The sequence below is a fragment of the Pleuronectes platessa genome, chromosome 14 (genome assembly GCF_947347685.1).
Source record: "Pleuronectes platessa chromosome 14, fPlePla1.1, whole genome shotgun sequence".
Taxonomy (NCBI): Eukaryota; Metazoa; Chordata; class Actinopteri; order Pleuronectiformes; family Pleuronectidae; genus Pleuronectes; species Pleuronectes platessa.
The window spans coordinates 23,230,310-23,370,123 of NC_070639.1; the positions used below are offsets into that span (position 1 = coordinate 23,230,310).

The window sequence follows — 139,814 nt, forward strand, 5'->3', positions numbered from 1 at the left end:
GTTACGAAACAACTCAACGAGAATCACTTCCAGAAGTCGAGCACACACGTGACTTCAGAGGAAAACTTCAACCGACAGAGCTGAACAAGAAGCGTCTGTTGCTCTCTGCTCTTTCGTCTGTTGCTCTCTGCTCTTTCGTCTGTTGCTCTCTGCTCTTTCGTCTGTTGCTCTCTGCTCTTTCTGTTTGTGAATAAGAGTTGAATTAGTGAAATTAGTGAATTCAGAAGCTGCATCTTCTCAAGAACCAGAGCAGCACTTACATTTATAGGAAATGGTGATTGGACCACTCAGTTCTACATTTTTTTTTATTTCATTTGCTGTTGAAACCTTCAGTCCAGTTTTGAAATGTGAAAACATCTCCCCCTCTCATCTGCTAATAGAAATATCTGCTCTGCCAACGCTTCTCACACATCTGACTCAGGATGGAAAGAATGTTCTGAGGCAGGAAATGAACTTCAGTTTTACTGCTCGCTGATTAAACTGCCTCAGCACCGAGCGAGAATTCTTCAAGTCGATGGTTTTATGTGTTGCTGTGTGCGATTTTAAATTATTCATGAAAATGCAGTGATGAAAAATGTTCTTGCTGATATTTGTATTAAGTCACATTTTCCAGCTGGGACTGAAAACCCCTCTTTAAATAAAAGCCTGATGTGTCTCGCTGCTTCTAAAGGAACCAAGTTACTTAAGTTCTTCTGTAAGTGCAGCAAATTAAATATATATTAATAAACCCTGGTGCTGGAAAATGCCAGTAAAACACTTTTAAAACGGTTCACCATCATTATGTCTTAACAGATTTGTTCACAATTAAGAATTTAAAACACTGAGAATAAAGTGAGGAATGAACAATGGAAATGGAGCCTCATTGTATTTTTATTTAAATTTGTTTTTCAATCAGTTAAACCCAACATGGACGATGTGTTCAGACTGGTTGGAGACAAATTCCTCACTGCACTGTATCTGTGTTCCTCTTAAACCCGTAAACACAAAGTCATGTTCTTAGCGTTATGGTATTTACAGCTGTCAGCTCTTTTCTCACTGCTGAGCCAAAAAAAAGGCAAATTCTGGACAAAGTCTGACGTCTTGAGGACTGATGTGTCCGCTCTCTGTCTGAGACCAGTCCAGCTGCAGCCATCCAGTCCCGCTCTCTGTCTGAGACCAGTCCAGCTGCAGCCATCCAGTCCCGCTCTCTGTCTGAGACCAGTCCAGCTGCAGCCATGCAGTCCCATCATCACTTGTTTGTCTTGAAGGAAAGTCCAGACCACGCCTGCCCAGGCCTCAACCACCACAGCTCAGCTTCCTATTGTTCAGCCTCCACGGCCGCAGCTGCACGTACTTGGTTTGTCTTCACATCACGTTGCTCTGAGCAAAGCAACTGTTGAGTTATCAGAACCTGAGGACGCTGAGACAATAGAATCAAAGACAGCAGCTTATTGGGCGGAAACAGGAAGAGAAGCCTCGTGAAACAATCCATCATTGAGGTTTAATTTTAGAATTGAACACACAGGCTCTCATCAGTGAAAATCTGCTATTAGATTAATTCATACATTGAGGAAACGGGCTTTAGATTGAAAACATGTGTTGGCCTGGAGGGAGCATGAAGAATGCAGTCCCTCTCTTATCATGGTGTGTTTTTAATCCTGTTCTCTCACTCTAGACATTCCTCTCGCTCTCGCAATGATGATGTCACCCTAACAGGAGGTCAGGGGCCTGGAGGAGCCAGGGGCCCGGTGAACGTCCACCACAGTCCCCTCGTCCCCGGAGCTCATCAGCTCTCAGACTCTGTGGATGTTTGTGAGAGGTCAAAGTTTCTCTACTGCTTTCCTTTTTGTCTTTTGAAGCCAAATGTGCATTTGTGGTTTTATTGTTAATCTTTGCCTTAAAATTACAGACAAAGAAAAGAGCTGAGTGTCGTCGGCAGCGAGCTCTGCTTTGGGTTTATTGTTGGACGTCTCTCTGGGATTTAACTACATGCAGACAATTCAAACAGAGGAGAAAATACAGCACGTCTGGGATAGGGACTGATGTAATTGACTGATCCCTTATGACCAACAGACTATTTGGCATTGAAAGCACTTAAATATTCAGGTTTTCAGAGGATTGTGATTATTGAGGTGTTGTATCGTTGTGTTATGACCGGGGGGGGGGACGAGGTGACCTGTGATTGTCGGCCCGTCCGTCCACACACAGATCAGAACCATGTGTTGAGTAGGACCCTGGTGTTTTGGCCACGACGCTGGAGCAGTGGACCAAGTTTGCTTTTGGTTTACTGCTCCTGCACGATGTGATTAACTTTATCCAACACAACTGTGGGAATACGAGCGAGTTCCAGAAACACGTGGTTGGAAACACAGGCTTCTGAGCCACTGGAGAAAGACATGTGATGTGGTGGGGGGGAGCTCTTGGAACAGACCTAACCTTGAGTTTAGAAGATCACAGATTTATATCGTAGACATATCTCACAGTCCCCAGTGATTTTATCGATAACACTCCGACCTTTGGAGCAAGAACAGCACAGAGGACGTGAGACAGATAACTCATTGGATGTTTTCCTCTGGATTACACAACCGGTTGGAACCGTCTCATTTAGCCTTTTAACGGTGAAATCCAAACCTGGATCTGCAGAGTCCACAATCCTGAGGAGGAGAATTAATCCGAACAGTGACTCTCACCATAAATCTTGCAAAACGACTTTGTGTTGAGTCTGTGATGTGCAGACTCAACACAAGGCAACAAAAAGAGCACACACACGTTAGCTTGACGTGATCCTGAAGTCCAGACCTGTAGAACACTGGAGGTCTCTTAACATGGTTTGGGGACAATATGATGTTTCTCATGAGCAAATATGTTTCCCATGCAAAATTCACTAAATGTATTAAACTAGACTGAGTTCAACAATATGAGATTAATTAAAGGCTTCACAAAGAGCTCGTAATTAAAGTTTCTCTGGTCTCTTTTAGTTTTTTACTCTAATCCTCATGTCTTTGGTTTGTCACAGTCAATGAGAACCACGAGGCGCCTGGTGGCCCCACCATCCCTTCTCCGCTCTCCATCATGTCAACTTCTCTTTGTCCTCCTGTGTTCAGACCTTCAGCTTGGCAGGGTTCACCACTCACCAGGGAGGTTTGCAGACTGCACGCTCAGCATTTAGCCTGACCATGAATGGGCAATAGCTGACAGGCATGTTGGGGATGCCACAGAATGCCCGGTCTGTGCCAGGAAAGCCGAAGGGAAACAGTGAGAGGGGGATGAGATGAGTCGGCTGGTGGTTTCTGCTGTGACTCAGGAGCTGCAGATAGTGGGAGGGCATTAAAAGCTCTGCCGCTCAATGTGAAAGTCATTACAGGGCCCTGGCTTTTATGGCTCTTGTGGAAAGACGCAGAGCCAGCGGCGTGAGTCATCGGTAGGACGGCTGCAGCAGTGAAAAAAAAAAGAAATCCTCACTCCTCTTCCCTCCCCTTGTTCTTTTGGCCACAGACGGTGAGGCCACGAGGGACGGAGCCGAGCTCCCACGCTCACAGTGCCGCTTTGCCAAGTTCATCAGTTGGAAAGAAGCTGAGCAGACCACAGCTACACGAGCGTTCACCAAGATCGCTTCGGTTTCAAAGCCTCATTAACGTCAAACATCCAAACCCATTTTCAACCGCCTATTATTATTTCACTCATCTTTTTAAAAAAAAAAAGCAGTCGTGCACAGGAAGCCAGTGGCCGCTGGAAATCCAGCTTTCTCCCGACTTGTTGGAAGAAACCACACATTCTTCAACCATGTATTGGAACAGTTTAAATTTTGCGGCACAAAGCTGAGAAACGGTCTTTTCTCCAACAATGTTTTCACTGGCACTGCAGCGGCCACATCTGAATCACCAGCTCCACCACGCAACCACCGACCGGTTTGGTCAAGACGCCGTAAGAACCGAAGGAGCCTCAGAGAACTGGCAGCCATGATAATCTCTCTCGGGCTAAACCACTCCTCCTCATATTGTTCAGTCGAAGAGGAGAAACTGTTGCACACGAGGACACGAGGCTGAAATGATTCCTGTGAAAGACACAGAGCTTTTCCAACGGCTCCTCAATCCGCTGTCAGCTTTCATCACAGATTACACAAGCTGGACATTTGATTTGATTTATTTCATAAACAATTGGCTTAATTACTTCAAATGTAAACATGGAAACATCTGTATTGAATTGTGGAGATTAAAACATCATTAATGACATGTCTTCCTCCTTTTTTTTTTTTGGTAAAGAACCCAAATCCAACCATTCACTGGGAAGTCTTCCATGGAAACTATGAGGGAAACTACTGGAGTTTCTCCAGTGCTTTACTACATGGAGCCAGGTCCAGGGTCCAGAGGATTCATAAAATGTTAAAACATATTCATGTGCTCAGTATTTCCAGTTATTTACTACTTATACATTTAAACATGACCTAAAACAACACATCACACCTCAGGCTAAACACTTTCTGTTTCCTTTTCCACCTGAAAATCAGTGTTTCATTAAATCTGTCTTTTCATGTCTCTGGAGCTTTAATCACATTAACTCACTGAAGTCAGACTCAGTAGCAGACATCATGATGGACGGCCGCTCTTTAACCACTGACTCTCTTGGTCAGTTCTGTATTCCCTGTTTTATTTTGAAGTTCCTGCTCCTCGTGTGTGTCTCCGACTTGACTTCCTACTTTTATGCTGTTTCCCCCCCTTGTGATTGTCTCCACCTCTTGCTCATGTGTCCCCCCCCCCCCCCTGAGTAAATAAGCCTCTCTGCTTCCCCTTGTCTTTGTCAGTCTGTGTCTTACATGGCCGTCTCACCCCCCTGTCCTCATCCCTCATCCCTCCACGTTGAGTTTTTTTGTTGCTAGTGTTTTGTTTTTGATGTTCATGGATCGTTGTGTTACCTTTTCTCCCTCCTGCCTTTTATTGACTCCACCTGTTCCCTAAACCATCATAACCAGTTCCCTGTGTCGTGCTCCAGTTCCCTGACACATCCAAACCACTGGGTTGAGTAAAGATTCGTCATTACAACAATATCGTTCACTCACTGCGCACACGAAGAAGAATGCAGATGATCAGATGAGAACATTAATAATATCTTTACAACATGTATAGAGTCGTTTTTAGGGAACACACACACACACACGCACACACACACACACACACACACATGTGGTGCTAGTATAGCAGGGATCTGGCTGATTCCTGAGAATGTGCATACAGTGTGTTGACAGAAGATTCTTTGATGTGAAACAGACATTAAGAGAAAAGTGCCGTCTCCGTGAAATGGTCTTAAACACAGAACAAAGAAAGTAGTGACCGGGCCTCGTGTGTGAGTCGGGGCAGGAATCAGGGGCCAGGGAAGAGTTCCCACTATTTCACGTGTTCTTTATGACTCGTTCATCATCTTCCGTTCATCGTGTAAATAATGTTTTGCACAGATTGATGGAGCTGAGGTTGTTTGTTTGAAAGTCACCCTCTGCTGCGCGGCTGCATGTGGGACGAGGGGCGTTCTCTTGCTTTGGCTGAAGTCTCCGTGTAGTGAGCGGCTGTTAGTCCCGTTCTGCTCACTGTGGAAACTCTGACGCAGCTGAGGCCTCCTGCTTTTTTCATATTCTTTTCAAACGGCTCAAGTCTTTCTTTCTCTTTTTTTTGTTATTCTACATCTTTTTCACTCTGAGGTGTCGGTAACAGAGCAAAGGTCTGAGATGATCAAACACTGCAGAGTGATTTAATATTTAATATTTAATATCAGACAGGATTCAATAAAATGACTCTAAACCTCGATCACATCGGTTGTCTCAACTGATTTGAGGGGAACAGTAAAATGCAGCTTATTAATATGAGTAGTTGTTGAGAGCTCTGACGTTTCCACCTGGAAGTTTTCAAGCAACCACAAACTTTGTAAAACCATTAAATGTCATTCTTACACGTTGTAATTGAACAAATAAACAGGACGTTAAGTGATAACTAGGGAGTTTTATTGGTTCTGGCTATTTTCTACTGTTTCCACACTTTATCCTTCATATAAACAGAACTGGTTAAATCTTCCTGGCAATTCCCAAAAGTGCTGAATTGTTGTTTTAACTTAATGTTTTTTTCCTTCCTGCATGCATCACTGTACGAGAGCCTGCACAGGAAGGTTTCCAGTTTGTTCCACACTAACATGGTGTTGGCTCCTGGACCAGTGATGACAGCAGCAGTTGGTGATTCACTGTATCAGCTTCCTCAAACTTAATCAATTTGCAATTTTGACGGGCCTGCTGCAGTGATTCAGGGAAAACTGTATTTCTTGAGAAAAGTGAACAATAACGTATTTATCAATTCCAACTAGAAACGGGCCCAGTGCGTTGTGTGGGTTTACGTCAAGTAGATGAAATGTTAAATGCTCTGTATTTACTGTATATAGTGCTTTTATAATGTAGATGACCACAGATGTAGGAGCTACTGGTCTGAAACCATTGTTAGCAGCCGGACGTGATGGGAATATAACATCACATGGCTTTGAAACAGTAAAACAGCCAAACTCATACTCTCTCCACAAAGTTGGTGTATGCTCACTTTTGGCCATGTTGTGTGGAGTAGATGTTAAATTCTGTGTAGTTCGGTGAAGATGATATTTTCAGATTATGAAAAATTCACACAACAACTGTGAAAAAGGCCCCAAACAGGAAATATTTGCTTGTGAAAACCTTTTTTTTACTGTTCTACAAATGAACTATTTCATGTTGAGGCAGTGAACCATGGTGTGAAATCTTTCAGTGACGTGGGAGTTTATTAAAACAACAAAGTGCGTCAAACAACGCGGGGGTAGTGACATCTGGATGTGTCGCTGAAGAAGAAGAAGAAGAAGAAGAAGAAGAAGAAGAAGAAGAAGAAGAAGAAGAAGAAGAAGAAGAAGAAGAAGAAGAAGAAGAAGAAGAAGAAGAAGAAGAAGAAGAAGAAGAAGAAGAAGACGAAGAAGAAGAAGAAGAATGCATCCCCAAGCATTTTAAATTCATTGACCAAATATTTAACCTTCTCCTCATCAGACGCTGACAAAGCTTTTCCTCTGTCTTGTAAAAGAATATTCAGGTCTTATCTCTCACAGGGTGTTGATGGATTGTTATGGATGGATTGTTACAAATCGTTATGAACGGGATTTTCTGTAAAATAATATTCTGTAGAACACAGAAGTCTGAGAATTTAAAGGTTATCAGGACGGTCATAGATATCTTCAGTTCGATTACCATGTGTTTGATTCACTGAACAGATATTCTCTTGAGATACCACCCATCGAGTCCTGGACATCTTCTACCTGAAGCCATGGCCGGTTCCTCTCTATGCTGGAGAACGTTCTCCCACCCAGTCCAGCAGCTGAGGTCAGCAAGGCTCTGCAGGAAAAGACGAATACAGGCAGCTGGTTCCAGTACCTGCCTCCCTCCCTCCAGCACTGACTCCCAGCACGTCCTGCGCCCCCTGGCTCAGCCAATCCTGTAGAGCAGCTCCCTGCATCTGTCTCTTATCATTTCCATTTATGCTGCTTCAATTATTTAAAATTCCCATGAAAAAAAAAATCATAAATTATATCCCTGCTGGGATTTCCCTTCTTATTAGTTCAGTTTATCTTAAAAATATCGTGTCCTAAGTACAGAAGTTCAGGGGTTGGAAAACCACCACATAGTTGGTCTGTTTACAACAAACTCCTTCTCAGCTTGTTTATATCCCATAAATCCCAGTTTCCAAACACTTTTTTTTTTAGCTTTTTAAGTTTCTGTGGACTCCTCCCTCGGTTTGGTGGTGAGTAGATGAGTGAAATTTAATTTTACTGTGAACTATTTATATCTATAGGGTCAGACATGATATATAATATAATAAAGATAACAGAGGGTTCAAATGTTGATGAAGTTTATTTCATTGTTATGTTTCTTTTGTCAAGACACGCTGATTTTGTTAGCCCAGGAAGCTCTTAACATGATCCTAATCCAAATATTACTTGATGTTTGCTTGGGTTTTAATGTTCTCCTCCAAATTATACTTACAAATTTACACAAAGAGCCATTTACGGTGAAAAACTATCATAGTTTCAGTTCACAAAAGTAAGCTTGTTCCAACTAAAGGATCAACAACACTATCAGTCAGTCGCATTTTCACTTTAACCAGAGTCAAATTTGAAGGAACTCAAAATATGTTTGCTATTGAATCTCAAAGCCAGAATCCAATGCTTCCAATTGCTGTTTATAAAAAACATTTAACACAATCTTTAACATGTTCCTTGAATCTTTTACTTGATGTCAAACACTTTATATTCTGTGCTTCTTACCGGATTGAAATCACAACATGAAAGAAAAGAATCAGTTGCTCATGTTTATTAGAAAGTCTAATTCATTTTTATTTCTCCTATACCCAGATGGAAACACAGACTTCAGGAAAACCACATGAACACCCCCCCCCAAAAAAAATAACAGCTTGACAAGTACATTACATTTCTCAATAGCTGGAAAAGTGTGTGTTTAAGGCTGTGGCTCCAGAAGCGCACTTAGTGTTACATTAATGTTTCTAGATCCGAGCAGCTGGTCGCTGTCTTTTTAAATACACACACCCCCACACTGTGGACCTGGTGACTGGGAAAGAGGGGAAGGACTCATTCAACTGGGATCAAGTGAGTTGGAGAACAATATAAATCAAATAAAGCCTATGTGAGTGTGGAATGTAAAAAAAAAAAAACACAATATAAAAAAAGATATCTGCACAGAACAACACCGGTCCTGAGAGTAACCAGCTTTGTGTTCTTGCTAATCTCTGTCCAAGATATTCATATATGTTTTGAAAAAATATGAAAACCAATATGATGTTCCAGAAAAAAACTGAATGAACTCATCTGTAAAAAAACACAACATACTACGTAGCACCAGTCGGTAAAAAAAAAAAAAATCATGCAGCAAATCGTGTTGCCTTCCTTCTCGCTGTGAAAAAGACTACTTCAAGAATTTGGTTGTATAACGTCCATTTGTTGTGGATCCAGTGCAGCCACCATTGCTTTGGTCTTGCATCCATACAGTATGGCCATTGTGGATGGTTCTTCTCAGAATCCCCTTCACAGAGGTAACAGCTGGCCATGTGTGTCACTTTGCTTCTATGTTCTCATTGCAGCGACGACTCCTCGGTTGAGTGGCGCTGAGGACGAGCGGGAGAGAGGAACACGGTCAGTCTCTGATTGGTCTCTGTACATTTATCCACTGATTTAGTTCTGTTCTTTGAACTTTTGTCTTTGAACAGTGCAGCAGACATTGGGGCAGTTTATCTGTCTGATTCATGCTGTGTATTTTAAATGCTGCTGTTCACTGAGCACAGATTAGATTAGATTCAACTTTATTGTATTTGCACAGTACAAGTACTTATACAACGAAATGCAGTTTAGCCTCTAACCAGAAGTGCAAAAAAAGGCACTAAAGTGCAGAGTATTGTGCTTATTTAAAGTGGAATGTAAATAAATAGGTATGTACAGTAAGAAATATATCTGGAATAGTACAGTATTAACAGGTATTGTATGATATAAGAACTATGAGCAAGATAAATATATAAAGATATATAAATATGAATATACTATAGGTGGGATAATACAGTAGTAAAAAAAGTAACAGTGTAGTGCAAATGTTCAAATGTTCAAATGTTCAGTGGTTGGAGAGGGGGTAGTATAGTCACTGGAGAAGGTTTGTGTGTGTGGGGGGGGGGGGGTGCTGCTGCTATCACTGTGATGGTACATGGGTCGAGTTCTGCAGGCTCTGCTAAACTACTAATAAAAAGTGAACTGTAGAATCAAGTTTTTGGGGGATTTCGTTACAGCCCCCGCCCAAAGCTCCATGTCCTATCTCATGTTGGCTTCCTGGTGTTGCTCCTCAGATGTGCAGCGATCACGTACCTGGTTTCCCACAGGCGTTCACACACTTTTCAAAGGTGTCGAAGCGATTCTGGTTTCCGCCGCAGCCTCCGTACCAGAAGCGTGCGCAGCCCTGGCTGGCGGCGTCGAAGTGCCACTTCAGGACAAACTTGGCACATGAACCTTCCTCTTTGGAAAGCTGGCAGATGTCTACAGCTGTAGAGGCAGCTGGGAGGGGCGGGTCAAAGAGCAATCAGTGAGAGAATGAGAATGAAAACACACTACATCAGACGTATCTGAACACTAAGGATGATTAGCAGGAAATGTGTCATGGTCATTATACTTAACATAATGACTAATACTTTGCCAGTGAAATCATCATGTTGTGGATGGAAGCCTTTCATGTTACAGAACAAAGCAGGATTTAGATTCTTCCATACTCTTGAGCCCAGCGCTGATGAGGTACTGACACATTTAACTCGAAGTTTCTTCCCCAACAAAAAAAAACAAAACACAATAAAGTTTGAACAAGTCTTTCCATTCATTCTATCGGAGGTTACGACTTGGCTCGCTCCCGGGACAAAAGCAGAACCTTCTCATTTTTCCATGCTTGTCTTTTATACTTTCTCCATCAGTCATTTAGAACATCTGAGGTGGGTAGGGGGGGGGGGTTGTAGTTGAATACAAAGAACTTGTTGTTTTGCTAAGTGAGCACAGTTTGTGGAAAGTGAATTATGCAACACCAATAACTTGCAGCATTGGTCAATATACTGTATGCCCGACATTAGGTTTGCGGCCTCTAAGCTCTGATCCTAATCGTGTTTGAAGGATGTGGATTTTCTGGTTTCAAACTGGACCATTAGGACATAGTCCGTTTCTCTTTTAGTTTGGCGAGCGTTTGCAAAGCTTGCAGATGAAACCACATCAGAAGTAAAAGGAAATTAATGGTCAGAAAATATGCAATTTGTTATTCAAAGTGTATTTTTCTCAGTGAGTGTGCATCGTATCTCACCAGGAGCCGGGAGGATCTCCACCTGCTCACTCTGCTGCACCTGGGACTGAGGCTCGGGCTCGGGCTCTGGAGAAACATCAACATGTCAATGTGATTTCACTGGAAAATACTTTTACCTGACCAAAAACTAAGAGGAATGAAGAATTCTCAAAATGGTGTCTAATGTAAAGTTAATACTGATCACTGACATGTGCTTATTACTTCTACGTGAGGTCATAATCCAGATTTCTTATCATATCAGTGACAAGTCATAAAATTACTATTTAAGTTAAAGTTATCATAATTTTCTCCTTTGAATCGTATATACTCCAAAGACTTGCTAAGCCCTTGGCCCTCACCACATTCTGAAACATTTATATAAAAAAAAAATAGAGCGGCACTTAATACAGAAGCTTTTCATAAACAAAGATACATTTTTTTTGATGTAATATTGTCTAAAAGCTTAAATAAATGAAGCTTCTTTTCAGAAGTTGTAGACATGAGAGCAGATGAACTCAAATATCTTCCATATGAATATTCCAACATATTATTATATTGTTAGCTAATTGCAGGCTGACGATAATGCTCGGTTACTGCTGTGAGTGTAGTAGCTCGTTACTCAAGCACGCTAATATCTGCAGCCCACTGTGGGGCAGTTTAATTAATTCTTCACGTTTCTGCCACCCTTTTAAAATATCCCTCTTATCACAGTCACATGTACAAGTGGAAAAAACGAAAGCTTGACGTCCTGCAACGCCTCGTTCTGGCTGGTGAGCTGTGACAGTAGCTGCGGTGGAGCCAGGTTTAGCAAGCGGTTAGTTCTACGTTTAGCACGTGGGGCTGAAGCTCAGGATATAATGGTTAGATTTTGCCATCACGCCAGGTGACGGCACATTCCCTCGGCGGGGCCTGGCAGCAGGACACTTACCTGACCTCATGCAGTGTTTCAAGCAGAGGGTCTCAGTGTCGAACCTATTCTCATTGCCGCCACAGCCTCCGTACCAGAACTGTGTACAGATCCCGCTCTTTCTGTCAAAGAACCATTTAGCCTGATAGTCTTTGCACGGCACTCCAGGTTCAGAGTCAAGTGAGCATGGGTCTGCAAAAGTCATTCAGATTACAACGTGCAACAAACACACAGCAGTGATGGAGGACAGACAGGGAGACAGGACGAGTTGGTGTTAAGATTAAATCTACAACTACATGAGAAACCAGCCGTTATCAAGTAAGAGATAAATACAAACAGTTCAAACAAGTCTCAGTGCTGATATGGGTCATTCATCACAGGGGGAAAGAGAAAAATGCATTCCACATGGCATTCTACAGAGGGGGTCAGGCTCAAGGTTTTAATAGCAGTTTGGACACAGCAGATGATCAAGTCACTGTTACAGGTTAGTTCATTTAGTCATCTGCAAGGCTGTGGGTGTGCTCCAGGCTATTTGCATGAGTCAACCCCAGAAATACTGTATTTATATCAAAACTGCAGCTGAGTCCAGTCTTCTAGTCCTTTTCTAGTCCCACTGGAGAATCAACGTGCTGAACGCACTCCCCTTTGTCATGAAGACAGCCCTGTATATAACCCTGAGTGAATGGCAGAAGCTAGGCCTGCCTTAATGTACAGCCAGTAAACATGTCCTCAGTTATAAGAAGCAGCAGCTGTGTGTATTAATTCCTGCAACAAATGTGTGCACGGTAAAACGTCTCCAGTATCTCCATCCGCAAACTAAACAAAATGGCCCCCGATGTTGTATCCCGAGCTGTCTGGCTCGTCCAAACACATGACGTAAGAAGATCTAGCACAGACCAGGATTCTGTGGTTTTGAGTGTGAGTGGTCAGACCTACGTGATGTGTTCACTTGAACTGTCACTGAATCACAGCAAAGCACCGTTTGTGTTTGAGTGAAACCATCAGACTTTATCTATGTGACTAACAAACTGTTGAAGAAAAGAAGCCCCCCCCCCTGCGAGTGTAGAGAAACCTACATTGGGACTGAAAGACAACTTATCGTTAGGTATATATCATTATGTATACACACATACACAAACACACACACACACACACACACACAAGCACAGACGCAGAGTCACTCACCAGTTTCCGGTATGTCCAGAGGTTTGGTCTTTACAGTGCGGGTTCCTTGGCTGGTCGGCTTATGCTCTGCTGTTTCTGTCAAAGGGAAACTCCCAATTAGGAGGCAGCTACAAAAAGGCATCACTCTGTATTCAAATGTTAACAATGATAACAATAATTCTATTAATAGAACCTAACAGGAGGGCCAAAAAGAGTGAGAGGATATTTAGGGGTAAGAAGAATTAAGCTGGATTTGTCTGCATGCAGTTTTTACAGTGTGTGTGTGTGTGTGTGTGTGTGGGTGTGGACTCACTGGTAGTGATGATGCCTTTGCGGGTGGAGACCACTTGTCCCTCTGCAGTGTGGGCAGTGACCACAGCGTGATACGTCTGAGCGCTTTGCAGGTTGTCCACAGAGAGCTCAGCGCCGGACACGTTGGTCTTCAGCACGAGGACGTGGTCGGACAAACGCGTCACCACCACCTCAAAGTAGACGAAGAGTTTGGGGTCCGGGCTGCTCCAACGCAGCTTCAAGCTGCTGGAGGTGACGTTGGAGACGTGCAGCTCATCTGTATCTGTGATTGTGAGAGAGAGACACAAAGCTGATGTGTGAAATAAGTGTGACAAAGCTACTACTCCTGTCGGTGAAGAAAACAGAAACAACTGGTACAAATCAAACCTTCTGCATCCAGAAGTATTTTAAGTCCACGTTATTACCTTTGTGCTTCCTTGGATGAACTGCTTGATGATTTTCATGCTGTTTCTGGTGCTTCCTGTAAATGAACCAGTATAAAGTGATGAAACCATCAAAGTTGTCAAGAGATGAACAGTGAACAGGGACGGGGAACTTACTCGTGTTGCTGTGATGAAGTGAAGGGGTTCTTCAGGGGCTGGTCACTCTGGAACCACTTGCAGTTTTTGGAGACTTCGGGGGACATGTAGAACGCGTTTTCAACTGGAAGGCAAAGCAGCAACAAACAGGGTCTCACTCACAGGGACTTGAACACAGAATTGACTTGAGTGACGTTCACTGTCTGTCTTGCACTTACTGCTGATGTACTTTGGCAGCAGTTGGCTGAAGGTCTGGAGGTGTTTGTCATAAAACTGTGAAAGGCTGTCCAGCCTCTTGAAGAAGACATCCGACGGCTCACTGGCCATGCGGGACAACACCCGGTTGTCTCCGGCACTCAGCTGCCCTCCCACTCCCAGGATGACCAGGAAGAAGCCTCTGCACTTGACCTCGGTGGCGATGCGCACCAGCTGCTGCTCGTCTTCCTCGACGCTTCCTGTCACAAAGAGGAACAGCACTCTCCTGTCCCGCTGGAGAGGCGCCTTGTCGAACACCTGCTCCACCGTGGATTCGATGGCAGCTGCCAGGGCCCTGCCACCCTCGAGCTGCGGTGTCTTCTCCAGCAGGAACGTGACGATGTCCTGAGCTGAACTGTGCTCAGTCAAGCCGATATCCACATGGATGGGAAGGCCGGTTTTGTTCTGGATGAACTCGTAAGGCGCCTGCTGGATCACAGACACTCTGGCTTGGTGAACAGCTGATGTGGGATTGGAAGACACCTCTAGGTGTTCTACGATGTGAGCGATGTAGCGTTTGATCTCAGTGAAGACAGCTGGATAGGTGGAGTCGGAGCTGTCCAGGACGAAGGCCATGTCGATGTCCACGTCTGTGGTGGAAGACCTCCGATCTCGGCCGGTTGTCAATGGGGGCACGTAGTCACACATTTGGTCCGGAGAGCAGAAGTCTAACAAAGAAAGTTATGTGATTATTCACATTCCCAAATCTAAAACTCCATTCACTCTATTTCCGACTATCCCCGAGTCTTTCTGAAGATATGGTTGGAGATCAGAAAACCTAGTGTAAAATATAAGTGTAGAAAGGCAGAGCTCTTACCAAAGCAGACATGGCAGCTCATAACCTTTTGGATGACTGCATTGTACTGTGCACTGCCAGGAGCGGGGAGCACAATCACCTGGGCCAGGGCTGTGTTATTGATCTGTTGTGCAAAAAGAAGCAGAAAATACACAATTACATTTCTTCTTTCTCTGGTTCACACACTGGATCCCTGAGAAGTTGTCCGTGGAGTCGTACCTGCAGCGCTCTGGTGAGGGCTCTTTCCTCACGGCTGACCAAGAACAGAGTGGCGATTCCAGCATCATGCAGGCGGAGAGCCGCATTAGTAACTCCTTGAACCTGACCGAGGGCCCCACCGACAAAGAAGACGGCCACCTTCCTCATGAGGAAGCCGCTGCGCACCCTCTTGAAGGTGTTCTGGGCCACGAAGCTCATGGCCGACGGCAGGTTGCGCTCCTTGTTGGTCTGCAGGGTCTGAAGTCCCTCGATGCGTTGGACCAGCGCACGCTTCTTCATCGCGTCGGCGAACCGAACCTCGGTGGTGACTTCGCTGTTGTACAAGGTCAAAGCGACGCGGGCCCCTCTCGGGCAGTTGCTCTCAGAGATGGTGATGTTCCGGACCAGGTTCAGGACCGCGTCCCGCATGTTGTTGAAAGCTCTGCGGTCGACATTCTGAGAGGCGTCCAGGGAGATGGCCAGCTCAGTGGGGTAGAGCGGGCATTCCAGCTGACCTGATGGTGAACAACACACATAACAGTGAATACAGCACACACACAGCAACTGTGTTAGTTTGAATCAAAGTGTTGTGTACTCACCATAACAGCAAGCTGTAAGAGAAAAATAAACAAGAGTATTAAGACATTTGTGCAGCACAACACACGTGAACATTATTTACTTTGAATACTGTGGAGCGTCATGGTTGATAGTTGTGATACTCACGGCAGTTGTCTCTAATCTTCTTCACCAGGTCACATTGCTGAAGGGACCGAGGCAAATGGAAACAAATGTTAAAAGATGTTGACGCCAGAAATAAATGTTATTCTTTTCATTCATTCAAATAATAGAAAATAAACGAGACACTTACCACAACCCCTGGTCCTCTCGGCCCTTTCTGACCCTGTTGGAGACAAAAACTATTGAATATGTCCAGACTAACAACCAGTGCCATGCAAGACATCCTTTCCACGGCTTATTTAACTTAACATGATTACATTTAGCAGTGTATATTACATCATAAGTTTCAAATCCACATACGTAAACAGACATAATTAAGAAGAGGTGTTGCGAATCAGAGATTTACACTTTCTCTATCATTTCATCTTACAACGTAAAGTGCTTAGTTGCTTACATATGGCCCAGAATATCCGACCTCTCCTTTCTGTCCAGCTGAACCGATGTTCCCAGAGACACCCTGGAAAGAATTAAAAGGGAAAGAATATAATTCACTTTGAAACTCTGCCATCTGCCAATAGTTTAGAAAAAGAGTTTGAAGTCTCTTCCTAGATGTTACAACATTAACGAGCATGCTAATGCAGCTCGTTCACGTAACACACTGCACGTGTCCAGTGAGCGCCAGAGTGAGTACTGAGGAATACATAGCATGGTCATGTTTACAGAATCCCTTACCCTCTGTCCACGGTTTCCTTTGGGTCCAGGTCCACCTTCAGGGCCAATGTCACCAGCTGCTCCCTACATAGATGTATAGAAGTAAAGTGAATAAAAGCAAATGAATGAAAGCAAATGACTGACATCAAATGACGGGTCCAACGCCCAGTGTGGGATTTCTTTAGTTACCTTGATTCCGGGGAATCCAGGGAAGCCTTCATCACCCTATAGATGCATACGAACATTGGTCGTTAAGTGAAAAGAGTGAATAGTTTATTGATAATCCTGAGAAGGTAATTTAACTTCTTGATCACCACATTACAAAGTGTAGTATTTCACTTGCCTTTCTTCCTTTGGGCCCTGCGACACCAAATCCATCTCTACCATCTTCACCCTACAAGGAGAACAGTATCTTCACTATTCCACCTTTCTCTGTACAGATTTTATTAATTCAACTGCAATTCACTATTCTAATGAAAGAGAAACCGGAGCAACAGACACACAACAAAAACACACCACGTTCATTCACGGGCATAAAGGCCACAGTAAGAAAATTGCTTCTAAGAGTATCTCTTATTGTTTGACTAATAATTATCTCCTCTATTATAAAGACATTTGGTTAATTAAGCCAAGTACTTCTTATACTTTAGATTTTTATATTTAGATTTCATCGGTTTTGCATATACAGAAGATGAAGGTTCATCCTTACAGCTTCACCCCGGGGGCCAAGAGGTCCGATGATCCCCTTTGGTCCTGGATCTCCTGGCTCTCCCTACAGAGGCACAGAAATGGGAAGATACAAAACAAAGGAACAGAGACAAACAGATTTTAAGAGAGTATTATTTCTTTGAGCCGTCAGGTCAGTTGCTGTAGATTTAATTAAACTCTCATGGGTTTATTGTTTCTTCAGCAAAAAGGGCCTTGGTGTTTTCTTATAGTGCTTTAATGTTTGCTCAGTCGACACATGTGTGTTCAGTAATGTGAGAGAGCCTGTCCTCGTCTAGGGTGTTTAGAAATGAACCAGAGAACATAAGCCACACGAAATTGTGTTTCACTCATTACCTTACGACCAATAAATCCTCTCCTGCCCTTGTCCCCAACAGGACCTGGGATACCACCAGGACCCTAGAAAAAAATCATCCAGACATTAGAGTCGTGTTTACTGTGTTACAGACAGAGCTGAATGTTCTATTTCAAAGAATGGACCAGGTTTACTCACCCTGGGTCCAGGGTTTCCATCTTCTCCTCTGGGTCCTGGGGCACCATTCGGTCCAGAAGGACCCTTGAACAAAGAACAAACCAGACATTGATGAAGCACTGCTCTTCTTTCAGATTAAATCTCAAATTCAACCCCTGAGTGTAGAATGAACACAGATTTATAGATTGTTAAATACTACATAATTCAGTGAAAAACGATTTGTCATATTGCCAATGCTGCAGATTTGCAGGGATGTGTTTGATGTATTTGTCGACTGAATAATCAGCGAAAAATGGTGTGAAAATGAATTGACTTACTCTGGATCCTCCGATGCCGGCCTCTCCCTGCACACCATTGACTCCGGGTATTCCAGGTGGTCCCTTTAATGACATGCAAGCATCACAATGTTCCAGTTACTGTCACACAAAGTCAGAGCAATAAGTATCATATAATGTATGTTGTCAGAGGAAGGCTCTTACAGGCTGTCCAGGTGAGCCTCTCCTGCCATCAGCTCCCTAATGAAGGAGGAATGGAATTAAATCGTAGTTTTAAAAGCAAATACAGAAATGGTAGATGAAGATTGCAAATTCTTTACCCGTCGTCCGAGTTCACCAGGGCCTCCCTTCTTTCCATCCTGACCAGCATCTCCCTGGAGTTTTGGAAGATATATCCCAGAAAAACAGACCCATACACAAACAACAATGAAATATTGAACTGGAAAAACTTCGGGAAGTATAATGTTGAAAGTACACTCGCAAGATATCGTTTGCACAATGTGGACATTACCGTTGGTCCAGCATCACCGGGGTCTCCTTTCGGTCCTGCTTGGTTGTTGTCTTGTCCACTTGTGCCCTATTAGACAGATATCATATTTCAGCTTCAGCTACACATAAACACCCGAAAAGACCGGGAAACCGGGAAACATGTCCTTATGCAAAATGTACAGGAGAGAAAGGAGGGAGGGTCACACCAATCACATTCTGATGATCAGACACAGACCAGCTTCACATCTGCCAGCTGTGCAGCTCCGTCTCAGACTCAAGTAAGTTTTAACTTACTACTTTAAGCATTAAACTAAACATTAACAACCGTACAAATATTGTAACATTACTCAATAATTAATCTTCATCACTTTAATTATCCATGTGTAAGACAATTTGTCAACAGTTAAATATCTCTTTGGACAGCAATGGTCTATAATACTCACAGGGTCTCCTCTGATTCCCTCCTCCCCTCGGTCTCCCCCTTGTCCTTTGGCACCTTTGGGACCCTAGAAACAATAAATATGTTTAATGAGAATTGCTCTGCACAATCGACATGACATAAAGATTTCATTGGAAAATGTGAAACTCAAATTGCATTGAGTCACTCACTCTTCTCCCCGGGTTTCCTCTGTCTCCTCCCGGTCCAGCGACTCCACTTTTGCCCTGAAACCGTTCAAAAGACGCCACATGAAGACATTGGTGGAACTTCAATTTCCACATGACTGATGATGATTCTATATGATACAATATACAAATAACTGAATGACAGGATCTTATCAACACACACTAACCTCCTCTCCATTGATGCCATCGAGTCCAATTTCTCCAAATTCACCCTGAAAAATAAGAGCAGTTGGTTGTTTGATCAGCGTGTGGACATTTATTTGGCGGCTTTGGGTCTTGGTGAAGACTTACAAAGAAAAGCACTCACCTTTTCTCCTGAGTACCCACGAGAACCCTGGACAGAACAAAACAATAGCGATTACACACCATAGCACACATATATATATATAAAGCTATATTCCTAAATTACGATAACAAATCTTGAATTTTAAATTCCATATCAAAGCCTTTACCTTGACACCTCTCTGCCCAGGACATCCCTGGAAACCCTGTGTTCCGTTCACACCAGGAGGACCTCTCTCTCCCTGTCATTAGAGACACAATATGAATATTATGGGAAATCTGAAGGAGTTCAAAGAAGTGAGCAACAAAACACACAAAGTTGTCATTGTTGAGTGTCCTCTTAAAGGCAAAGTAGTTTTAGGATTTAAACTTACAGGTCCACCCTCATCTCCAGGATGACCTTGGCCTCCTCCTGACCCCGGACCGCCCTGAAAGACAAAATAACAAAAATATTAGCTTGTGATGAATACATTACAATCATTGCTGCTATAATTAAGGTTTTAAAAAAAAAAAATCTTTGTATTTGTGTATATAAATATAGATTATTTAAGTTCGGTAACATAGCTACCTTCGTCCCTGACTGTCCGACGGCTCCTCGGTCTCCTCTGGTGCCAGTGCATTTGCAAGCAACACCACAACACTGTCTTTCAGCAATATTGTCCTAGGCAGCAAGATAAGACAAATATTAAGTCATTTTTTCGGAATAAAGATAAAGCACTATACACTAAAGCCGTGGATGTGACTATTAAGCACTCACCAGTTCCTCTCTGAGCTCATACTCCAAGTCCATGATATTGAGACGTAAGGGTCTGGTGTACCTGAAGCCACGCCCGTATTCCAACAGCACAGCCTCCTCAAATTTGGCCACCCGCTCCAGCCCGACCAGAATGAAACTGTTCACTCCTGTTCAGTGTTAGAGGAACAGTATTATTCTCCAAAATAACCTCCAAATGTGATATTGATAAATCATTTGTCAGAGGTTTAATGATAGTTTATCAAGCACAATTATAAAAGAATCATCTTTTTACCTGATTGCTGAAGCTGGTCAACTCGCTTTTTCATTTCAGCATATGGGGCGTCAAGACCATCAGTCAGATGTATGACAACCTTCAGGGAGAAGCACAATTCAGTTTTCACATTTATTCAGTCAATTAAGTGCATTGACTCTAATCCTGAACTGATTCCATTCATGTTTAATGTTGATTCAATTATGCATCTGACCTATAAACTGGGGCTGTAAACTTCTGAAACAGTCAACTTTTTCAAAGACAATTTGACTCCTGAAATCAGAACTCAACCTCGAGTGCACATAAGTACATCTTCCTCCATTTTACTAGAAAGTCAGCAAAACCCAAGTGAAGAGCTCAGCTGTCAAAAACATGAGCAGCAATGTAACACTATGTTGAGGTTGAAAAAAACAGGGGAGGGAAGGAAGGTATCGGCTTTATTCTGTCTGATACCAAACTTTTTAATATTTTGAATCGTTCAAGCTATGGAAGAAATGGCCCAGATTCTGATATATTCTTCAGTACATTAAATTCAGTAACCAACCTTGACAACATCGTCCTGTCTGGTGTTGAATCTGTTGGTGTAAGCTGAGATGGTCTTGCCATTGAGGAGGAAGGGGCCACGACTCTGCAGCGCTTTGAAGGCCACAACGAGCTCTTTAGCATTGTTGGTGAAATCGAGCTGGACGGGCTCGGAGGCAGCGTCCATGGCCAGCATGCCCACTTGCACAGAGGGAATCTGCCCGGATGAGCAGCTAATCCTTTCCATTTGGGAAATCGTGTTTAGAATGAATTCCATCTTCTTCTGGAGATTAGTCTGAACACTGAAGATGTTCCGGCCAGAAACATCGAAGCCCACCAGTACCTCCACATTGCAGGCTGTAAAACAAACATGGAATTAGTCTGGAAAACTGAAACGTCACTGTTATTTTGTAAATTCTATTAGCGTAAAATAAGATAATTACTTTTAGGACCGTCTTGCACCCCAACACACAGCTTCCCCTTCACTTCATCATCAAGTGTCTCCAGGATTTGCTCATTGAGCTCTGAAAGCTCTAAAAAGGTGCTTGCTCGAGCCACGGTAGAAGACTCGCTTGCTATTTTTTCTAGTTCATCCTCAATGTCACCCACTCCTACGGCAAACACTCTCACACCTTTTTTCTTCAGACCAAGAGCTGCTGTTCTGCCGTCATCTGCTGAGCGTCCTCCAGTCACAAGCATTAGAATCTGAGCAATTCCCTCGTCCTTCCTACTTCCCTTTTCTCTGGTAAAGTGAACATCTTCAACATGGCGAATGGCTGCCCCAGTGTTGATCTTGCGTCCACCTTTGTACTCTGCTCGTTCAATGGCATCCATAACGTCTTGCCTGTTCTTGTATGTGTTGAGGTAAAAGACGTCGGTCACATCTGCCGCGTAATGTGCCAGTCCAATCCGCAGGTCGTCTCTCTCAGTGTAGAACAGGTCAATTAGGTTGATGACAAAATTCATCACTTCTTTGAAGTTATCCCGGCCCAAGTTGATGGAGCCATCCACTAAAAAGACGATATCAGCCTTCTTAGCTTGAGGCAGGTCTGTTGCCACAAGGAGAAAGATGAGGTTAAAAACAATTCAGTACATGTGAATAAATTTACATGTGATTCCTGATCACAGATATATACGTTTCTGAAGTATTTTGCTCAACTTACCTGGATCGTAGACGTATGGGGGTTGTTCCACTGGCAAAGTCCCACTCAGCCTGGCAATAAACCTCTCCCTGATTGCCGACAGACCTGGGAAATTAGGGACCTGAAGGACATCTTCTGAGCTGGTGGCAATTTGGCCTAGCTGTCTTGTGTCAGCACCTGCAGCTCCAACACCGATGCAGTTTACCCGGCGGCCCTTAAGCAGAGGTCCATACATACTAACATCTTGGGGAGAGCGTCCACCTGTGAGAACCACAAGATGCTGGGAAGCCTCAGACAGACGAACACCAGCAGAGGGTTTTAACTCATTCTCCATGACATATTTAATGGCATCAGCCAGGTCTGATGACCGGCCACCCATCTGGCGAAGTCTTTTGATGGCAGAAATAACAGCTGGCTTGTTGTTGTGTGAGTTAAGTGAAAACTCGGATTTTACTTTGTCCGCATACTGGACAACAGACACTCGAACTTGATCAGGCTGCACATCGAGTTGTTGAACAATGTTGAGGATGAAGTCCCGGATGTGAGCAATGCCATTATCACCAGTATTGTCTGAGCCATCAATAAGGAAGATAATATCCTTCTTCCCAAGATCTAGGGAAACTGTAATGAAAACAGAGCAAAAGATTTCCAAGCATATTAGAAAAATAATAAAGCATTAAAAAATATCAAATTACACCAATATAACAGAACTCTAGAAGCTTCAGGGCTTTGCAGACGTTAGGAATGTTTGTCCTGCAACGCCAGTGTAACATGAGACTTTTCTCAGCTAAATGGCAAATTGCAAACAAATCATGCATCAAATGCTATAATTGAAATAACCAATAATCACTTCAAAGTCATTGTAAACCTTCAATATGAGAGATCATTTTTCTTACCTTCCGTGGGGGGTTCATAAGTAATGATATCATCTGTGGATATTGTTTTCACAGAGTCAATGAGCCGGGTCTCCACTCTCGGAAGCTGCTGGAAACTGTCAACTGTAAATACAAGTTCGGGCTTCAGGGAAATCTGTCTCAGTTCATCTGGGTCTGCGTTCCTTGAACCAATGGCAAGAGGAGCAACATGGCTTCTCTTAAGCTGGTCAGCTGAGGTGGACACATCATCTGATGACTTGCCACCAGTAACTAGAATGAGGAACTGAGGAACACCCTCTTCAATGCGGCTTCCTGCTGACCTCTGGTAGATGCGTCTGGATACCCACCCAAGAGCATGTCCTGTGTTTAGGCGGTTTCCACCTCTGCTTTGAAGCCTCGTCACAGCCTGGCGTAGCTCTTGTTTGTTGGAGTGTTCATTCAGAAGAAATTCGGACACTGGCTCTTCAGCGTACTGAACCACAGAAACTCTGACTTTATCCAATCCAACATCCAGCTTCTCCGTAACTCTTCTTATCATGTCCCGGATGGCAGGGAACTCGCTACGTCCAGCTGTCGTCCCGTCAATGAGAAATACAACATCCCTCTTCACTCCTTGTGCGGGTGCTGGTGTCACCGCTGTTCAAAAAGATGGAATACAAAAGAAAATTGCATTAGTGGTAACTACAAAGTTCCTGACAGAAATATACACTATGACTGAAATACAGTAAAAAGTGGTGTACGTGAGAATGTTTATTTCTGGACATGATTGAATTGAGTAATTACATGTATAGGTTGGAAATACTGGACGCAGCGTGGCGATGTCATCGTTTGACATCTCCGTGAGAGTGGTGATTAAGTTTTCTCGGACTGTGTCGAGGCTAGGGAGGTCATCGACAGTAAAGGCAAAGTTAGGCACATACGAAACAACCCGCAGCTCTGTAGGGTTAACATCCCTGGTCCCAATGCTGAAGGGAAGAACTCTCGACTGTTTGAGGGTAGTCGCTGAACGGTTGATGTCATCAGTGGACGGCCCACTGGAGACGACGATTACAAACTGTGGTACACCCTCTTGCTTCCTGCTTCCACGGGCTGCTGTAAGAACATCCTGATTGATAAACTGCAAGCCCTGACCCAGGTTACGTTGTCTTCCTCCTCGTTGCCTCATTTGCCTTACAGCATTCAAAACGCCTTCTTTGGTTGTATGCGAGTTCAGATACATATCAGCCTGAGCAGAGTCACCGTACTGAATGACACCGATCCGGATCTTATTCTCGCCCACATTGAGACTCTCCACGACCCTGCGGATGAACTCCTGAATGACAGGAAAGTCCCGTCCAACACCATCGGATCCATCAACAAGGAATATGATGTCCTTCCGGGGCCCCTGCGACTCCGCTGAAACGGACAGAGAAAATATAATCTTATTTTCCGTTACAAAAATGATCAGAAATTTGATTACCGCCTGATGATTTCTTCCGACACAAAGTATGTTTTATGCCTTATTCGTGTAATCCGATGCATACATTTTCCAGTTACCAAGCCAATGCAACATGATAATATTTCTCACCTTAATTGGAAAATGCTGAAATATTTAGAGGATTAACGACACAATTGGGGACAATTAGTGCAAAACACTGCTGCTATGCATGCCATGATTACATAACTTCCATTTTACCTGCTTGGAAAAACCTGAATGTGTTTATCTTTAAAAAGTATTAAAGATTTATGTTACTCCAAGATAAATCATTTTTGTTATTCTACATTGTGTTAATGAGCAAGACATATTTTAAAACCACAACCTTCTCCAAAGTCTACACTGGCTCCAATTACGTTGCATCTGCGGCCCTTAAGTTTAAACATTAATATAGAATGTGAATTTATGATCAAACCAGATGGCTGATAACATCACAAGCAAAATACTGCTTCTGCTGAGTTAAAATATCAGGACCCCGACAGTTCTCCGGGCATCAGCAGAAAACACAAGAAAAAATTTGATTAAGATGGAAGCGCTCAGTACTATTTAAAATGCAAAACATTTGATGACATACCAAAATGTTGGATAACAGTTGCACACCTCTTGTATTTGAAGCCCAAGTTTTTTAATCTGGTATGTCGTTCTCCATTGATTTAGTGTTTTTAAATGATTTCAGTTGTTTGTTTGCTAACAACATAGGTCACAGTTTTTATAATACAAAAATGTATTAGCACGTTGTAACATTGATGACAATATTATCTTTACATAAGCAATATAAGAAAGGCTCATTCATTTGTATATAACTTTTCTGGACAATAGTTAATTTTCTCCCTATTATGAATGAAAGAAACTTGTTTATGGAGCTATCAGTAATTGTAATTTGGTGCATCATTCAAATATCAAAACATGCAAACACAAAAAAATGAAAGATGATTCCAAATTGCTTGCGTATACAGAGACGGGCCTTATGACAATGCTGGCAGAAAAGGACATGATTCATGTGAGATAACTCTTTACTAAAACCATTTACTCAGTGTTTTTAAGGAAAAATAAAGGAAGAAACAAGAAAAGTAAAGAAGTATGAAAAATACAATTATGAGAGGGATCAAAAGTTAGACATTGATAAAATGAATGATCCAAAAAGAAGATAATTTGCAACCTATGGGGATGATGAAGCGGAATCAAGAGTATTGAACAGTCTCACTGTTGAATACCAAGTTAACATAGTTAACATACCAAGTACAGTTGGTGACTCTGGGGTGACGTCAATAACCACTTCCTCTACAGAGGACTGAAGCTGCTGTTGGACACTGGGAAGGTCAGTGAATTCAGGCACAGACAGAGCGTAACTTGGATCCTGGACTATCTTCCGCAGTTCTGTGCTATCAGAGCTCCTGGTCCCAATGGCAAAGATCAAGACACCCATCTTTTTCAGAGCAGAGGCTGATGCATCAACACTGTCAAAAGACCTTCCACCACTTAGCAATATTAGCACCTGTGGAACTCCTTCCAGGCGCCTGCTTCCTGCAGAGGCTGTGAAGACATTATCCCTCAAATACTGGAGGGCTGCTCCAGTGTTGAGGGGTCTTCCGCCTTTGTGTTTCAAACCTCTGAGGGTGTCAAAGATCTCGCTCTTTGTCCTGTATGTGTTCAGATAGAACTGGACGGCTGGATCTCTGCTGTACTGAACCACTGAGACACGGTCTTTGTTGTCATCCACACTGAGTGTCTCTACAACTCTTTGGACAAAGTCTCTCATAGCTGGGAATCCAGTACTAGTACCATCAGATCCGTCCAACAAGAACACAAAATCTCTTCCCTTTGGCTGTTTCTCCACTATGAAACATCAGAAATGGGACATGTTAAGGTCATAGCGTCATTAGGTTTCCATTTGAAAGTCTACCAATGAAAGCTAACCTCAACTTTTAGGACTGACTCTGTCAAAGTTTGCACGAATGTCATATCAAAGTGGGACTGGCTGACCTTAAGTAAATGAAATGCACTCATACATGTTTTTTTTTGCCTCTACCACTGATCTTGGAATGTAAAATGTGGCCAAATTTCTTACCGGTTACTGCTGGTGTCACGGGCGTGGCCCTCACAAGCACTGTGCTCATTACAGAGGAGAGCTGTTCTTGGACACTGGGGAGCTCAGTGAACTCAGTCACTGATAGAGCGAGACTAGGGTCAGAGGATATCTTCTGCAGCTCATTAATGTCAGAGCTGCTTGTTCCAATGCCAATTACAAAGACACCCTGCTGTTTGAGAGCAGAGGCTGGGGTATCTACATTGTCAAAAGACCTTCCACCATTTAGCAGGATCAACATTTGTGGAACACCTTGCTGGCGCCTACTCCCAGAGGAGCTTGTAAACACGTTGTCCCTGACGTACTGGAGGGCTGCCCCGGTGTTGAGGGGTCTGCCTCCTCTGTATCTCAGCCCCCTGACCGAATCCACAATATCCTCTCTGGTGGTGTATGTGTTCAGATAGAAATTGACCTCTGCATCTCTGCTGTACTGGACCACAGAGACACGGTCTTTGTTTTCTCCTACATTCAGTTTCTCCACCACTCTCTCAACAAAATCACGCATGGCAGGGAAGCCATTCCTTGTGCCATCAGAACCATCCAGAAGGAATACAATATCCTTTTTGTCACTGTCAACTGAGAACAGATAGAACGGGAACAAATTTAAAACTTTGCAAGGTTAGACAAGTCAGGTAGCCCTTCAGGCAAGAGGCTGTGCTAGTAAACATACCAAGTACAGTTGGTTCTAATGGGGTGACGTCAATAACCACTTCCTCCACAGAGGACTGAAGCTGCTGTTGGACACTGGGAAGGTCAATGAATTCAGGCACAGACAGAGCGTAACTTGGATCCTGGGCTATCCTCCGCAGTTCTGTGTTATTAGAGCTCCTGGTTCCAATGGCAAAGATCAAGACACCCATCTTTTTCAGAGCAGAGGCTGGTGCATCAACACGGTCAAAAGACCTTCCACCACTTAGCAATATTAGCACCTGTGGAACTCCTGCCAGGCGCCTGCTGCCTGCAGAGGCTGTGAAGACATTATCCCTCAAATACTGGAGGGCTGCTCCAGTGTTGAGGGGTCTTCCACCTTTGTGTTTCAAACCTCTGAGGGTGTCAACGATCTCGCCCTTTGTCCTGTATGTGTTCAGATAGAACTGGACGGCTGGATCTCTACTGTACTGAACCACTGAGACACGGTCTTTGTTGTCATCCACACTGAGTGTCTCTACAACTCTTTGGACAAAGTCTCTCATAGCTGGGAATCCAGTACTAGTACCATCAGATCCGTCCAACAAGAACACAAAATCTCTTCCCTTTGGCTGTTTCTCCACTATGAAACATCAGAAATGGGACATGTTAAGGTCATAGCGTCATTAGGTTTCCGTTTGAAAGTCTACCAATGAAAGCTAACCTCAACTTTTAGGACTGACTCTGGCAAAGTTTGCACGAATGTCATATCAAAGTGGGACTGGCTGACCTTAAGTAAATGAAATGCACTCATACATGTTTTTTTTTGCCTCTACCACTGATCTTGGAATGTAAAATGTGGCCAAATTTCTTACCGGTTACTGCTGGTGTCACGGGCGTGGCCCTCACAAGCACTGTGCTCATTACAGAGGAGAGCTGTTCTTGGACACTGGGGAGCTCAGTGAACTCAGTCACTGATAGAGCGAGACTAGGGTCAGAGGTTATCTTCTGCAGCTCATTAATGTCAGAGCTGCTTGTTCCAATGCCAATTACAAAGACACCCTGCTGTTTGAGAGCAGAGGCTGGGGTATCTACATTGTCAAAAGACCTTCCACCATTTAGCAGGATCAACATTTGTGGGACACCTTGCTGGCGCCTACTCCCAGAGGAGCTTGTAAAAACGTTGTCCCTGACGTACTGGAGGGCTGCCCCGGTGTTGAGGGGTCTGCCTCCTCTGTATCTCAGCCCCCTGACCGAATCCACAATATCCTCTCTGGTGGTGTATGTGTTCAGATAGAAATGGACCTCTGCATCTCTGCTGTACTGGACCACAGAGACACGGTCTTTGTTTTCTCCTACATTCAGTTTCTCCACCACTCTCTCAACAAAATCACGCATGGCAGGGAAGCCATTCCTTGTGCCATCAGAACCATCCAGAAGGAATACAATATCCTTTTTGTCACTGTCAACTGAGAACAGATAGAACGGGAACAAATTTAAAACTTTGCAAGGTTAGACAAGTCAGGTAGCCCTTCAGGCAAGAGGCTGTGCTAGTAAACATACCAAGTACAGTTGGTTCTAATGGGGTGACGTCAATAACCACTTCCTCCACAGAGGACTGAAGCTGCTGTTGGACACTGGGAAGGTCAGTGAATTCAGGCACAGACAGAGCGTAACTTGGATCGTGGGCTATCTTCCGCAGTTCTGTGTTATTAGAGCTCCTGGTTCCAATGGCAAAGATCAAGACACCCATCTTTTTCAGAGCAGAGGCTGGTGCATCAACACGGTCAAAAGACCTTCCACCACTTAGCAATATTAGCACCTGTGGAACTCCTTCCAGGCGCCTGCTGCCTGCAGAGGCTGTGAAGACATTATCCCTCAAATACTGGAGGGCTGCTCCAGTGTTGAGGGGTCTTCCGCCTTTGTGTTTCAAACCTCTGAGGGTGTCAAAGATCTCGCCCTTTGTCCTGTATGTGTTCAGATAGAACTGGACGGCTGGATCTCTGCTGTACTGAACCACTGAGACACGGTCTTTGTTGTCATCCACACTGAGTGTCTCTACTACTCTTTGGACAAAGTCTCTCATAGCTGGGAATCCAGTTTTAGTACCATCAGATCCGTCCAACAAGAACACAAAATCTCTTCCCTTTGGCTGTTTCTCCACTATGGAACATAAGAAATGGGACATGTTAAGGTCATAGCGTAATTAGGTTTCCGTTTGAAAGTCTACCAATGAAGGCTAACCTCAACTTTTAGGACTGACTCTGTCAAAGTTTGGACAACTGTCATATCAAAGTGGCACTGACTGACCTTAAGTAGGTGAAATGCACTCTAACATGGTTCAATTTGCCTCCTTAACTGATCTTGGAATGTAAAATTTGGTCAATTTCTTACCGGTTACTGCTGGTGTCACTGGCGTGGCCCTCACTAGCATTGTGCTCATTACAGAGGAGAGCTGTTCTTGGACACTGGGGAGCTCAGTGAACTCAGTCACTGATAGAGCGAGACTAGGGTCAGAGGATATCTTCTGCAGCTCATTAATGTCAGAGCTGCTTGTTCCAATACCAATTACAAAGACACCCTGCTGTTTGAGAGCAGAGGCTGGGGTATCTACGTTGTCATAAGACTTTCCACCATTTAGCAGGATCAACATTTGTGGAACACCTTGCTGGCGCCTACTCCCAGAGGAGCTTGTAAACACGTTGTCCTTAACGTACTGGAGGGCTGCCCCGGTGTTGAGGGGTCTGCCTCCTCTGTATCTCAGCCCCCTGACCGAATCCACAATATCCTCTCTGGTGGTGTATGTGTTCAGATAGAAATGGACCTCTGCATCTCTGCTGTACTGGACCACAGAGACACGGTCTTTGTTTTCTCCTACATTCAGTTTCTCCACCACTCTCTCAACAAAATCACGCATGGCAGGGAAGCCATTCCTTGTGCCATCAGAACCATCCAGAAGGAATACGATATCCTTTTTGGCACTGTCAACTGAGAACAGATAGAACGGGAACAAATTTAAAACTTTGCAAGGTTAGACAAGTCAGGTAGCCCTTCAGGCAAGAGGCTGTGCTAGTAAACATACCAAGTACAGTAGGTGACTCTGGGGTGATGTCAATAACCACTTCCTCCACAGAGGACTGAAGCTGCTGTTGGACACTGGGAAGGTCAGTGAATTCAGGCACAGACAGAGCGTAACTTGGATCCTGGGCTATCCTCCGCAGTTCTGTGCTATCAGAGCTCTTGGTTCCAATGGCAAAGATCAAGACACCCATCTTTTTCAGAGCAGAGGCTGGTGCATCAACACTGTCAAAAGACCTTCCACCACTTAGCAATATTAGCACCTGTGGAACTCCTTCCAGGCGCCTGCTTCCTGCAGAGGCTGTGAAGACATTATCCCTCAAATACTGGAGGGCTGCTCCAGTGTTGAGGGGTCTTCCACCTTTGTGTTTCAAACCTCTGAGAGTGTCAAAGATCTCGCCCTTTGTCCTGTATGTGTTCAGATAGAACTGGACGGCTGGATCTCTACTGTACTGAACCACTGAGACACGGTCTTTGTTGTCATCCACACTGAGTGTCTCTACAACTCTTTGGACAAAGTCTCTCATAGCTGGGAATCCAGTACTAGTACCATCAGATCCGTCCAACAAGAATACAAAATCTCTTCCCTTTGGCTGTTTCTCCACTATGGAACATAAGAAATGGGACATGTTAAGGTCATAGCGTAATTAGGTTTCCGTTTGAAAGTCTACCAATGAAAGCTAACCTCAACTTTTAGGACTGACTCTGTCAAAGTTTGGACAACTGTCATATCAAAGTGGCACTGGCTGACCTTAAGTAGGTGAAATGCACTCTAACATGGTTCAATTTGCCTCCTAAACTGATCTTGGAATGTAAAATTTGGTCAATTTCTTACCGGTTACTGCTGGTGTCACTGGCGTGGCCCTCACTAGCATTGTGCTCATTACAGAGGAGAGCTGTTCTTGGACACTGGGGAGCTCAGTGAACTCAGTCACTGATAGAGCGAGACTAGGGTCAGAAGATATCTTCTGCAGCTCATTAATGTCAGAGCTGCTTGTTCCAATGCCAATTACAAAGACACCCTGCTGTTTGAGAGCAGAGGCTGGGGTATCTACATTGTCAAAAGACTTTCCACCATTTAGAAGGATCAACATTTGTGGAACACCTTGCTGGCGCCTACTCCCAGAGGAGCTTGTAAACACGTTTTCCTTAACGTACTGGAGGGCTGCCCCGGTGTTGAGGGGTCTGCCTCCTCTGTATCTCAGCCCCTTGACCGAATCCACAATATCCTCTCTGGTGGTGTATGTGTTCAGATAGAAATTGACCTCTGCATCTCTGCTGTACTGGACCACAGAGACACGGTCTTTGTTTTCTCCTACATTCAGTTTCTCCACCACTCTCTCAACAAAATCACGCATGGCAGGGAAGCCATTCCTTGTGCCATCAGAACCATCCAGAAGGAATACGATATCCTTTTTGGCACTGTCAACTGAGAACAGATAGAACGGGAACAAATTTAAAACTTTGCAAGGTTAGACAAGTCAGGTAGCCCTTCAGGCAAGAGGCTGTGCTAGTTAACATACCAAGTACAGTAGGTGACTCTGGGGTGATGTCAATAACCACCTCCTCCACAGAGGACTGAAGCTGCTGTTGGACACTAGGAAGGTCAGTGAATTCAGGCACAGACAGAGCGTAACTTGGATCGTGGGCTATCTTCCGCAGTTCTGTGTTATTAGAGCTCCTGGTTCCAATGGCAAAGATCAAGACACCCATCTTTTTCAGAGCAGAGGCTGGTGCATCAACACGGTCAAAAGACCTTCCACCACTTAGCAATATTAGCACCTGTGGAACTCCTTCCAGGCGCCTGCTGCCTGCAGAGGCTGTGAAGACATTATCCCTCAAATACTGGAGGGCTGCTCCAGTGTTGAGGGGTCTTCCGCCTTTGTGTTTCAAACCTCTGAGGGTGTCAAAGATCTCGCCCTTTGTCCTGTATGTGTTCAGATAGAACTGGACGGCTGGATCTCTGCTGTACTGAACCACTGAGACACGGTCTTTGTTGTCATCAAAACTGAGTGTCTCTACAACTCTTTGGACAAAGTCTCTCATAGCTGGGAATCCAGTTTTAGTACCATCAGATCCGTCCAACAAGAACACAAAATCTCTTCCCTTTGGCTGTTTCTCCACTATGGAACACAATAAATGGGACATGTTAAGGTCATAGCGTAATTAGGTTTCTCTTTGAAAGTCTACCAATAAAAGCTAACCTCAACTTTTAGGACTCACTCTGTCAAAGTTTGGACAACTGTCATATCAAAGTGGCACTGACTGACCTTAAGTAGGTGAAATGCACTCTAACATGGTTCAATTTGCCTCCTAAACTGATCTTGGAATGTAAAATTTGGTCAATTTCTTACCGGTTACTGCTGGTGTCACTGGAGTGGCCCTCACTAGCATTGTGCTCATTACAGAGGAGAGCTGTTCTTGGACACTGGGGAGCTCAGTGAACTCAGTCACTGATAGAGCGAGACTAGGGTCAGAGGATATCTTCTGCAGCTCATTAATGTCAGAGCTGCTTGTTCCAATGCCAATTACAAAGACACCCTGCTGTTTGAGAGCAGAGGCTGGGGTATCTACGTTGTCAAAAGACTTTCCACCATTTAGCAGGATCAACATTTGTGGAACACCTTGCTGGCGCCTACTCCCAGAGGAGCTTGTAAACACGTTGTCCCTGACGTACTGGAGGGCAGCCCCGGTGTTGAGGGGTCTGCCTCCTCTGTATCTCAGCCCCCTGACCGAATCCACAATATCCTCTCTGGTGGTGTATGTGTTCAGATAGAAATGGACCTCTGCATCTCTGCTGTACTGGACCACAGAGACACGGTCTTTGTTTTCTCCTACATTCAGTTTCTCCACCACTCTCTCAACAAAATCACGCATGGCAGGGAAGCCATTCCTTGTGCCATCAGAACCATCCAGAAGGAATACGATATCCTTTTTGGCACTGTCAACTGAGAACAGATAGAACGGGAACAAATTTAAAACTTTGCAAGGTTAGACAAGTCAGGTAGCCCTTCAGGCAAGAGGCTGTGCTAGTTAACATACCAAGAACAGTAGGTGACTCAGGGGTGACGTCAATAACCACATCCTCCACAGAGGACTGAAGCTGCTGTTGGACACTGGGAAGGTCAGTGAATTCAGGCACAGACAGAGCGTAACTTGGATCCTGGGCTATCTTCCGCAGTTCTGTGCTATCAGAGCTCTTGGTTCCAATGGCAAAGATCAAGACACCCATTTTTTTCAGAGCAGAGGCTGGTGCATCAACACTGTCAAAAGACCTTCCACCACTTAGCAATATTAGCACCTGTGGAACTCCTTCCAGGCGCCTGCTTCCTGCAGAGGCTGTGAAGACATTATCCCTCAAATACTGGAGGGCTGCTCCAGTGTTGAGGGGTCTTCCGCCTTTGTGTTTCAAACCTCTGAGGGTGTCAAAGATCTCGCCCTTTGTCGTGTATGTGTTCAGATAGAACTGGACGGCTGGATCTCTACTGTACTGAACCACTGAGACACGGTCTTTGTTGTCATCCACACTGAGTGTCTCCACAACTCTTTGGACAAAGTCTCTCATAGCTGGGAATCCAGTACTAGTACCATCAGATCCGTCCAACAAGAACACAAAATCTCTTCCCTTTCGCTGTTTCTCCACTATGGAACATAAGAAATGGGACATGTTAAGGTCATAGCGTAATTAGGTTTCCGTTTGAAAGTCTACCAATAAAAGCTAACCTCAACTTTTAGGACTGACTCTGTCAAAGTTTGGATAACTGTCATATCAAAGTGGCACTGGTTGGCCTTAAGTAGGTGAAATGCACTCTAACATGGTTCAATTTGCCTCCTTAACTGATCTTGGAATGTAAAATTTGGTCAATTTCTTACCGGTTACTGCTGGTGTCACTGGTGTGGCCCTCACTAGCATTATGCTCATTACAGAGGAGAGCTGTTCTTGGACACTGGGGAGCTCAGTGAACTCAGTCACTGATAGAGCGAGACTAGGGTCAGAGGATATCTTCTGCAGCTCATTCATGTCAGAGCTGCTTGTTCCAATGCCAATTACAAAGACACCCTGCTGTTTGAGAGCAGAGGCTGGGGTATCTACGTTGTCATAAGACTTTCCACCATTTAGCAGGATCAACATTTGTGGAACACCTTGCTGGCGCCTACTCCCAGAGGAGCTTGTAAACACGTTGTCCTTAACGTACTGGAGGGCTGCCCCGGTGTTGAGGGGTCTGCCTCCTCTGTATCTCAGCCCCCTGACCGAATCCACAATATCCTCTCTGGTGGTGTATGTGTTCAGATAGAAATGGACCTCTGCATCTCTGCTGTACTGGACCACAGAGACACGGTCTTTGTTTTCTCCTACATTCAGTTTCTCCACCACTCTCTCAACAAAATCACGCATGGCAGGGAAGCCATTCCTTGTGCCATCAGAACCATCCAGAAGGAATACGATATCCTTTTTGGCACTGTCAACTGAGAACAGATAGAACGGGAACAAATTTAAAACTTTGCAAGGTTAGACAAGTCAGGTAGCCCTTCAGGCAAGAGGCTGTGCTAGTTAACATACCAAGAACAGTAGGTGACTCAGGGGTGACGTCAATAACCACATCCTCCACAGAGGACTGAAGCTGCTGTTGGACACTGGGAAGGTCAGTGAATTCAGGCACAGACAGAGCGTAACTTGGATCCTGGGCTATCTTCCGCAGTTCTGTGCTATCAGAGCTCTTGGTTCCAATGGCAAAGATCAAGACACCCATTTTTTTCAGAGCAGAGGCTGGTGCATCAACACTGTCAAAAGACCTTCCACCACTTAGCAATATTAGCACCTGTGGAACTCCTTCCAGGCGCCTGCTTCCTGCAGAGGCTGTGAAGACATTATCCCTCAAATACTGGAGGGCTGCTCCAGTGTTGAGGGGTCTTCCGCCTTTGTGTTTCAAACCTCTGAGGGTGTCAAAGATCTCGCCCTTTGTCGTGTATGTGTTCAGATAGAACTGGACGGCTGGATCTCTACTGTACTGAACCACTGAGACACGGTCTTTGTTGTCATCCACACTGAGTGTCTCCACAACTCTTTGGACAAAGTCTCTCATAGCTGGGAATCCAGTACTAGTACCATCAGATCCGTCCAACAAGAACACAAAATCTCTTCCCTTTCGCTGTTTCTCCACTATGGAACATAAGAAATGGGACATGTTAAGGTCATAGCGTAATTAGGTTTCCGTTTGAAAGTCTACCAATAAAAGCTAACCTCAACTTTTAGGACTGACTCTGTCAAAGTTTGGATAACTGTCATATCAAAGTGGCACTGGTTGGCCTTAAGTAGGTGAAATGCACTCTAACATGGTTCAATTTGCCTCCTTAACTGATCTTGGAATGTAAAATTTGGTCAATTTCTTACCGGTTACTGCTGGTGTCACTGGTGTGGCCCTCACTAGCATTATGCTCATTACAGAGGAGAGCTGTTCTTGGACACTGGGGAGCTCAGTGAACTCAGTCACTGATAGAGCGAGACTAGGGTCAGAGGATATCTTCTGCAGCTCATTCATGTCAGAGCTGCTTGTTCCAATGCCAATTACAAAGACACCCTGCTGTTTGAGAGCAGAGGCTGGGGTATCTACGTTGTCATAAGACTTTCCACCATTTAGCAGGATCAACATTTGTGGAACACCTTGCTGGCGCCTACTCCCAGAGGAGCTTGTAAACACGTTGTCCTTAACGTACTGGAGGGCTGCCCCGGTGTTGAGGGGTCTGCCTCCTCTGTATCTCAGCCCCCTGACCGAATCCACAATATCCTCTCTGGTGGTGTATGTGTTCAGATAGAAATGGACCTCTGCATCTCTGCTGTACTGGACCACAGAGACACGGTCTTTGTTTTCTCCTACATTCAGTTTCTCCACCACTCTCTCAACAAAATCACGCATGGCAGGGAAGCCATTCCTTGTGCCATCAGAACCATCCAGAAGGAATACGATATCCTTTTTGGCACTGTCAACTGAGAACAGATAGAACGGGAACAAATTTAAAACTTTGCAAGGTTAGACAAGTCAGGTAGCCCTTCAGGCAAGAGGCTGTGCTAGTAAACATACCAAGTACAGTAGGTGACTCTGGGGTGATGTCAATAACCACCTCCTCCACAGAGGACTGAAGCTGCTGTTGGACACTAGGAAGGTCAGTGAAATCAGGCACAGACAGAGCGTAACTTGGATCGTGGGCTATCTTCCGCAGTTCTGTGTTATTAGAGCTCCTGGTTCCAATGGCAAAGATCAAGACACCCATCTTTTTCAGAGCAGAGGCTGGTGCATCAACACGGTCAAAAGACCTTCCACCACTTAGCAATATTAGCACCTGTGGAACTCCTTCCAGGCGCCTGCTGCCTGCAGAGGCTGTGAAGACATTATCCCTCAAATACTGGAGGGCTGCTCCAGTGTTGAGGGGTCTTCCGCCTTTGTGTTTCAAACCTCTGAGGGTGTCAAAGATCTCGCCCTTTGTCCTGTATGTGTTCAGATAGAACTGGACGGCTGGATCTCTGCTGTACTGAACCACTGAGACACGGTCTTTGTTGTCATCAACACTGAGTGTCTCTACAACTCTTTGGACAAAGTCTCTCATAGCTGGGAATCCAGTTTTAGTACCATCAGATCCGTCCAACAAGAACACAAAATCTCTTCCCTTTGGCTGTTTCTCCACTATGGAACACAATAAATGGGACATGTTAAGGTCATAGCGTAATTAGGTTTCTGTTTGAAAGTCTACCAATAAAAGCTAACCTCAACTTTTAGGACTCACTCTGTCAAAGTTTGGACAACTGTCATATCAAAGTGGCACTGACTGACCTTAAGTAGGTGAAATGCACTCTAACATGGTTCAATTTGCCTCCTAAACTGATCTTGGAATGTAAAATTTGGTCAATTTCTTACCGGTTACTGCTGGTGTCACTGGAGTGGCCCTCACTAGCATTGTGCTCATTACAGAGGAGAGCTGTTCTTGGACACTGGGGAGCTCAGTGAACTCAGTCACTGATAGAGCGAGACTAGGGTCAGAGGATATCTTCTGCAGCTCATTAATGTCAGAGCTGCTTGTTCCAATGCCAATTACAAAGACACCCTGCTGTTTGAGAGCAGAGGCTGGGGTATCTACGTTGTCAAAAGACTTTCCACCATTTAGCAGGATCAACATTTGTGGAACACCTTGCTGGCGCCTACTCCCAGAGGAGCTTGTAAACACGTTGTCCCTGACGTACTGGAGGGCAGCCCCGGTGTTGAGGGGTCTGCCTCCTCTGTATCTCAGCCCCCTGACCGAATCCACAATATCCTCTCTGGTGGTGTATGTGTTCAGATAGAAATGGACCTCTGCATCTCTGCTGTACTGGACCACAGAGACACGGTCTTTGTTTTCTCCTACATTCAGTTTCTCCACCACTCTCTCAACAAAATCACGCATGGCAGGGAAGCCATTCCTTGTGCCATCAGAACCATCCAGAAGGAATACGATATCCTTTTTGGCACTGTCAACTGAGAACAGATAGAACGGGAACAAATTTAAAACTTTGCAAGGTTAGACAAGTCAGGTAGCCCTTCAGGCAAGGGGCTGTGCTAGTTAACATACCAAGAACAGTAGGTGACTCTGGGGTGACGTCAATAACCACATCCTCCACAGAGGACTGAAGCTGCTGTTGGACACTGGGAAGGTCAGTGAATTCAGGCACAGACAGAGCGTAACTTGGATCCTGGGCTATCTTCCGCAGTTCTGTGCTATCAGAGCTCTTGGTTCCAATGGCAAAGATCAAGACACCCATTTTTTTCAGAGCAGAGGCTGGTGCATCAACACTGTCAAAAGACCTTCCACCACTTAGCAATATTAGCACCTGTGGAACTCCTTCCAGGCGCCTGCTTCCTGCAGAGGCTGTGAAGACATTATCCCTCAAATACTGGAGGGCTGCTCCAGTGTTGAGGGGTCTTCCGCCTTTGTGTTTCAAACCTCTGAGGGTGTCAAAGATCTCGCCCTTTGTCGTGTATGTGTTCAGATAGAACTGGACGGCTGGATCTCTACTGTACTGAACCACTGAGACACGGTCTTTGTTGTCATCCACACTGAGTGTCTCCACAACTCTTTGGACAAAGTCTCTCATAGCTGGGAATCCAGTACTAGTACCATCAGATCCGTCCAACAAGAACACAAAATCTCTTCCCTTTCGCTGTTTCTCCACTATGGAACATAAGAAATGGGACATGTTAAGGTCATAGCGTAATTAGGTTTCCGTTTGAAAGTCTACCAATAAAAGCTAACCTCAACTTTTAGGACTGACTCTGTCAAAGTTTGGATAACTGTCATATCAAAGTGGCACTGGTTGGCCTTAAGTAGGTGAAATGCACTCTAACATGGTTCAATTTGCCTCCTTAACTGATCTTGGAATGTAAAATTTGGTCAATTTCTTACCGGTTACTGCTGGTGTCACTGGTGTGGCCCTCACTAGCATTATGCTCATTACAGAGGAGAGCTGTTCTTGGACACTGGGGAGCTCAGTGAACTCGGTCACTGATAGAGCGAGACTAGGGTCAGAGGATATCTTCTGCAGCTCATTAATGTCAGAGCTGCTTGTTCCAATGCCAATTACAAAGACACCCTGCTGTTTGAGAGCAGAGGCTGGGGTATCTACATTGTCAAAAGACTTTCCACCATTTAGCAGGATCAACATTTGTGGAACACCTTGCTGGCGCCTACTCCCAGAGGAGCTTGTAAACACGTTGTCCTTAACGTACTGGAGGGCTGCCCCGGTGTTGAGGGGTCTGCCTCCTCTGTATCTCAGCCCCCTGACCGAATCCACAATATCCTCTCTGGTGGTGTATGTGTTCAGATAGAAATGGACCTCTGCATCTCTGCTGTACTGGACCACAGAGACACGGTCTTTGTTTTCTCCCACATTCAGTTTCTCCACCACTCTCTCAACAAAATCACGCATGGCAGGGAAGCCATTCCTTGTGCCATCAGAACCATCCAGAAGGAATACAATATCCTTTTTGGCACTGTCAACTGAGAACAGATAGAACGGGAACAAATTTAAAACTTTGCAAGGTTAGACAAGTCAGGTAGCCCTTCAGGCAAGAGGCTGTGCTAGTTAACATACCAAGTACAGTAGGGGACTCTGGGGTGATGTCAATAACCACCTCCTCCACAGAGGACTGAAGCTGCTGTTGGACACTAGGAAGGTCAGTGAAATCAGGCACAGACAGAGCGTAACTTGGATCGTGGGCTATCCTCCGCAGTTCTGTGTTATTAGAGCTCCTGGTTCCAATGGCAAAGATCAAGACACCCATCTTTTTCAGAGCAGAGGCTGGTGCATCAACACGGTCAAAAGACCTTCCACCACTTAGCAATATTAGCACCTGTGGAACTCCTTCCAGGCGCCTGCTGCCTGCAGAGGCTGTGAAGACATTATCCCTCAAATACTGGAGGGCTGCTCCAGTGTTGAGGGGTCTTCCGCCTTTGTGTTTCAAACCTCTGAGGGTGTCAAAGATCTCGCCCTTTGTCCTGTATGTGTTCAGATAGAACTGGACGGCTGGATCTCTGCTGTACTGAACCACTGAGACACGGTCTTTGTTGTCATCCACACTGAGTGTCTCTACAACTCTTTGGACAAAGTCTCTCATAGCTGGGAATCCAGTTTTAGTACCATCAGATCCGTCCAACAAGAACACAAAATCTCTTCCCTTTGGCTGTTTCTCCACTATGGAACATAAGAAATGGGACATGTTAAGGTCATAGCGTAATTAGGTTTCTGTTTGAAAGTCTACCAATGAAAGCTAACGTCAACTTTTAGGACTGACTCTGTCAAAGTTTGGACAACTGTCATATCAAAGTGGCACTGGCTGACCTTAAGTAGGTGAAATGCAATCATACATGGTTTAATTTGCCTCCTAAACTGATCTTGGAATGTCAAATTTTGTCAATTTCTTACCGGTTACTGCTGGTGTCACTGGCGTGGCCCTCACTAGCATTGTGCTCATTACAGAGGAGAGCTGTTCTTGGACACTGGGGAGCTCAGTGAACTCAGTCACTGATAGAGCGAGACTAGGGTCAGAGGATATCTTCTGCAGCTCATTAATGTCAGAGCTGCTTGTTCCAATGCCAATTACAAAGACACCCTGCTGTTTGAGAGCAGAGGCTGGGGTATCTACGTTGTCATAAGACCTTCCACCATTTAGCAGGATCAACATTTGTGGAACACCTTGCTGGCGCCTACTCCCAGAGGAGCTTGTAAACACGTTGTCCCTGACGTACTGGAGGGCTGCCCCAGTGTTGAGGGGTCTGCCTCCTCTGTATCTCAGCCCCCTGACCGAATCCACAATATCCTCTCTGGTGGTGTATGTGTTCAGATAGAAATGGACCTCTGCATCTCTGCTGTACTGGACCACAGAGACACGGTCTTTGTTTTCTCCCACATTCAGTTTCTCCACCACTCTCTCAACAAAATCACGCATGGCAGGGAAGCCATTCCTTGTGCCATCAGAACCATCCAGAAGGAATACAATATCCTTTTTGGCACTGTCAACTGAGAACAGATAGAGCGTGAACAAATTTAAAACTTTGCAAGGTTAGACAAGTCAGGTAGCCCTTCAGGCAAGAGGCTGTGCTAGTAAACATACCAAGTACAGTTGGTGACTCTGGGGTGACGTCAATAACCACATCCTCCACAGAGGACTGAAGCTGCTGTTGGACACTGGGAAGGTCAGTGAATTCAGGCACAGACAGAGCGTATCTTGGATCCTGGGCTATCCTCCGCAGTTCTGTGCTATCAGAGCTCTTGGTTCCAATGGCAAAGATCAAGACACCCATTTTTTTCAGAGCAGAGGCTGGTGCATCAACACTGTCAAAAGACCTTCCACCACTTAGCAATATTAGCACCTGTGGAACTCCTTCCAGGCGCCTGCTTCCTGCAGAGGCTGTGAAGACATTATCCCTCAAATACTGGAGGGCTGCTCCAGTGTTGAGGGGTCTTCCGCCTTTGTGTTTCAAACCTCTGAGGGTGTCAAAGATCTCGCCCTTTGTCGTGTATGTGTTCAGATAGAACTGGACGGCTGGATCTCTACTGTACTGAACCACTGAGACACGGTCTTTGTTGTCATCCACACTGAGTGTCTCTACAACTCTTTGGACAAAGTCTCTCATAGCTGGGAATCCAGTACTAGTACCATCAGATCCGTCCAACAAGAACACAAAATCTCTTCCCTTTGGCTGTTTCTCCACTATGGAACATAATAAATGGGACATGTTAAGGTCATAGCGTAATTAGGTTTCCGTTTGAAAGTCTACCAATGAAAGCTAACCTCAACTTTTAGGACTGACTCTGTCAAAGTTTGGACAACTGTCATATCAAAGTGGCACTGGCTGACCTTAAGTAGTTGAATTGCACTATAACATGGTTCAATTTGCCACCTAAACTGATCTTGGAATGTAAAATTTGATCAATTTCTTACCGGTTACTGCTGGTGTCACTGGCGTGGCCCTCACTAGCATTGTGCTCATTACAGAGGAGAGTTGTTCTTGGACACTGGGGAGCTCAGTGAACTCAGTCACTGATAGAGCGAGACTAGGGTCAGAGGATATCTTCTGCAGCTCATTCATGTCAGAGCTGCTTGTTCCAATGCCAATTACAAAGACACCCTGCTGTTTGAGAGCAGAGGCTGTGGTATCTACATTGTCAAAAGACTTTCCACCATTTAGCAGGATCAACATTTGTGGAACACCTTGCTGGCGCCTACTTCCAGAGGAGCTTGTAAACACGTTTTCCCTGACGTACTGGAGGGCTGCCCCGGTGTTGAGGGGTCTGCCTCCTCTGTATCTCAGCCCCCTGACCGAATCCACAATATCCTCTCTCTTGGTGTATGTGTTCAGATAGAAATGGACCTCTGCATCTCTGCTGTACTGGACCACAGAGACACGGTCTTTGTTTTCTCCCACATTCAGTTTCTCCACCACTCTCTCAACAAAATCACGCATAGCAGGGAAGCCATTCCTTGTGCCATCAGAACCATCCAGAAGGAATACGATATCCTTTTTGGCACTGTCAACTGAGAACAGATAGAACGGGAAAAAAATGTAAACTTTGCAAGGTTAAACAAGTCAGGTAGCCCTTCAGGCAAGAGGCTGTGCTAGTAAACATACCAAGTACAGTTGGTGACTCTGGGGTGACGTCAATAACCACCTCCTCCACAGAGGACTGAAGCTGCTGTTGGACACTAGGAAGGTCAGTGAAATCAGGCACAGACAGAGCGTAACTTGGATCGTGGGCTATCTTCCGCAGTTCTGTGTTATTAGAGCTCCTGGTTCCAATGGCAAAGATCAAGACACCCATCTTTTTCAGAGCAGAGGCTGGTGCATCAACACTGTCAAAAGACCTTCCACCACTTAGCAATATTAGCACCTGTGGAACTGCTTCCAGGCGCCTGCTTCCTGCAGAGGCTGTGAAGACATTATCCCTCAAATACTGGAGGGCTGCTCCAGTGTTGAGGGGTCTTCCGCCTTTGTGTTTCAAACCTCTGAGGGTGTCAAAGATCTCGCCCTTTGTCCTGTATGTGTTCAGATAGAACTGGACGGCTGGATCTCTGCTGTACTGAACCACTGAGACACGGTCTTTGTTATCATCCACACTGAGTGTCTCTACAACTCTTTGGACAAAGTCTCTCATAGCTGGGAATCCAGTACTAGTACCATCAGATCCGTCCAACAAGAACACAAAATCTCTTCCCTTTCGCTGTTTCTCCACTATGGAACATAAGAAATGGGACATGTTAAGGTCATAGCGTAATTAGGTTTCCGTTTGAAAGTCTACCAATGAAAGCTAACCTCAACTTTTAGGACTGACTCTGTCAAAGTTTGGACAACTGTCATATCAAAGTGGCACTGGTTGGCCTTACGTAGGTGAAATGCACTCTAACATGGTTCAATTTGCCTCCTTAACTGATCTTGGATTGTAAAATTTGGTAAATTTCTTACCGGTTACTGCTGGTGTCACTGGCGTGGCCCTCACTAGCATTGTGCTCATTACAGAGGAGAGCTGTTCTTGGACACTGGGGAGCTCAGTGAACTCAGTCACTGATAGAGCGAGACTAGGGTCAGAGGATATCTTCTGCAGCTCATTAATGTCAGAGCTGCTTGTTCCAATGCCAATTACAAAGACACCCTGCTGTTTGAGAGCAGAGGCTGGGGTATCTACATTGTCAAAAGACTTTCCACCATTTAGCAGGATCAACATTTGTGGAACACCTTGCTGGCGCCTACTCCCAGAGGAGCTTGTAAACACGTTGTCCTTAACGTACTGGAGGGCTGCCCCGGTGTTGAGGGGTCTGCCTCCTCTGTATCTCAGCCCCCTGACCGAATCCACAATATCCTCTCTGGTGGTGTATGTGTTCAGATAGAAATGGACCTCTGCATCTCTGCTGTACTGGACCACAGAGACACGGTCTTTGTTTTCTCCCACATTCAGTTTCTCCACCACTCTCTCAACAAAATCACGCATGGCAGGGAAGCCATTCCTTGTGCCATCAGAACCATCCAGAAGGAATACAATATCCTTTTTGGCACTGTCAACTGAGAACAGATAGAACGGGAACAAATTTAAAACTTTGCAAGGTTAGACAAGTCAGGTAGCCCTTCAGGCAAGAGGCTGTGCTAGTTAACATACCAAGTACAGTAGGTGACTCTGGGGTGATGTCAATAACCACCTCCTCCACAGAGGACTGAAGCTGCTGTTGGACACTAGGAAGGTCAGTGAAATCAGGCACAGACAGAGCGTAACTTGGATCGTGGGCTATCTTCCGCAGTTCTGTGTTATTAGAGCTCCTGGTTCCAATGGCAAAGATCAAGACACCCATCTTTTTCAGAGCAGAGGCTGGTGCATCAACACGGTCAAAAGACCTTCCACCACTTAGCAATATTAGCACCTGTGGAACTCCTTCCAGGCGCCTGCTTCCTGCAGAGGCTGTGAAGACATTATCCCTCAAATACTGGAGGGCTGCTCCAGTGTTGAGGGGTCTTCCGCCTTTGTGTTTCAAACCTCTGAGGGTGTCAAAGATCTCGCCCTTTGTCCTGTATGTGTTCAGATAGAACTGGACGGCTGGATCTCTGCTGTACTGAACCACTGAGACACGGTCTTTGTTGTCATCCACACTGAGTGTCTCTACAACTCTTTGGACAAAGTCTCTCATAGCTGGGAATCCAGTTTTAGTACCATCAGATCCGTCCAACAAGAACACAAAATCTCTTCCCTTTGGCTGTTTCTCCACTATGGAACAGAAGAAATGGGACATGTTAAGGTCATAGCGTCATTAGGTTTCCGTTTGAAAGTCTACCAATGAAAGCTAACCTCAACATTTAGGACTGACTCTGTCAAAGTTTGGACAACTGTCATATCAAAGTGGCACTGGCTGACCTTAAGTAGGTGAAATGCACTCTAACATGGTTCAATTTGCCTCCTAAACTGATCTTTGAATGTAAAATTTGGTCAATTTCTTACCGGTTACTGCTGGTGTCACTGGCGTGGCCCTCACTAGCACTGTGCTCATTACAGAGGAGAGCTGTTCTTGGACACTGGGGAGCTCAGTGAACTCAGTCACTGATAGAGCGAGACTAGGGTCAGAGGATATCTTCTGCAGCTCATTAATGTCAGAGCTGCTTGTTCCAATGCCAATTACAAAGACACCCTGCTGTTTGAGAGCAGAGGCTGGGGTATCTACGTTGTCATAAGACCTTCCACCATTTAGCAGGATCAACATTTGTGGAACACCTTGCTGGCGCCTACTTCCAGAGGAGCTTGTAAACACGTTTTCCCTGACGTACTGGAGGGCTGCCCCGGTGTTGAGGGGTCTGCCTCCTCTGTGTCTCAGCCCCCTGACCGAATCCACAATATCCTCTCTCTTGGTGTATGTGTTCAGATAGAAATGGACCTCTGCATCTCTGCTGTACTGGACCACAGAGACACGGTCTTTGTTTTCTCCCACATTCAGTTTCTCCACCACTCTCTCAACAAAATCACGCATAGCAGGGAAGCCATTCCTTGTGCCATCAGAACCATCCAGAAGGAATACAATATCCTTTTTGGCACTGTCAACTGAGAACAGATAGAACGGGAACAAATTTAAAACTTTGCAAGGTTAGACAAGTCAGGTAGCCCTTCAGGCAAGAGGCTGTGCTAGTTAACATACCGAGTACAGTTGGTGACTCTGGGATGATGTCAATAACCACTTCCTCCACAGAGGACTGAAGCTGCTGTTGGACACTGGGAAGGTCAGTGAATTCAGGCACAGACAGAGCGTAACTTGGATCGTGGGCTATCTTCCGCAGTTCTGTGTTATTAGAGCTCCTGGTTCCAATGGCAAAGATCAAGACACCCATCTTTTTCAGAGCAGAAGCTGGTGCATCAACACTGTCAAAAGACCTTCCACCACTTAGCAATATTAGCACCTGTGGAACTCCTTCCAGGCGCCTGCTGCCTACAGAGGCTGTGAAGACATTATCCCTCAAATACTGGAGGGCTGCTCCAGTGTTGAGAGGTCTTCCGCCTTTGTGTTTTAAACCTCTGAGGGTGTCAAAGATCTCGCCCTTTGTCCTGTATGTGTTCAGATAGAACTGGACGGCTGGATCTCTGCTGTACTGAACCACTGAGACACGGTCTTTGTTGTCATCCACACTGAGTGTCTCTACAACTCTTTGGACAAAGTCTCTCATAGCTGGGAATCCAGTACTAGTACCATCAGATCCGTCCAACAAGAACACAAAATCTCTTCCCTTTGGCTGTTTCTCCACTATGGAACATAAGAAATGGGACATGTTAAGGTCATAGCGTAATTAGGTTTCTGTTTGAAAGTCTACCAATGAAAGCTAACGTCAACTTTTAGGACTGACTCTGTCAAAGTTTGGACAACTGTCATATCAAAGTGGCACTGGCTGACCTTAAGTAGGTGAAATGCAATCATACATGGTTTAATTTGCCTCCTAAACTGATCTTGGAATGTAAAATTTTGTCAATTTCTTACCGGTTACTGCTGGTGTCACTGGCGTGGCCCTCACTAGCATTGTGCTCATTGCAGAGGAGAGCTGTTCTTGGACACTGGGGAGCTCAGTGAACTCAGTCACTGATAGAGCGAGACTAGGGTCAGAGGATATCTTCTGCAGCTCATTAATGTCAGAGCTGCTTGTTCCAATGCCAATTACAAAGACACCCTGCTGTTTGAGAGCAGAGGCTGGGGTATCTACGTTGTCATAAGACCTTCCACCATTTAGCAGGATCAACATTTGTGGAACACCTTGCTGGCGCCTACTTCCAGAGGAGCTTGTAAACACGTTGTCCCTGACGTACTGGAGGGCTGCCCCAGTGTTGAGGGGTCTGCCTCCTCTGTATCTCAGCCCCCTGACCGAATCCACAATATCCTCTCTGGTGGTGTATGTGTTCAGATAGAAATGGACCTCTGCATCTCTGCTGTACTGGACCACAGAGACACGGTCTTTGTTTTCTCCCACATTCAGTTTCTCCACCACTCTCTCAACAAAATCACGCATGGCAGGGAAGCCATTCCTTGTGCCATCAGAACCATCCAGAAGGAATACAATATCCTTTTTGGCACTGTCAACTGAGAACAGATAGAGCGGGAACAAATTTAAAACTTTGCAAGGTTAGACAAGTCAGGTAGCCCTTCAGGCAAGAGGCTGTGCTAGTAAACATACCAAGTACAGTTGGTGACTCTGGGGTGACGTCAATAACCACATCCTCCACAGAGGACTGAAGCTGCTGTTGGACACTGGGAAGGTCAGTGAATTCAGGCACAGACAGAGCGTAACTTGGATCCTGGGCTATCTTCCGCAGTTCTGTGCTATCAGAGCTCTTGGTTCCAATGGCAAAGATCAAGACACCCATTTTTTTCAGAGCAGAGGCTGGTGCATCAACACTGTCAAAAGACCTTCCACCACTTAGCAATATTAGCACCTGTGGAACTCCTTCCAGGCGCCTGCTTCCTGCAGAGGCTGTGAAGACATTATCCCTCAAATACTGGAGGGCTGCTCCAGTGTTGAGGGGTCTTCCGCCTTTGTGTTTCAAACCTCTGAGGGTGTCAAAGATCTCGCCCTTTGTCCTGTATGTGTTCAGATAGAACTGGACGGCTGGATCTCTGCTGTACTGAACCACTGAGACACGATCTTTGTTGTCATCCACACTGAGTGTCTCTACAACTCTTTGGACAAAGTCTGTCATAGCTGGGAATCCAGTTCTAGTACCATCAGATCCGTCCAACAAGAACACAAAATCTCTTCCCTTTGGCTGTTTCTCCACTATGGAACATAAGAATTGGGACATGTTAAGGTCATAGCGTAAAAGGTTTCTGTTTGAAAGTCTACCAATGAAAGCTAACCTCAACTTTTAGGACTGACTCTGTCAAAGTTTTTACAACTGTCATATAAAAGTGGCACTGGCTGACCTTAAGTAGGAGAAATGCACTCTAGCATGGTTATATTTGCCACCTAAACTGATCTTGGAATGTAAAATTTGATCAATTTCTTACCGGTTACTGCTGGTGTCACTGGCGTGGCCCTCACTAGCATTGTGCTCATTACAGAGGAGAGTTGTTCTTGGACACTGGGGAGCTCAGTGAACTCAGTCACTGATAGAGCGAGACTAGGGTCAGAGGATATCTTCTGCAGCTCATTCATGTCAGAGCTGCTTGTTCCAATGCCAATTACAAAGACACCCTGCTGTTTGAGAGCAGAGGCTGGGGTATCTACATTGTCAAAAGACTTTCCACCATTTAGCAGGATCAACATTTGTGGAACACCTTGCTGGCGCCTACTTCCAGAGGAGCTTGTAAACACGTTTTCCCTGACGTACTGGAGGGCTGCCCCGGTGTTGAGGGGTCTGCCTCCTCTGTATCTCAGCCCCCTGACCGAATCCACAATATCCTCTCTCTTGGTGTATGTGTTCAGATAGAAATGGACCTCTGCATCTCTGCTGTACTGGACCACAGAGACACGGTCTTTGTTTTCTCCCACATTCAGTTTCTCCACCACTCTCTCAACAAAATCACGCATAGCAGGGAAGCCATTCCTTGTGCCATCAGAACCATCCAGAAGGAATACGATATCCTTTTTGGCACTGTCAACTGAGAACAGATAGAACGGGAAAAAAATGTAAACTTTGCAAGGTTAAACAAGTCAGGTAGCCCTTCAGGCAAGAGGCTGTGCTAGTAAACATACCAAGTACAGTTGGTGACTCTGGGGTGACGTCAATAACCACCTCCTCCACAGAGGACTGAAGCTGCTGTTGGACACTAGGAAGGTCAGTGAAATCAGGCACAGACAGAGCGTAACTTGGATCGTGGGCTATCTTCCGCAGTTCTGTGTTATTAGAGCTCCTGGTTCCAATGGCAAAGATCAAGACACCCATCTTTTTCAGAGCAGAGGCTGGTGCATCAACACTGTCAAAAGACCTTCCACCACTTAGCAATATTAGCACCTGTGGAACTGCTTCCAGGCGCCTGCTTCCTGCAGAGGCTGTGAAGACATTATCCCTCAAATACTGGAGGCCTGCTCCAGTGTTGAGGGGTCTTCCGCCTTTGTGTTTCAAACCTCTGAGGGTGTCAAAGATCTCGCCCTTTGTCCTGTATGTGTTCAGATAGAACTGGACGGCTGGATCTCTGCTGTACTGAACCACTGAGACACGGTCTTTGTTATCATCCACACTGAGTGTCTCTACAACTCTTTGGACAAAGTCTCTCATAGCTGGGAATCCAGTACTAGTACCATCAGATCCGTCCAACAAGAACACAAAATCTCTTCCCTTTCGCTGTTTCTCCACTATGGAACATAAGAAATGGGACATGTTAAGGTCATAGCGTAATTAGGTTTCCGTTTGAAAGTCTACCAATGAAAGCTAACCTCAACTTTTAGGACTGACTCTGTCAAAGTTTGGACAACTGTCATATCAAAGTGGCACTGGTTGGCCTTACGTAGGTGAAATGCACTCTAACATGGTTCAATTTGCCTCCTTAACTGATCTTGGATTGTAAAATTTGGTAAATTTCTTACCGGTTACTGCTGGTGTCACTGGCGTGGCCCTCACTAGCATTGTGCTCATTACAGAGGAGAGCTGTTCTTGGACACTGGGGAGCTCAGTGAACTCAGTCACTGATAGAGCGAGACTAGGGTCAGAGGATATCTTCTGCAGCTCATTAATGTCAGAGCTGCTTGTTCCAATGCCAATTACAAAGACACCCTGCTGTTTGAGAGCAGAGGCTGGGGTATCTACATTGTCAAAAGACTTTCCACCATTTAGCAGGATCAACATTTGTGGAACACCTTGCTGGCGCCTACTCCCAGAGGAGCTTGTAAACACGTTGTCCTTAATGTACTGGAGGGCTGCCCCGGTGTTGAGGGGTCTGCCTCCTCTGTATCTCAGCCCCCTGACCGAATCCACAATATCCTCTCTGGTGGTGTATGTGTTCAGATAGAAATGGACCTCTGCATCTCTGCTGTACTGGACCACAGAGACACGGTCTTTGTTTTCTCCCACATTCAGTTTCTCCACCACTCTCTCAACAAAATCACGCATGGCAGGGAAGCCATTCCTTGTGCCATCAGAACCATCCAGAAGGAATACAATATCCTTTTTGGCACTGTCAACTGAGAACAGATAGAACGGGAACAAATTTAAAACTTTGCAAGGTTAGACAAGTCAGGTAGCCCTTCAGGCAAGAGGCTGTGCTAGTTAACATACCAAGTACAGTAGGTGACTCTGGGGTGATGTCAATAACCACCTCCTCCACAGAGGACTGAAGCTGCTGTTGGACACTAGGAAGGTCAGTGAAATCAGGCACAGACAGAGCGTAACTTGGATCGTGGGCTATCTTCCGCAGTTCTGTGTTATTAGAGCTCCTGGTTCCAATGGCAAAGATCAAGACACCCATCTTTTTCAGAGCAGAGGCTGGTGCATCAACACGGTCAAAAGACCTTCCACCACTTAGCAATATTAGCACCTGTGGAACTCCTTCCAGGCGCCTGCTGCCTGCAGAGGCTGTGAAGACATTATCCCTCAAATACTGGAGGGCTGCTCCAGTGTTGAGGGGTCTTCCGCCTTTGTGTTTCAAACCTCTGAGGGTGTCAAAGATCTCGCCCTTTGTCCTGTATGTGTTCAGATAGAACTGGACGGCTGGATCTCTGCTGTACTGAACCACTGAGACACGGTCTTTGTTGTCATCCACACTGAGTGTCTCTACAACTCTTTGGACAAAGTCTCTCATAGCTGGGAATCCAGTTTTAGTACCATCAGATCCGTCCAACAAGAACACAAAATCTCTTCCCTTTGGCTGTTTCTCCACTATGGAACAGAAGAAATGGGACATGTTAAGGTCATAGCGTCATTAGGTTTCCGTTTGAAAGTCTACCAATGAAAGCTAACCTCAACATTTAGGACTGACTCTGTCAAAGTTTGGACAACTGTCATATCAAAGTGGCACTGGCTGACCTTAAGTAGGTGAAATGCACTCTAACATGGTTCAATTTGCCTCCTAAACTGATCTTTGAATGTAAAATTTGGTCAATTTCTTACCGGTTACTGCTGGTGTCACTGGCGTGGCCCTCACTAGCACTGTGCTCATTACAGAGGAGAGCTGTTCTTGGACACTGGGGAGCTCAGTGAACTCAGTCACTGATAGAGCGAGACTAGGGTCAGAGGATATCTTCTGCAGCTCATTAATGTCAGAGCTGCTTGTTCCAATGCCAATTACAAAGACACCCTGCTGTTTGAGAGCAGAGGCTGGGGTATCTACGTTGTCATAAGACCTTCCACCATTTAGCAGGATCAACATTTGTGGAACACCTTGCTGGCGCCTACTTCCAGAGGAGCTTGTAAACACGTTTTCCCTGACGTACTGGAGGGCTGCCCCGGTGTTGAGGGGTCTGCCTCCTCTGTGTCTCAGCCCCCTGACCGAATCCACAATATCCTCTCTCTTGGTGTATGTGTTCAGATAGAAATGGACCTCTGCATCTCTGCTGTACTGGACCACAGAGACACGGTCTTTGTTTTCTCCCACATTCAGTTTCTCCACCACTCTCTCAACAAAATCACGCATAGCAGGGAAGCCATTCCTTGTGCCATCAGAACCATCCAGAAGGAATACAATATCCTTTTTGGCACTGTCAACTGAGAACAGATAGAACGGGAACAAATTTAAAACTTTGCAAGGTTAGACAAGTCAGGTAGCCCTTCAGGCAAGAGGCTGTGCTAGTTAACATACCGAGTACAGTTGGTGACTCTGGGATGATGTCAATAACCACTTCCTCCACAGAGGACTGAAGCTGCTGTTGGACACTGGGAAGGTCAGTGAATTCAGGCACAGACAGAGCGTAACTTGGATCGTGGGCTATCTTCCGCAGTTCTGTGTTATTAGAGCTCCTGGTTCCAATGGCAAAGATCAAGACACCCATCTTTTTCAGAGCAGAAGCTGGTGCATCAACACTGTCAAAAGACCTTCCACCACTTAGCAATATTAGCACCTGTGGAACTCCTTCCAGGCGCCTGCTGCCTACAGAGGCTGTGAAGACATTATCCCTCAAATACTGGAGGGCTGCTCCAGTGTTGAGAGGTCTTCCGCCTTTGTGTTTTAAACCTCTGAGGGTGTCAAAGATCTCGCCCTTTGTCCTGTATGTGTTCAGATAGAACTGGACGGCTGGATCTCTGCTGTACTGAACCACTGAGACACGGTCTTTGTTGTCATCCACACTGAGTGTCTCTACAACTCTTTGGACAAAGTCTCTCATAGCTGGGAATCCAGTACTAGTACCATCAGATCCGTCCAACAAGAACACAAAATCTCTTCCCTTTGGCTGTTTCTCCACTATGGAACATAAGAAATGGGACATGTTAAGGTCATAGCGTAATTAGGTTTCTGTTTGAAAGTCTACCAATGAAAGCTAACGTCAACTTTTAGGACTGACTCTGTCAAAGTTTGGACAACTGTCATATCAAAGTGGCACTGGCTGACCTTAAGTAGGTGAAATGCAATCATACATGGTTTAATTTGCCTCCTAAACTGATCTTGGAATGTAAAATTTTGTCAATTTCTTACCGGTTACTGCTGGTGTCACTGGCGTGGCCCTCACTAGCATTGTGCTCATTGCAGAGGAGAGCTGTTCTTGGACACTGGGGAGCTCAGTGAACTCAGTCACTGATAGAGCGAGACTAGGGTCAGAGGATATCTTCTGCAGCTCATTAATGTCAGAGCTGCTTGTTCCAATGCCAATTACAAAGACACCCTGCTGTTTGAGAGCAGAGGCTGGGGTATCTACGTTGTCATAAGACCTTCCACCATTTAGCAGGATCAACATTTGTGGAACACCTTGCTGGCGCCTACTTCCAGAGGAGCTTGTAAACACGTTGTCCCTGACGTACTGGAGGGCTGCCCCAGTGTTGAGGGGTCTGCCTCCTCTGTATCTCAGCCCCCTGACCGAATCCACAATATCCTCTCTGGTGGTGTATGTGTTCAGATAGAAATGGACCTCTGCATCTCTGCTGTACTGGACCACAGAGACACGGTCTTTGTTTTCTCCCACATTCAGTTTCTCCACCACTCTCTCAACAAAATCACGCATGGCAGGGAAGCCATTCCTTGTGCCATCAGAACCATCCAGAAGGAATACAATATCCTTTTTGGCACTGTCAACTGAGAACAGATAGAGCGGGAACAAATTTAAAACTTTGCAAGGTTAGACAAGTCAGGTAGCCCTTCAGGCAAGAGGCTGTGCTAGTAAACATACCAAGTACAGTTGGTGACTCTGGGGTGACGTCAATAACCACATCCTCCACAGAGGACTGAAGCTGCTGTTGGACACTGGGAAGGTCAGTGAATTCAGGCACAGACAGAGCGTAACTTGGATCCTGGGCTATCTTCCGCAGTTCTGTGCTATCAGAGCTCTTGGTTCCAATGGCAAAGATCAAGACACCCATTTTTTTCAGAGCAGAGGCTGGTGCATCAACACTGTCAAAAGACCTTCCACCACTTAGCAATATTAGCACCTGTGGAACTCCTTCCAGGCGCCTGCTTCCTGCAGAGGCTGTGAAGACATTATCCCTCAAATACTGGAGGGCTGCTCCAGTGTTGAGGGGTCTTCCGCCTTTGTGTTTCAAACCTCTGAGGGTGTCAAAGATCTCGCCCTTTGTCCTGTATGTGTTCAGATAGAACTGGACGGCTGGATCTCTGCTGTACTGAACCACTGAGACACGGTCTTTGTTGTCATCCACACTGAGTGTCTCTACAACTCTTTGGACAAAGTCTGTCATAGCTGGGAATCCAGTTCTAGTACCATCAGATCCGTCCAACAAGAACACAAAATCTCTTCCCTTTGGCTGTTTCTCCACTATGGAACATAAGAATTGGGACATGTTAAGGTCATAGCGTAAAAGGTTTCTGTTTGAAAGTCTACCAATGAAAGCTAACCTCAACTTTTAGGACTGACTCTGTCAAAGTTTTTACAACTGTCATATAAAAGTGGCACTGGCTGACCTTAAGTAGGAGAAATGCACTCTAGCATGGTTCAATTTGCCTACTACACTGATCTTGGAATGTAAAAGGTGTTCAATTTCTTACCGGTTACTGCTGGTGTCACGGGCGTGGCCCTCACTAGTACTGTGCTCATTACAGAGGAGAGCTGTTCTTGGACACTGGGGAGCTCAGTGAACTCAGTCACTGATAGAGTGAGACTAGGGTCAGAGGATATCTTCTGCAGCTCATTAATGTCAGAGCTGCTTGTTCCAATGCCAATTACAAAGACACCCTGCTGTTTGAGAGCAGAGGCTGGGGTATCTACGTTGTCAGAAGACTTTCCACCATTTAGCAATATTAGCACCTGTGGAACTCCTTCCAGGCGCCTGCTTCCTGCAGAGGCTGTTAAGACATTATCCCTCAAATACTGGAGGGCTGCTCCAGTGTTGAGGGGTCTTCCGCCTTTGTGTGAGAGCTTTCTGACAGCTGTAAGAACATCTTCCCTCCTCGTGAATGAATTCAAAAAGAATTCAGCTTGTGTCAAATTGCTGAACTGAATCACAGCAACTCTGTCTTTCTTCAGCCCGATTTCAAATCTTTCAATTATGTTGTACAGAAAATCCTGAATTGCTGAAAATGCATTTCTGGTTGAATCGGATCCATCCAAAAGAAAAACTATGTCTCTTCCTTTTTCATCACTTTGCACTGTCAATGAAAATAAATGGGATCGATGAAAATACAGTAGATTTAAAATATCAATCCACCATAGGTTTTTTCATCTGAATGATTATTCAAAAATTCTGACTTCTTACCTCCTTCAGTTTCCTCCTCAACTCCCACTTGATTAAGATGACTCATCAAATTTTGCTGTATACGAGGGAGACTAACAAAGTCAGAAATTGAATAAGTATAATTTCGCTCAGAGGAAATGACTTGCAGTTCAGCTGAATTTGACAATCTTGATCCAACTGCAAAAGTGACAATCCCTGCAGCCTTGAGCATACTTGCTGGGCCACGTGGGGAATCTTTAGATCTTCCACCAGCAAATACAATAAGTATTTGTTTGGCACCTTCATTACGTCGACTCCCTGCATTTGGAACAAAGACATTATCCCGCACAAACTGCAGTGCTTTTCCAATATACTGGGGCCTTCCACCTTTTGGTTTTAGGCTTGTGACATGATTAAAAACCTCCTCTCTTGTATTGTAAGTATTCAAATTGAAATTGAGCTCAGGATTGTTGCTGTATTGTACAACAGCGACTTTATCTTTTCCTTGGTCCAGGTCAAAGCTGTCAACCATTTTTGCAACAAATTCCCGTATAGCAGAGAATCTGCTTCCGACATCATCAGATCCATCAATGAGAAAGACAATGTCTCTAGTCATGCTGGACCTTGAACCTAGAAAACAATCACATGATTATGTAATCATATAATTTGACGGATATGGGATAACCACTGAACTGGAATGTAGTTTGTATGGTTTACACACACAAAAGTATTTAATAATACTTATTGTCACTCACCTACACCAGTGCTGGATGTGCCTTTGTGAGATGCAATGGCTGAGAGCAACTGCTCACTCAAAAGAGGGAAGTCAGACTTCTCCTTGATAAAATACTGTTCCGTTGAACTTTGTGCCAATTGATCCATCTCCTGTCTGTCTGCATTCTTTACCCAGACACTGAAAAGAACAATTCCAGCCTTTCTCAGTCTCTCCACTGGACCAAAGAGGTTGTCTTCTGACTTTCTCCCTCTTAAGAGAATCAGTATCTGTGGGACTCCCTGCCGGGCTCGGCTTCCAGATGAAGCAGACAACACGTTGCTCTTCACATAATCAAGAGCTCCACCGGTGTTCGTGGTGACACCTCCTCTCAGTTTGACATTACTTAAATGACTCATGATGTTGTCTTTCAGTGAGTACGTGTTCAGGTGAAAATCAGCAGTGGGCTCTTTGCTGTACTGAATCAAAGCAACTTGTACTTTGCTGGGACCAATTTCCAATGGCTTTACAAAATCTCTGACAAAGTCCAAAATAGTTTTTTCACTCGCTCGCATTTCATCAGATCCCTCCAAGAGAAAAACAATATCTGCACTCTGAAGATCTAATTTTGCAATTGTGGAAGTGTCTGAAATGGATACAAACAAACATTTTACAACACTACATCTTTACTGTTGAAAGAAACCTTTTTAATATATCTGTGATATATAATAATACAACTTTTAGGTTCACATCTCTAAAATGTTAAAGCTCAATTTAATAGTTCCACTTCTTACCAATAACGGTTGGGAATTCAGTCGTTTCTTGAGTGCCCCTCAAAGTTGCTTCCACTGATGAGTGTATGCTTTGCAGGTTGTTAAAGTTTGTCACAGGGAAATAATGTGCTGGTGTGAAAGAGATGGTTTGCATTTCCAATGTATCAGAATTCTTTGTTCCAAAACTAAAAGTCTTTATTCCATTTTCTTTGAGTGACTGTGCTGGTCCTCTGACATCATCCCCTGATCGGCCACCACTGAACACATACAGATACTGAGGGACTGATTCTGCATGTCTGCCTCCGACTGAAGCAGCAAAGACGTTGTCTCTGACAAAAGTCAGTGCTTTGCCAATATTGAGGGGACGTCCCAACTTGTGCCTCATTGTCCGAATGGAACTGAGCACATCATTCTTGGATGCATAGGAGTTCAAGTAGAAATTGGCTGTGGCATCACGGCTGTATTGTACAAAAGCCACTTGGTCTCTGTTCTCCCTGAGATTTAAACTTTCAACTGTTTTTTCTACAAAAGCTCGAATCTCTTCGAAACCATTTCGTGAGTCATATGATCCATCAACAAGAAAAACAACATCGTTTTTCTTTGAATCTGCAACAAAGATGACAAATTTGGAAACAGAGACAATACGAATTTGTGCAGGTAAGCAGCTCTGATATAGTCAACTATGATTCCTCTTTTAATTTTATTTACTAAACAATGTTTTAAGTGAAAAGGTAGAAACTGTTAATCTTACCAAAATCCTTAGCAGGAGCAGTTTGCTCTGTATTTGGGGAAGCCTCCTTTAACAATGATAATATATCCCGTGCAGCAGAGGGAAGTTCCTCATAATCAGTGACAGAGAGTGAGTATTTGGGTTCATGAGATATTGTTTGAAGCTCTAGGGTGTCTGCATTGGTTGTTCCAATGGTAATTGCCATGACACCAATCTCTCTCAGCATTCTCACTGAGGTTCTTATGTCATCTCCAGATCTTCCACCACTCACAAGTATGAGTATCTGTGGAACTCTCTCCAGGAGTCTACTTCCTGACTCTGGAGTAAAGACATGTTCCCTCACATACTCCAGAGCTGCTCCAATGTTGTGAGGAGAACCACCTTTATGATTTAGACGTCTTACTGCATCAAGCACATCCTCCTCTGCTGAGTAATGTCTCAGGTCAAAATTCATTTGTGCCGTGTTACTATACTGAACCACAGCCACATGATCTTTGTTTGCATCGACGTGTAGGTCTGCCACCACTCTCTGCACAAAGTCTTTAATATCCTGGAAGCCTTGCTGAGAATCATCAGAACCATCAAGCAAAAATACAACATCTCTTCTGCTGGGATCTGTAATCACAGGAGCATTTAAAGAAAATGGTTGATGATCTAATTTGTGATGAAAAGTGCTTTATTTCTGCAAATGTTTAATAATCCTGCATCTATAACTGTCTCTATGAGCCTATAACAGTACTTAAGACCAAATCACAAAGTTTGGTGTGTGTTACTACTTCCAATGAAATGGTCAGAAATGATGAATCTCAAGAAATAGCCAAATAATAATTGTATGTTTCTGCAAGAATTTATTAAAAACAACCTTTTACTGCAAAAGAAGCTAATCTTTTTTTCTTTTGTCTTAATAAACTAACATGTTTTGTTCCCACGGTTCAAATTCACTTCACAGTCCAATGTGTTTGTGATCTGATGGCCAATGGATCCAACAGCCACAAACAGGTACGAGTCCGTAACTGTCTGTAATTCAACCTTAATTGAAATTTAAAATGAATGATCTACATCAGTCAGACAATGCACGGTGCATGCTGTGCCTTGTCTTGTCTTACCATGTGATCCTGGTGTGAGAGCAGGAAGTGCACCCCTCTTGGTAGCAGTAAATATTTGTTGTTCAATTCCTAAAAGATCACTGGAATCTGCTGCAAAGAAAGCCCGACCGGACTCCTGTGAAATAGTCTGAATGTCAAGGATATCTGCGTTCTTTGTCCCGACCACAAACACCATCACGCCAAATCCTTTCAACTGTTCTACCGCATTTCTGACATCATCACTGGAGCGTCCACCAGTGAAGAGAACCAATATCTGAGGAACACCCTGTTGATGTCGACTTCCAGAAGAGGCTGTGAAAACATGATCCTTGACATACTGGAGGGCTGCACCAGTATTGAGGGGTTTGCCTCCTTTATGTCTCAGACTTTGCACTTTGGCCATAACATTTTGCCGAGTTGTGTATGTGTTCAGAAGAAATTCAACAGAAGCTTCCCTGTTGTATTGCACGACTGAGACGCGGTCGTTGCTCTCGTCCACATTGAGTTTCGCTACCATCCTCTCAACAAAGCCAAGCATTGGCTGAAATTCATTTTGCATTTCATCTGAAGAATCCAATAAGAATACAATATCACGCTGAATGGATTCATTTTGGTCTGCAGATCCTTTCACAAACACAAAGATAATGCTCAGTTAGTTTCACATAAAGTTATGATAGATAGACAGATAGATAGATAGATAGATAGATAGATAGATAGATAGATAGATAGATAGATAGATAGATAGATAGATAGATAGATAGATAGATAGATAGATAGATAGATAGATAGATAGATAGATAGATAGATAGATAGATAGAAAGACAGATAGATGGATAGTCTTACCTAATACATTATGTGGTTTTAGTCTTGGCTGCTGTCGAGGCACCCTTCTCACAAATGACACAAGTTGTTGTTGGATGCTCCCAATATCATCAAATTGAGGCACAGAAAAAGCATAGGAAGGATTATGTGCAATCACTTGGAGCTCCAGTATGTCTGCACTTCTGGTGCCAATACAGAAAGGAACAATTTGTCCCTGTTTTAGAGCCACAGCTGCACTTGCAACATCATCTCGAGATCTTCCGCCAGTCAGCAGAATCAATATCTGAGGGATACCTTCTTGATGCCGACTCCCGGAGGAGTCAGTAAAAGCATTTTTTCTCACATACTCTAGAGCTGCGCCTGTGTTGAGTGGACTCCCCCCTTTGTGGGTCAACTCCTGGAGAGCATTGAGGACATCTTCTTTTTCCATGTAAGTGTTTAAATTGAAATGTGTCCGTGGATCGCTGCTATACTGGACCACAGAAACACGATCTTTGTTCTCACCAATACTGAGGGTTTCTACCACTCTTTGCACAACAGTTTTCATTGCTGGGAAATCTCTCTGTGTGCCTTCTGACCCATCCAATAGAAAGACTATGTCTCTCTGTGGGGACTCTAATTCAACTAGAAAAGAACAGGAAAACCTTGTTTAATAACCCGACAATCAGCAGTGTTGCAATAATTACACTTTAGAAGGTTGGTAAAGACAGAGTAATTGTAATGCAAACTAATTACTGCAAGCAAGGTGTTAGATGCCAGAAGAAAGAAAAGAAACTTTGAGGAAAACTACAAGACGCATATTCCTCTTTCACAAATGAAAGATGGAGAAGCTGATAAAAAACGATTTCAGTATTCTGAAATTCTGAGTATTCATCAATGATGTCATTATCATTGGCTCAAGTAAGAGCTTAAGAATAGCTGAAGGAAATGACATTTGATATGTGGCTGTCACAAAAGACTCTCCAAGATATGTAAAGAAAAAGGATGATAGCCGCAAAACAAAAAGCATCATCAGCAAGTGGAGGTAGTTTGAGGAACATGAAACTGATTGACTGGTATGCATCAGAGGAGGATGCAGTTTCATTTCGGTTCAAACTATGAAAGACCTGCAGTAAAGCAGGAGTATGATCCGACCACGAATCACGGACACTTCTTACCTACAACAGTAGGAGGCTCAATTGGTATTTTCGACTGTAGAAATGCAGCAATCTCCGGCTGAATGGACAGAAGTTCACCAAAGACAGGCAGGTTGAAAAGGAATCTGGATGAGAAGGCAATTTTTTGAAGCTCCTGTTGTTTAGCATCTTTCATTCCAATGGCCAAAGATAGAACACCATTTTGTTTTAGGTCTGATGCAGCTCTGGTCACATCATCATTGGATTTGCCTCCAGTAAGTAAAAACAGAATCTGAGGGACATCGTCTAGTCTTCTACTCCCGGATGAATCCGTAAAAACATGGTCTTGCACAAACTGTAGAGCAGCCCCGGTGTTCCGAGGTCTTCCTCCTTTATGGCGAAGACTTCTCACAGCGTAGATGATGGCCTTTTTGGATCTGTGAGTTTTTAGGTCGAAGTAAACTGTCGCGTTGTTGCTATACAATACAACTGCCACTCGAACCTTATCTCCATCAATGTCGAGCTCTTCGGCCGTTCTTCTGATGAATTCTCGAAAAGCAGGAAGTCCGTTTCTGGAGCCATCTGAACCATCAAGGAGAAACACTATGTCCCTCTTTTCGCTCCCTGCATCAACAAGATGATACATGTGCAGAAAGAAAGAAAGAATTCACGGACTGCACGTTAAAGACATTTTTAGACTCATGCTTATTCATGAGCATGAGAAAGTGAGAAGCTCAGACAAAAAGACAAAATCTGAGCCCCAAAAAGAGATGACCTGTAGAACTGCCAAAGAACCATCTTTTAGTCAAAAAGATGTGACACATATTGATCGGTCTTCAAAGGAACATTAAAGAAAATAATTAGAAAGAAGTATAGAAGAAACTTGCAGAGATGTTGAGAGAATACTAATAATAATTTAAAAAAAACATTTCTCAAAAAAGAATACATCTATAAATATCATGCAATTGAATGATGCACCAAATAAGTAATTATTCATCTTATCATCAATTAAAAGTAATACTTAGTAATACTGTCCTCTAATTTTAGGCATGAAATTGGATTCAAGGTGAAATCTTACCTACTAAATCCGAGATTCCAGTCTCGGTTTCCTGAGTTCCTTTGTTTATGTTGAGTGTAGCAACGAGTTGTGATTGGATTGAGGGCAACTTGGAAAAACCAGTGACCTTGTATGTAAAACCAGGTTTGAAGGCAATTGTTTCCAGCTCTGAAAGACTGGCATCTCCCACTCCAACTCCCACTGACACAATTTCATGCTCTTTAAGAGCAAAGGCTGGGCCTCTTACATTATCAGTAGATGGTTTGCTACTTAGAAGAATTAACATTTGGGGAACTCCTTCCAGTCTTCTACTGCCCCTGGAGGAAGTGAAGACACTGTGCCTCACAAACTGGAGAGCTTCCCCAATGTTAAGGCGCCTTCCTCCCCTGTGCCTTAAATTTTCAATGGCATTTAGGATGTCAGTCTTTGTCTTGTGAGAATTTAGATAAAAGCTGACCTTGGGGTTATCAGCAAACTGAACAACAGATACTCTGTCTTGGCCCTCACTGACAGAGATGCTCTCCACTATGCTCTTAATAAAGAGTTTTATATCTGGGAATCCATCTTGTGTGTTATCAGAGCCATCCAGTAGGAACACAAAATCTCTTTTTACAGCATCACTTTGTTCTAAGACATAAATAAGAGACAGTTATCATGATACAGCATAAAAACAGCCATCAAAACAGCAACATGCAAATAGGAATCTAGATTTGTCTTACCTTGCTGCAGGACAACGGTAAGCTGTTCCCTGGGGAGGCTCACGTAGTTATTGAGCTTTTGTGGTACAGTGCTAAGCTGACTGAATTCCTTCACATTGAAGGCAAAGGAAGGGTTGTGTGAAATGTCCTGAATCTGCCTTGGGTCTGCATCCTTGACACCAACACCAAATGGTACGACTCCCTCTGTCTTCAATTGACCAGCAGGCTCCTTCACATTGTCCCTGGACCTGCCTCCAGTCAAAACGATTAGAAACTGAGGGACGTTTTGCTTAGCTCGGCTGCCGTTCGCTTCAGACATGACGGTGTCCTTCATGAATCTTAGAGCAGCGCCTGTGTTGAGACTTCGTCCACCAACGGGTGCCAATGAGTTGACAGCTCTTATCACCTCCTCTTTGTTTTGATAAGTGTTTAGGAAAAAACTTGCGGTTGGCCTCTCACTATGTTGAACCACTGAAATCCTTACCCTGTCTTGCGCAATGTCGAGTGGTTCAATTACTTTAATTATAAAATCCCGGACGTAGGCAAAGTCTGCTCGAACATTGTCTGTGCCGTCAATGAGGAAGGCAACATCCCTTTCCATTCCCTGAACAGTAACTAAGGGAGAACAAAATTAACTGTTACCAAAGAAGCTTTTCATTACAGTTTGATATTCTGACATCACATTCATGTCATTTATCAACATTTATTATATTGAAAGAGACTCACCAGGTTCTTCTGTTTCCTCTATATAGGTCACATCTGTATCGCCAACCACTGTTATCAACTTTGGCATGATGACTTCTGCCATAGCTGGTAAAGTAGAGAAGCTACTGTCATGATAAGCCAAATCTGGAACAAAGGCCACTGATCTCAGGAGGGTTTCATCTGCTTGCCCAGAACTGACCGTGAAGGTCAAAACTCTTTCCAGAGCCGCCTTATCAGCTACGCTCTTGACCTCATCCTGGGATGGACCACCTGTGATCAGAACCAACACCTGCTGGACTCCTTGCTTCCTGCGTGACCCGGCTGAGGCCGAAAACATTTTGGCAAGGGCATGGTTCATGGCAGCTCCTGTATTCAAAACTGAGCCTCCAGTCAGCCTGAGTTGAGAGATTTTATTCACAACATCTTCTCTGTTTTCGTAGCTGTTCAGATAGAATTCAATTCTTGGATCTCTAGCAAACTGCACGAGGCCAATCCGGACCCTTTCAGGGCGTACATCTAACTGGTTGACCACATTGATCATGAAGTCTCTCACATAGGGCCAGTTATTATTGCCGATGTAGTTTGAGCCATCCACAAGGAAGACAATGTCTCTGATCACTCTTTGAGTCTGCACTGTGGTTATCTCCACCACTGAGGAAAAAAGCACAAGAAACAAAGAATCACTCATTTGTAATACGATGTCTCATGTTTAACACCAACTGAGTGTAAATTGCGCTCATCATTTGGTTAATTTTTGGGGAATCCAACTCAACATTTGCTGAAAATCGTCCTGTAGTGTTTTTTGGTGGACATTTATACTTCCATCATTATCATCAGCAAATGTCTACCACTCTGTCAATGCATTGCAAGACATCACCATTGTATAACTTTCAAAAAGCCAATCCTCTAATTGTATCATGGTGCATTTGTTACCAAATTGTTGTTTTGATAAACAAATGGTCCAAAATCTCCCCTATGTGTTCAGTAGGGTTGACTTCAATCAGCAATTTCACAGATCACAGATAATTTACAATTTTAATGGACCAATTTTACATGCTATTAAAATCCTGCATTTGTTTTTCCTTGAAATGTAAGCGATATGATTGGAATACAACACCTGGCTCTGTGGGTACTTCAGTCACAACCACCCCAGCTAGAGTGGAGAGTGCACCAATGATTGGATCTGGGATGGGTGGGCGAAGCAGTCCACGGAAGTCCCTCAGCATGAACACGATGCTCTCAGTGAAGGCAATCTGCTTCAGTTCCTGCTCGTCAGCAGCCTTGGAGCCTGCGGCCAGGGTCAGGACACCCATTTTTTGCAATTCCCTGGCAGGTGTTTCCACACTGTCACTGGACTTTTTACTGGTCAACAGCAGTAAAAGTTGCGGTATCCCCTGTTGAATACGACTGCCCTTCTCGGGGACTATCATTCGGGTTCGCACAAAGTCCAAAGCTGCTCCAATATTGACACTCTGTCCAGGTCTTGGTTTGATGGCGCCCAAGCCGGCAATCAAGGCATCTCTGGATCCATGGGAGTTGAGATCTATCTCGAGGCGAGGGTTATTGCTGAACATGGCCACGCCCACTTGAACATCATCGGGACCAATTGGCATGCGGTCGATAAACCGCTTGATGAATTCGCGCACGGAGTTGATTAGCGTTGCACCCATGGTACTGTCGATGAGGAAAATTATGTCTCGTTTTCCAACTACCAAGACTGAAAAGAAAGGAAGAATTCCACATGAATCAGAATAAAAACAAAGTTTTAGACAATAAATGTTAATAAATCTGTGAATATTGAGTTAAAATATGCTACCAAGGATTTTCTGTCATTAGATCTATATTTTGTATTTGTATTCCATCAATCGGGATGTGTGTTACCTAATACAGACAAACTAGCAAAAAAAAGCGATGCCTTCTACATGTTTGATCATGTAAATGTATTTATTTTATGGATGTTTTTGTATAAACAGTTACTCTTGAAATAAGAACATAAACTCTCCATAATGAATAACCAAACTTAAATGTCTTTTAATTTAAATTTAAAAAATATTTCAGCTCAGAACACAGAGTTCTTTATTCTCACTTGAACTTTTTTTTACCACCCGTCAAATGCTCCAATCACAATTGAAAATAAAGCAATTTAATGTTAAGCACAAACATATCTTACCTTGTACAATAAATTATATGAATTATGAGTTCATGCAATTGATTTATTCCCGTTACAAAACCACAGTGCCCCATCAACATTTACAGAGAAGCTACATACCTTCTGTGAACTCAGTATGAACTATAATGGTGCGCTGGACCACCCCGTTAATGTATGGGAGCAGCTGGTCACCCATGTTTGCCACTGCTCTGAAATCAGGGGCCAACAGGACAAAACTTTTGTCTGTAGCTACTACTTCCAGATCTGCAGTGGCGGTGTCACCAATCGTCACGCCGAACGTGATGACGCCAGCCCTCTTAAGGGCCCGGTCACCAGCACCAGTATCGTCTGTGGATGACCCAGCACTTATAACCACCAGCATCTGGGGCACACCCTCATCTGCCCTGCCCCCAGCTGATTCGCCCAATAGGCTCTCGGCCACTTCCTCCAAGGCAGCCCCAAGGTTAGATTCGTCGCCCCCTGAGTAGGCAAGGCCCTTCACGGCTTCCAGGACTGACGATTTGCTCTCATAGCTATTTAGATAGAACTTTATCTCTGGGTTGGAGTTGTATAGGGCCAAGGCCACCCGAACGGTGTCAATGCCCACATCAAGGCGCTCAATGATTCTCAAAACCAAATCACGCACAAAGGGGAAGTTCGCCGCTCCAACGTTCTGTGATCCATCAATTAAGATTATTAGGTCGGCTGAATCTTGTGCTTTAAGGAGAGAAAGAGAGAACACAACAAAATGGAACTTGTGAAAGCGTTAACATGGTGGGACAGAGAGAAAGAATTAAATCAGAAAACTCGTGCTGGCATGTCAATGTCAAGTGATGTTCAGAGTGAACAAATAATCACAACAACAACAGTGAAAAACACATCATACTGCATGTAGGCTGAACCAGGGAGACTTCCTGAAGTGATGCTGAGCTGTTTTCTTAGGATTGCTGTCAAATGTAATGTGCAACGTAACGGAATTTCTGGCCAATCGCACAATCATTTTGGGATGAGTTTCAAGTGGTGTGGTGCTTTGTATGAACCTCTAAATAAACAATGATGTAAAAGCAATTTTTCGTGGTTATAAGCAGTGTAACAGCTTTGTAACGCAGAGGCAGATTAGCACTCTGGCACAATATGGAACCAATGGAATCAAACATAAATATTGATTGTTACAGTAATTGTGACAAATGGCCAAAGGAAGTTTCACTGTGACTGAAGGACTTGTCCTTCGTATGAGCTCCACTGAGTTCAGCCATCCCATGCAGACTCTTGTTATGGACCTCAGATAAAACGACCGGTCATGACCCTGTGGTCCATCCTTGGTGCTGACAGTTTACTGTACTGGAGAATGTTAATACTGGACTCTTCTTCTTCTCATTCAATATAATGGACATGATTTATAGAAATCTGCGTATAAGAGCATTCTCCAAGTACTTCTTCTGTAGCAGTGTCAAAGATGGATCCAGGCAGGTTCATCACTGTTTCAAATACACAATATTGCATATATATTTCACACAAATAGACATTGTGACTGATTAAGACAAACATACATATGCAAGACATGTAAGCAGTGGGGCTTGGTTAGCTATTGTTAAAAGCTCATTGATTTTGAGTGAGGTCTTTTTAAGAGTATTAATGTTTGAGATCATCCTTTTCATCAAAGAATGTTTTTAATCTGAGATGTTGTTTAATCCATTTTATCATTTTATTCTGCTGCTGTGTCTAAATGTGTCCTCTCACCTACAGCTGTAGAAATGTGTGTCTAAAACCGGGAGTTAGATTATTGCTGATCCAACACAACTTTATTAATTATCAGTTTTAACAGCATCTCGGGGAGAATATTCATAAAGCTTCAAATATGATTTACTGAATCCACATTTGATGTGACCTTACACAGCATATATGTCCCTGGATAACAACGTGAACACTCTAAGATGCAGAAGGTGTTTCAATCACATGCAAGTCTTTCTGTGATTTGTAAAGTATTAGGGGTACAGTGAATGTGCTAAGACGAACCACGTGATGTTAATTCTGCAGGTGGGTAGTGAAAAGTTATTGTGGTTAAAAAAAAACATGTAATAATGTGTTAATGATAAATTCCAGACGTGACCACATATGCAGCATCTCCCGCCTGCACATGTTCACATATTAGTATAGTAGTGACACTGGTCCCATTTCATTACCTGTCCCTCCTCCAGCCACAGGGGCCTCATTTGCCACCGGAGCCCCCCATGACTGGGCCACTGCGCCGCAAAGACCCACTACTAAATCTTGGGTTATGTCCCGCAAGGAGAGGAATGAATCTACACTGAAAACATGAGTGTCATGAGGCCGACTAGCCATCTCCCTGAGCTCCGACTCCACTGCATCCTGAACTCCAACTGCAAACACCTCCACGCCTGCCATCCGCAGGACCTGAGCCGGCTCCAGCACGTCATCCTGGGATCGCCCGTCTGTTAGCACCACCACCACCTGCGCCACGCCTTCAGCAGCACGGCTGCCCGATGCCATGGTCAAGTGTGTACGTATCAAGAATTCCAGGCCCAGGCCAGTGCGGGTTCCCCCACCACGATAAGACATATGCTTGATGTGTGCCAGGACACCCTGTGTTGTTGGGTAGCGGTCGAGCTGGAACTCAGTCTCGGGCCTGGTATTGTACTGCACGAGGGCAAATTTAAACCTGTCCTCTCCAACCTGGTGCAGCGATTGTATCAAGCTGTATAGAAAATGTCTGACATGCTCATAGTTCTCCTTTCCAATACTCCAGGATGAATCCACTAGAAAGTATACATCTGCTGCCAACCCTTGTGCACAATCTTCAAAAGAGAGTGTGTAGAGGACAGAATCAAAGACCAGGGGAAAAGATGCTTCGCGTTTGGTACCAAAACATTGTTTTAGCACCAAAACATGAATTTAACTGTCATGGTTTTACATGAAATTCTAACTTTGACAGAATCATTCTGCTTTGTTTATCAAAAGCATCCGACTGGACTTGGAATTCCGCTTCTGGGATCTCATTTAAATGTTTCTCTCTCACTGAGATAAACCGTTTTTTAAATAACATTTAATATCATCGTATTCAATCTAGTAACTTCACCACCAATGCTCATCGGAGTGAAAAAATACATTCTATACTTTGTACATGTTTTTGTTCATTTAGAATAACCATAAATTCGAACAGGTGTAGATGCAGATTAAATATTTTACCAACACATTCATAACCTACTAAGCTTTGCTGAAAAGAGAGAGAGAGATCCTCTACAAAATGATCACACTGCTGAGATTAACTTGGTTCAACTTACCTTCCTGAGCATCGAGTTTTGGGAGGAATCCTGCGAACAGGACGCCCAGAAGCGCACAGAGCGGTAACAACCGGTGCCGCCTCATCTTCAGAGGAGAGAAGAGGCCACGCCTGTGAAATGAAAAACAACAAAAAACTGCTTTAAGGTTTTCAACTCATATTCACATGGAGTTTGGGCTGTTGGAGCAGTTTGGTTACCTTTTTTTTTACTTGCAGGGATTTTTCCCTTTTGGAATGAAACAATAAACTCACTAATTTAGCCTGACCACAACTTTGCATATTTAGCCAAGAGGGAAAGATTTCATCTTCCACACAACACATAAGAGAAAGATGAGCAATGTAACTGCTGCAGTGTGAAAACAACTGAGTTGCCTATCAAACCATTTCACTACATCACATTATCACCAGGCAGAGGAGAGCTTGTTCCCCTTGTTCAAATTCCAAGATGATGATGAACACGGCAAAAAGGTGCCATTTCCAAACCTGACCTCTTGATTGTTTAAATCCTTATTTTAACCTTATTTTAACCCTTTCATGCCCACAGACTGTTTGACCTGAGGACATCAGTGCAGGCCCGGGAGCCACAGCGGTGGTACTGATCAGAACCACATGTTAAAACAACCTGCCTGTGTGCTGTAGTAATTAACTCTGCTCGGCATGGACTGAACTTTCCACCTCACAAAATAAGTGTTGCCTTGTTGGTCTGCAAAGTCCTGTTTGACAGCAGGAAGGGGGGGGGGGGGGGTTGTATTCATTTCAGATTCTTCAGTAATGTCTCAGGAACTGAAGGGAAGGCGGCCGAGCACTGATCTGACCGTGTTCAGTCAGGGCGTCAAGTTGAGAAAAGAAAACAAACCTTTTGAGTTTAGCTATTTAACCTCAGAGGAAATCTTCCAAATCAAATTAAATTAATAATGTAACCTCAACTGTATTTGCCAGCAGTGAATTGTTTTTAAAACAAAGTTGTTCATTCATGATTTGCGAACAAAAACTGAAGCCAAATCATTCTCAAAGTGTATACACAGACACACACACACACACACACACACACACACACACACATAATCATGATTGTTCCTTAGCCCAGAGAGAAGCGCTGGGGTTGTCGTCACCAATTTCCACTTTCTGTGTCTCAAACTCACACCAGTCCTCACTAAGTCCTGGAGCGCTCACATGCACACACAGCTAATCTGTAACATCTGAGAGCACCTGAGGTGACTCCGTGGCTCCAGCAGCTCGTTAACGCTGCCTGAGCTCGAGAACTCATTTTAACACACTGACGCAAACCGAAAACTGTAAAACTGAAATGTGAGAAAAAACAAATGCCACCCAAATCCACCAAAAACCTCCAGCTGTGATCTGGCAGACGTGTCATTCTGCAATCAGGGTTTCACCAACGCAAATAAACACAGACTTATAAAAGGGATTCAGCGAAGTAAAACGCAGTGAGATGGTAAACACAGCCTGTAAGCGGTGAAATCTTCCCCGTTGGGCTAAATGATGGAAAGTAACGGTTATAAGACGTAGACTCGTTTCCTCTGGGCTCAGGAGGGAGGGACGGAAAGTGGTGTTTGCATCATTTCTCCCAAATGAGTGTTTCTACTTTATTTGAACTGAATGAGCTTTTTCTACAGTGTACAATGTCCCGTTCATCTGTTGTCCGGAGCTTCTTCAATGGAGCATAAAGTCACAGGGAGTTTGTGTAAAGTGGAGAAGATGTTAACGTCATGTTGTGTCTTTAACTCAATGTGTGTGTCTTTAAACACCATATTTAAAGCTGTGGATTGGTTCATTTGTTGCTTTTTCCCCCAAAATAACACACTCCCATACAACCACTGTCCTATGTTTGGCCGCTGAGCAGTTGGAGGTTTAGGATCTTGCTCAAGGGCACCAACCCACACAGAGCCTCAAACCAGCAAACTTCCAGGCATAAGTCTGCTTCTCTTGGTTTATGTTATGCTCCCTGTAGTGCCCCAGTCAATAGAAAAATACAAATATTCTACTATTAAAGGGATTTTTCAACTATGAATCAAGTTCATCATTGCAGTGACTTCAAATGAAAAGAAACAGGGAGGAATTTGTCTCACTCAGTTATTCAGTGGCCAAACTCTACATCCCAGGCTGCACAGGTCTTAATGAACATGAATCTCTTTATGAATAATGAACAGTACTCATGGCTGAAGTTTGTAATGCAACACTACATGTTTGTACTTTGCTGTGTCCAGTGTTTATGCAACAGGAGAATACAAGTCTGCAAGTGGAGGAGTAACAGTGGATTTGTATATGAGTTGTGTGATCAACAACATCATTTTAGGAATGTTGAAAATACAGTTAAAGTCAGAGGGATATAAACAAACAGAAAATGATGGAGGGGGCAGCAGCAGATTTTTGTTGTGGATGAATATCAGTGTCAACCTGTGAACATGAACTGGTCATAAATTCCTTTATTATCTAGATATCCATTGATAATCCCTCACTTATAAAACACACATTTTGCGGAAGCCATTTTAACAAGGTAAGGAAAGGTGAACAGTATATTCTTTGACCAGAATCCACTTTGGCAATGGGAAGTATATTTCCATGACATGCTGTCACCGGCCCCAAATGACCCAGCTCCTTCACTTCAAGGACCTGTAACCTCCCCTGGACAGTGGGGCAGATGTTTGTGTTCTCCACTCGTGCTCACGTGACTCCAGGTCACTCAGAAGCCACTTCTCTGCTACGTGTGCCAGGCCCGGCCGCGCAGTGTGTCCACACCACGGTTTCCCTTCGCCGCCACAGAGGAAAACAGAGCAGCACAGTGGACTCCTGTTTTCCCTCGTTCAAGCATCCTAAACAGCGGCAGCCGGGGGAATTGCACTACAGACTGAAATCAGGATGAAAGTGAGGAAACTGTCTGCTTTAATGAGAACAAACTGAATATCTAACTCACTATCTAAACATGTCAGCAAAGCACAGACTTATGTTGATCTGTGGAACTTTTTGGTATTAACTAACAGCTGAGGTACATTTAAATCAATATCAGGACGGGGGGGGGGGGGGGGGGGGGGGGGGCGTCACAGACAGCAACTTCTTGTGGTGGAAGCAGTTGGACTGAACCAGTGTCATTTAATCCTGAATAACAAATGAATGAAGTTATCAATAATCACCTGATTATTGTAGCTTTAATGTGAAGGTACAATGGGTGACATGCTCACTATTTACTTAGCTCAATCTGCCCTCTAGTGTAAATTACCAATATTGATCAGCAACTTTAAATAATAATTAAGTTCTCAGCTCAAATTCTCAGCACCAAACATCTGACATTCATACATAATTCAATCACTTCATTAATACATTTTTCATTCAGCAAAAAATGTATTACTCTGTCTTTGTATGTTCCTTCTTTCCCAGGCGCAAATAAAAAACTTCACATCTTCAAAATTGTGAAAATTGAGGCACAGTTTCATTTCAAATTAATTCCATTCCAAGTATATGTGATCCTTCCAGACCATTAATCATCAATGTCCCATGGACAAGATCCAAAAGCTTCGGGGGGAATCGGAATGTGTTTGCTGTTACTGACATTTTGGTCTCTGCTTCTGATGGATGGCCATTCAGAAAATCTTTTTAAAACAATATAGGGGATTTAGAAAGCTATTAAACTGTATTAATATAGATCCAACTCAAAGTGCTTCACCCATTTACACACCAACATTAGGAGAGGACCTGGGTTCAGTATCTTGCTCAACGACACCTGGTGGTGTAGACTGGACGAGCCAGGGATCGAACCGCCTACTGCTGAGTGGATGACCGTCTCTGCTCCTGAGCCACAACCGCCCAAACAAACATGAAATCTCCAGGAGCTCCGTGTAGTTTTAGCCTGTTTCCATACATGTGCAACATCATCATCATCATCAATCTGAGTCAAAGATGAGGAGCCATTTTCATCTTTTAGTTTTATCCCTTAAGCTCCACACGCTGGTGTCCATGAGCAAACTGGAGCATGTTGGCAGCTGGACCTCACACACTCATTTATAGAAGACCACACACTAACACGCACACACACTCACACACACACACACACACACACACACACACACACACACACACACACACACACGCACACACAGCAGCACACGCTTCCATCAGATTCACTGACAGATTGTAATATTACTAACTGCACGTTCACCCTCTGCAGGTCAGATCAATCAATCAATCAAGCAAATACCTAAAGCAGATATAATCTATATTTTTTTATATTTGGATCACATGACTACTGAGCCTATCAATGAAAGTAGCCGCCTCCATGGACACGCCCACTGAGAATGAATCAGCAGAACTCTGCAGCCTCCCTCACTTCTCCTCCAGAATCCATCAGCTCATTGATTTGTTTTATTTCATCTGATTCAGTCTCATTAGTCTGGTCAGCTTCGTTCCCACTGAAGAAGCCCCCCCCCCCCCCCCCACCGGGCCTCGTTAAGAAGCCTAATAAAGTTAACGAGGGAGCTGGTGAACATGCTGCAGCAGTTAGTGACCAACGACCCAGAGATCTCCTCCATCAGCTCAACATGGAGTGAATATCAAACGTTCATTCAATTAATGAGTTGTTTTTGTGTGTGCAAGTGGACAAGTGAGACCAGTGAGACAGTAGAGGATGCGGCTGTGGAGCTGCTCCAGGCTGTGAGACGGCTCCACACTGCCCCTCGCTGGCTTCAAGCAGTCAGGGCTTCAAACTCTACCTGAGACTTTCATATAGAAATCCTCTGCATGCAGGAATCTGTTACGTGACTGTTTGGACCCGCGATTTCAGGTGGAAACGCTGCGACGGGTCTGTGAGGCACACGTGAGAGGAAGGTGGATGATGGAGTTTAGAGGGGGGGGGGGGGGGGGGGGGGCTGGGCAGGCGGTTCCACACAGCTGATGTGCATTAGCACATCTGGCACCCAGCAGATGTGTGCTCAAGAACAATGGCCAATAAGTGAAATGGGGCTGAGTTTGAATGTTCAGCTTGACCCTCGTGCAGTATTAGTTATTATAAAAGCAACACATGACAAAACAGCTTGTTGCAAGGAACTCGATATCCATCGTTCACAGCTGAGGGGGATCAGTTAGTAAGATGAGGTCATTTCAGAGACTAGGGTGAACTTTATTTTCTCAATCGAGACCTTGGAACGTTCAGAGCTGGCTCCAAAAACTAACTCTCCCACAAGTACACGGTGCCCTGACCTCCAACCTGTGCATAGTTCTGCAATTGTCTATGGGTTTTTTTTTCTTCTCTGAAACTAGACCTCTGTTTAAAAAAAAAAAAAATCCGTCCTAGCAGACATCTGTGCTGCATCAGGGGGAAAAAAGAAAAGAGCTGGAGCGGGTGAACGGCCATAAAACATACGAATCCTGATTAATGCTGCATCTCCTGAAACCCTGAGAGTCATCGCGGTGGATCTCTGCCAGGAGGAGCTCAGATGTTCCGAGAGGAGCTGCGTTGTCTCGTAGTAAATTATGTGTAAATACTTCAGATAAAACCAAATCTGGAGCGCACACCAAGATTCCATTCTGCTTTTCACCAGGGGCCAAGCTCGTCCCTTCTGGGTCTTAGCAACCGATTTCATGCAAACACAAAACTATGTGGAAGAAGAAGCTCAGGGAGAATTATTAATAAAAGGAAATGTCCACTGTAATTTCATTATGTTGAGACTCAGAAGAATAAAACAACTTAATTTGTGCAGCAAATCCCAGATGCACAGAGTGAAAGATTCCTCTCGCTGCCTGGGAAGCCTTTTAGAAGAGGTGGAAGATTAATGATTTACACCTGGACCATTAAACCCTGCAACCCATCACTAACACACAGTCCATCTTTTTTGCCCACTGGTTTGAAACCCTTCTGGTTCTCCTGGTGCATCTGGCCACTGGTATGGAAAAGACTCTCTTCGCACTTTTCCACTGCTGCACTGGTTTCTGAGGGTGTGGTTCTGGCTCCTGCTGCAGTGGAAACATCTACTCGTCCAGTCACTCCTCTCTGGAGCTCTCGGGTTGCGGGTGTGTGGAGACTTTGCAAATGAAGTGAATGATCGATTGAGTCACTGAAAGACTTTGCACAAGAAGGAGCTACTGAACAATTCAATAATCGATTGTTCTCAGGCTCTACTGGTTGCTGCTCGCATGGAACAAGAGGCACACAGCTCCCACATTGATCTGGGGTCAGATCCCAAGAATGTCAAACACACAGAGTAGCATGGCAAAAACGTATTGAGAGAGAAAAGGAGAGCAGGCACTCCTCTCCACTCACATGCAACATGACATTGCTGAGGACGCCTCCTTCAGCCTGGCTGCAGCTCACCTCCTGCCCTCTCACCACTAAAGTACAGGCTTCAGTCACGCTGCTGAACGCATGCTGTCTCATATTCATGAGCTAGAATCCAAAACCTCTGTGCAACGCTGTAGTTATGACATCCATCATAGGCTCACATGTTATGACTAGAAACGCAGTTGTGAAGTGGGAAAATTCAAGTGTGCAAGAATCTTTCTCTGCAAATTTCTCCGAAATATCAAACTTAGAAACTTACCCTGAGCTGAAGTAGTTGTGCTCCACTTTATTTGTTTTTTGAGAAGAAAGAAAAATCACTTATGTAAAATGCCTGCAAGCTGGACTTGTGGTCATTATCCTCCTGGTAAATTCCCCTCGCTGGCTTTTCCAGCACCTCCCGAGGGACGGTGGCTGAGCGGAGCAGTGATAAGGTCCCTGATTACAGAGGAAGGGGTCCTGAGTGAAGGGGGGGGGAGGGAAACGGCTGAGACAGAAAGAGACAGACACCCTTCCAGTCTCAAACCAGAGGAGCTGTGGTGCTGAGTTCAAGACTGGGATGGGACAAACTTCCAAACTCCTGGAGTGCTGCCACCTCGCTGTTCCTCCTCCCCCTTTCCCTAAAGAAAGGAAAAGAGAGAAAGAGAGGAGGGAGAGAGGAGGAGAGGGCGAGCAGGGGACTTAAAGGAGTAAATGAAAAGCAGACACATCGCCCTGTTTGGTCTGGACATGAGCAGTGGGGAGGATGATGTCACAAACCTGGAGCAGGAGTGATTCCTTACCTTCTCCTACATCGAGCAAAGTCTCCCTCCCCCTCTGACAAGCCGCTGTTCAAGCCTGTAGGTCGTGTTCGACTCCCATTTTGGTTTTAAAGAATCTAAAGAAATTTCCTATTGTTAGACAAATTATTCCGTATCCGTAACACCAGAGTTGAGCAAAAGTATTCACATATAGGACATTATAATTTGATTAATTAGCATGAATTGGCAAAGCAGGTTCATCCTGAAGTTTGTTTGTAAACTACGTCACTTTACATCCCGGTAAACTACGTCAGTTCACATCCCAGTAAACTACGTCAGTTCACATCCCAGTGTCTCGCCAGCTGACAGATATGACGGGTTGTCCGGGGGCCATCTTGGAAACAAGTGTCAGCAAATAAAACGAGTGAACTCTTAAATCTGCCTCACAGGAATGTGGGAGACAGCGTTCTGGCCGAGGTTTGAAGATGTGAACGCTGCTTCAGGAGAAAGACAGAGCCACAAACTTTGCTGTTTATTGCAACTGCAAAATGAAATGCGTCACAGCGAATGTGGCCGAGGACTTGAGTTGATTTTCATTTATTACTGTCTCCTTACAGAGGCCCATTTTGCAGAATAAACAGATTAAATCAGATTAATGTGGAGGCAGCAGATGGAATAAAACACACACACATCTTACTTCTCTGAGGTCCCAGCAAATTATAACGTGTATTCTAAAATGTCAAAGTTCTTTTAAAGACACAATAATTTTTAAAGCTGAGATAGGTTTTATTTGTGTTACTCGACTATTTGGACTTTGCACGAAGGAAATAGCAGCAGCAGGAAGTATTTTCAGTGGAGAGACATCTGATAAAACTACTGTACACATCCTACCCAGCACCGGACAGGGTGTCTCTGCCCTCTGATTGGCTTGCAATCTGCACCCCCCCCCCCTACCCCCCCCGACCCACAAAAGAGAAGATGATGGATGGCAATGAAAACAGCTGTGCATATCTCAGATTGGTGTTATGGTTTATTTGATTTACTGGCAGTTGACCGCTGAGTTTGTGTATATATTTTTTGAATTTACATGTAACATACTTTGAATATAAACAATGAACTACACAATTGTCTGCGTGTCCAGAGACAGGAACTCTCAGCAGCACTTTGGAGGATTCCTGTAGTATTTGTCTGACACTGAGTTAAAACAGACTTCCCTCCCAGAGGTCAGTGAGCTGTGTGGAACTCACTTCACTCCACCTCACGGCCGAGTGAATAGAGGTTGAACGCTTCCCTCTCACATCAGGTGAAGTCACCGCTGTTACACATCTGCACTGGGAACCTAGTTTTTTAATTTGGATTTAATATTTTAGTTGTGTGCTTTGGCAACGAGAGAGAGGGAGAGAGGGAGGAGATAGAGAGAGGGAGAGAAACCATATGGAAGTATTTACAACACTGGTCCAAAGCATCGATGTTCTGTTGTCATTACACCAACATCACTTCCTGCAGTGTTGTGCCGGTGCTATAGTAACCGCTGCTGTAATGTCCACTGAGTCACAGGCTGCTCGTCATGTTCAGAACAGATCTGATGATAGAATGACAGAAATAACCAGTGATTCCACAGCTTCTTTGAGAAAAAGGTATTCGTCTCTTATCCTCTGAACAATGTCAGGTCTGATTCTGTGGATTCATCCCTTTTTGTGAAGTGAGATCAAAGCAGGAAGTGGACAGATCCTCTAGATCCACTTCTTCTTCTATCACAGGGAACATCTCAGCTAGTGAGTTAGCACTCACTGAACACAGAGCCGTCACAATGGAAACCTCACGAGATGTCCCACTCTGCCTGAGACGTGGAGGTCGTGCAGAGCTCACATCTGTGGAGAAGGATTCTTTGATGCGAGCCACCAAGGTGACTTCATGTGGGCGGATGAAAGAGCAGTTTTCTTCCTGTGATGCTTTTTCTGAAATCTGACCTGACTCTTGTTCCTGTCGGTTTAATAACTGCCAGCTTTCATAACACTGATGGGTCGGGCTGTGTGACACAGATGACTCCAATTCTTCAAAACCTGGAATAAAAGAACATTTCTCTCTCCTGCATGCAGATGATGTTTTGGGAGTGGTTGAAATGTGGAAATTATGAAGAGCGTAGAAAACAAGTCCTTACACCCCGTTAGAAACCTTCAGTGTTTATTCTATTCTCGAATCAAAGCATGAGACTCCCCCCACCACACAACTGAAGTATTCAACCCGGTTTCTGGAAGCTGCTTTTCTCGCCTGTGAAGACGTTACTGTTCGGAACAAACTGTTCACCGGCCAGTTTGGAGGAAAATGCACGTGTTGATTCCACCTACCCACTTATTTCCATTGGCGCACAAGCAACTGCATGGGTGGAGATGCATGGACTGGCCCTGAGCTCACTCCCACCATGCCTGATGAGGAAAGTATTAATAATACCAGTAACAGTAGAGGCTCAGCGAGCTGCCTATGAGGGAGAAGGGAGTCACACACAGGAGGCTTCTTCTTTTCAAACCACTTCTACAGCTGCCTCCCTTCAGCCACAACTCAACACAAGCATGAGCTCATGTGTAGTGTGTTGAAGTCATGTTCACCCTGACCCACAGACACACACAGGTCCAACAGCTCAGCTGCATGTGTGTTCTCAACAGGTAACTTCACCTCTGAAGCCGGGTTCTAATAACACTGTGGCAGAGCTACTCCAGGTTTGTATTTTAATTTCAGCTTCCGCCTCATAAGGATATTGGCTCAGGCTTAATTGGCCGTATTCCATATTGTTGTAGTCTAATTGGCATTTCCCTTTTTTGAAAAATGCATGTTTATCTTTCGGTTTCCATCACTTCTCACCTGAGCTCTTTTTCAGCCAATCACGCTTGTGATGATGATCTTGAGGTCACCTCAAGCTTAACACAAGTCCTTCCTGTATCATGTTTCAAAATAAGAGCCCTGTGCTTTGAAAAGGATTGTTTCTGGATCGCTAAATCATGTCCCATCCCTTCTCTGGTCACATGCCATCATTTTCAATAATTTAAAGCTTCCTTCCTGTGAGGAAAATGAATTGATGGTTTTATAATCCAAACAGTCTGATGGTTTAAGTTGCCAGAGAACTAATGTATGTAAATGTTACTTATAAAACGTATCAGGCTTTGGAGCCAACAATACTCGTTAACACAGTAAATTAATTGGTGCTGTTGGTGTTTTCTTGTGATTAGATCTGAACATATGGCGATTGTTGTACATTGCGGGAAGTTCTCTGAAATGAATATTAGTTCCCCCTGATTCATATTTTTTGATTTATATCTCAGATAAATGCAAGGGTTATTCATGGGGTGAGCAGGTCGCCCCTGAACACAAAAGGAGCAAATATTCATGTGATAGTTTTGCTGTCATCAGATTTCTTCTCAGGCTCAGGAGAGATGTCCCCCCCCCCCCCCCCCCCCCCGCAATCTGTGTAATGAGCCTTATCTATAATCATCTGATTATCTGAGTCATACAAGAGCAATTACAAAAGAAAACCACAACAGGACAAAGTAACCAAAACATTAAGCCTGAAGGAAACACCCTTTAAAAAACAGGAATTCTCAGTAAAGTCAATGAAAGTGCAAAATATGAATAAATAACCCTGAGCAAAATATGTATGAATACAAATGTCTTTATGCTCATATAAATACATGTTGAATATGTTTAATTACACAAAGGAGAGATTTTTATGAAATCATCTACACTTCTGCTAAACTTATATACGTCAAACGTTCTTACATATATTCACTTTTCTCTTTTATGCTAATATATAACCTGTATTGAAGATTTGGTGTGTTTTTTGCATTTTATTTATTTGTTACATTTGGGTGTGGTTTTTGTAAAGAAGAAAACTACAGAAACATCCTTATTTTATAGTTTGTATTTTGTTTTTCTTGTTATTTTATTTTTAATTAAACTCTGTAGAAACTGTATCCTGCAATGTTCTCGTGTAAAAATGACCCAAGCTGTGTTCTTACTTACTGCTTTCTCCATTAGGCAGTAAATGTGGACCGATCTTAAAACCCACAGATGTTGCTGACTTGCACCTGTGTGTGTTTATGTGTGTGTGTGTCTGTGTGTGTGTGTGTGTGTGTGTGTGTTTGCACGCATGCTCAGGTGTTAAATTGAACTGTTTACAGATGACGCTGAGTTGGGATTTGGAGCATTTCCTGAGTGAGGGAACAGAAACTGAATCTCCTGCCACATGCATCTTTTCATGTGTGTGGGTGTGTGTGTGCGTGTGTGTGTGTGTGTGTGTTTGTGTGTGACATTTAATTGTTAGGCTTGTAATTGAGGTTGAGTTTTAGGGGAAGGGGCTGTTTTTTATTACAATGAGTGTCCTCACTAAGATAGAGTGCAATGTGATGTGCATGTGTGTGATTAACCTCCTGTAAACCAGGTTGTGTTGCCGACTGTTAAAACAACATTTTTGTCAAGTGAGGTCACTTTGACCAGACGGTCTAAACTGAAGCTCTGAATACTCGCTATCTAAAGAGGTAAATCTCTTTCTAGCATACTTTCATCTCTTTGAAACCAAATATTTATAAAAAGTATGTGTGTGTGTGTGTGTGTGTGTGTGTGTGTGTGTCTGTGTGTTTGTGAGCCCACACGTTGCCAAGAGACAAGTTGTGCAGAAAAAAGGCAAAGAACAGTTTCCACAGATTGTTTCCTCTGCAGGGACGAACCCCTCACTCCACCAGGAGACCTTCTGCTGTGTCTGCTGCAGATTCACTCTTCTGTTTAATCTGATCTCCTGCACGAGCTGCACGGCTTCAACACAACGTGTGTAACTTCAGATCAGCAGCGACCATCAGGGTGAGGCAGACGAGCATGAGGCTTTCCCAAATTCTTCCTTTACCAGCTTCAACTACAAAGCTCGTCATTTCATCATCTGAGGAAATTATGGGCAGACACTGAAACATGGAGTCATTCCTCAGGTGGGAGGAGGGAGTGAAAGAGTCACAGTCCAGGTTCCCACTTAATGTCTCTTATTAAACCATATGCTGTTTTGTTTGTGAAATAAACCATGGAAACAGTGATTGGAACAACGTGGAAGATCATGGTGAGTAAATGTCTGGGATTTTGTTCAGTGTCTAAAAATAACATTAAATATTTGTTATCTGCACTGAGATGCAAATCGTTAACAAACTGAATGAATCACAGATTTGTTTTCAGCTAAAAAAAAAGCATGATAAAAGGAAACTCGTCTATTGAGAACTTAAATATCCGAATCTAGAATTCTTTATAAATTGTATAAGGGAAATTCTATATAATGTAAGTATATGGTACGAGTCTCAACTAGTGATGGTCTTGATTTTTCCTAAACCTGTTATTTTTTACAGTTTCAAGTCAATGTGACATGAAAGCAGACAGACCAACAACTTGAAGTGAGGACACAAAAATAAATACATAAAAAGTGTCTCAGGCCCACGAGGAGTCACAACATGTGAATGCGCTGCACACGTGAGGAGCACAGCTGCAGACCTGATACCGTTTCCTTTGATTTCTCTCACTACCTCGGACTCAACACTGATATTCTGGAATCACACCAAACAGTCCAAATGATCCAGTTCGGTGGACATCCCACTGATGTGGCCCTGCACTTTCAAACTGGGATCCTCAGTGCAGCCGCTGCAAAACACTGAAGATGTAAAAACTTGAAAGAAAAATATATATATATGTTTTTATCTGAGTCTCCAGATGCATTAAAACAATTTGTTTGAGTGTATTCTGCAATATTACAAATTATAATCAACAGAGAAAAATAATAAAGTGGAATGATCCAAGTACAGGAAGGTATCTGATCGATAACATTGATCATATAAACACAAGCTGCATTCAGCCTTTGAAATGAGAAACTCTTCCCTCTTGTCATCATCCTCAACTCACCAGCTTCACTGGGATTTGGCTAACCAGTTTGTAGTCGTGTTTTAATCTTGCTAGCAGCTCTGTGAAGGACGTGTTGATTAATCCAATTAAGCAATTAATCCAAAGGCTTTATCTTGAGACAGGTGACAAGGATATTATCAACATGATTAACTCATTAAATTATCACTGATGAGGGAAGTCTGATTATTGGCCATCCAGTATTTCAGTGTGAGCAGCTGATTGAGGTTTTGATTTCTAGAGCCTCCTAGAGCCACTCACATTGTTAAAATGGTCACATTATTATTATTCAAATAACTTATCTCTACCTGCTAATTCCACTTACGTCTGACTGACTCTCTGTGTGTATGTGGATTTAACATTCATCTAAATCACCAGAGAAAGTGTATTATTTCCATAAATTCTGTTCATACTGTTCCTATATAAGATTTAGGTCTGACGTGTCTCTTGTTTGGACATTAAGTTTGGACTTGAGATGATCACTGGTCCCACAGGAAATGCAACATACTAAATCTGACTCATGTCAGTCCAAGTTTCATTACTCAATTATTTCTGCTTGAGTCGCGTTCACATGGCTCCGCTCTATTTATCTAACAAACCGCTCTCTGACAGGAGCAGTCACATGATGCACACATATTTCCACATCCATTTTGGGTTTGGAAAATCATTCTGGAATATTCCCTCTCTTTGTTTTCCCACAGTAAACCTCAGGCCCTTGTTGCAGCTCGTCCTACACTGACCGAACCTTCCTCCCACAGCCGCACACTCCCACTCCCACAATCCTACTGGGAGGTAGAAACCTCTGAACTGGGACCAGGTACTGGAGTTTTGTGAATTTCATGCACGACTGATGCTTGGAAGGTTTTTGTGTTATCAGCACTTTACCGAGAGAATATTTGTCAACAGGGAAAATGTAACCTTGTTTTTTTTTTTATTCAAACTTTCTGGAAATGTCTGAGCTGTACTTTCTTTGGCTCCAACAAATCCCCACAAGAAAACGAGCCATGGCCTCGACGTCTTTCCAGCACTTAACTGCTGCTGTAACTTGCTTCTGCTGTATCACATCTCCCCCCCCCCGACCCTGCCAAGTGCAGCCGCACAGCCCCCCCGCTCCCAGTGCCTCTCTGACTCACCCATCCAGCTGAACAATACCCACCATTGAACTCTCGACGGGTGTCTCTAATTAGCAGCTGGAATCCATTAATGGTGTGTATCCCGTAGCCATGGTGAGTATAGGAACTTGCATACTGTACATGTTGATGAATGAAAATACATTTCAGCCGGAGTCGGGATGGAAACGCGGTCGCACTCGGCCTCTCGATCTGAAAAGGCCTTTGAGTCGTACACATCTTTTCAGGGCTGAGTCATTGTGCCGTTACCTTTTCCTCTCCGGCTCCACGACGGGTGTTCAACCTGGAGAAGTTATAATTTACATGATTTGGATTCAATTTCCTCGGCTCGGTTTACATCTGGGAATAATTCATGCCCGTTCCGGCCTTTGACTTTTGTTTTCTTCCGTCTTTCTTCATGTCACAAATGGCGCTGACACTGTGCTAAACACTGTGTAGAAGAGGGGAGGAGGAGGGGGGGGGGGGGGCTCAAATTATGACTCACCGTAAATCAAACTGAAGCCGCGGCCACATGAATACAGAACCAGCAAAGTGACATTGGACTAAGTTTTCAGCAAAAACATGAAATAGAGCCCCCCCCCCCCTCACTCGCTGATAGAAGGTCCAGGCTGCAGCATGTAATCATAAAAACCTGAACCATGTGGCAGGGAGGCGGGGGGGGGGGGGGGGAGCAGCTGTTACGTAACGGCAGAGGAACTCCCCTCACTTCAACACGGCAGCTAACACCACTTGGTGGAGTTCTGCATTACAGCAGCGATTCTGCCATTACACTCGTTACACACTGTATTAATACAACTTCCTGTTACTTCAGGAAGTTGTATTGACATCAGGTACAGTGATTCATCTTATTCACCAAAACCTCCAGACACAAAAACAGTTTCTTCCCCCACGCCCTCTCACTCCTGAACAGCCAATCCACCGTGGCACTGTGCAATAACCCTGGTTCTTTATAATAACCACTGTACAGTTACTCCCGAAGTTATATTATATTGTAATTATATTTAATTATGTAATTTATTTCACCCTCACTGTACAACTGCAATACTCATACCATTCAATATTTATCCCTGCACTTCATTTCTTTCTTTTTCTTAGACCATCGCATTGTTTGTTTTGTTGTGTGTTGTTATGTGTGTAAAAACATTGAGAGCCGCTTCACCATGTCAAATTCCTTGTTTGTAAAACTTACTTGGCCATTTAAACCTGATTCTGATTCTGATTCTGAATCATAATGCTTTGTGCTAATTGTGCTGCTTATCAGCGTGTCACTGCAGAAGCAATTTGTTCATATTAAAATCATTTATTTCACGTGAATCTTCAGAGTCTGTCGAGTGAGCAGGACCAACACATCTTACTGAACAGGTCTCAGATCAGGAGACCTGGACTCCAGAGTCCTGACAGAGGAAATCATTGCAGCTCTTATGATGAATATCAGCACTGACAGCAGCTGTGGCTGCCAAATATAATGATGTGATTTCACTTTTACATCTGGTAAAACTCAATTTCCTCTATAATTAAGACTTTTCTCAGTGATCCTGCAACACAACTGATTTATTAGGTCTCAGGCCTTCTGTCCCATGTTAGAGGATAATTCTACTTTATTATTGGTCGCAGCTTCTGAGTTATCAACCTCATACTCACTGTTGCTCTGTTTGGGTAAAAGATCTCTCAACTCAGTGACACTGGAATGATGCAGTCATGGTTTAACCAGATTATTTTAACCATATATTTGAGGTCATTCATCAGTTCTACAGTGAAAAGAGAGATGTGGAAACTGTTGGGGTGAAATAATTGAAACCATCATAAGTTTCTCTCTGAAGAGTGAAGTTGCAATAAACTGTGCACATCCTTTTTTATTTAATTTTATTCCGATATCACCAAGTCTTGGAATTGTCTTTTCTCTGCAGTTGTGGCAAAATTCATTCCAAGACATTTTGCACTTCCTCAGTTCGTGCGACTTGCTTTTGTTCATGATTCAGCAGGAGAAATATCTCTGAGATTATTTGGCCGGAGAACTCGGAAAGAACATGATGATGCTCCCAGCTGCTGCCCCCAGTAACCCAGTGTTGTTGAAGGAGGCGTTGGTGGGAACGCTGGACCCTCAGGACTACCACTGATAGAAGGAGAAGGAGTCTTTCAAAGATGTTTCTATTCGATGTTGCAGTATCTTACACGCCATCATTTCTAACACAACGCTGAGTTATTCCCAGCAGCTTAAGGTGAATCTTTGTGATGTTGCTGGTTGTTGTTGCTGCTTTTCAAAATAAGAGCCACTGGAAGATGGCTAAAGGGATTTTATCATCAGAAGGGCTTTTTAATGAAGTTTTAATCATGTACAGGGTTAAAGGAACAGAAATAATCTCAGTTAATTGAACAAAATCAAGAAAGTAAATATTGTTGTTGGTCTGTATATAATAGTTGATTTTATATACCCATTTTGAATAGCCAAAATGTGTGCACTACAAATAGATCTAAAGTATTTCCAATGAACAGATAAATAACATAACAAATAACGAGTATATTGTATGAAATGAAGTCGTTAATTTGTTTGTGGGTAACTGAAATTATGTGTATGAACATCACATGGCTCATTATCTTGCTGCATTATCTTTATATTTCTCTCTCTCACTCAGAACAATGAACCCAAACTTCCACACAATAAAGAACAAGAGGGAGATGGATTTATATTCATATTTCCTCTATAGTTTCAGACAATCTGTATAAACCATGTTTGTTGCAGCACTGGAACTCCTTCCATAATGAGTCTTTGTCACTTTCACATTAGATGAATATGCATTGGCAGCCACCAGTGTCCAGCTGGACGAGTGAGGGGAAACTTTTCCAGTAGAAAGCTTGTAAAGTTTTTAAGTGGGGGATTCCTATAAAACTGCTGGCACCACAATGCCCATTAGAAAAAAACACACAAAGAACCTTTGAATACAACATTTCAATCTCTGCTGCAATTCTCACTCGGTTACTACACTTTTCACTGAGATGCAGTGATTCCAAAAAGAAGAACAACCAGTGGCCACAACAGTGCTGCCATTAAACAGAAGAAACCAGTCCACACCCCCCAGGCGATGCTGGATCTTAAACACAGGCACATTTATGACCAAACCAAAAGCCTTTCAGGAATTCATATATAAAATAGGACAGTAGGACGGTGGTTTACTCTGTGTGTGTGTGTGTGTGTGTGTGTGTGTGTGTCTGTGTGTCTGTGTGTGTGTGTGTGTGTGTGTGTGTGTGTGTGTGTGTGTGTGTGTGTGTGTGTGTGTGTGAGAGTTCAGTTCAGTGCAACCAGTACACCAATAGGGGGAGGTTTTGCACCACCCTCCACTTGCACATTAAGACTCACTCTGCAACTCGTCTCTCCTCGGAACTAACGGCACCGCCCCTCTCTCTCTCTCTCTCTCTCTCTCTCTCTCTCTCCTCAGGCGGCTGCTCAGGATGATCCCCCCCGATGAGCCTCTTCTACTGGCAGGCAGACGAATCCACCAGGCCTCACCTGTACAGGCTGGAGAGACTGGGAAGGACAACAGACTGGGCCAAGATCTCTCTACATATAAATACAGACCGTTTACCATAACTTTTGAACATGTCACAAAAATAACTACCCTTTGTGTACCTGTTTTAAAATTAAGGTACTCGCCTTATGTGTGTTTCTGTTGAGTGAATCCATTCATTTGTTTTGACAAAGTTTTTGTTGTGAAATATTTTCAGTACCAGCAAATGCACAGCTTCACACAGTCGAGTTTGGGCTTTTCTTTGAGTACTTTTATTTAAAGAAATACATAATCATACTAGAAGCCCACCCACTCCCTGACCTTCTCTACCTAAGGACTGAATAGAAGATGGAGCTACATCACGGATACCAGATTATTTACAGTCTAATTTACTGTATGCACTTAAATTTGGTAGATTATTGTTATTATGGGATTGAACAAACCGGATACGATGCCAAACCTTCACAATGAAAAGGATCATTTCAACCCTGAGCTTTATTTATTCAGAATTCAAACACACTCAATGGCATTTAGGGATTTATTTAATTGAAAGTAAACACTTTAGAACAGGATTGTGTGTTTACTGACTCTCTGTGATACAAGTTACCTTTAAGGCTCTTCTTGTTTTTCTTAAGTCAAACGAGCAAACCAGTCGATCTCATGCCGGATTTACACACTAACTTGTTTGCACTGGGTGGCATCCAAGATAAAACAGGCAGGAACTGAATGTGCTGAAGCCAAACCTTAGTTTGTGTTAATGTGTTTGTTATTCTCTGTGTGAGGCTCTTGAAGTTTTATTAGGTTTTTCTCTCATCTGGTTTTGTACATCCTGACCAACCATCTTTATGTATCTTAAAATGTATTAAAGTTATTATAAGTGCACAAACCAGATGTGTAAAGATGGTATTTAGTCGAGAAAGTCTGGATTTTGTCAAACCTACTGCATATTACACGTGTTGGCCAAATCCACAGACTTTACAATCATCCACATACATGACAGAAAGTATTTAAAGGGATGTCACAGTCATGGTTATAAAATAGAGGAGAGGGAAACAAGGTTTGATCCATTTTGCAAATATGTTATTTTATTAAATTAAAAGCTATTTTAATTCCCAAACTATCCAGGTTCAGTCTGAATTGTAGGAAACTTCTTCCAGAGTCAGATTCATGTGTTTACTCCAGCGGAGGCCGACCGGGCCTGATGCTGGAGGAGCAAACAAGAGAACTGGACGGTCACCTGATCGAATCGGCCTCTGACGAAGATTGGAAACGAGGGGAAATTGTTGTGTTTATGAAAATGAGATAAATAAATTCACATTTATGTTGAAGTTGTGACTTCACCATTTAGATTTGTCTGTTTATTTGGATTCTGAGTTTGAGTTCACGTCCTGGATCGGGAGTTCCCTGTCTTCTCTCACTCCTCCCAACCCTGTGTTCACATGAGGTGAGCTGTCGTGATATGGAAACGTATTCCCTCCCAGTGTTAATCCCAGTTGTAAATGTTTGGCTTCAGGCTCTTGTTTCCTCTCTAATAAAGGAAGGTTGACCCGCCCACTGGACAAATAGGTCTTACACTTATATTCTGTCTCTTAAGTATCCTTAACGACCAAGTGCCTTTAAAACCAAACACTGCATCACGTATTGACACAGTGACAAAAGTTAACTTCATGCAGCTCAGAGTTTTCCACAAAAGACTTAAATCCAGGATATGAGGTATTAAAGAGAAGCTGCTGGTCACTTAGTGTTGAGGATACGCTTCACCACCTCCAGTCACATCCCTGACATGTGACCAGCAAACCCAACATCCAGATACTGGGCAAGCAAACAAAAATAATTCCTTGCAAACTTCTCCTGACATAACTGTGAAGAATCGAACGCGTAACAATGAGATCAAAGTGCCGGGAATGAGGCCAGAGGGGGCAGAGCACCCAGCCTGACCCTGTGAAGGCGGAGAGGAGGTTCGTCCTCCTGGTTAACTCGACATGTGATTAGCACTTCTGTCTGCTCCTGGGTTTGCCCTCCAGTCAGCCGGCTGTGCCTTCAGAGGACTCACAGCCAGAGGGCCACTCAGTCCGCAGCAAGGTAAGACACGTTTCGATTCAGAGATACATTTGATAAATTATTTTAGAGTCTCTATCTGGGACCCAGAGGCGTTCACACAATAATTTCATTTTAGTGTCAACAAAGATTTAGAGAATCTGGAGGTCGTCTGATTCCACGGAGCTGTTCTCATCTCTCGTAAATCCTTTTGAGCCGAGTTTGAAACAATGAAAAGTCAATGTAAAGATTTTAAATTCAACGTAAAGGAGTGATTTTTCTGTTCCAGGTTTGTGTGTCTCCGCACCTGAAATCAAACACAACCTTCCTTCTGCAAACACAAGGAGCCTTTTTAAATGTGCACCTGTCGAGTTGAGTGCATCAAGGTTCTAAGTTAATGCTGAAAATCCTTTAGACCTTAAAGCTTTTTACTGGACAAAAGTTTGAAGAATTAAAAAGCTGCAATAAATACGATAGTGGAATTTTAATCTGTTTTCTTAATGTTCTCTTAATCCAACAGTACGTTACCACACCCGCTGAGCAAACACACACAGAGCCTGTGTGCAGGGCTTGGCTGCTCAAGTGTAAGAATATAATGGTGGAAGAGTTAATATTCTACTAAGTTTCTCCCAGTTAGAATTGTGTCTCTGTGCAAGTCGCCTGCTTGTTTTTACCATCACTGCCCAGTTGCATTAGCAGAAATTGGATTAGGCTGCTCAATCACCTGATTATCATTATGTGATGTCCCTGAACATTCCTTCACTCCTCCCTCGTGTGTGTGTGTGTGTGTGTGTGTGTGTGTGTGTGTGTGTGTGTGTGTGTGTGTGTCTCGCTCTGTCAGCTTGAGTGAACTTACCAGATCCCCTGATGCATTATGAAACTCCATCATGTGAAATATTTGCGGAGGCTTTATCTTGTAAAAACATCCCCCAGCAAAGGGACTGGTTGGATGGTTTATTTAATAGAGACGGATACGACACGGATACATAGAGAACTGCACAACAATAATATAACACAATGCGAAGTAGCAACTGCTTAGTTCAAAGGCACATCTTAAGAAGCTTTAGCATGAAATGGCAGAATTAGACGAGTTCATCAGAATCAGAATCAGAATCAGAAAGTATTTATTGCCAAGTAGGTTTACACCTACCAGGAATTTGCTCTGGTAATTGGTGCATACAATGAACGTAGAAACATAAAAACACAACAAATACAAAACACATAAGAAAAGCAATAAAAAAACCAATATATATTTACTCACTATTTACTTCTTATTTACTCACTTTTTCTAATATTTATACAAAGTAACATTTATTTAGACATAAACATCTAAATCTAAATACAAATTATATAAAAGATACAAAAAGTGAAGTAAAAAGTGAAATGCAAAATGCAACAGTGTCAGATTGCAATATGCAATGTAATGCAGTATAATATAATATAATCTAATGTGTTGATTTAACACATCCTTGAGATGAGGGGGCGGAATAAAAGTCAGAGTCAGGTGGGGGGGTGCCGGGTCTTGTTGATAAGGCCGACTGCAGCAAGGAAGAAGCTGGTCTTGTGGCGGGAGGTTCTGGTCCTGATGGACCGCAGCCTCCTGCCCGAGGGAAGAACCTCAAAGAGTTTGTGACCCGGGTGGGAGGGGTCAGCCACAATCTTGCCTGCACGCCATTGAGCAGCAGTTCACTTCAAACAGTTGTGAACTGTTTTTTAAACTTCTCCTAAATATGATTAATACAAGACACTGTCCAAGGGATCTGTTTCCTCAACAGAGAAGATCAGCTGAAACATCACCAAGTCGTCCACCTTGTGTGAACCTGGACGAACCTGTAAGAGAACAGAACATAAAGTCTCATAGACCGGATCCGTGTGTTTCATCAGCTCACGGATCGTGACAGGAAGCAGTGACGTTCACCAGACCACCGTCAGAAAACCAGTTCCTGTTGAGATTGTCAAGCAGACGATGAATCACAGATGTTTCTCTCTGGCTGCTACAGCACTAGCAACATGGCTGGCATCATGTCAACCATGAGAATGAGCAGAAACCCAGTTCCCAGTGCTGGGAGGGAGGCGGAGTTAAGCAGCCAGTTATATTAGCGAGTCTGCAGGTTTTATTACTGATCCAGCAGAAATAATTATCGTGAGTCAGGGATGGTGTATTCCTTCCCTGCAGGACTCTCTCTCCCGTCCAGGCTCCTTTCATTCAGGTTTTACATGAGAACGTGATGGTGGCGTGTTCTGGGATTCAATCACTTCAGAAACTCGAGCACTGGTCACATCTCAAGCTGCTCACGGTGACAGTTCCAGGGTCGACTTTCAGTTCAAGTCCCAAGATGCATCTCGGCTTCTGTCAGGAGATTCCCACCCAAACTACCGAAGCTGTGAATTTGCTTTTGCACGACAACCTGAGATGATTGTGTCTCTTCTCCGGGTGAAGTCACATTAGATAGGAAAGGTTTTCAGTGAGAATAGACTTTAAAAACTTTTCTTTTAAACATAATTAAATATGGAAAGAGAAGCAGCTCTGTCAGTGGGACTTCAGAGATCTTCACGTTCTACTTTCACATGAATAATCGATGTCCAGCCTCGATAATGGCTCAGGAATGTGCACCGTGATCATGCCGTCCCTGACCAACTGGTTTCACACAGGTGTTAAAGTGACACATCACATAAGGTTGAATAGAAATGGTAGAATTTGGCAACAGAATGCAGGTGACCTGGTTTTGAAGGATTTCTCTGCACTGCCACTGCAACTAACTTTTGAAATAGTTCATTGTTTATAAATCCTTCTCATGTTATGCATTTATTGACACTGTTGATGTTTAAATATACATTTTCTTTATTACTCCATCACAGCCCAGCACCAGCCACTCTTCATCATGCTTGGCACCACCACCACCGGGAAGAAGCTGGATCTTTCCAGGCTCACGGACGAGGAGGCCAAACACGTGTGGGACGTCGTCCAGCGAGACTTCGACCTGCGGAAGAAGGAGGAGGACCGACTCGGGCAAGTTATGAATATAAAACTTTTCTGAGGCTGATGTCAGGCAGTGTTCAGATATGACTGGCCCATGTGGGACTGTGGCTGGGCCCCCAACAACCTCAGGGTTATGATTACCCCGCTGATCGTGGCTGAAAGCACAATGGAGATGAATCCTCATAGTAACATAACAAAATAACAATACACAAAAATAGCTAATTAAGTTTGCAGAATTGAGCTAATAGCAACCCATCAGCTTCTGGTCACAACAGACCGACACAGTAAAACCCCCGGAGTCCTTTACACTGAGCAGCAGAATGTGATGCTGCTCAGGAATATTTCACTTGTAATAACAATGTATGACTACTTTAAAAATATTAAAATCATCATCCATACAGAGGACACCACTGGAAAAACACAGTTGTATAAAAACAGTTATTAAACCATTATTTCTCTGCTGAGCCGGGAATCACATGTCCTGTCTCCGATGCCTGTGATGCAACATAATTGATTATCTGCTGTTGGTTATTGAGCTGTTTGGAGGATCAAGCAAGTTGTTTATTTAAATTTAGTAAAAATGTGCACATGTTACTGTCATGTATTTTTGAAGGATGGCCTGACTCTGTTGATCTGTCAGATGATTTGTTGATGTGCTCGTGTCTCCTCGGTGGCATTGAGTGATGAAGGGTTTAGATCTGAAGCTGAGGGACGAGGATCATTATCCTGCAGAGTGGGATGACCTCTTATCATTCATATACAATGTTTTTATTAATTAATGAAATGATAAAAAGTACAAAGCCACTTGTTAAAGGGCCCTGAGGCATAAAGAAGATGAGATCACAGCTCCTGGAAAGGCTTCACCTCAAAGGTCACCTGACGCCGAGCCAGGACGAGAATCAACCTTTATTTGGTAAAACAGGAAGTCAGAAAAAAACATTGCATCTTAGAAGCAAATCTTTTATTGAGTCGCTGGCAAAACGCTTCTCAAACTGTACGAATCGTTTCAAGATTTCTTATCAAAGACAAATTGATTTTCTGCTTCTTTGCTACTTTGATCTCCAGGGACTTCTCAGTATTTCTGTGATTCTAATCTGAGCCACTTGAAAGTGTTCCAGACCCTGAGGCACTTTTTCATATCATTTTGATTTCCTGCTCTTATTTCGAGCTGAATCTTCCTCGTTGAAAAGGCTTCACCGTGCGCGTGCTGCTGTGCATGTGCTTTTCTCTACAAGGCAGCAAATGGAGCGAGTCAGACGTTTGTTTTATTTTGTTTTTATTCTTTTTCCATACATGCAGTTTTATCCACAACTCACTCTACCGTTGGTCAAGCAGCTGACTGAAGACGTGGTCCTTCCACTGAGTCATGCAGATAGCTACGAAGCTCTTTTTCACAAACACAAGGACAGGCACTGTCCCTAAATACCAGTCACTTAGTCCACGGCCCCTGCCAAGGTTCTTCTTCAGCCGTTTGCTCTCCATCCAAATGAGCTGTTGTTGTCCCGAACAGGCAACTCGTGTTTTCCAGCGACGCCTCTGGAGCCTATGAATAGATACAGATCTCCATGTGGCTCACGTATAAAACTCTCAAAAGCTAAACGCCACATATGTCGGACCACAAAATAAAAAACAACTGACCTCGGTGATGATTTAGACTTTCTGTTAGAACAGAAGTTAGATTCTCAGAGATCGATTTTTCTTGTGCTTTGTAAAAGATTTGATTTACTAATACGGGAGTTAACTTACAATATTGCAAAATGATTATATTGTGGAGACATGGAGAGAATCACGATGTCTGGGAACACTCAGTCACTCTGAAGAGCAAAGGAACAAAGTGCACGTCAAGCAGCCACACCCGGATTCCAGAGCTTTTCCAGATAAGCTAATCTGCTGCACTACCTGCTTCTGCTCAAGTACATATGGATCTGAGGATTCTGACTAAACAGATTTCATTGTAATGACAGATCTTAAATAAACCGATGGTATTTCTTGCAGTTACTAAAGTGACAAACCTAGAACATCCTAATAACATCTATGCTAATGCAAGTGAAGCAATGACACTTAAAATTGAAAAGCTTAGATGTTCTGCATTATTATAATTTCAAAATATAGTATTATTATGCAATTCTTTTAAGGTTGTTTTAAAAAAAATACCATAATACTTTGAAACGATGTTAAACTAACATATTACAATTATTTTCATAATTTCGAAATCTGTATTTATGGAGACAAATATTAGATTTGTGGGTGTCTCTCCCAGGTGCCACTGATTCGCAAGGCATTCTGGGAAATTCTCACAGCCCTCTTGAAGTGTGGGTCTGAAAAAAATCATTTTCCAGGACTGTACAGCCCGACCACTTGGCCCCTCCCCCTCCATCCCAACCAGTATCGGGGACAGCCCTCCCCGACATTTATCCAATGATCTGGGCTGTCAATCAAAAAGCATGCGGTTCTGAAGAAGCTCTAATAAACCAAACATTCTCTCTTCCTGAATAAGCGTTTTTCAAAGCTCCACCCACGCGTGATTCCAGCACTGTCAGCATCTGGTTGAGCTGAGGCTTGTTTGACCATCAGCACAAGTCTGCTTTAGAGTTTGCTGGATAAAAGAGGAGGAGGAGGAGGAGGAGGAGGAGGAGGAGGAAGACGTGTTCGCTTGAGAAGGATCAAGCTTCACGTCTTAAAGCTGTTAAGTGGTAATTTAGTTTTTTGGTGCACTTATTGCATCGTGCAGGTATAAATTATGAGCTGAACTTTCCAACTAACTCACTTTCAGAGTTTGCCAAGTGGAAAGAGAGTTTTCATTTACTGTTTATCGATGGGAACAGATTAAAGACTGAGATGGCTAATTTCTGTGTAATTACTGGAAATGACTGTAGCACTTATCCTTTGAGGGTTGTACCCCCCCCAACCCACCCACCCTCAAAGGATGAGTGGAGCCAATCCAAGCTGACATAGGACAGGGTACACTCAGGTCACCAGCCTATCACAGGGACAGACACAGATGAGATCATCCGTCCCCCTCCACTGCTAATATGGTGTATAATTTTCACATACAGATTTATGAAGTGATACAGGATAACATCACACCTTGTTCACTTGTACATTCATGTGCATCCTATACTGGTGAAACTTACAGATAGATGTATTGTAAATCTAGAAGAAGTGCTATTCACAGAGAGTAGATATTTGATAAATACAAAATAACGAAAGACGACATTAAATCCTTCATATTTTCACGAGAGAAATCAATAGAACGGACACATATCTCATCTATATCCATCGATTTGTTTCTCCTTCTTAATGTTTCCTGCAGTATTCAGTTCCCCTTCTTGCTTTTCCATAAAACAAGAAGACATAATGTTTATGTGATGTCGTCCATGACAGCCATCGTACAAGTGTCAGATTTGGACTCATAAATATTGTTGTTGTAGCTGTAGAAACATACAGTGTGTAATAAGACAGGAGTCTACACACACGAGCTCCACAGTTCAACATTTAGGTCTTTGTGCAGGAATGATGGCAGAGTACGAATAAAGTATAAGTCGATATAAGCCACATGTCTCTGATAATCTCTGAATGAAAATATCTCTTCTTTTGCATTTTTAATAATGCATGTTAACAACAAGATGTTAACTTAGGACTCAAAGATATATTAAAGTTATTGTCCCTCCAGAAACATGCGTGTTTTTGAACATATGTATTATTTTCTTTAAAAATGTGTTAATACAATACACAATGGCATGTTTTGGGACCTATGTTATCACAATATTGCAAATTTGAGAATGCTCTCTGAAGAGAAATTAACCATGACTTCCCTCTTTGTCTTCAGGGACCTGAAGACCAAGATTGAGAAGGAAGACACCAAATCGGAGCTGTTAGGGAACCAGACCAGTCTGACTGAGTCCTACTGCATTCGGTGTCTCCAGCCCTTCAAGTTCCTGGTCAACAGCAGACGTCAGTGTCTGGACTGCCACCATTACATCTGCAAGTCCTGCAGCCGCTACAACAAGAAGGAGCAGGGCTCAGTGTGTGACCCCTGTCACATGGCCAGGTAGGAAAGCACACATTAAACATGTGAAACCTTCTCATGTAATTCTTACATCCAAAATAATTATATTCATTATTTCAAGGTACTTTACATAGAAGGTCAAGACCTTAAAAATGATGGGCAAACCCAACAGTTCCCACAATGAGCAGCACTTCTTCTATTCAATTGGAATTAACTTGTGATTTATTTAAATTATAACTGAGGTTCATTCTGCTGAGCTGCTGAGACATTTAGTAAAATGAAACTGAAGAATGCGAATGGGATTTATTTTAAAGATGTAAACAGGTTTTCTCTCACTTTTATATGAGGAATATACAATTATAGCACTTTTCTGAAATCCACCAGGTCTTCACCTCCCTGTACGATTTTTACTGTAAATCTTATTTTAAATAAATATAAACTTGTTCTATTTGGCTATTATGGATCCACTGTTATTGTTCATTAACACACAGAAGCTGCTGAGTTTGGATGTTAGTCAGTATGATATTAAAATACTTTGAAGTCACACAATCAAAGTTTTTGGTAATTGGACTTTAAAAAATTCAATCAGAGGGAAACCATTGACATGTAAACATATGAACATTAACATACACAAGCTGCAGAGAACTAACAATGAGCATAGAACTGCCCTGTGGACAACTTGCCTTTTACCTGCTTTGACAAAAAGCCTTGATTTCTAGATTGGAGGGATGTTGGTATATTTTTTAATCAACCTGGTTCTGTGTATACATTTATCTGTAGCCTCTCCTTCATGATCCCACTGTGTCCAGGGTCCTGAAGATCGGCACGTTGGAGTGGTACCATGAAAACGTCCGAACCCGCTTTAAGCGCTTCGGCAGCGCCAAGGTGATGCGCTCGCTCTTCAAGAGGCTGAACGGGGAACACAGTGGCTCTCAGAGTGACTATGGAGGTGAGCGGTTCGATTCTGTGGTTCACTTTCTCTTTATTGTTTAACCTGCTCTTCTCAGTGGATGTTTTAATCTCTAATCCACTTGTGAAAAGCTGAATGCAATAAGTAAATGGTTTAATTCTGCGGTGGCGGCCTGACAGCACAGAGATTCGTCTCCATTACTGCTCACCACTCAAACCCTGTGGTTCCTCTGCACAGCTGTCATGAGGGAATGTAAATGTGAATGTTAAGCAGAGAAAATCAAAGGTTACAAACTGAGGTAGAATGTCAGGACTCGGTTCAGGGCTTCTTTGAAGAGGGCGAATTTCCATCTGTTCCACTCCTTTCACAAGCCCTGAGGGGGGGGGGGGTTCTGCTCCAGTGGCAGAGCATTGCTGGAAATCTGCTTGAGCTTATGATGTGAAATCCCCATTAAATGAAAAGGCTTGGTGGAGAATCGGCAGCTGCACATTGTACAGTAACTGCATGTGGAGCTTCTATCAGCTGGAGGGAATCACACTCAGTTCTCAAACAAGTCAAACGTCCCCGTGAGAAGTTCAAGAACCGTGAGGGAACAAACCCAGAGCAGGAAGAATCACGTAGGTTTAAATAAAAGCCAAACTACAAAATGCAACAAATAAGTGCAACTCAACTTTATTTATTTATTTTTTTGATGATGGTTATTGGACCATCATCTTCTTAACCAAGGTGCAGTTGGACGAGATGAGTTTTTAGTCTGCGGAGGAAGATGTGTAGACTTTCAACAGTCAATTACATGACCTGTTACTTTTTGGAGATTAGACAACACTCTGTCACTTCCTGACTGGATCTCATTGGTCAGGACTCAGGTGCTGACCACAAAGTTCTGTCATTGACAATCCACCTTGTTGTCAGTCCTAGAAAAAAAATACTGCTCTTATTTCTTACTTAAAACGCTCGGCAGGGACGTCACCTCCATGTCTGTGTTTTTCTTTCACTCCTCACCGTTCTGTCCGTGAAACGTTTTAATGTTTGTGACACTGAGTCACCAGAAAGTCCCGTTTCCTCTGTTTCAGATTGTAAGCCAGTCGTGAGCAGACTGCCAAAGCTGTCATGGGGTCTAATCTCCTCCATCTTTCCTGATTTTCCGGGCTCAGACTTGTCACAGCAGCTGTGCCGAGTGCGGTCACAGACCACTTTCTCACTTTCTCCCTTTATCACTTTCTCAGGCCTGGAAACGGCTCAGAGCAGCTCCTGCAGTGTCCGGTCAGCTCTGTCCCTAACTGACCAGTGGGTTGCAGAGGTTGAGCTGCACACACTGTCTGCTGTGTGTCTGGAGACGTTATTACCAGAGATACCGATGCGGTGATAAGGCCTGTTTATGTTTCCTCCTCGTGTTTAAATGTCGAGGCAGTGACGCGATGACATTCCTCATTTAAAAAACGTTCCATCCTCTGTGTTTGAAGTGGCTCAAGCTGCAAATATCCTGTGGCTGCAGCCAGAGCCCAGAAAGCAAGTCTGCTTCCACACTGAAGCACACATCAGCATTATTGTACCACACAGGCCTCCAAGTGAGATCAGAGCTTCAGATCTTTGAATCCACGAGGAGGCAGCCGGGACTCCTGGTACCGCTTACGCTGAGTCACCCTGGAGGAGTTTGGGGAGGGCACACAGTTAGTTGGCTGGCTTAGCCCAGTAGGCCTCGTGATCCTCCAGTCACATGGCTTCTATTCTGCCTCTGGAGTTGAACGATTCACTTCTGCAGGTCTCCGGCTACTGGAGGCGTTAGAGAGGAGAAGAGAGGAGACTGAGGGAGGGGGGGGGGGGGGGGGGGGGGGGCAGAGCGTTGATCTGTCATGTTCTGTTGTGGAGTCCAGCTCCTCCAGCACAGAGCGATGTTTTAATACGCATGTGAACAGATGCATTTTCTCCAAATCAGGAACTCGACACATGTACAGATTCATGTGACCACCTGGATTAAATTCAACACGCATGACTGTACACTCACTCCCCCCCCCCCCCCACAAACACACACACACACACACATCACTGCTGCGGCTGTCTTCTCAGTGTGTGTGTTGTGCTGTGGTCCGTCGGGCCCCCCCAGCTCGGACGGTGTCATCCCTCGTGTGCAGTATCTTTGTGCAGAGGCAGAAATGTAACACTGCTGATGTGTCTGTGTTCACACACACTGGACAGAGAGAAGAGCTGAGCTCAGTTTGTTGGCTTCTTTAACTCTGGCTGCTTCGTGTAATGCTGCTACTGCTGCGCCTGCTTCTGGTTATCACTTTACATAGAAAGTCATGATGAGATTAATTATCAATTACTGAGCTAATAGCTGCAAGTAATTAAAGGCGAATTCTATGCTCTTTCAGGGAGAAGTAGATTCTCTCCTTGGTCTCGTGGAGTATGAGGCTTTCATACCTCTCCATATTTACATACTTTCCCCTTTACTCATAACAGTTTGGCCCGTTTTTCGCGTATGTATATATGTATATATAAACACACATATACACACACACAGGAAAAGCCAGGCGCTCACCATAGTGGATTCATAACAATGAACTGGATGTGAACCAAGTACTTTTTTGGAAACTGTGGGATAAAAGCTGACAAAGCAGGAAACGAAGGCTCCATGTGCATCACACTTTATCTGGATAGTAATAATAATAATAATGATAATAATGGTAATGAAGGGGGGGGGGGGCACTGTCCACATACTGCCTGGTTTTCTTAATGAAGCTCAAACAGGAGTCACATGTGGTTCCTCTGACTCCCAGAGGGTTAATCCAGTTTGTGTGTGGTCCTCCTCAGATTAGTCCTGGACGAGTGTAAAAAGTTCCAAAGTGGTGCACTGCCTCGTTCACTCACAACAACACTGAGTCATTATAAACTGAATATTGACACCACACTACAGAATGACCCATTTTGAAAGTTCTCTGATTGTGGGAGCAGTGGTTTTGGAGCAGATCAGAGAGTTCTGGTCAAACTGGCACAGTCACTGCTCATCTGGCTTTTATTCACAGTGGCCCATTGATTTATTCAGGTTGAGCAAAGAGCATAACAAACGAAAATGGCAATCATTACTATTATTATGTGATTATCATTTGAGGTTGTGGTAGTGTCGGTGATGCTGGCTCTAATAATATGATATTCATCTGCACATTTCTGTCAGATAAATAGAAAACAATCTCTTCATGTCGGACACGTAGACTTTATGAAATCTGAAATGATAAAGGAGTGATGCAGTGAAGGTTCACAGTTCTTTATTAACTCATGAAATGGATCTGAAGGACAAATGACAACACATAATGTTCATGCCTTTTTATCTTTCTGACTGATGGAAGAAATACTACATGCTTCTCACTGTAAATACAACTGAAAGATGTGATACTTTTATATATATATATTCATATTCATTCACTCAGCAGTTGTCCATTAATCAAATACTCTCTATGTTGTCGTTCAGGGATTGAGAAACATTAGTGAAAAGGTTCAACACTAACATGTGTGTCGCTCTACACCAGCAGATGGATATGAGGAGCACAGTATGGACGCCACGGACTCACAACACTACAAAAGGGTACGACAACTCCTTTTCTACTTACACACTTTCTCTTAGAGGTGATGAACCAGTACACAAGCTTCTCTTGTTGCACTTGTGAATTTTTTTTTAATTTTGCAGCTGTTTTGTGGATAATTACTTTTCAGCAAGTTTGTGGATTCCAGTGATTTGAATTATTAAACAAGAACCAAATCAAGATCATGAGTTGTTGATTGCAAGATTTTGACACAAAGACACGAACGCACAAACACACCTGATTCCTTTGTGTTGTCAAAACAAATGTTTACTGTTCTTTGATTAAAATATGTGTTGGAGCTCATCTGCAGCAGAGACAAGTTGAAACCAGCGCTCTGCACGTGTGAGTGTCTGAAACCAGTGAGTGTCTGAAACCAGTGAGTGTCTGAAACCAGCGAGTGTCTGAAACCAGTGAGTGTCTGAAACCAGCGAGTGTGGGCAGCACTGATCTTCATCACGCTGACAGGTCCCACACAGGTTGTCCACATGATAGAACCCAGCCCCCGAGAATATCTGGAATGCCTTGACAGCTGGTGACACCCAAGGTCAAGAACAGTTGAACTGGCCCTAACCCGCCGTGCATTGTGGGTAAATACCAGGCTGTCGTTAAAAAAAAAAAAAAAAGAGTACAAAGGGCAGTGAGTCCACTGGAATTCATCATAAAACCCAGACTGGTTTTGTTTGTACCACAGTATCTGTGTAATATGGGAGCAAAGCTTTGTTTATCCTGCTGCGGCGGTCGAGTGGAGAACGAGCTGCGTCTGGTTTTCAATGTGACAAACAACTAATGTTTTATTTGCATCATACATGACAGACCTCTAGAGAGGCCAGTCAGTCATCTCTGCATCCCCCCCACCCTGTCTGATTACACTCAGTGCCACCTACTGTTCTAAATAGAGTACTGCCTTCTGCTGCTGCTCAGGCCAGGGCAGTGTTCGGAGCTCCCATTCAGTGCCTTGCTCGAGTGTTCTCGGGCAAAGTGGAGTTTTTCATAATCTACACAAAGATGGCAAACTGAATCTTTGTGCAAGATTAACCAGAAATGTGAATATTAATATGTTTAGTCACCTAAAGTAGAACCAGGTGTTTTTATAAAGACTATGGATCTAACAATTAAAAAGTGTCTGAAACCTTAGATATTACATTTTCATACAAAGGTTTAGATAGTTTCCTTATGTTTTACAAAAAGAGCCAAGATACATGTACAAATCAATATATATATATATTTCTGTATGTTCAACATAGTAAGCCTGAGAGTGTGTGATGCTTCGAGTGATGTTCTGTAAAAGAAATTATTTGCATTAATGAAAGTTTGTTAACGAGACACAGTGGGAGTCTTAACGAGTCGTGCTTGTTAACCTCCATCTTCTCTTCTTCATTTGTACCTTTCCATGTTTCCTCCTCTTCCTCAACTCCTCTTCGGTGGTGGTCGTCTCCTTTCACTGTCAAAAGATAAAAAAGTCCAAACGGAGGCTAACTGTCGATCCCATTGATTTCCAACTGGGCTGTGACTACTCTGAGTCAAGAGGACGGTCCAATCAGGTAGAAGCTGGACAACTAACCACAACCAGCTTTTCCCCAAACACAACTAATCTGCATGCCTGAATTATACGAGACGGAAATATTGTTCCTCCTTTTCTGTAACCCAGTCACCATGTGCAATATTTTGAGGGTTCTCTTCCCATCTCTTATATGAATTTATGAAGGTTTGTAGTTAATTCATGTAAAGCAGCAGTTAATTTTCATACCTTTGTGAGAACCCCAGTGAAAACTCACTGCTCCCTCCTCTAGTATCAGTTTGTCCGAGCAGCACTAACCTTCCTCCTCCTTTCTCTCTCTCTTCACTCCTCATCCTCCCTCCCAGGCCCCGGGTTCCCATGACATCCTGGTCCTGGATGTCGACGGGGGGGAGATGAACCTCGCTGAAGCTCACGTGGCCTCGGTTTTCCATCAGATGTCGGAGCAGCAACGTGCAGGTGCTGACCCGGGAACGTGTCCACAAGAAAGCCCTGATAAAGGAGCTCGTACTGTTTTAGAACCATGACAGAGTATAAGTTAGAAAGATATAGTTAACATAATACAAAAAAAACAACCAAATAATTGAAGCTATTGAAAGTAAAATGACTTTTTCATTTTGCAAACATCAGATTTGACTCATCTCCTGACCTGAGTGTGAGAAGATGAATTAACCACTCTGCTGTTTCCCTCGTAGATGACCAGATGTTCTCGGAGAGTCGAACCGTCCCGTCCCGCTCCGTCTCCCGGCTCAGCCACACCTCCTGTGGTAGTGGCAGTGGGGGGGGCCCCCGGGGCAGCGGCAGCTACCTGCCCGGCCCTGACGACTCGGAGGAGGACGAGGACGAGGACCAGTGCCGGCCCTACCTGCTCTACCAGTCTCACCTGGGCCCCTGCAGCCATACGTCCCAGGAGAGCTTGAACTCAGCCCTCCCCCCGCCCCAGGTCTCTAGCATGCTTCATGTTATTGTTTCTCAATCTTCACTACGTCCAGGTCACTCTGCAGCTGCAGTGGGACTCAATTAAATCCAGATTGGATGGTTTCTATGCTGTAAAACCATCGGGTTAGAATGCTTTGGGTTGAGAGAAGGCCTCGTTTGACATTGTGCGTGCATACCACACATTATAAACGTTTACATGTTCGACCTCCTTTACGTAATCCAACCCCACTGCGCTCAGATATTCTGTCTGATATTAATCAACTTCTCTGATTTATGTTTTACCCATGTGGCTTTTAACGATAGATAATAAAAGTTGGAGGCTCTTGCCACAGTTTGCAGAAACCAATGCTTTGTTTTATCTTGGTAGTATGGGACAAACATCTTGAAGTAGTTTCAAATTGAATGCAGTTTAAAGATAGAAGCCTATAGTCTGTGCATGGAAGACAATGAGAATATTTGGCCTTGTTGTTTAGCTGTGAGCTCACTGCAACATGGCGTGTTGGAAACAATCAGCTTCATTTATATGAGCTATAAAAGGTACAATAAGACCATAAACATGCATTTAATCTCACCCTGGACGGGTTTTTATGAAAGACAGATAAATTGGCACAAATCTAATCCTAATTCTCAAAATGTGTTCTGATCTGTCAATTAATTGTGTCTTTTCTGCTGAAGTGATTCTCCGTCAGACATTCCAGGCCTTCTGAGCACAGCACACACACACAAACACACACACACACACACACACACACACACACTGACAGACACAAACACACACACACACTGACAGACACACTCACACACTCTGCAGGCTGACATGTCACAGAGTGATGTAGGGGAGACAGCTGTGAGATCAGAGGAAGGTTGCACACATTGCATCAGTGTCTTTTTACGTGTTGGCACTGGGCTCGGTCCCTGGAAAGGAACACAACAACCGATACTGGTCCCTTCATGGGAAGCAGATAAAAACAGATTGTGTTTACCATTAGTCCGACTGACTTGGAGCAGCAATCACTTGTCTTCATGCGTCTTTGACTCGATTCTGACTCACTACAGAAGATAATGTTCACCTGCTGAGGAATAAATCCCATTAACCGAATCAGGAGAAGTTCTTTGTAGTCACCAGCGATAAGGGATCTGAACCCAGCATGTGATTGAGCTCTGGTGTTATCAGACCCATCTGAAACCTCGACTCATTTCCAGCCTCACTATCCAATGTCACGGCAAATTTGTCTCCCAGACGGGCAACACACCGGGGGAAACATGAGAGACACACACAGCCCGGGCACGTGCCTGTCACACAACAAAGAAAACACGTTACACTTCCTCCAGCTCCGAGATTAGTCACGAGACCGGAGCTCCTGCTGCGTCTGATTCAGAAACATTCTCAGACCGGCAATTTGCCCTGAAAGTCAACTGATGTTGGCAATTTGATTATGTTTGTGGAACAGGATTTCAGAATGAGTCAACGAGCGCAGACTCATGAGGGGCATGAGTCTGTTGAACAGAGTTTATATTAATACCTGCAAGATATTTTCGACAGACACGAGAACGCACGAACAACACAAACAAACAAACAACAAAGATTCTTCTTATATATTAATTTTTTTGTAATGAAAATGTGGTTTAAATCTGAAGTATTTTTTCAACTAGTTCCCGTCCGGAAGCCAGAGGGAAGAGCTTGTTTAAAAAAGATGCAGAAATCTCTCAAGTCAAATAAAAAAACAATAATATATATATATATGTCAGTCATAGAAAGGAGGTGAATGAATATAAATAATATTATTTTTGAGTGTGAGAATCAACATATGGTTTGTTGATTCATAGAGTGTCTGAGAAGCACGATTCAAGTGAAGAGCGTCATTTACACTTCACAGATTTATCAGATTTCTGTCTCCATGACTTCCTGAGTTGAATATGACTCGTCCTGCCTTCAGGGACCCCCAGTTAAAAAAATAAAAAGCACTGCATTGCTAAGTATTTATTTTTCCAGTAGAATTATTCTATTTCTTTCCTCAGTCAAAAGTTCTCAGGCTGTTCATCCAGGTCATTTGACAGAGGAGAACCTTTCCCTTGTTGTGGAATCAGATTTGACTCAGAGCGCAGATTCCGATGAGACCATGTGAAAGTGCAGCACGGACATTATCTAACAACCTGTGTCTGAAAAACAAATTCATTTGACATATTGTCTTTTGTTTTGCACAGTGAGTGAAATTAAAATCATATGAAATGTTGTTACTTAGTTTTATATACTTGATTACCCGTGAAATTGTCCTCTAGTACTTGTATTGTACAAAGCAACTTAATTATATCTACACTTTACTCACTTTCCATGAGCTCCTTCATTTATGTCCATCAATACTAAATACTGCTAATGTTTCTTTTCTTTTTTTTTTTACATCATATCTGGTGTCCACCAATCAGCTGTAGTGTCCCTAACTTATGTCTTTCTTTAGATCTCTGACCTGAACAGACACATATCAAACATAGAGACCATCTTGAGTCGCTTAGAACAGAAGGTCACCTCCACATATGACCAGGTAAATTCTATACTGTTGTGTTACCATCATATTTATGCTCTGTCAGACTAGTTGTCATAGGAATTATGTTTATTGTTATGAATATGTTATACATGTGAACATTACGGGTGAGGACACTGAGGATGTAGAGGAGCATATCGTGTGTCTCTCACCTCACTCACACAACAATGGACGGACCCTTGAGGGACTGAGGTGTATGCAGAAGGTTCAGCTGTGATTTACATTAAACTTTTGACAGCTAAAATGTGACAGCTACATGTTGCAGCTACACAATTACATTAACAATTTACCATGTGTAATAGGAAAGACACGCAAAGCAGCTCTGAAGATTTCACGGTTTTGATTGAGTCCAACCAGAGTCCTTTGAAAACGCAGCAGGCATCTGTTGTCAACAAAGACACTCAAACAAGTCATTGGATGATGGATAGCAGCTGATAATGTAAAATAATATATAATATAAAAAGTTGTATTTTCTTCATAAACCTGTTTCTAATATTCTCCAGAGAACAGTGGATGGAAAGTGAATTAATTTGGATTTTATTTCGCTGAATTTCTTCCCTCTGTAATTGGAGAACAGCCCAGCCACTTTTTTAAATCCACACCAGTATCATTAGTGACTGGGCCAAGCCACAGAAACAGAGTTAGCCAGTTTGGCAGGAGTTGCTTGGTGCAAAACTTGAAAAAGCGAAATATACAAGACTCTGATTAGGGATGTTGTGATTCCAGTGTCTCTAACTCAGGCCACCGGAGTGCTGTGTGATGTGTTTGTCTTTAGACTGTGGGTGAAAACTGGAGCACCCACATAAACACAATCAGTGCCGAGCCGGTGACACACAATGACTCTGGCTCTGACTGGAGCTAAACATTTTAAATATCGCAAAGGATTGTCATCAATTTGACGCTCAGGTCATTTAAGATCAAAGGTTTTATCTTTAACTTAAGTTAATTGAAGAGGGGAAATAGACAAAGTAATGGCTGAATTCCATTTAGCTGGTTTAGCTCGTTGTCTTACTGGGACACTTGAACAGATCAGAGCGATGACTGTATAGAAAGATGGTCGACTCCTCTTCCCCTCACTGCACAGAGAAGAAACCAACACATCTCAGATTCAAGCGCTGACATCTTTTAACATAATGAGGATCGAGGAGTGAAACTGTGTCATCGAGCTCTAAACTCCATCCACCACAGGCAATCCAGATGTTTTGGCTTCAACTGTCCACTGTTGTCCTTCTTCATATACAGTCATTGGAACAGTGTATAATTACACCTGTGCTTTCCTCCCATGGCTCATTGTCTCTGTTGTGTTCCTGTTCACCGACCAGGCGTCCCTAACCCCGAGCAGCAGCTCTCCTCTTCCTCAGTGGGAGGGAGTGGACCTGGAGGAGCAGCAGCTCAGGCAGAAGCTTCACGACATGACGAACGACATCAGTGACCACAGCCTGACCTCGGACGAGGACGAGTCCAGCGGGCCTCAGTCCTCGCAGGAGGTCCCGGCCTGGAGGAGCCCGGAGGGGGACAGCAAACCGTCCAGACTCCCGACCAGGCCTTCGTCCAGGACGAGCACCGTGGACTCCATCCTGGAGGAGGAGCCTCAGCAGACTGACTCTCAGAAGGTAGAATTAAAAGAGTAAAACTTTATGAGTTAATCTAAAACCTCAACTCTCTCACTTGTGGCACATTCTGTCTTCTAAACATTCTGGCTCATTAACTTCCACACCAGCCCGGCAGGAATCCAGCTCCAGCTCGTTTCCGTCATAAATCACATCACTCGGCCTCAGCGTTTATTTTCCCTTTGTGTCGACCACATGCAGATGCATCGCCCCTTGGAATGAAGACAGTGTGGGGATCTGTTGAGTGATGACACACTCATGTCCACAGGCCCGACCTACAGACAAACCCCTCTCTGAGGATCTAAAGTTTTACATAACACAGGAAGCACGACAACAAGCTTCTCTGAAGTTATAACCCCCATGTTTCCTTTCGCAGTGTGACCGTCTTGTTGCCAACAGGACTGAGGGGGACAAAGACCTCTGAATGACCCTTAAGTCTTTGTCTTCTTTTAAAACTACTTGTTCTGCTTCAATAAATTACTTTAATAAGACATGAATAACAACTTGTACCCACAGGAGGATATAAAGAGAAGAGCGATTCAAATAACTGCCTGCTTCGAATGGGCTGCTTTCTTGAGATTGAGTTTAAAAGTATGGGATAATCTTCTGACGTGAACGTGGACTCTTGTGTCCTTACAGACAAACCACATGACAGACAGTGTGGAGAGGAAGTGGCTCCCCCTAGAGGAGGGGTCGGAGTCGAGCTTCAGAGGCTCGACAGCTCTACTGGTCGAACTGGAAGGCCAGGTAGCTCAAGCAGCTGCCGACGTCCAAAACGCCCAGAGCGAGGTGAGAACAGACCCGAGGCTGAGTGAAGCAGTAATAAATAGTTTTCTGAAGAATCATTAATGTCGGTGTGTGTGTGTCTTCTATCCCGAGGTCTCTTACATAGAGAACAGGATCGCTGCTCTGAACGCTGCCGGCATGCCTGTGGATAAGAAGAGAAGGGTAACGGCTTTTCAACTTCCTTAAAGTCCTGAGGGCTCTTCAGAGTCAGAGCTGTTTAGAGTCACCAGATGGAAATCGTTGTTTCCTCCAGTGCAAAAAAAAAATCAAACATATTGGAGTTATTTATAAGAGTTAAACCTCCTGCCAGAGCTCGACATACTGACTTGATTTCCAGCTCTGTGGCCCCACCAGCCTAGATTCAAACGAACCAATGAAATCATCTCTATCTCCAAAGCAGATCTGCCTCTAATAACTGAGTCTAGTCTCCAAGGGCATATATGTTCTCACATTCTCACACTGTGTCTGTCTTTCTGTTTGTAGTCTGCGATCCCGGTCCACCCGAGAAGACTTTCCCAGAACGTCCCCTCAAGTAAGAACCAGCACCCCCCCCCCCCCCCCCCCCCCCCCCCTCGAGCATTGATCCCCGGGGCCTCCATGTTCATCTTATTAAAGTCAAACTCAGGAACATGATGTGAACTGTGTCCTATTGTTCTGCAGCTTTAAATGTTCCAGCGGGAGTGCATACATTGTTTTCAGGCAGAATGGTTTTCACAAATAGGGTTCTAAGGGAATCGAACTCATTTCTACCATAGATGTCCACTGGGGCAATTTGGATCAGCATATTGTTTCAGTGTCCTTAACAAAAAGGTTAATGTCATTACTCAACCCATTTGCTTCCAGCTTTGAGGTTTGTAGAGAGTCCTACCTCCTCGCTGTGTTTTTGAAAAGGCTGTGGACAGACCATGTAGTTGCTGTTTGTCTCCAGGCCAGGTGGACAGGTTTGTGAGGAACTCCCTCTACAGGGGCTCCCTGACGCAGAGGAACGCCGTGGCCAAGCCCAAGACCGGAGCGAACTGTGCGGTACGGCCCCCACGCTGCGGTGCTGGGTGCGGTGAAGGGTTCAATTCCACTATCACATAACAGCAGGAACTGGGATCGGCCATTTGTTCCTCACGCCAGTGCAGAACTAAATACCAGCAGTGAACCTCCTGTCGACCTGTGTGTCGATGATAAATCCAGTGTTGGCTCTGTGTGGTGATCTGGTGAAGCTCCAGACTGAGCACATCTGGAATTCACTGCTCTTTGCCAGGAGAGAGTCCAGGCACACAACTCACCGCAGCAGCTTGCGGTTCTCACACTTCAGATTCTAACCCCCCCCCCCCCGCGACAAACTGGTGGATCTAATGGTGGAATTGAACTCTTCACGTCACAGTAACACTGGGCTTTGCCTCACGTGGTGACTGGTGTCCCGTCACTCCGGCTGTGTGGTGGTTTGACTTAACTGCATTTTCTTCTTGTTCTGCTTCTTGCTGCTCAATCAGATGATGTTCGCCTCACATGCAGAATCATTCAAGCTTTAGTAATGCATTGATTTTTCTTAATTTTCTTCACCTGTAGGAGGTAAGGATCTGTACTTCTGCACAGGCACTGACTCTATTAATAAATACACTTGCTTGCATCTTTATTCTGCCAAATCTGAATAAACCTGTGGTCGGATCCTGAGTTAGATAAGGGACAAAATTATATATTTAAGTATATCGGTAAAGATTTTCCCCTTTATATTTAAATACTTTCTATTTACATCAGGAGCGGATCCTCTTTACAGTAGCCCAGACTGGACAAATTAAACCTTTTGAGTTTTTATGACACCTGAAGCTACCACAGCTTCTCCTTCATGTTTGGAAGAGGAGGGTGAGGTGAGGGGTGTTCAGCTGCAACATGACACTTCACCACTAGGTGTCACTAAATTCTACACACTGAACCTTTAAGCATGAATGAGACACAAGGTGTTTTTTAGAGATGTTGTTTTAGAAAGACTTGCTCACGGTAAACCCTGTGGAGGATGTCCTGCTGCGTTCTCACGTTGACTCACTGGGACATTGTCCAAAGTCTTCAGCAGGAGGCTGGCAGGAGAACCTCTGGACGTATTTACCTTCTGTCCCTCTGGAGAATGTCAAGAGATTATCTGGAGTTCAGTTCAGGTCTGAGTAGCTTCAGTCTCGATGAGATGGGCTCAGCCTCTGTTCAGTCTCCAGCAACTTTCACCTTCCTTTGATTATCACTGCTTCATGCTTATGCTATTTAATGACATGATGGGAATGTCCTGTTCAATGTGTTTCTTTGATGGTTGATTTCTCTACAATGTGTTTAAATCTATTCTCACTTTAATGTGAGTAATCCCTGATGATTTAGAAGTGAACAGGTTTATAAGATCAAGCCCAATCCTTATAAACCTGTTGAAGTGGTCGTCCTGTTCCTGTCACTTGTTGTTTGTCTCAGTTGCTGTGAATGATAATTGATTAATTAACCCAATTGAAGCACGAAACGATTGATCAGCTCTTTCTCTCATTAAAACAACCACTCACTCTCTCTCTCTCTCTCTCTCTCTCTCTCTCTCTCTCTCTCTCTCTCTCTCTCTCTCTCTCTCTCTCTCTCTCTATCTCTCTCTCCTTGCAGAAACCAGTCATGACTCAGGGTTCCTGAGGAGGAGGCTGAGCCTTTTGTGATCCAGCAGTTTTTTCACATTACAAAATTGTGTCCATTTATGACAGTCTTCATAACTGGACATTTAGCATAATGTACTTTATTCCAGTTGAAGGGTGAATTACTTACATTTCAGAGACCGTCACCTGGAGTGGGACGGCTTTGTGTTTTTAAAAAATTTGCCCTTTTGATATGAATTAGTAATTTTACCATATTTATATTATGATTCAGTTACACATAATGCGCACTAACATTGCTTCGATTGCGAAAACATTTACATTTGTCATAATAATCTGATATTGTTAAGATGCTTATTCCAATGTTGCAGGTCCTACAGCTGGTAGCAAGCCAGTCTGTAAACACTTTAATATTATCTGTCAAATGTTGTTAATGTTTTCATTAATATCTTTGTAAAGGAGAAATGAAAAGCCAGTTTAAATATCTACCTTAAGGTGTGTGAGTGTGAATGTGAAGGAAATTAATTCAGTGTGTAGAGAAATACACAAACAGTGGAGTGCAGCTGGTGACAAGACAAAACAACTGCAACCTACTGCATGTTATTCACCACCTGACCAGAGGAGACAATAATTCATCTTTTAAAATATATATATATATATATAAATACACTTTTTGTATTGTGACATAATATTACAAATGTATGTTTGTTAGATTTTTCTGCATATTTATAGCAACAAGACACTTAAAGAAATGTGACTTTTTCTAGATCAACATAATCAGTCGTTTTATATTCAACCTAAATTCAGATTGTAACAAAATTCAAAGAAACTAAAACTATTTCTTTCTTTCTCATTATCTCCTCAATCAATAATGTCAGTCATCTGTCCGATAACTGCATGTTGCACATTCTGAATCCAGATGTTGAAGGAAATTGTGTTTTTGAAGATGATTCAATAATTTACATTAGTTTTGTGTTCATGCAGTCGAGGGACAAACTAAATGAAAACGTTAAATGAGACACAAACCCAGAGCAAATGCTTCTGTACAGTTTGAGATCACAGAAGAATCCTAATAGATGATAATAATATGTCTCAACATGAATTCTATTAATTGTCTATTTCTTATTAAATTATTTACAAACAAAATCTTCTTTTGTTTGTTTTTGTTGTTTTTTTGTGATCTTATAAATGTAATGTGTGATTTCCTGTTTGGCCTTTGCAGCCTGTCCCTGTCGCAGATCTGCATCTTCTCACCATAACGTTGATAAATCATTCAACACACATTGTTCTCGTCTTGTCACTTCGGTGAGGCGGTGACACGACAGCTCTGTTACCAGTTATCTGAATAAACAGGAACATGTCCACCAGTGTGCAGTGGAACAAAGACCATGAGGGTCCTGAGGCAATAAGACGCTGTCATTCCAAAGTATGAAACATCTCCACATGCTGAACATTACACATACACGACACTTGTAGCTTCACTTTCCAACATTATTGATGACTCCAGATGATTTGTATCCCAGTAATGAAAACAGTCCTAATAATAATAAATAAAATACTTCCTTTAATTCATTGCTTATGTGTGAAAGTCAACAGGGAGTTAAGTGGAATTTTCCAATTCTCAACTGTCCTTTTCACTGAATTCATTTAATAGTTATGATGATAACTTTATTTATGGGTTTTGAACACAAATGAAATGAACACCGCGAGAGAACAAAGTCATTTTGAACCGTTGTGAACCGACCAGAGGTTTCTACTGAAGCTCCGGTCACAGATTCAGTCCGTCCAGAAGCAGGAGCTAAATTCTTCACGTGAACTTTCCCTTTAAGATCACAAGTGACCGTTCTCAAATGTGAGTCTTGTGTATTGTAAGTATCGTACATATTTTCCTCGGGGGTCGGTGACATCAACGCATCAGCAACCCCCCCCCAGCCCCACCCCAGCTGGAATATAAAGAGATGATGAAAGAAGTGATTGAGTGAAACCGACATCCAGACACAACATCGTCCTCCCAGTGCAGGTGAGATCTCAAATCAATCTGTGTCTGTCACAGTCGCATAATTTGCTTTGATCCAATCTTCTGTGGATTTGACTGGGCTTTCATTTCACAGGGATTCAACTGGGAACCGCTACATCGGTTTCTACTGGGAGATCAGGAAGAAGACATCCCTGAGGGCATTTCACAGTAAGTCGTTCTATTGGTTCAATATTCATGCTGTGTTTTTCTACTTTCTTTAGCACATGAGAATACACATTCAAGAGCAAAGTCAAAATCAAATTAGCAAAAACTGATATTGGCTCTGAAGCATAAAAGACTGTTTCAAGAATATAAGATGTGCTGCTGAGATTTTTAAACAAAAGCAAAATATTCCTTAAGATGTGATTGATTGTGTGTTGTTGTGTGTTTTGTGTGTAGCTCAGTGATGGGGCTGTGTGCAGTCCTCTGTGTCGTCCTGCTGTTGCTGAGTCCAGCTCTAAGTGAAACTAATGGAGACAGTTCCATTGTCATAAGAAGTAAGAGATTCTGAAATCAAATCAATGCCTGAAGTGATTATGAAAAGTTTGTTGCCATGTTATTCCTCAAAACGTCTGTTTGGTGATTGACTACCAGACAACCAATCACATGTCTTTGCTTGTTTCACAACCAGTGCGTCATTTAATAAGTTACATGATCATTGGGGAAAATACCATCAAGAAATCTGGAATTATATAAAAAGAATTATATGATAAATACTGAAGTAAAAAAACAAAAATGTTAAAAAGATGAGAAAAACGAATGACGTTTAATTTATTGGATTGAATTTACTTTAATTATAACTAATTATTTCCAATTTCATTATATATATTTATATTCTCCTGTATAGGTTTGGGCTGGAAACAATAAAGTCACATTCTGCAGCTTCTCCTCTTAGTATGTTTATTTTCACAACACTGGAAATCAACCCGACTAAAGGAAAAATTAAATCATAACAAGCACAATGCAAAGGCTACAGAACTATATCATGTTTCATGTTTCACCTTATTATTTTGCTCCTAACTACACCTGCAGCAGCAAAGTCATGAGACTCATCCACGATGAATGTGGGATTTGTTTTTTATTTCCTCCTGTGACCTTCAGATCCAGACATCGATGCGTCCTGGTACACGGGCAGAGGAATCAGACCTGTGGGGAGGTTCGGCCGAAGAGCTACGAGGAGAAATGAGCATCGTGTCACAGCCAGAGTTTACAGACTGAAGACCGACAGAGACGGAAGAATCTGGATCCATCAGTGATGACAACTACCGGAGGTTACAAGACAAGATAAGATAAGATAAGATGAGAGAAGAGAAGAGAAGAGAAGAGAAGAGAAGAGAAGAGAAGAGAAGAGAAGAGAAGAGAAGAGAAGAGGAGATGAGATGAGATAATATAAGAGAATCCTTTATTAGTCCCACAATGAGGAAAATCTGCAGATGATACTTACTGTGCTCTTATTTCTTTTCAGTTTTCTAATCATATTGAAAAAATTTCGTTCGTTTTTGTCATTTTCTTTTAAATACTTTTATTGTTTCCTTCAATACAAAAGCTCAGATGGTGAAAAGTAAAATACTTTTTCATACAAAATCCATTAAAAATGTGTTTTCCTTGAAAATTGTTTTGTAAATTCAATAAACAACATGAGACAATAAAGTTTGAATGCAGTGTGTGTACCACTGGTGTGTTCTCCTTCCAATCACTTGTGCCTCATTAAAAAAATTACTCTGAACTCTTCTCTGTCAAGAATTGATTAATTATGCAAGTTATTCGTTGTTTTATTATAACTTTGGTTATTTCCATAGATCAGCTGTTAAAATGAAGACACACTTTTCACTAAGATGATTCCAGAGGTTTACACAACATCTGCAAAGGGGTCCTGTTGTTTTTAAGATTCTCAATATTTATATACAATGAAAACCAAATGATTCCTGTTTTATAGTTTTATTTACTTCAAGTCATCTTCTCAGCAGGAGGTCTGGTGTCTTTCTTTCTTTAACTAAAACCAAGACCCTCAGTTCCTCTGGCTCCGCACAAGCTTGGTTTGAATCAGCTCAACAAAGCCTCTTCTGAGTGATGCTTGAAATCAGGAATACACAATTCACACTTAGAGGATCACTTGTTGTGTGTGTGTGGACATAACACAACCAAACATTTACAAGAGCCCGACTGCAGGGGAGAGAAGTCGGTTTATATAAGAGCGTCTATGCAGCCAAATTCAGACAGAAATACTGTCTCACAAACAGTCAGGAATCCCCTTAATCCCAATGTTATGGATGCACAGGGACTGTATTTGTGTTATTTATGACTGTTGATGACTAAAGGAATCGGGAGAGACAGGGGAGGGGGGGGGGGTACAGCCTCCTGCAGGCGTATCCTAAAGAACGTACAACGCCCCCTGTCCCTCCTCCTCTCCTCCTGGTACATGTCAGAGGCAGATGTGATATAAGTACACATGTCCTTTACTCAAGTAGAAGTAGCAGATACCTGTGTGACAAACAACTCAATTAAAGGTATAAAAGTATTGATTAAACCTCTTTACTTTGATAGAAGTATATAAGTACAGGCTCTGAAATGTGCATATGAAAGTATAAAAGTAAAAAGTTAATTTCTACCAGCTGTTTCTGTGCGGAGGAAATTGAGACTCATGTCACGTTAATAGAGTCTGAACTTTTTAAGTTAAATCACTTTTACTTCAAAGGAAATTAAAAACAATAAACTAAAAACAACTTAAAGCAACAACATAGTTTAAAGGTTCAATTCTTGTGAAGTGAAACAACCTGAATCTTTCAAAAAAGACGCACAACGTTGGTTCCCCTCGATATAAACAAAAGTGTGTTTATCTCATTTGTTTTCTAGGTTTTCCAACATTTCCCATGTTAATAAAAAGAGGGACAGTCACATTAACTGTAAGAGAATTAATTTATCAAACGTTCCTGTCGTCCCAAGTCGTCTCATATCGCTCTGCTCCAACCAGTGCAGCTGATTTCTTTACATTACCTCCGTCTCTCTCCCTCTTCTCTCCTCTTCTCTTCTAGGGCCCGACTCGGCAGCAGGAAGCAGCAGAAGAAGAGAACGTGTCGCTGTGATGCAGATTCACCAGCGGTGTCTCCCTCCACTCGGACAGACCCTCCTGCTGGGCTCCCAAACACTCGTACACCCTGAGGGCTGAGCCACACAGCCCTGTTAGAACATGCATCTCATGCACACTGGTATGAAACAGGAAGAGGTCAGAGGTCAGAGGTCAGGAGATCCAGAAGGGAAGGAAGGCAGGTCACTGTTAAAGACCTTCAGCTGTCAGGAAGTGTCAGATTGATGATGAACCAGTGCGTTCACTACTTCTGTTGGTATCTACTGCCCACTAGGGGTGGATGTGTGTCCTTTCTGTTCTCCACCAGTAGATAAACCCACTGGGAGACACCAGTTTCAGACAGTTTATAAATCCAGGTAAGATTAGCAATGAATATAATCTTCATATAGTCTGTATCTAAAAGTTTTTGATTGATTGGGCCTGTTAGGTCAAAGCTCAGACGTTAGGCAAAACAGACGTCTCTCTTTTCTGTGTTTAAGTTTAATGACGACATCAAACAGTTTGAGCCTTTGAGCTCCAGGGGGCGCTATAGAGTCTGTCTGGCAACTAAAATGATTTTAAAAAAGCTTTCACTCCAAGTGCTCTTAGTTTTCTTAAATCTACAAAGTCGTTGTTGTGTTTTGTATGTTGTCGCTTTGTTTGATGGTGAGCCAAACACAATTTTCCACTTTGGCAGACAATACAGTTCTATTCTATTCTATTCTATTCTATTCTATTCTATTCTAAGTGACTCAACACATGTACTCACCTATAGCTGCTAACAACTCGCTGACCTGGAACCCCGACATTGCAGATGTCTCTGAAAAGTACAACCCCCTGTCTCTGGCCAGCTCCTGTCCTTCCTGTGTGATGACAGACAAATCAGAAACTCTCCGTTGAAATAGAAATATATCAGTGTGATTGATTGTGATATCGTTTATTGTGTTGTCATCCTTGTGTGTACCTGCACTGAGACTTGCCTCTCCTCAGCCAGATCCCCCTTGTTGCCCACCAGCCACAGGACACTAGATCCTGGGACGACCTGCTTCTCCAGCTCTCTGAGCCAAACCTGAGCTCTGAGAAATGTTTCCTGCAGCGACACGAGCACATGCAAGTACACAAACAGATGCAGCACCAGCCAAGAAAAGCCAAGGCGAGTCATTTATCATGATGCACGTGTGTGTTTCCTTTACCCTCTTGCTGATATCATAGACCAGGATGGCAGCGTGGGCTCCTCTGTAGTAGAGAGGGGTGACGCTGTGGTATTTCTCTTGTCCTGCCGTGTCCCATATCTCGAAGCGAAGATTGACATCACTCAAATGCACCATCCGGGTCAGGTAAGCACCTGGAGGGCCAGAAAATTAAAGATTAAAGATTAAATATACATCTTTCAATAGTTTACTTGTTTTGGAGGTATTACCATGCCTGTGAAATATGTGTTAAGTACTTTTGTATGATACAACTAGATCAAACTTTTGTTTAACGACAACATTTAAGTTTGATAGTTTGGGAAATTAATGTATTTACTTAATGCCACTCTATGGTCTGTGTGTTATCCAGACGTATGAGGAGGATATATTAAAGAGTCAGTTAGCCTAGCTTAGCATTAGGACTGTACACATTTAACGCAAACCAGCAGCTCTGCAGCTCGATAACTAAGAAAGTGAATTGTAAAAACAACAAGTGGTGTTTTCATGTTGGGTAAAATCAATCCAGCCTATTAACCACTGTCGAACATTAACTAGGTTAACTGAGAAATCTGGAGGTGTTTGTCTTTGTTGACCTCTGGAAACAGTTTCCAGGCTGTACTTTATTCACTGTATAACTTTACTTTTAGCGTGAACAAACATCAGGGGCATCGATCTTCTTCCAGCAAAAGAGCAGAAACACACATTTCACACAAAGACAAGATCAGAATCGATCTCATCGTGAACTCACAGCCAACAGTAGGCGATGTGCTCCTGAACTCATCCTTCCCAAATCGCAGAGCCAAACATGACTTGCCCACTCCAGAGCTCCCCAGAAGAACCATCTTAGCCCTGAGGGTTTGCACAGGTCTCCTCAGACGAGCTCCTCCTGGCGACCTCGGGAGATTCTCCCCCATGAAAAGAACTCAGGTGGAGCAAAGTCTGTGAATCCTGATCCGGTACAGATCAATGTTTTCCTTCTAAAGAAGCAGCAGCTGCTCCAAACTGCACAGAGGAGCTGATGCTGTGTGGAGAGAGTTTGACGCAGCGTCAGCTTCACCTTGGAAATTGAAAGTAAAACCAAAGTCCTGTCTTAACTTGCAATACAGCAAACAACACAATCACACTTACCCACTGAGTCATAACAACACAAATCTGGACTGTTTCTTCCTGTTACCTCCTCACATAACACCTCTACACCACAGGGGGGCGGCCTTGCACTGATTACACCTCCTGCTGTACCAGTAACAACCAGCAGGTGTCAAGCCTCTCAGTCTATGAACACGTGTTGAATTCACTCTTTTATGTTCCTCTGTAAACGATCTGCAGTTTGTTTTGAATGTACAAATACAAATGTATTCACTGAAATGCATGTTTGTTCATTATCAATATCATTTTAATAAGTGTTGGTTCTGGAATCACTTCCATATGCAGAGCCAAATACATAGAGAACTGTGTTTTAAATGCTTTTACTGACTCATCAGATACGAGCATAAGATAACTGTCCTCCACAAAGAAGATAAAAGCTTCCACCTTTAGCCTCTCGCTCCTCATGTGAGTCCAGACAAACATCAATCCATTGTACAGGTTTAAAGGTTCAGTGTGTGGAATCTGGTGACATCTAGTGGTGAAGTGTGATGTTGCAGCTGAACACCCCTCACCACCCAAACATGGCGGCCTCCGTAGAGAGGAGCCACTCTGATGTACATAAGTATTTAAATATAAAGGTCTCATTCTAGGGTAAAGAAGACAACAATGTAGATGAAACACACGAGTGAAAACATCCCTAGAATTGTTTTTTATTGCCAATAAATCCCTTTCATCTAAATCTTACACACTGGACCTTGATGCGCCAGGTAAGGAAAACTCTCTATGTTATATTAAAGGCGTTTACAAATGTTACAACAGTGATATCACAGGGTATCAAAATATCTATTGAGGTCATTATGAACTCGCTAGCCACACTGTAGAGATTATGGGATTCACATATTCACATTGTGTTGGATGAGCACCAGTAAAGTCTTCTGCCTCTTTAAGAAGCACCAGCCTGTTTTTAGTCCTCGCTGGTCACCATTAAAAATAGCAGTGGGAGTGTGAGAGAGTGCGATCGCCCAACAGGAGCTGTGGGTTCTGCCTGAAACTCAACCCCCCCCCCCCCCCCCCCCCCCACCGGACATGTTCGGAGCCAGCGGCCGGTGCTGCGTTCAAGGACAACATCCAATACTGACAATAGAACTTAACTTTCACTTATTCTTATTCTGTTTATCTATTTTTATAGAGGTGACTGATTCACCAGCTTGGTTTGGTTTCACCAGTCAATCCTCGAGAGCAGACGTGTAAACTTGCAGACACATAAATCCAGATGTTAGTGTTGTATTGACTCGTTTACACTGCACATAATCCTAAAAACAGCATCTGGGCTTTGGTGTTAGTAAAAGGCTAATACACCCCCCCCCCCCCCCACACACACACACACACACAATGACACGTGCCATAGTTCTAGCACAGGCAGCTGTTGTGTTTACATAAAGTTGTTTTATCCGTTTGTTTTCTCATTTCAAACTGAGAGAATACAGTCTATGGATGTGATATTGCCTCAATGCTCTGAAGTGAAATGTCCGACAGCACGTGAAGGCAGCGCGGGTTGAGTTCAGGCTGTGAAGTTGTTGTGTGTCACAGGTTCGAGTCCGGGAGCCGTCCCCCCGCTGCCGGAGAACACAACACACACACACACACACACACACACACACACACACACTTTATTCCGTACGCTTTCCTGACGCAGCTAAAGTTCCACGCGTGTTTAACTCCCGCAGTAAAACGCACGCGCCGCGAACGCACAGTTGTAAGTGGGCGCGCGCTCTGCGAGGAGACGCACGTGCGGCCGCAGCTTGGCGCGTGCTCGTCAGTCTCGAGTCAGTTCCGGTGCAGGAAGACGCGTTGGAGCGGATGTGTGACAATGACCCGGGTTGTTCCGCGTGTCCGCGTTTGACTCGAGCCGAGCGGCCGCACACGAGCCTCAGCTGCCGCCCGGGCCGGATTACTGCTGCCGAGCGGGGACATGGGGACTCAGGGCGCGGGACGGAAGAGGTCCAGCAAGAAGGACAAGTCCACGGCGGAGGACGATGCCCTGAACCTCATAGCGAGAGAGGTGAGAGGAGGAGAGCTGGACCCGCGGGTCCGGGACTGGGCGAGGAGGAGTCCACTGGGTGGTCTTCCTCACCCAGTCCCACTGAGGAGCCCCATCTCACTGCTGGGTGTGATGGGTGACCCCGGTGCACGCACGCACGCACACACACACACACAGACACACACACACTGAGGTTTGAAGACGACTGGCACAGGTATCTTTGTTTTTACTGGTATTTTTTCAAGTAAACACATCTTTTAATTAATTAATCAATTAGCCACAATTGCGACTCTTAAAGGGATGGTTCACCTTAAAATGAAAGTTCACTCATTATCTACTCACCACTTTGCTGATGGGGGGGGGGGGGGCGTGGGGAGTGGGAGTGTTTGAGTCCACAAAACTCATAAAGGGTAGTAAACTTTATTATGAATAGCTATAAATAAAAGAAAACTAATACTACCCATCATAACTAGAAAGATCATGCAATTACATGTAATGGTAACTGACCTCAACAGACCTTTTTACCTTGATAAATAAATGAATAGCAAAGTGATGTGAACAAAGCTAAACAATTAGGAAAATGATTAAATATGCAAATTAAAAGTCTGTATGAAACGAGGTGCAGTAGCAGATTATTAATACTGTACTGAAGGATTATAAACCTTTCAAGTTCCAACCTGCAGGAAGTGTTCTGCCCCCCGTCAGTGAGCAGCAGTTGCTCTGCATTGTTTCCAACAGGTGGTGAAGTCGTGTTGTGACAGGTTGACAAGGCCTCTAATCTCTTTATTGTGATGAGTCTGGAGCTCGAGGAATTGATGTTTTGTGGCAGATGTAAGGCCCCATGTGTCCTCGGGAATTAAGTCGCTGTCTGAAGTGTGATACCCGGCACGCTTCTGTCTACACTTTTGTCCCCTGAGGTGGAACACACACGTAAGGAATCATTGTTTCAGTCTAATTTCAAAGTAAAATACCGACTGTCTATAAAGGAAACCGTATATCAAGAAGCCACATTCTGCTTCTGTTCTTGAAGATACCAGCTCGCTGCTCGTTCTAGACCTGCTCAGTTAAATGTTTTTTATAAAATACTCCAGCTTCTGCTTTATTACAGCTCACATGTGTGGCTCATTTACACGCTCAAATGATTTAGTACATTTCCTGGCGGCTCTTTGACTTTTCCGTTTGGCAATCGGCACCATCTCCAGAACAGGGTTCACAACATTTCAAAATAAAAGCTCTGTAATTCAGATGGTTATACAGCTATGCAGCATGAAAATAAACATTGTGCTTTTTACTTTGAGGACAAATTAAGACTTGCGTTCCAGAATACAGACAGAGACGGACGGCTATAGAATTAGCAGATAGATATAGATTCATATTTTCTGTCACAAATGTATATTTAGTTTAGACGCTGCTGCCTGTAACTCAGCAGAATGTGTGTTTCTCCTGCTGTAAAGTGATGAGCACAAAAACCTGAAACCCACTGTCACAACCTCTTATCTCATTCAGGGCAGTTTTTTAAAAGTGTGTGCAGCTGTAGGAGGAAGTTGAGTCTGTGCTAACACAACCCGGATGTTTCACCTAACTTGCAAATCACTTGTAACTGACATACACACGATGTAGTCATCACTTTTTAGCTGTGAGTGGTAGCAAGTAAAACACCACGTAGGTCTGGCGGTTTTGAAACCCTTCCTCAGCTGCTTGGCAGACTGGTCCCACTGCTGCTGCTACTTGTTTTGTGTTGTCGTTTATCTTGTGCGGCAGCAGTGGCACCAGGATGCAGCAGCAATCACTAAACATCCAAACAGGATACGACAAAAACCAGTAAGTTCAGCCAGTTTTCTCCCACGTGTGTAACGGGGAGAAGGTCTGTGCCTTTAAGTCGCATAGGGGTCAGGTCCCTCACTGGCAGTCATCTGACGGGAAGGCATGTCAGCCCTGATGAGTTGGCCCATTCTGAAAGAAGAGTTTTAAAAATAGATGCTCCTGAAAGATCAGCTGTTGCTGCACCCCAGTTTTAGATTGGGCCAGTGGGAGCAGGAGCGGGGGGGGGAGGTGGAGGTGGAGTGATGTGGTTCACCAACTGTCCGCCCTGGCAGCAAGAACATTGGTGTTCCAGTGAAGAACAGAAGGCTGAAGAAGTTGATCGCAGGAGCTGAGTCCGACTTTGTGGAAACTTCTGGTCCTTTGGTGTCATGTTTCTGAACAGCCCTCTGCTGCCCTTTAGTATCACAGGGCTCAGAGGAACTGGTAAACCTGGTTAATGGTGCAATAAATGGGAGAAGACCCCACAGCAAGACAGGCTGCCACCTCTGAATACCAGAGCATTAGCTGCTCTGCTCTGTAGGAATCTGGTTTGTCTGTCAAACTGTGGGAATCCAGCTTGTAAACATTGATTTGTTCTGAGGACGACTCACCGTGGATCAGCTTCTCTCAACTAGACTGACATGTGCAAAAGAACAAAGTATAGTTATTAAATGAAAGTCTACAATCCAACACTCAGTGGAAACACAACATTTTAAGAAGTGACCTAGGTCTTACACTGTGTCGCTGCTCCTGGAACAGTTTATGCTGTTTCACTGTAGAGCTGATACCACACAGGGGCAGTGGAATAGAGCAGAGCCGTTAATAACACGGTGCCTATATTACTCTGACAAGTATAAATGTCTGCTGTGAGTCATTTTGTTCTGTCCTGCAGCGACTGTGTAGTCTGCACAGTGCGTCCTGCTATGAGGTGACACCATATTTGTCTCATTAAGACAAATATGAGACTGAGACTGTGAACGTAAAAATCACTGAAGTGCAGCAGTTCGGCTAAAATGTTAGTTTGAGTGTATAAGTGAGAGAAAAGTCCAAAAAGTGGTTATTACTAATTATTTTGAGGGGCACTGTTATATATATTTTTTCACTAGAGTGATATAGTAATTGTTTTACTCGTCAACAGGCCGTAAGACACAGTTAATCATGGTGTTCCTCCGTTTCCCCCCAGGTGGGTGTCAGATATTGACAGTTAGAAATGAGTCAATCTGGTTTTCCTGCTCCGCTTTACGAGCTGAAACTGGTTCCACATGCAAATTAAACGTCATTTGTCATCCTGGTCATGACATGAAAGTCTGGACCCGACTGTTCCGACATCTTCCGGAGTTAATAAAAAAAAAAAAAAATGGCTTCAAACACATCTAATTCAAATCAGGAGCCAGGTTTGAAGATGTTTACACTGGCCGAGCCCCAATCACATTACTGGAGTTGGCCCAAGGCAAACTTTTACTTTCATGAGGTAAAGATTCCCACGGAGAGTTTGTGTTACACCCTGAGGTCTCACCCAGATGTGTCACTGTGTGAATCCAGACACTGACAGTGAACACACACTTGGCCTGTGAAGGTTGTTATATTCAATGGGACAAATATTGACTAGTAGCTCAGGAGGTATGTTCCTAATGGGATGGAAAGTCAAAACCAGTTATCGACTACAAACACACACACTCTTCTTCACACTGGACATACTCCCACTTTCACTTAGACTAATAACACTGTTATTGTATAGATTGAATTTAGGTCAAAGTGTTGCTTTGTTAATAATTTGGACTTCAGACCCCGAACTTCCACCAAAGCAAGACGAGCATCGTTCCTCGTGAATTAATTCACAACCAATCAATCAATCAATCAATCTTAATTTGTAAAGCCCAACTTCACAAATCAGAATTTGTCTCATATGGCTGAAGGTGCAATGTCCTCTGTCCTCATCCCAAAATTCTTAAGAGATATTTAGAGGGAGGGTTAATCTTGATTATATGACATAAAAAAACAGGCAAATTACTTCACTGATATTCCTCAGAAAGTCAGATGAATTATGTGAATCATCTGACTATAAGCTCCGTCCACAGCTCCTCGTCAGGTTCCTTGTGATCGAGTCTTTTGTAGTGTGTGTTTCTAGAAGACAGTCTCAACTGGTGATTAAGCTGCCAGGTCGGTGCTGGGTGCCTGTCAGAAGCTCAGTGAAGCGTTGAAGAGTATTTAGAGCGGATTAGTCTGGGGCTTGACGGCAGGGAAGGGGAAGCCCACCAGGCAATCCCCTCTTGGTTCCTCCACTGATCTGGAGGAGCAAGGCAACACGGCTCAGTCCTCCATGCTGGCAAAGCCGAGTTAATGATTAATACAGGGGAGAAGCATCACACAGTTCAAATCTTCACTGAGTAAATATTGAAGTTTGTTGTGTCCCATCTCGATGTCATGTAAAGGTTTAAATGTGCTGCTCTTGTGAAGGAGTTTCCTGCACATCCATCCAGATGAGTCTGTGTGGAGCACATCAGACATTTCCCAGGGAACACACATTATAACCATGAAGCACTTACACTGGCACTAATGGGCCTAACGGTTACTTGTGTACTTGCTGATATGTGTTTGCTGTATACACAGACCACTGCCTCTGGCTTGGCTTGCCAGTCTCATGTCTCCTTAAAAGGAAGTGGAGGCTTTCTGTGTGTGTTGGCTTCCTCTTGATGACATCATCACTCGCACAGGCCCATGCAGATGTTATCACAAACTCCTTCCTGTTTGTTCTCCACCACTGAGTTTTCCTCCCGGGCGGAGGGAACAGTGGCGGGTGCGGCCTGGTGGGGATTTTAATGCAGGTATATTTCGATTTCATCAAATAGAAAAACCCTGAGGCACCCGAAGGCAAAGCAGACGATGAGATAAGATAAGATAAGATAAGATAAGGCAGCGAGGACATGACAAACGAGACAAATCGTCCAAACACGAATTCAAACCAATGATTAACCTGCTGCCACTGATGAGCAGAGTCTGGTCTGGATATCAGTGTTGAGCTGGAATCTGGAAATTATTAATTGTCTCTTTAGTCATTACAAAATAGAAAATACAGAAATGTGTCCATCCCAGTATTCCAGGTCAAAATGTGTGTTAGTTATTAATTTATATGCAAATGAGAGAGAAAACCAGCAACGTGACATTTGCAGTAAAATCCTAATTTGTCAACATGATTTCTTTCTTTGTTTTGATTTAAAATAACTAAAACCTTTCAGTGCCTGTGGTGAACCTGGCACTTTGAAGTGGTCTGTTCTCTTCTCCTGTGTTAAAGCTCTGGAGCTGCTTCAGAACTGTCCCTCGTCATCATAGGGAGTCCTCCTCAAACTGATCTACAACATACCATCACTTTCTTATTGTTTGGGTGCAGGGATCTTTATAAACAGTCTCTGGTGCAGAGTGAAGTCAACTTAATTTCGTTCATCCTCCATGTCGCTTCATCACTGTTCACAATCCTTAGACCCAAGTTCACTACCTTTCAAAATAAAAGCTTCACATAAAGCATTACAGCAACAAAACAAACTTTGTGCTTTAACTAGAGGAAGTGATTTCTATGAACATGATGGAGATCTGCTCTGTTTGTGTGTTTTTTAATGTCAGTATTTAAATTTTCTACAGTATTACTCTGGATTCCATGTCTCCTGACCCCTTGCTCTCTTGCCTCAGCCTGTTTGGGGGGTGCATCCCATTTGTGTGCTGGCGCTGTAATTCCACTTTTCACTGCAAGCAACTCACATCATAACAAAATATGTACATGGGAAAGAAAAGCACCACAGAAACCCCCCGGATGCATAAGGCTTGGTTTCTCTTCTGTGTATTCTCTGAGAGACAGTATGCCGTTACACCCCTTCCTCTTTCTCTTTAGGATTTAGCAATTGCTCGAGGTCAAAGTCAATGGAGTCCTTCTCTTGAAGTCGTGACTCTGATACAGTGTCCTTAAACCAAAGTCTGTTTGTGTGGCCGTGAGCGAGACCCTCAGCTTCTTGGACGTCACAGCCCTAAGGTATCGGGGGGGGGGGGGATAGTGTTTATATGAATGTGTGCAGCTTCATGGAAGTAGAGGGAAGAAATAAATCATCTTTTGGAAATAAACATCGCCAAAATTCCTCTCTGCCACTGATCTCCTGTTTGCTCACAGATCTGCGTTGTGTAACTTCCTGGAAGCTCCTGCTTACTCCCATCATGCTTCAGGAGCAGTGGGACAGTTGCAACATAAAGTGTTTGCCTGAGGCGCCACCGTCCAGGCCTACAAGATGCTTCCTATTACGTCCACAAGGGAAAACAAGGAGGACGTTACACTGTCAATCCACTGAGATATATTCACTGAAGCTCAATGAAGTATGTCACAGTGTTGTTCTAGTTATAGAACCACAACTTCTAGAGTAGACAGTTTAGTGTCATGTGTGGTGAATGGACGGCTAATGATTACTTGTCGTCTCTTAGTAGTTCAAAGTTTTCTAATAAGTTTAATCTTTACAGTTTGGAGACATGTTTATATGATTTCCTGGGCTGCATCGTGTTTCTTCTTCACTGTTACAGCTCCAGACGCCTCTGTTGTTTTTATTTTTTAGAAATGTCTGAAGCACCCTATTTATTTTATTCCTGGTGAGAAGTAGCCAGCACACAGTTGCTTACCAGTTTGTTTGCTGTGCTGGGAGCTCTTCAGCTGTTCCATGATGTGTCCTTGGAACATCACAGCCCTGCACAGCGCACACACAGAGTGATGAGTCAGCATTGTTTGCATGGATCTTTAACGGGGTAGAAACTGAGCATTTCTCTCATTGAGGTCACTGTTGTAATGTTCTGCAGTGGAAGAGCTACTGACCTAGTACAAAACTAAAATGGCACAGAGGAAAATGCATACCTCCGCTAATGAAACCACCTTTACATCGGCTAAATCCAGATTTATCTGGTTCAACAGCTCATATCAGTCACATCCATCCTGTCCATAGTGGGTGCTGACAAATATGATATTGGCTAATTTTGAAATACATTGGTTCTATTATGGCTTTTGGTGACTTTGGTGAATAATCCCAGCTGAAGTTTCAGTCACCAGCTTATTTTTTCCAGAGCTTTCAATAGTCCTGAGACTAATTACTCCTTAAACAGCTCATGATTGGATCATGAGGGGATTTGGCTTTTTCAGGATTTATTCAAAATTTAAAAACAGGTGAGATGTCGCTGCTGCCAAGCTTCTGATTTACTCAGTAAATTTAATGATTCTGAAACTGAGGTCAAATCTGTGATACCAACGTACTGCAGCTCTGTAAATCATCCAATAAATGGGTTTCCTTAATACCTTTCTTTTTTCTAAGGGTTTTGGGACAAAGGCTTATTTATTCTTCCCTCCCACCATTTGAGAAAATTACATCCATCCAGTTGAGTCATGTCTGTGGCGACGTAATGAGCCCAGCTTTTCCTCAGCCGCTCCCTTCTCGGCAGCATATGGGAGAATTACTAGGTTTTCCAAAGAGGAAGCAAACTTTATATTCTTTTTTCCTACTCAGTCATTATCGCCCTTGACTGGATAATAAAAAAAGAACTAGCTATGTGGGCACTTAATGGTCCTGCCTCACTCTAAACCCAGTCAAACCCCCAGTTGGTTGGAGATCTGCAGTCTTTCTGTTTGCTGTCATTGTCCGACCTGTCAGCCCTCATGGTCATTAAAATACCCGTTCATTTTGTCGGCTGACTACCGGCACTCGGGTCGTGGGAAATAATCTCACAGGAGATAGAGGCCGGCCAGACGGGCATCGAGCTGCGGTGGCACTTGGAGATTTGGTGGCCCCTTTGAGATTGTCAGTGGACACAAGGGCTCAGGTTGACAGAGTCCAGGCCAACACAGCTGTCCTCTGCAGTCACCGAGTCACATGCACACTGTAAGGTCATGAAGTGCAATTGAAAACCATCCTTTGTGTAATTAAAGCTTCTTACACCCTCCTGTTGATTGATTATAACTTTCAAAACTGTTAATTTTCCTCATATGTTCACAATTTCAGACGTAATGTCCAAGTGCTCGATCTCGTTAGAGCCTCGATTTGTGTAATGAGCTCATTGGTTCCCCTTGAGAACAGTCACACCACTGAATTAGCACAGTTTTGATAGAACCCAGGTCCATGTAGGTCATTATAAATAGCTGTGAATCAGGAATAAAAAGAATGTGTGATGCTGTCTACTGCCCTAGTTAGGTCAAACGTTCTATCTAGAGCCACCGAGGATATATCAGTCATCTGGAGTTGCAGATAATACAATGGCTGACATCAGGATGTATGAGCAAGAATGTCTGACTTGTTGTTTTTGTACATAGACAGATACTTGTAAATCGTGTACAGGGTTTATACTGATGCCAGTGTGTTAACTGTCTATCTGCACTGGAGGTGACAGTGAAAATATCAGTCATGCTGGACCTGATTTCTATTTCTGTACATCTATAGTTGTTCACCGGTGACTGTGAAGGAATCCTGCTAGACATGCTCAACAAGTTCCTGAATAATAGACAGTGTAGAAAAGTACGTGAGGAAAATGAGAGAACTCTCTCTCCCTGGTTCTGATGAACTCATTTTAGCAAATATTGTCTCAAGCTGTTATCAGACGTAAACTCCATAAAAGGTCCAAAAAACTAGGGGTCAGGCCGGTGTGGTCACAACAGGAACATGTCCCAGCATTCAGATGAGGGGTGACCTGGGTAGAGGGGAGGCGAGTGGCAGGGGGCAGGGGGCAGGAGGCAAGAGGCAGGAGGCAGGAGGCAGGAGGCAAGAGGCAAGAGGCAAGAGGCAAGAGGCAGGAGGCAGGAGGCAAGAGGCAAGAGGCAAGAGGCAAGAGGCAAGAGGCAAGAGGCAAGAGGCAAGAGGCAGGAGGCAGGAGGCAGGAGGCAGGAGGCAGGAGGCAGGAGGCAAGAGGCAAGAGGCAAGAGGCAAGAGGCAAGAGGCAGGAGGCGCTTAAAGTCCTTGAATCTCATTTTCTTTCTCAGTTGACATCTTCACCCACGTCTTCTGTGTGTCCTTTTCCAGTTTCTCTACCGTCTCAACTTTCTAGCTCTGAACTTTTCCTGCCTTGTTCTCACATGGACTCACTCACTAACTCACTCAGAAAAATGTTCCTGGCTGGAAAAAGTCAGAAGTATGAAGTATGTCCTGAATGTTCAGATTGATTCTGACTTTTGAGTTCTCACGTGCAGCCCTGAGAACTTAAAGCAGCTCTATATACCGACCGTGGTTGATTTGCATTCTGATTATTCTCTCAGTGTTTTGCATGTTGCAGCCTTATTTAACTGAATAGTCGATGACATAGTGAGTCAACCATCAGCTGTGGCACATGGGGAATAGACTTCCTGCTTGGTGTTCTGTGGTGGGGGTGTACTGCGTCCACACAATTCACAGCCTGTCAAGTTAGTCGTTCACAGGAAAGTCTACTTCAGCATGATATGATTGTCGGCCTGACCTGCCTCTCACTGTATTGTGTTGATTGTTGTAAAGTATGTGTGTACTTCTCTTTCTCATTTGAAGGAAGTCTGTGAACCCGTTTCTCTTGTAGTTAATGCAAACTAGTGACAAATGACAAACTATGCAAAGTGTTCAACCTTCATCTGGTCAGTGTCCTGGAGATGGAGCTGATTCCTTCACTCGCTGGAACAGAACATGTTTTACCCTTTCTTAAAAAAAAAAATGAATGTGAACAGAATGAATCATGGAGTGAAACTTCCTCATTTTGTGTGTGTGTTTGGGTTTGTGTGTGCGTTTTGGGTGGAGGGCTTTCTAAACCGGCCCTTTGTCTGTTGCTTCCTGTTGCTTGGTCATAATGACTGACACGAGGGAAATGCATTGAGTGACGGTCAGAGGGAGGGGGTGCAGTGACTCCACCTAGAGGCGAGCAAGCGGTAAAAGTGTCCACCGCAAAGTCAGGGGAAGGAAATGCTTACACACACTCTGTTGCACACACACACACACACACACACACACACACACACACACAGTACACACACGCAGTACACACTGTGAGAGAGGTCCTTTTAAGGAAGAGGCTGAGCTCTCAGAGCTGAGTGGAGCAAAGGCAAAGCCCTCGAATACACACGTATAAATACATCCACACATTTACACACTGTTGTGACTGCATGTCTGGAGATTGTCACAAGATTGGTGACTTGTAAATACAGATCAGCAGATGGGATATAATACTCTGATAATAAATACTGTCATCTAGTGTAGAAGGACACCTGTGATATGAATCTTTAGTCCCATTTCTTTGGACTATGGATATAGCACTGCACCATCCAGCAAAGGAACCATTTATTCCTTTTTGATTTTACAGCTGACCAGTTGGTGTCTGGTGCATTTAACAATGTGTCACCATTTTCATATCGAGGGAAACATGTTCCAGGTTTTGCTTTCTCATTGTGGGAACTGTTGTGTTCCTGTATACGTTTAAGCTCTCGACCCTTAAATGTGAAATGCCTTGAGATAATGTATGTTATGATTTGGCTTTTGAATGTGTCTCTCGAGTCTAATTCAGCTCCCGTCTCCCCTCTCTCTCTCTCTCTCTCTCTTTTCTATGTTCTTTCTCTCCGTGTTTTCTATTCTTTCTCGGTCCCGCAGGCCGAGGCCAGGCTGGCAGCGAAGAGGGCGGCCAGGGCAGAGGCCAGAGAGATCCGCATGAAGGAGCTGGAGAGGCAACAGAAGGAGGTACTCCAGTCAGAATACACTCTCTCACATTTCAAAACCGTGAAATACCAGGCACTGTTTGGCTAACACTGCCCACGTGTGGCCTGGTGTAGTATGTTGGTTTGAGCCAAAGAGATTCAGGAGTTTCTGTCTGGTACTTAAAGCAGCTCAGTGTTGTCAGACTTCAACACATTCATGCAGCATCATTACATCAGATATTTGCCACTAGGTGCTGCTGGTTAATATGCAGATTAGTGAGAGGTTTTTGGTTCAACCCCCGAGTCGGCAGATTGTTTCTTCCTGTCGACAAACACTGTTAAGCTGAAAGACTCCTTGATCCTTTGACCTGTGATCCTGCTGGTCAAAGGTCCGAGGTGTAAACACAGTGCGACACTGCAAAGTGTAAGTGAATTAAGGAAACTGCACAGGTACAGTTTAAGACGTAAGAGAATGCAAGACTCAAGATTAAAGTAATTCTAAAACATATTGAATATAAGTCAGGATCAGCTTATGAACTCTGGATAAATCAGTTCTATCCTAAAATCCCTTCACACGCTGTAAATTCATTTTAATAACTGTCGCCGTGCTAATGGGGGATTACAGATAATCCACTCCACAATATTCACAACGATACAAGATCCCTGAAGAGACGTTTTCTAATTTCTTAGTCATGCATTGTACTTTGGGAATATTCTGTTGGGTGAATATTAAGCGAGGTAAAAGTGAGGTTATATAGATGGTCAGTAGATGTGGATATTTTTTACAGTGTAGGTTCCTGTTGGGAGGATTAGTGCCGAGTCGGCCAAAAGCAACGAGTAGAAAGTCCTTAAAGAGGCTCACTAATTACTCTCAAGACGGGTTTGAACCTTTTCCAATTAATCGCACGCCAAAGACCTCTTCCAGGGCTTTGAATGGAAACTTTCCAAGACATATTTATTTAGAAGTCTTATCAGCATGTCACGAGGTTGTGGAGATGAAAGAGCAAAGACCAGTTAACCCTCAACGTTTCACCAGTTGGTACAAACCAATAACTATTCTCTCTCTGTTATCTGTATTATACAAATTTGGCAAGTTTGTTTTTATCGTGTTTCTTTTTTGTGGCCTTGTCACATTATCTTCAGAAGTGGAAACATGTTTTTTTGTATTCATTAAAATAAATACAATATTCAGTCGATATTTACTCATCAGTTGTACAAACGCTTTACATGGTTTATGAATAGGGAGACCAGAGAGAGCCTCAGTGTGTGAAAGGTATGTGTGTGTGTGTGGTTGTGTGTTTGTACTGCAGGTCAGTAGTGTGTTGCTTGTGGCTCCCTCTCTGGTTTACTGACACCGGTCTGTAGCCTTGAGAGAGTCACACTTTGTTAAGCTCCCTGTTCTTTACCTGCAGGATATATATATATAAACCATTTTTCCATTATACCATCAAGGTATACTGGGAAAATCAGCATGCAGTTATTAAGCAATCACAACAAAGCCCAACAACAACAGTCTCACACACACGCACTGTCTTTCTCTCTCTCTCTCTCACACACACACACACACACACACACACACAGACCAGACAGCTTAACAATGATTGTTAATCTGGTGTGTATGCCTGTGTGCGTGTGTGTGTATATGTGTGTGTGTGTGCCTCAGCTGTGCGTCCTAAACCCTTTAGCCGAGTTCTAAAGTAGCTTAGCAGGTTGCGCTCCCAGGTCCGGGCTCCAGTGGAGCAGTTATTATTGTTGCGATGTTGTTGACGTGAGAGATGGGTCACAGCACTCACGGCCACGCTCTGAGTTTCTGGATAAACTTCTCACTCACTGAAGACAGAAGGAAAAGGTGGATTATTGACTTCATAGCAGGAAACGAGACGTTCTGAACTCTCCAACATGACCGGCCATGGTCTCACCTGCTGAGCGCTGAGGAATGCAACCTGTCCTGGGACCCTGAGGCTCAGCAGGACGGCCGGGCATCGGCTCACAGTGAGGGGGCTGAAGGCTGCCCTCACTGGGCGCCCAAGAACCCCTCTGGTCCACAAGGGGAGCCTGGTGAGTCGAAGGGGAACGGTGGCAAACCAGTAAGCTGACTGGGTAACTCACCGGTGAATGGGCTTATGGCGTCGCCTCGCTCAGTTGCTAATTGGGTGTCCAGACGAGTAATGACCGATAAGTCGTAGACACAGTCCATCCAGTCAGTTATTTGTCTGCTAGGGACAATCGTTATGCTCTGGTTAATTCTCACGTGTTATATTTGATGTTGAAAGTGGAAATGACGGCGTTTGGGCAGATGTCTAAGGTGAACCCGGAGAGAGTTGTAGGTCAGAGGTCAAATGCAGAGATGTTTCTGTGTCAACTCTTCAGGGACATTATGTGTTTGTCTCATAGAACAATGAGGATATTTGATGAGTCACTGTATTCTGGCAGCAGAGCTTCCTGGACTTCCCCCCCATCACTTATATCGTGATGCTTTATTATTCGCTGTATACAGACGACCTCTGCTTCAGTTAGAGGTCGTCAGTTTGGGGAAGTGACCTTTTAAGACAAAGGCGTCCGCTGCAAATCCATCTGTGAAAGCAGGAAATCTGTAGGTTGGGCAACTGTACAAGGAGAGAGTGGCAGCCAATCTGGATTAACACTCTGGGCGGACGGGATGGAAAGTGCAACAGTCAGGGTAGGGTGTGTTTTCAGTGTGTCGTGCTGGGGCTCGATCTGTGGGAGGTTCTGAGATGCATGAAACTCTGATGCTACTTGAATGAAGCAGCATAGAACAAAGGCAAACTTTATATGTTTGTGGGTTATTTATCAAAAGTTTAAATGTCTCTTCTTGGCAACAGTTGATTTTCACTGAAACAGCATCTCTCACCTTAATTCCTCTCAGGAGGCTGATTTATCTTCTCCTCTTTTCATGTTTTGATATCTTCCCACATTCCCCCCCCCCCCCCCCCCCCCCCCCCTCTCCCCGGTGCTGGTGTGTAGATCTTTCAGGTGCAGAAGGTAGGCTTCCTCTTCCTCTTCCTCTTATTATTGTGAACCAGTTACCTGTGCTCTGTTTTCTGACCTTCACTGTCTCCTTTTAGAAATATTCTGGGCTGAACACTAAATTTGATGAGCGTGTGGACAACAGATGGGGAGATATTGAACAATGGATGGTACAGTTTCCGTGTGAAAACAAATTAAAACCAACCTCATCGTGAACTTATATATTTTTTGCATGGGTTCATATCCTGTGTGTTGGTGGTTTTGCAGTGTGCCCAGTCTGCGTGTAATTTCCAGATCATTCCTGATAAGCCTGATTTTTTTTTTATATATAAAAGAACAGATTATTATAATATGTGAAAGCTTGGACATTAATGCTGATGTCATTGACAGAGCCGCCTGCCCACTTGGCTTTCAATCAGCTCGACTATCTGCCCTGTGGGTGTGAGGCTGCATGGAGGTTAACACATTGATTACTTGGTTTGAACAGTCCTGCATCATGAGAGAGGCTCAACAACCTGTGTGCGACTAATTTGTATTAACCATGGTGTGTTTTTGAAGGTGCATTGGAAGAGGGTGACAGGATTTTGTCCAGTGTTCCCATGTTGTTGTTGTTGTTGCTAACTGTGCGTCAGTGGTTTGTTGTGTGGATTACTGGTAGAGTGTGATACTCACAAGCACGTGAAATGTTTGTGTGGCTGAAATGTAAACATGCAACTCCCTGAACTGCACACGATGTGTTGTACTTCCTCCTTCATCCATCCGTCTCATTGACCTTTGACATCTCTCTCCTCCTTCACGCTCTCCCTCCCTCCCCCTCTCCTCTCCACCTCTACTCCCTCATACCTCCCTCCGTCATCCAGGAGGACAGTGAGCGATACTCACGTTCTTCACAGATACAAAGGGTTTGTAGCTTTCCCTCTGTTTCTATCCCCTCCTCTGAACCGTAGTCTGTCTTCCATCACTTGAAAAGAAAGACACAAGGGAACGACACATTATTCAATATTAGATCCAGGTTGATGAACATGTACTGTAGAGTAGTGACTGTTATAAACACAGCTGAAGTCTATTATCTGGAATATAATTAATTATGATCACGTTCTAATGTGTTGGTTTAATTCGTTTTTAAAATGTCATCCCATTGTTTTAATAATTCAGGAAAATCTACATTTTCACAACCCTCCTTCTATTAGTGCCACTTAAGTCCTAAGAAACTATATTGTTCTATGTTCACACATGTTTCTCTATTTACCACAGTTTTCTGTAACCTGGCTTTTATGTGCAGCTCAGAAACTCTTTGAATATTGGTTTTTATTTGAGATAGTGTTTCAAAAAGTACGACAGGAAATCATTCAAATTTTTAGAAATGTGCTTTTTTCATTAAGTCAGAGATATTTTGTAACTTACCTTTTGGTTGGAGCATCAATAGGAAAGGAAGAAACCACATTAGCTAGCAGAGGAAACGTACATATACCAGCATTAAGTTAATAATCCTAATTTAAAAACCATAGGTCACATATAGAGCAGTCGTAGAATGAGCCTCTGTTGAGGAAGATGTTAAAATCCACTGTTCCCAGTCTCTGTTGATTCACATGCTGATGTCCAGTCTAACCATCCATTCCAATGCTCTCTCACACAGCTCTCAGACGATGATGAGCGGATGTCAGTGGGGAGCCGGGGAAGTGTCAGGGTCAGTATCACTCAAACAGCTCCTCTTCAAGCCCCTTTCTCTCTTTCAGTCGTTATTACTACAATCACTTTTTAACTCCTAAAAGAAGTTTAGTGACGTGGACGCTTTGTGTGTCTGTCCTTGATCATCAAACGAGGTGCGTCAGTGTGGGCGGCACTTATTGCTGGTTGTGTTGATGTTGTCGTGTTTTTCTGCACAGTCGCCTCTTGATGCGGTCGGGTCTTATGCTGGAGGGGTAAGGGCCGATCTTATTGAACCAGTCTGGTTTCTAACCTTGTTGTTTGACTTACAACTGGTTTGAAGGGAGTCACATAGTCAAAAGGAATGTTTGTGTATAATATATGAATTAAAGGCAATATGACACATTAACGTTGCATTATGTAGGAAACTCATGCATGAATGTGGACCCACTTGTTTTCTTGTGTTGGCTCATGTATTTGTTGGAGCTTGTGTGAAGGGTCATTGCCAAACTTGGAGAACATTCAGATTTGATTTCAACAAAAAGAACACTGTGTTATTTTGCTTCAACCCCAAAAAAACCCACGTCAGTTCTATTTCAGGATTTGTTTTGTCTCTAGATTCTAAGCAGTGGCTGTTTTTTTTGGGGGGGGGGTCAGTTTATCAGCTGAATGGGTTTGTTTGGTCCTGCACGTTGTTCCACTGTGACCTCCACTGTACATTTCACCGGTTGGCCTGAAGAGTCCGTTCCTCCTGCATGTGGATGTGTTGCATGTTGCCTGGATTCCAGAGAAGAGTTTTTTTTTTCTCGACGGCTCGTTCTCACCCTTCACGGTTTTCTCCGTCTCTTCCTTCACTTAAGGGCGCTTCACTTAAGAAGCCAAAGAAAAAGAAGAAACATAAGCACAAAGACAAAGATGTACGTGAAAGCTCAAACTGCACAAACCGCCCTTCAGAAGTGTTCTCAGTGTTTCTCAATCGTGTTCTCTATTCGCAGGGGAACGGCTATGACGATGACCACAGTGTCGTGTCCAGCAGGGTCAGTAGATTGTGTGTCAGTAGCTGTGTGTACGCACATCTGGATCGTGTCAGTTGTGGGGATGTTCAGTTGATTGCATGACTGCTCCCGGGGAAGGGAATCACTCAATCCTCTAATTTCTCCCTCCTGCTGTCAGAGCTCGAGACTCAGCGATGAAAGCCGAGTTTCCCGCGGGTCCAAGCTAGACCTAACGGTGCGTGTTGCCCCCCCCCCCCCCCCCCAGATCCATGTAACTGAAAAGTCTTATTAACAATATCCAGATTTGAAATCATTTGAAAAATACCATTATACAAAACCACAGAGGTATGAAATTGACTTGGTATTGATAGTTTGTGTGATTGAGGCCAGACCCAAACAGGGTGATGTGTTGACTTCATTAAAACTTTCAAACAGAGGAAACGTCTGTAGAGTTTGAAGGGATTTTCCATTTCTGCTGCAATCGAGTTGCACAAAGCAAAGTTTGAAATAAAACATCGAGGAATTGACAACTTAAAGCAACACCGTGTAACTTTCACTGAGAAACAGCGCCCTCTGCTGTCGCTGTAACAAAAATACCAAACACTGTTAAGAGTTCTTCATCTTGTAAAACTTTCCCGGCTGAATTCTGGAGATAACCACTGGTTTTTATTGACTTGTCAGTCTTTTGAGCTGATCCACAAGGTTTTGCATTACTCTTAAACTTGCTTTATACATGGTATAAAAACCTTTAATCTTTAATTGAACCCTCTGTCTGCCAGTGTTACACAGATCAGAGCTCTGCTGTTATAAAGAGGCTTATCTTCACCAGAGAAAAGATTTACTGCTCATCCTCAACACTTGTGCTCCTAAGTCGACCAACAAATTGTGTAACTGCCTACAAACTGTTTGTGGTTGTTTGATGTTGTCGCCTGTGCCCCCCCCCCCCCCGACTCGCAGAGCTCCAGACTGAGTGACGACAGCCGGTTGTCTCGAGCCTCGAGATCCGAGCTGCAGCCGGTGGGTTGTGGTGCTGCTCTGCAGACTCGGGCTTTGTTCTCGAACCACTAATGGCTTGTGATGTGCACTTCTCTCTTATAGGACTAAAGTTGTGATCATACGCTGCCATAATAACTTGTTTCTATTAACGAGCTTTTGTTTTTTAATGAGTCGTAAAGTGATTTGTCAAATAAGCTTTCCTGTGTTTTCCTGAATAATACATGCATGTGTGGCATGTTTTTGTTTTGTGTAGAATTTCCCAGAGTTGATTCACGGCAGTATAGTGATATGTTTTTGTTAAATGACTTTGTGTTGAAGTCTGTATAAGCACACAAGTTGTCTAGTTGTTTTTCTGTCTTAAAACGCGCTCGATGGTGTGCACTGGTCTGTGTGGGTTGTGTTGTGCATGTGATTTACTCAACTTGTGCAGACAAAGTCCGAGTTACACTTTTGTGCCATGGCTTGAATACAATGCTAACAAGTGTAAGTTACACCTTTGCTGACAAGTTGAGGCGACCTTCCAGAACTATGCTTTGAACTTCCTGTCTCTTCTCTTTCCCGTGTCCCTCCTTCTCTCGGCTCATTACTCTTCCCTCCTTCTGCCCCTCTCATCGGTCCAGAGCTCCTTCTCTTCCTCTGACCTGTACGGCCTCAACGGTCTGTCCTCCTCTAGAAACACAGGTTCAGCTTTCAATGGTTACCAGGTCTGTATCTCAGACAGACGCACAAACACACAAACACACAAACACTCGACAAAGCTTCACTGATGCTTTGCAGATTATGAACTGACTGTCTTTGAAGGGGACAAATGATAAGAGATTTTAAATCAGTTACAAGTTCAACTTTCACTGGTGTGACTGACGCCTAGAGTTACCCAGTCCCACCAGTGTTGGTGTCAAAGGCTTTAATGGTTAAAGAAAGGGCTTCATCACTTGTTCACGTCCACTCAACACTGAATATTTCAATATTTCTCTCATATATCGGGCCCTGACTGTGGTTCTGTGTTCACACCCCTGAACCATGAGTATCCTGTTTACTCTGTATGTGTGTGTGTGTGTGTGTGTGTGTGTGTGTGTGTGTGTGTGTGTCTGCGCAGTCACATGTGCAGAACTCCTTATATGAAGACAGCATCTGCAGTGGATCACGCAGACTCACTGGATCCAGCTCCCGTGTAAGAACTAGTTGGACATATGGGTTTTGTTGGTTTGACACTCATGAGCGTGGCCATGTTTTTGTGAAGTAACTGAGTTGGTGTGCGACTAACAGTTGTTACAGACGCTTTCTGTCCTATGGAGTTGGACCTTCCTTGACCTGCTGACTGACAGAGGGGTTGTTGTTGTTGTTGTTGTTGTTGCTGTTGCTGCTGCATGGGGAAGACTTTGCATCTATTATGATCTAGTTCAACGTTTCAGTTCTGTTACTGGTTTTGGAAACAACACATTTTGCACGAAGCTGATAGTGACTTAGATTCTGAAATGCTGTGTCACGTGATGTGTGTGCTGCCTGTTGTGTTGGACTAAGTGAGCCTTTAGAGAATGTGTTGGACTGAACGTGTCCACAGGAACATGACAGTGTGTGTTTTCTCCACAGCCATTAGACTACACTAGTTATCGCAGCTCCGGCTCCAGAGCCTCCAGCAGGGCCGGTTCAGCCCGGGCCAGCCCAGTGGTGAGCTCCTCCTCCTCAGACACCCTGCTACCCACAACATGATGAGCGTCGTCATGTTCTTACACTGCAGCATGGAGTAATCAATCCACTGTGTCACTTCAGAGAGAATCCAAGACGCACTTAAAGCTACACGCAGCAGTAAAGGGCCCTCGCACCTCTTTGCTGTCACTGCAGAGCGACTCGATAGTTCTGCACTAAACATAAAGATAGTTCTCTTGTGTGAGCGCATGAGCACAAGGAGGTGGTGGACATGGAGTCGACTTTGTAAATGGAGAGCAAGATGCTGTGTGACATTTCAACTAGAGAGAGATATGAAAGTGGAAGAAAAGCGCTGAGGTGGCTCCGGAGCAGCAGTGAAGTGAGAACCTCACAGATGAGCTTGTGCCGTTAACAGATCCGGGGGAAATTGATAGAGTAATAAAAAACACTTTATTTATGGCTGGTGCCAAATCCAAAGATCATTAAAGGTTCTTTGAAGCCACAGCATGTGCACAAAGGTGCGAGGGCCCTTCAGTGAGGTGAAATGAATTGAAACACTGGGGTAACTGGTAACATCCCACTGTTCCCAGCCTATAGCAGCAACTGGGCTTCAGTTCAGGCTTGTTTTGGATTTAGACGTGTGTTGATCCATCAGCTGTCAGTGCTTGAAGCGATGGGCTGCACCAGAATGTCCAAGGTGACTTTTGGTGAATTAATTACAGTATGATGCATCAATGTTCTCTAGTTCAACCCCTTTCATTTCCAACACGCAGCTTGTCCAGTTACTTCTCTCCTTGAGAAAATACAAAAATAGAAGGTTGATGATTTGATTATTTTAAATCAAAAGAAAAGAATAAGCGTAAATCCTCCACTTCCACACTTGCTTTGTTTCACAGACTGGTTTTTTAATTGACTGGTGTTTCTTGTTGCAAATGTTTGCCTCCATTGTTGATATGTGTCGCCCCCTGCTGGCTGATGTAGGGCAACTGCAGCTCTGTTGCCAGTTATTTGAGGAGTGCGGCCGGTGGCAGTGGCCTCCACCGGGACCTGGACGATGTTACTATCCCTGACTTTTCAGATGTGAGTCTGTCGGCACCCCCCCGAGGCAGAGGCTGGGATGTGAGCTGGATTCCTGCTCGATTGTTTTGCGGCTCATCCTCACTGTTTGTGTGTTGATTCCCAGTTTGTCTAAACAACCAGAGCATGTGGCTTGATGCACAAATGGTGGATTATGATTCTATTATTGCTTTAACACATGATTTGTTGTTGTATGGATGGAATGTCAGACGGATTTCCGACCAGTCGATTGACACATCGACTAATCATTTGCATGATGTTCCACATTAAAATATAAGATGTGTTCATTACTATAAAACAGGTTGATCTGTTTTGTGTGTGGTTTTTTGAGTAGGAAGCATCAAGGTCAAAGTTTAATCACTGCTGCCTGTTGAACTTCTTTTCTTTCGCCCCCCCCCCCCAGTCCTTTTGGCCTCGTGGCCTCTCTATGATCCTCTGATTCCTCTGACTGTATTTTGTTTTTTGTCTCAAAAGGTGGAGGACAGAGATTATCTTGAGAAGGTGAGTGAACCACTCGTCACTCAAAATGCATTCAGTGATTTCAGTTCATGGAGAATATTGACAATACGAATTTAAGAGCCTTTTTTTTAATATGCATGTTGTCACTTGTCTTAGGGATCTCGAGCAGCTTCTGCCTTAACTGCAACAACGCTCACATCCTTGGGTGGGACGTCCTCCCGACGGGGAAGTGGAGAGACGTCCTTAACTGTGGACGCTGAGACGTCCATACGAGAAATCAAGGTAATGCTGAAGAAATGAGAGGGAGGAGGAAGAGAGGAGAGACGCTTCCTGTGCGTCCACACGAGACTCTGATCAAAAATAAATGATGTGAACATTCATCTCAGTTGATGTTGAAGAGAGAAGTTGTTGTCAGAGTGTGGAAAGAAGACAACAGAGCCAAGGAAATGTTTATTTGATCAGAATCTATGCAGCTCTGTGCTCGGTTCATTCCATCTGCATTCTTCCTGTTGCACCGAACCTCCTGCTTCCCTCTTTCTGATGCTGTCACCCTGTGCTTCTCTGCTCGCTGTCCCCACTGCTGCTGCCCCCTTCACCAGGAGATCCATGAACTGAAGGATCAGATTCAGGATGTGGAAATCAAGTACACGCAGAACCTAAAAGAAGCTAAGGTATAAGCCCGAGTGAGACCCTCCCAAAATCTGCTGAGCGTGCACTGGTTACTGCAGATCGATAAACCAACTGACGATTCTGAACTGAAACTGAATGAAATGAAGGTTTTCTTTATACTTGTGCTTTAGACTCAGCAGTTAAATAAAGTTGCATCTGCATGCTGCTGCCTTTCTTCATGACGGCCTTCATGTCTTCACTTCAACCAGCATTTAAACCTGTGAGATTGCAGATTAAGTCCCCAGCTGCTACATCCCTCTGTTCTCTCTGTGTCGTGACCCCAGGACACGTTATCGGAGGTGGAGGAGAAGTATCGTAAAGCCATGGTGTCCAACGCTCAGCTGGATAACGAGAAGAACAACCTGATGTATCAGGTGGACACGCTCAAGGACTCGCTCATGGAGCTGGAGGAGCTGCTGTCGGAGTCCAATAGAGCATACGAGGAGAAAGTCAAGGTACGCGAGGGGAGAGAGGGATGTAGAATTTGGCCACTTGAAACTCCAGTAAAGACGAATGATGATGATTTCAAACTTCTTGTTTACCGAGGACGGATTCTTAAAAATGAAAACACTCAATCTGTTGTCCAACTGTGTTTGGTTCTCCACAGGATTACGAGCGAGAGAAACACGGCCACGGTGTCCTTCAGTTCCAATTCAGTGAAATGAAAGAGACACTGAAACAAAGTGAAGAGCTGCTAAATGTGAGTATCTGTCTCCCGGTGGGATGACGTGTCACTGAGCTGATGATCGCTCCACAGTCCAGCTTGATGGACAAACCCACTTCTCTCCACTCAGTCTGTCACTTAGAGAAGCTTCTTCTTTCTTCATCCACCGTTCGCCTGCTCTGGTTTCTCTCTCCTCTTCCTCTCTCTTCCTCTCAAGCTTTGTTTTCCTCTCTTGCCACTCAGGAGATCC

General features: G+C 43.7%; 12 protein-coding genes across 25 annotated transcripts in view; 2 read left to right on the forward strand and 10 right to left on the reverse strand.

Annotated features, from left to right (window-relative positions):
• Positions 1 to 8,320: 8,320 nt before the first annotated feature.
• On the reverse strand, positions 8,321 to 74,396 carry col6a3 (collagen, type VI, alpha 3). Of its 4 annotated transcripts, XM_053440543.1 has the most exons (46): positions 74,031 to 74,396; positions 67,487 to 67,596; positions 66,368 to 67,000; positions 64,305 to 64,901; positions 63,153 to 63,752; positions 62,057 to 62,686; positions 61,352 to 61,945; positions 23,574 to 24,185; positions 22,812 to 23,426; positions 21,937 to 22,536; positions 21,217 to 21,822; positions 20,796 to 21,130; positions 20,273 to 20,351; positions 20,002 to 20,147; positions 19,813 to 19,905; positions 19,619 to 19,672; positions 19,415 to 19,486; positions 19,270 to 19,296; positions 19,130 to 19,174; positions 18,948 to 19,001; positions 18,782 to 18,844; positions 18,361 to 18,426; positions 18,170 to 18,223; positions 18,054 to 18,089; positions 17,892 to 17,954; positions 17,596 to 17,658; positions 17,439 to 17,501; positions 17,086 to 17,148; positions 16,720 to 16,770; positions 16,566 to 16,601; positions 16,398 to 16,460; positions 16,120 to 16,182; positions 15,856 to 15,888; positions 15,711 to 15,747; positions 15,587 to 15,598; positions 15,009 to 15,502; positions 14,811 to 14,913; positions 13,957 to 14,661; positions 13,760 to 13,862; positions 13,625 to 13,680; positions 13,222 to 13,482; positions 12,930 to 13,004; positions 11,766 to 11,936; positions 10,859 to 10,924; positions 9,889 to 10,074; positions 8,321 to 9,143 (listed from the first exon to the last, which is right to left on the reverse strand). In XM_053440543.1, exons 2-46 carry the CDS (start codon positions 67,569 to 67,571, stop codon positions 9,103 to 9,105), a joined length of 9,504 nt encoding a protein of 3,167 aa, XP_053296518.1. In that variant the 5' UTR covers positions 67,572 to 67,596; positions 74,031 to 74,396; the 3' UTR covers positions 8,321 to 9,102. The 4 variants fall into 4 exon arrangements, with proteins under 4 accessions (XP_053296518.1, XP_053296519.1, XP_053296520.1 ...); XM_053440544.1 differs by lacking the exon at positions 11,766 to 11,936; XM_053440545.1 differs by lacking the exon at positions 66,368 to 67,000 and having other exon boundaries at positions 74,031 to 74,391.
• Positions 26,807 to 27,548, reverse strand: LOC128456400 (collagen alpha-3(VI) chain-like). The gene has a single exon (XM_053440557.1). It carries the CDS (start codon positions 27,541 to 27,543, stop codon positions 26,923 to 26,925), a length of 621 nt encoding a protein of 206 aa, XP_053296532.1. The 5' UTR covers positions 27,544 to 27,548; the 3' UTR covers positions 26,807 to 26,922.
• LOC128456395 (collagen alpha-3(VI) chain) lies at positions 27,757 to 29,165 on the reverse strand. Its single transcript, XM_053440551.1, has 2 exons — positions 28,541 to 29,165; positions 27,757 to 28,446 (listed from the first exon to the last, which is right to left on the reverse strand). The coding sequence occupies exons 1-2, from the start codon at positions 29,163 to 29,165 to the stop codon at positions 27,788 to 27,790; spliced, it is 1,284 nt and encodes a 427-aa protein (XP_053296526.1). The 3' UTR covers positions 27,757 to 27,787.
• LOC128456396 (collagen alpha-3(VI) chain) lies at positions 29,319 to 30,813 on the reverse strand. Its single transcript, XM_053440552.1, has 2 exons — positions 30,060 to 30,813; positions 29,319 to 29,965 (listed from the first exon to the last, which is right to left on the reverse strand). The coding sequence occupies exons 1-2, from the start codon at positions 30,682 to 30,684 to the stop codon at positions 29,319 to 29,321; spliced, it is 1,272 nt and encodes a 423-aa protein (XP_053296527.1). The 5' UTR covers positions 30,685 to 30,813.
• Positions 37,635 to 44,461, reverse strand: LOC128456394 (collagen alpha-3(VI) chain). The gene is made up of 5 exons (XM_053440548.1): positions 43,731 to 44,461; positions 43,043 to 43,636; positions 42,212 to 42,811; positions 40,693 to 42,117; positions 37,635 to 40,598 (listed from the first exon to the last, which is right to left on the reverse strand). The coding sequence occupies exons 1-4, from the start codon at positions 44,353 to 44,355 to the stop codon at positions 41,483 to 41,485; spliced, it is 2,454 nt and encodes an 817-aa protein (XP_053296523.1). The 5' UTR covers positions 44,356 to 44,461; the 3' UTR covers positions 37,635 to 40,598; positions 40,693 to 41,482.
• On the reverse strand, positions 44,440 to 48,563 carry LOC128456398 (collagen alpha-3(VI) chain-like). Its single transcript, XM_053440554.1, has 4 exons — positions 48,287 to 48,563; positions 46,769 to 48,192; positions 45,250 to 46,674; positions 44,440 to 45,155 (listed from the first exon to the last, which is right to left on the reverse strand). Exons 3-4 carry the CDS (start codon positions 45,872 to 45,874, stop codon positions 44,521 to 44,523), a joined length of 1,260 nt encoding a protein of 419 aa, XP_053296529.1. The 5' UTR covers positions 45,875 to 46,674; positions 46,769 to 48,192; positions 48,287 to 48,563; the 3' UTR covers positions 44,440 to 44,520.
• LOC128456397 (collagen alpha-3(VI) chain-like) lies at positions 48,573 to 50,653 on the reverse strand. The gene is made up of 2 exons (XM_053440553.1): positions 49,806 to 50,653; positions 48,573 to 49,711 (listed from the first exon to the last, which is right to left on the reverse strand). Exons 1-2 carry the CDS (start codon positions 50,428 to 50,430, stop codon positions 49,065 to 49,067), a joined length of 1,272 nt encoding a protein of 423 aa, XP_053296528.1. The 5' UTR covers positions 50,431 to 50,653; the 3' UTR covers positions 48,573 to 49,064.
• Positions 50,645 to 54,954, reverse strand: LOC128456399 (collagen alpha-3(VI) chain-like). Of its 2 annotated transcripts, XM_053440556.1 has the most exons (4): positions 54,381 to 54,954; positions 52,844 to 54,273; positions 51,325 to 52,749; positions 50,648 to 51,230 (listed from the first exon to the last, which is right to left on the reverse strand). In XM_053440556.1, the coding sequence occupies exons 1-2, from the start codon at positions 54,952 to 54,954 to the stop codon at positions 53,633 to 53,635; spliced, it is 1,215 nt and encodes a 404-aa protein (XP_053296531.1). In that variant the 3' UTR covers positions 50,648 to 51,230; positions 51,325 to 52,749; positions 52,844 to 53,632. The 2 variants fall into 2 exon arrangements, with proteins under 2 accessions (XP_053296530.1, XP_053296531.1); XM_053440555.1 differs by lacking the exon at positions 54,381 to 54,954 and having other exon boundaries at positions 50,645 to 51,230; positions 52,844 to 53,624.
• On the reverse strand, positions 55,085 to 61,048 carry LOC128456393 (collagen alpha-3(VI) chain). The gene is made up of 7 exons (XM_053440547.1): positions 60,654 to 61,048; positions 59,618 to 60,199; positions 58,482 to 59,084; positions 57,660 to 58,262; positions 56,575 to 57,168; positions 55,845 to 56,429; positions 55,085 to 55,696 (listed from the first exon to the last, which is right to left on the reverse strand). The coding sequence occupies exons 1-7, from the start codon at positions 60,916 to 60,918 to the stop codon at positions 55,086 to 55,088; spliced, it is 3,843 nt and encodes a 1,280-aa protein (XP_053296522.1). The 5' UTR covers positions 60,919 to 61,048; the 3' UTR covers position 55,085.
• A 12,286-nt stretch (positions 74,397 to 86,682) lies between the features above and the next one.
• Positions 86,683 to 109,714, forward strand: mlphb (melanophilin b). Of its 6 annotated transcripts, none has more exons than XM_053440587.1 (15): positions 86,683 to 87,142; positions 89,957 to 90,107; positions 93,907 to 94,128; positions 94,896 to 95,035; positions 98,521 to 98,576; positions 100,026 to 100,115; positions 100,438 to 100,549; positions 100,786 to 101,033; positions 103,486 to 103,569; positions 104,892 to 105,182; positions 105,819 to 105,968; positions 106,059 to 106,127; positions 106,449 to 106,497; positions 106,894 to 106,988; positions 108,585 to 109,714. In XM_053440587.1, exons 2-15 carry the CDS (start codon positions 89,980 to 89,982, stop codon positions 108,609 to 108,611), a joined length of 1,761 nt encoding a protein of 586 aa, XP_053296562.1. In that variant the 5' UTR covers positions 86,683 to 87,142; positions 89,957 to 89,979; the 3' UTR covers positions 108,612 to 109,714. The 6 variants fall into 6 exon arrangements, with proteins under 6 accessions (XP_053296562.1, XP_053296563.1, XP_053296564.1 ...); XM_053440588.1 differs by having other exon boundaries at positions 98,524 to 98,576; XM_053440589.1 differs by lacking the exon at positions 106,894 to 106,988.
• A 1,872-nt stretch (positions 109,715 to 111,586) lies between these two features.
• Positions 111,587 to 116,030, reverse strand: LOC128456260 (ras-related protein Rab-17). 5 transcript variants are annotated; one of them, XM_053440355.1, is made up of 6 exons: positions 115,588 to 115,961; positions 114,843 to 114,994; positions 114,614 to 114,739; positions 114,419 to 114,512; positions 113,580 to 113,747; positions 111,587 to 111,755 (listed from the first exon to the last, which is right to left on the reverse strand). In XM_053440355.1, exons 1-5 carry the CDS (start codon positions 115,751 to 115,753, stop codon positions 113,614 to 113,616), a joined length of 672 nt encoding a protein of 223 aa, XP_053296330.1. In that variant the 5' UTR covers positions 115,754 to 115,961; the 3' UTR covers positions 111,587 to 111,755; positions 113,580 to 113,613. The 5 variants fall into 5 exon arrangements, with proteins under 5 accessions (XP_053296330.1, XP_053296331.1, XP_053296329.1 ...); XM_053440356.1 differs by lacking the exon at positions 111,587 to 111,755 and adding an exon at positions 115,968 to 116,030 and having other exon boundaries at positions 112,091 to 113,747; positions 115,588 to 115,860; XM_053440354.1 differs by lacking the exon at positions 111,587 to 111,755 and adding an exon at positions 112,091 to 113,066.
• A 1,801-nt stretch (positions 116,031 to 117,831) lies between these two features.
• The window catches only part of LOC128455548 (titin), a 30,448-nt gene continuing 8,465 nt past the window's right edge, over positions 117,832 to 139,814 (forward strand). The window contains exons 1-12 of the mRNA XM_053439213.1: positions 117,832 to 117,987; positions 128,379 to 128,465; positions 131,408 to 131,425; positions 131,509 to 131,580; positions 132,271 to 132,312; positions 133,047 to 133,097; positions 138,247 to 138,273; positions 138,388 to 138,513; positions 138,831 to 138,902; positions 139,185 to 139,355; positions 139,508 to 139,600; positions 139,808 to 139,814. The exon at positions 139,808 to 139,814 is cut by the window's right edge and continues 86 nt beyond it. Coding sequence (XP_053295188.1) covers positions 117,898 to 117,987; positions 128,379 to 128,465; positions 131,408 to 131,425; positions 131,509 to 131,580; positions 132,271 to 132,312; positions 133,047 to 133,097; positions 138,247 to 138,273; positions 138,388 to 138,513; positions 138,831 to 138,902; positions 139,185 to 139,355; positions 139,508 to 139,600; positions 139,808 to 139,814 — 856 coding nt within the window. The 5' untranslated portion in view covers positions 117,832 to 117,897. The remainder of the gene's footprint in view (positions 117,988 to 128,378; positions 128,466 to 131,407; positions 131,426 to 131,508; positions 131,581 to 132,270; positions 132,313 to 133,046; positions 133,098 to 138,246; positions 138,274 to 138,387; positions 138,514 to 138,830; positions 138,903 to 139,184; positions 139,356 to 139,507; positions 139,601 to 139,807) is intronic.

Excerpts from the sequence above, each read along its gene's own strand:
- LOC128456394 (XM_053440548.1), bottom strand. The coding sequence starts at position 44,355 with ATGTCCCATTTCTTCTGTTCCATAGTGGAGAAACAGCCAAAGGGAAGA. Across the intron at positions 43,637-43,730 it reads AGAGTCACCTACTGTACTTG|TTGACAGTGCCAAAAAGGAT; the intron begins GTATGTTAACTA and ends ATCTGTTCTCAG. Across the intron at positions 42,118-42,211 it reads AGAGTCACCAACTGTACTTG|TTGACAGTGCCAAAAAGGAT; the intron begins GTATGTTTACTA and ends ATCTGTTCTCAG.
- LOC128456393 (XM_053440547.1), bottom strand. The coding sequence starts at position 60,918 with ATGTTAATTCTTCTAAGTAGCAAACCATCTACTGATAATGTAAGAGGC. Across the intron at positions 60,200-60,653 it reads TGGAATCTCGGATTTAGTAG|GGAGCGAAAAGAGGGACATA; the intron begins GTAAGATTTCAC and ends TTGTTGATGCAG. Across the intron at positions 55,697-55,844 it reads TGAATTCCCAACCGTTATTG|ACACTTCCACAATTGCAAAA; the intron begins GTAAGAAGTGGA and ends TATCCATTTCAG.
- LOC128456400 (XM_053440557.1), bottom strand. The coding sequence starts at position 27,543 with ATGAGAGACTTTGTCCAAAGAGTTGTAGAGACACTCAGTGTGGATGAC.
- LOC128456395 (XM_053440551.1), bottom strand. The coding sequence starts at position 29,165 with ATGTCCCATTTCTTATGTTCCATAGTGGAGAAACAGCCAAAGGGAAGA. Across the intron at positions 28,447-28,540 it reads ATTAGAACCAACTGTACTTG|TTGACAGTGACAAAAAGGAT; the intron begins GTATGTTTACTA and ends ATCTGTTCTCAG.
- LOC128456397 (XM_053440553.1), bottom strand. The coding sequence starts at position 50,430 with ATGTCCCATTTCTTCTGTTCCATAGTGGAGAAACAGCCAAAGGGAAGA. Across the intron at positions 49,712-49,805 it reads AGAGTCACCTACTGTACTTG|TTGACAGTGCCAAAAAGGAT; the intron begins GTATGTTAACTA and ends ATCTGTTCTCAG.
- mlphb (XM_053440587.1), top strand. The coding sequence starts at position 89,980 with ATGCTTGGCACCACCACCACCGGGAAGAAGCTGGATCTTTCCAGGCTC. Across the intron at positions 105,183-105,818 it reads AGCAGACTGACTCTCAGAAG|ACAAACCACATGACAGACAG; the intron begins GTAGAATTAAAA and ends GTGTCCTTACAG. Across the intron at positions 106,128-106,448 it reads CTGTGGATAAGAAGAGAAGG|TCTGCGATCCCGGTCCACCC; the intron begins GTAACGGCTTTT and ends TTCTGTTTGTAG.
- LOC128456399 (XM_053440555.1), bottom strand. The coding sequence starts at position 53,468 with ATGTCCCAATTCTTATGTTCCATAGTGGAGAAACAGCCAAAGGGAAGA. Across the intron at positions 52,750-52,843 it reads AGAGTCACCAACTGTACTTG|TTGACAGTGCCAAAAAGGAT; the intron begins GTATGTTTACTA and ends ATCTGTTCTCAG.
- LOC128456396 (XM_053440552.1), bottom strand. The coding sequence starts at position 30,684 with ATGTCCCATTTCTTATGTTCCATAGTGGAGAAACAGCCAAAGGGAAGA. Across the intron at positions 29,966-30,059 it reads AGAGTCACCTACTGTACTTG|TTGACAGTGCCAAAAAGGAT; the intron begins GTATGTTTACTA and ends ATCTGTTCTCAG.
- col6a3 (XM_053440543.1), bottom strand. The coding sequence starts at position 67,571 with ATGAGGCGGCACCGGTTGTTACCGCTCTGTGCGCTTCTGGGCGTCCTG. Across the intron at positions 19,297-19,414 it reads CTGGGCAGAGAGGTGTCAAG|GGTTCTCGTGGGTACTCAGG; the intron begins GTAAAGGCTTTG and ends TGTTCTGTCCAG. Across the intron at positions 19,175-19,269 it reads GTGGGTACTCAGGAGAAAAG|GGTGAATTTGGAGAAATTGG; the intron begins GTGAGTGCTTTT and ends CTTATTTTTCAG.
- LOC128456260 (XM_053440355.1), bottom strand. The coding sequence starts at position 115,753 with ATGGGGGAGAATCTCCCGAGGTCGCCAGGAGGAGCTCGTCTGAGGAGA. Across the intron at positions 114,995-115,587 it reads CACATCGCCTACTGTTGGCT|GTGCTTACCTGACCCGGATG; the intron begins GTGAGTTCACGA and ends CTGGCCCTCCAG. Across the intron at positions 113,748-114,418 it reads CGAGTTGTTAGCAGCTATAG|CCCTCAGGGTGTACGAGTGT; the intron begins GTGAGTACATGT and ends TGTGTGGCTCAG.
- LOC128456398 (XM_053440554.1), bottom strand. The coding sequence starts at position 45,874 with ATGTCCCATTTCTTATGTTCCATAGTGGAGAAACAGCCAAAGGGAAGA. Across the intron at positions 45,156-45,249 it reads AGAGTCACCAACTGTACTCG|TTGACAGTGCCAAAAAGGAT; the intron begins GTATGTTAACTA and ends ATCTGTTCTCAG.